Source organism: Pagrus major, chromosome 12, assembly GCF_040436345.1.
Source record: "Pagrus major chromosome 12, Pma_NU_1.0".
Classification (NCBI taxonomy): domain Eukaryota; kingdom Metazoa; phylum Chordata; class Actinopteri; order Spariformes; family Sparidae; genus Pagrus; species Pagrus major.
This window is the reverse complement of record NC_133226.1, coordinates 12798592-12942770: the sequence shown is the minus strand read 5'-3', so window position 1 is coordinate 12942770 and position 144179 is coordinate 12798592. Positions and strand designations below refer to the sequence as shown.

Here is a 144179-nt window from a genome sequence, read left to right as displayed (position 1 = left end):
CAGTAATAATTAGAGCTACAAAGGAGGAAGTGAGGAGTAGTAGTATAAAGATTGAAAAGTCTGTATAGGGATACGGTCGACAAGGACAAACAAGCACAGGACTTTCATTCAGGAGACCACTGTTTATGTCAACGGTGAGTAACTTATGTAACGTAGGTACATTTGTAAGTTACAAAAGTAACGTAGTGATTTTATCCCAAACCACAATGTTTTTCTCAACCTAACCAAGTATTTGTAGTGCCTAAACCTAACCAAACTGCAAGCGCACAATGCAGGTCTGGTACATGTGTAACTATTACTCTGCATCTATACGTCGTTTTGGGAGACACTGACAATCAACCTGTTCAGTCGATGAGAAAAGGAGCAATTGCAGTATCCTTTTATGTTTTTAATATTATTTCCCTTTTAATAATAAAAGTGGTTAACAATAAATTTTCAAACCACAGTGACGTGATTTTTGACTGCAAAAATGTGATTTCAGCATCATCATCATAAAATAGAGGTGGAAAACAAATGTTCACATCTGGATTTCTATAAATGCAGGAATCTACTTTGAATCAAACTATATGAAAATGTCAGGTACAGAGTCAGAATATATTAGCCATTGGTAATTCTATCGGTGCTTGATGCACAGGGTTAGGGGTCATGAGTGACAGTAGACAGTAGTCCTGTGTTTGAATTGTATTTCTTTTTCTATAATTAGACTGGTCTGTTTTTTAATTTGCATTTGAATTACAGATTGTGAATTTTAAGATGTGCTGTATATGTACAATCCATTCAGATTAGGGAAATAAAATGAAACAAGTATAAAATCTGCCACTTGCCTCTGCAACATCCATTTGCCACATTTAAATTGCTTCTGAAAAACAATGTTAAGTAATAAATTAAACAGATATTCTAAACACTTGCAGGTCTGTTTGTTGATCAGATGTGCATGAATACCTGGCAGGTTTTATTATATGTAAAGTCATTCATGAATATATTTGACTTTCCCCATCTGCTCTAATCATAAAGAGCTCAGTTTGCACAGCTAATTGACTTGATAGAAAACCAACCATGGATGTCTTTTGAAAGTCTGATGTCTAATGGCTTAAACAGTTTGCTCTTATTAGGAGCTTTTAGCACATGACTGACAACTTCATTCAATTAAAAACGTGTTTACCACTGAACCTGCATACATTATGTTTGCTGTTATTGTGTTTATGATACTGTATTTCACCTTTAGCCTCGTTCTGTTCAGTAGAACAGAAGTAAGGTTTGTACTGTAGCTGTAGACCTTGTTTGGCACATAATTACACAAAGAAATGGTATCCGGGACGTACAAGTCGTTTTCTATGAAGCACTCAGGAAGTTAACAGGCTTACATGATGTGTCAGTATATTCTTTAATCCTCTGGGATTCTTAATGAAACATGACAAGAAGGAGCAGCTTGTCTTTGTGACGGGTGTCGAAATTCACGCTGACTTCAGTCATGTAACTGCTCTGCTTGTTCCAGTGGGCAACACTGCCTTTCCCTCTTGCTGAAAATAAGAGGTTCACATATTGAGATCAAACAGCTGAGAACACAGGAAATGCCACATTTTAATTGCTGCTCTTCTTCGTAGTCTTTGCAGCATTTCTCCGCAGCAAGGATCCCCTCTAATTCACCATATCTTTGTGATAATTGAGCCGAGCTGAACGTACATTGGATGCAGATTTCAAAGGATGAGGTGGGCTTCATGTCTCACCAGCAGTGGTCTTAATTTCATGCTGTGATTTCAGCTGATACTGGCAGCAGCCAGGTTTGTCCAAGTTATTCACTGTGAATCAAAATGTCAGCCAAATGCTCAGAATGTACACATGTGCCTCTTGAATCGTAACATTTCTTTATGTATGTCTATTCTTCTCAATCTGTGACATCAGAGTGGTCGGGCATGCTTCTTTTCATTTGAAAAACGGCTGTTCTTCAAATGAAACTCACTTTGAAAAATACTCATATTTGTCTGCAATATTCGTGGTTGCTCTGTCAGATGACTCAGAAGCAGTCTGAATGAATCTGGACTAATCTATATGACATGACATTAGGGACGGGAACTGAGAACCTGTTCCAAATTGTCCAATCCACCAGAATCGTATGCCTCCAAGCTTATCACCTCTTTTTCCTGATGTCGTCATGTTTTTCAGGCAATTATGCATTGCAAAGAAATTATGTCAAACTAATGTGTTTGACGCTGCTGGAAACTTGCAACATGAATGAGTCATGATGGAGAGCAGGAAACAGTCGAAAGCGTGGTTTCATTTCACAAAGACAGATGACAACAGTGCTAGTTGTGATGTCTGTAAAATGATCATTTCAAGTGAGTGTGAAAACCCCTGAAACATTTTTCAATGCAACATGAGCTTAAATTCCTGAAATTCCAACAAATGACACTGCTTCCCAACCTAGCAACATGTCCGCTTCAGAGATATCCTGTTTTTTTTAATAACACAGACGGGCATAGCAGATATTTTCATGGATTATGAGAACCTAAATACAAATGAAAGCTTCATAAATATTCTCTAATTTCATATGTTTTAGATAATGACAGATGGATGTTACAGATTGTAATGTCAAAGCTTTGTGACTTTTGTTGTGTGTGTTCAGTTTTCTGTGTCTGTTTTGTTAGGTTTAGGCGACAGAAATACTTTTTAGGAAAACATGGTTTGGGTAAAAATAGACCCTTTTTACAACACATGTTTGAAAGGACAACTTCTTTTTGTATTTCTGTGTTTGCAAAGTCAGTTGCAATGATGGTCCTGGAGCAACATTATTATGTTCCAGGAACAGCACCAATACAGCAATATCAGACTGTGCCAGGCTGAACAGTAAAGATTTCTTTGCACACCTGTGTCACTTGCATGTCTAACTGAGATAATACCACAGTTAAAAGCTGCGTAGGCCTACTTTAGTCCATACTGGAAATTAATCAAGAATCAATAAGGGAACTGATAAATGAATAATAGCACTTGTATCAGTAACATCTTATCAATTCCCATCTTAACAATAATCATCTTTTTTTGCATTCTTCTGTACATATGCTGCATCCTCTTATATAACATATCACCGTTTAGTCTCTTATGACCACACTGACTGTTGACAATAATGTGTTTCACACCATATCAATATTCTGTACAGATGGTATCTCCTTCTGGGACGTTGGTGGTATGAGGGATGCCAGCAATGTATATTTTTATACATTGCATTCAGCCATATCAGATATCTTCAGTACATTGGCAAAATGTCACTGCCTAACTCGGAACAGTTAACTTCGATTTTTAGACGTGTAGCTCATTTACAGTATTTACTGCATGTTGTTTCCTTCTTTATTTCCTTGTTCAGAAGCTGGCCTTCTAAAGTTAGATGATGGTGAATCACATTCATTCCAATATATAGACAAGGAAATCAAGTTTCCTGAAACGTTTGCCCATGACTGACATATTGTAAACGTTTACATGCTGTAATTTCACAAATTAGCTTTCCTTTTATTCTCATATCACAAAGTATTATGCTCTGGTTGAAGTCCCTACACAGCGGTGAAACACCCACACAGGTGTTCTCAATTATTTTCCCTAATTAGATCTCTTCTCAGGAGCGATGTGTGGGCATGTACACGCTCGGCTTGATTGACATCTTTCTCACTCTGCTGTTGCACCTGTGACATTTTTGCCTGTTTCTATGTTGAGTTTACACCCGTGTGGGTGTGCAGGGCCTTTAAAGACCTATGTTATAATCCTGTAAATAAGATTATTTGGCGGGTGTTTGCATGAAAACAAGACCTCATGCTGAAGTGTGCAAAGCCATTTCAAGCTTGATTTGTCAATTCTGCAGCCGGCAGTGGCTGAATTAAGCTCAGTGCTGTTTATTTGATTGTAGTTTATGGCGAACCAGGTGGTTAGCTCGCCTTGCTTGCAGTAGCAAAAACATAGTTATTATCGCGTTCTTCTAGTCTGAGTCCACATTTCTTGAAAATAAAACAATATTCTTCTGATTAGTCTTTAATTTCATAATTTCCTATTATTTATTTATCATTTTTCTGTTTCCTTCCAGAGGGATAGACACATGGGCTTCTTACCGGTTGGCACAAACATGTATTTATCTATCTGCTCACTATGAAACAGTCCTTTTTCATCAGCATCTTTCCCAGCTTTTGAAAGTCAAATGATACATTTTGGCAGTTGTCTTGTTGCTTGGTATCCGCCAGTGGAACAGCAGCAACAGGATGTTTCCTCAACTGCTGAAGCAGACTGTACGGTGCAGTGAACAGCTTCTCCTTCGGATGCACATTGGATGCAAATTTGGACAAATGGGACCGAACTTGAAGGAATAAGTAAGTGCAACTTTGGATAGGAAATACACTTAACTATGTTTTTTTTTTCTTAATTAATTGCACTTATCAAAGTTGCAATTGTTAAATTTAATTGGGCTGTGATCCATCAACTGCAGGACTTTATGACACCTGAAGTTTATATGTGATTGGCGCTGTTTGTGCTCAGTTGTAGACTGTTTTAATAAGCCCAACCAATATTAATTGCTTTTTGTCTTTTTTTTTAATTTTTATTTTTTAAAACAGCTTGGTACCCATTATGTTGTTATTTGTGCCAGCAGTAGTCAGAAAGCAACCCAAGCGCAGATAAAGAGAGGAGACTTGGCGAACATATGGCAAAACAACAGGACTGCCTCGTAGACGTTGATGATTTGAATCATCACTTGACGAGAAGCACCTGAGACGTCTGGCAATTTTGTAAGTAGAACAGTCTGTATCAGATCAACTGATGGGAACAGAGGGGGGTGATGAAAGCAGAGAGCAGACATTAACACGTGGATCGAATAGATATAACATGTTGTGTAAGCTGTTATAGGACTGACATGTCTGACCCACATGTGAGCACACAGTGGTTAATAAGTAATTGGTTAGCAACGCTTGTTGTAACCACAACTGCTGGTGCAAACACAGGTACCATGGACAGCTCCCTTGGTGGTGAAAGCAGCATGGTCAGAACTTTTGTTCCAAAAGTAGGCCTTTTATGTGGTGGTTTGACTGGTGTTTGCAGGCAGAGCAGAGGTGTAACGAGTGACATTAGTGATTGCTGTGACCTAATTGTAAAGCTGCAATGATTAGTCAATTAATTGATTAGTTTATTGAATAAAAAAATAATTACCAAATATTTTGATAAATAATTATTGTTTCAGTCATTTTCTAACATAAGGATTTGCTGCTTTTCTTTGTCATTTATGAATGTTGGTTAGATAAATAGGCAATTTGACATCACTTTCTCTGAGAAAGACTAAATGATTAAACTTTTAATGGTGATAATAAAACGACAATGAAAATAATTGTAACCCAAAATAAAATTATTAACCTGAAGATGAGCATAACAAAGAAATCATGGCATTATATGAGTGAGCAAGCATGCACATGGCAAGGCCCTGGTACTGGAGCACTAACTGGACTTAATGGAGTCAAGCAATTATGATTGTGATGAGTAACAATAACGTGTAAAAATATCTGTCTTGGTGACCTTTTGAATACATCCGCTAACTGCAGTCAGTTTTCTCCATTTTCAAAATCTTTAGTTCACTTATTAGTTTTTTCCAAACTAAAGAATTGGTTTGACTTTTCTTTTTTCAGTTTCGTTGCTGTTATTGTCATGATTGTCATCATGGTTGAACAGCCTTGATGTGACTGTATTCAGTTTAATGACTATTTGGTCCTCCACATTCTTGACCTAGGCTATTGTTTGAAAACTCTATTTGACATGTTTTTTTTTTTTTTATAGCTTTGGTTAGACAGTTTTCAAATCATCACAATTTGCATAATGCATTTACATTTCTAAATGGGCGATTCAGGCAGTAATTCATCACTGACGCTCACCACCATTCTGTGGCAGGTGTATATCCTCTCAGTCATTACTCTGGGACAAAGCAGCCTGCAGCAGACTGCTGTTGTCCTCACACTTTGACACAGATGTAGCAAAATACTCAAACATCAAAATTACCCATTGTGCGTTGTGTCAGTCGAAGACAAATGGTGCAGTCCTGTTGCCTGGTTGTGCAATAATGACATTGAAAACTATTCAGTATGAATTATTCGTGCATATACTACAGCATATCACCCATTCATCCATATTTTTCTTTTATCAGTTGTATAAAGAAGAGCTGTAAAAAGTAACCTCTGCTGAGATATACTCAGACACTCAGCAGGACCATTGGTGCCACCAGAGTATTACAAGTTTCATATGGAAAACAGTAGGACCCCCTACCCAAGAGCAATCACAAAGCTGAAACAAACACATACTTGGTCTCTCGGCAGAGTCTGTATTCTTGCATGCAGCCCCCCCATCGCAGCCTCCAGACGTCCTGCTGAGATCTCCGACCCGTCGTCTAGGGCTCTGAATTCCTCTCGCCATGCAGAGAAGCCGTGGTGAACCACAGACACTACTGAAATAAGAAATGAGGGACCACACAAATACTCACATAATGTACATACAAACACTAGAGGTGAGGAATTGTGGAGTAAAAGTTGAAACTGTTATTGTAGACCTAAGTAACCATATGTTATATTTTGCAGTGATACATTTTAGATTGCATTACCAGTGTTTATTTTTCTTTCTGGTGCCAAACTATTTAATTTCAAGTTACGTCTACTCAGTAGCCGCCAGCTGGTTCTTTTTATCCCCCTCATACTGACAGTACCCGACGCATGGAGCTCCGGCATCTGGATGGATGAAGGGAGAAGGAGACGGAGAGGAAGAAGGGAGACAATTTGCTCCTGTAATGGGTCTATTGTGTCCCCACATGCTCTTTTCCCTCTCTCTAGTGACTAGAGGAGGCATGTGTTGCGCTTGGAGACAGATGGTTTGAAGCAGATTTCTTTTGGAGCCAGAAGGGAGACGGAGGGAGGTAGCGGGAAATGAATGAAAAAAGTGGGAGGGCAGTGGGAGAGAAATAGAAAGAAGTGAAGAGATTATTCTCAGAATCCAGAGCTCACCGTCAGAAATCCTTTGATTGAAAAACACACAGCCGTTACGGTAAATCTGTATTTTAGACAGGATGAAGAAACAAGAACCGCACTATTCTTTCGCTATTACTCTTGTTATTGAGACCAGTATGAATACATTCACACTGTACCTTTCTGTAGCGTATGATTGGTTTTCGGCGACAAAGTTCAGGGCAAAAGCATGAAGTAGAGTGCACTTTGCTTAAAGTAATAATTTGGAAGTAAAGGTGGTAGGAAAGTGCGTAGCATATCTGATTTTCCTTCATTCAAGTAGCACAGATGTGAAAGAAATTAATAATTGAAAAAAAGATGGTCCACAGCCACACTAGCAGCTCATTCTGGCTGCTCTTAGGCACAGCAGTGATTTGATTTAAATGCTAACATGCTCACAATGACATTACTAATCTGCTAATCTTAATCAAGTAATGTTTAACATTTTGGCCATCTTAGTTTGGTGTTTGCACTTAAAGATATAATATGGAGTGAATTCTCCATTAAAATGTCTAAAAATGAATTGTCGAATATATGTTATATATTTTGTTGACTTACAGTACACGATCCAACATGTACATTAGCCGTAAACTAAGGTTAGCAAGCCTCAGCACACACTAGGGACTCCGGTTCTCTGATTTGTTTCCGCTCTCCTCTCTGTAACATTGCGTTCATGATGTTAAGTACATTTCCCCTTTAGCTTCACTCAGCAGTCAACACAGTATGTATGTACACACCGGACAATAACTCCTGGTGTTTATTTGCCAGAAGGTCTGACTCTGCACCAGACTCTCTAGCCGGCCCTGAGCAGCTCAGCATGGCTTGTCCATGCATCGTCAGCCCACCCACATAACATCTGGCAAATGTCTTTTGTTTTGTTTTGATAGAGCGCCCCCTAGCGCAGAAGTTACATATGTTACGTTTAACATAAAAAGCATAGCCAAAGATCATGGGACTCATTTACTTTGCAGGGATTTGATCATAAACCAAAGTACTGGACAGATTTAAAATTTGACCTGATGATGGTGTTAGATAAACTGGCAGTAAGAATTCATCAGAGAGAATTATAAATGTCTGTTCACTGGCAGTTTTAATTTGAACCAAAATATGCTGACATCTTAGTGGTACTTGAGGTCATTATGAAAAACTGTCTTGGAACCAAGAATGTCTGTACTAATTATGTGTCAGTCCACCCAGTAGATGTCAAAATCTTGCACTGGATATGAAAACATTGACTGTTTGGTGGTGCTGGAGGAGACAGGTGATCAACACGGTCTTTGGGAATTATCCTCATGGATATCATGACAATAGTTATGGAGATGATTCAGTCTGCTTGTGGTGTACTGAACCACCAACATCGCCTCCCTACAAGTATGGCTAAAAAAGCTAAATTTCTCCAGCCTCGATGTTCTGTCTGGCAATACAAATATATAATTACTGATACAACTGATGAGCAATTCAGTAAAGCCTACATGGCTCCTTCTCATGTTATGTTACAGCTCTTGAGTACTGCCAAACAGTAATTGCCTGTAAGGACCTTTCCTGGCATTAGTATCCAGACCTATACTGGCCATCAATAATAATACTTTCATGTGAAAGGTGCTAACTGTGGCCAAGTTGAAAAAGTGCTTTATCTAAAAGCCACAACTGCCCATTTCTGATTTATTTTGCAAACTATGCAGCAGGTTGTTTCGGCCTCCAGAGTCACTTAATCGTGCTCTCATTTGCTGCATAAGTAAAATGACATTTCTCTGCTGCTGCTTCCTCCCAGGCGGTTGGGGAAAATGGCACCCAGAATTATTCCCACATTTAACACTTTTAATTGAGCTGCCATGTGCTCCAGAAAGTGTTTCTCCGGTCCTCTGCGGAAGCCCCATTTTGGGCATCCATCTGTATTCCGAGGCTGTCTGCAGGTTTGTGAGGCTTTCGCTGGAAAGGCTAAACGTCTGGCTGTGATCTGAACTGCCCACTGTAATAGGGTTAATTGAATCAGTAATCTATTTACTCTTTGCCCTCAATTACTGACTTCATCAACTGCTGAGTCACTGTGGAAGTCGGCTAGCAGTCAAGCAGAGAGCTAGCACTTATTACATTAAAACCACAGGTACTCATATATCAAAATACCAAAAATAGCTGCACGTGATGCAGTCTTACCATTTCTGAATAGGTTGCCTGACAAAAATGTGCATTGGAATCAGAAATACTTTTCTCGTGATTACAGTGCACTTTAAAATGATTATGACCTTTTACAGCTATTACAATTATAATACACTATGGTCCTTGCAACAAAAGTTAGTGAGTGACCAGCAATTATAAAGTATTATGCTACTGACCTTATAGGTGTAATTTGTAAGAACTCGAAGCTCGCTCCAAAACTATAGGGACAGCATAACCGCTAACTGCTGCTGACTATACTGAACTTGCTACTTTTTTCTGCAGCTTTATTTGGCTGTAGCAACTAGCTGCCGTTAGCAAGAAGCTCAGTTAGCCGGGGAGCTAAATGGCTCTATTAATTGGACTGCAACCTGGGATGATGGGGAGGAGGTCGCCAAGTGATCACAGCTGGACATCAGACTGGGACATAGCCTCTGAGACCTACAGATGCCAGTTTGAAGACAGGGGATAATAACAGAGGTGACTTACAGCGGCTCTGACCAGGACAATGACTCCGGGGACGAGAAGACACAGCAGGCAGAGACAGTAGAGGCGTGAAGCGGCAGAGGAGCACGAGAGAGAGACATCTTACTCTGAATTGAGGATAGGTGAGTTTTATTCAATTTATGTCAAGTGGAAGTGTGTTAAGTTAACAAGGCAATAAAGCTGGTCTTAGTCTGGTTAAAGAGAGAAACTTAAATTCAGAAGATTGTTCACAGCAAGTTAAAAACAAATCAATTTAACTTTAATATAAAACCCAATAAATCTGAAAAAATAAAAACAAGTTAAACACAATTAAAAGCCAGAGAATAAAAGTGGGTATTGAGATGCATTTGTGAGTTTATTTTGTTTACTTATTGGGCTAAGAATCAAACTCTTGCAACACAAATTGGTACACTGTTGTTTCTCACACTGTTGATAATGTTTGTTAATTTTTTAAAACTAAAATACTGTCCATATCTTGCAAATTGCCCCCTTTAGAAGTATTAAATGCACTGTAATGTGTTACTATTGTTGTTGTAAAGCACTATCTATATTCTTCTATATAGACTTCAAGGAAACCTACCCAAATTTAATTACTTTTGATATTAAACTTGTCATGTTGTGTCAAAGTCAAACTGTTTGGATGAGCTGCAAAATGCTATCAGAAAAGGGCTCACATGATGATGCAGGCAGCCTTTGAAGCCGCAGAGTTAGCAGTACAGTAAGCTCAGCTCGCTGACAGAGAGGCAGTAGGGGCTTGACAGGGTATGTCAGGGCAGCAAATAAATGTTTGAATGGGAGAGTAGGCCCAAAGAAAGGAAACGTGTACAAGCAGACGGGCTGACAACACCCAGATAATGGAGCTGCCAGAGGCTCTCCAATATTACATCTCACCTCGCCAAAACACAATCACAAGAGAACACATCCCCTTGCACATGCAGACACCCTCCTATACACAAACACACTCACGGGGTGTGTCACATACAAACGCTCTCAAGATACGTACTGAGCTCTTTAAGAAATGGATACCTGAGAGCAAGACAGGTAGAAGAGAGAAAATGTGAGTAAGGTTGGAAAAGGTGTAAGTAGGGGATGCTTCTCTGATTCGAGGCACACGGCTCCACTGAAAAAACACCTTTCCTTCTCCACATACTGGTAATCAGTCCTGTCAGCCCTTAGAAACAGTCTGTAATTTGATAAATCGCTGGGCTGAGTTGAAGTGAGAATAGGCTCCACAGTGCAGGGGCCTCCCATCCTCTGACACTGATCATCTGATCCCTTTTTACAGTACATTAAATATAGAGCTGCCTTCTTCCACGCCTTCACGTTAAGAGACATACTAGCGAGTTGTGTTGCCAGGGAAAGGGTGGGATTTTAAAAGCAAGAAGCTGTCGTTCCAACAGAATGGTGGGAAAAGCTCAGGCTGAAGGCACAGGTTAAACTGGTCCTAAACAATTTACTACAGTGATCTGACACCTTTGATTAGCAGGTTGGATTGGTTGTTTCATAATAAAGCCTGCCCCCCGTCGACCCAGGAAAGGATGAAATATTGTGATAAAGTACATTTCTCAGAAAATTTAATGACAATCTGTTATGGGTAATATAAGTCAGTTTTTGTAAAATCCAGTGTTAGGGTTGCTACGTTATACCGGTGTTATGGTATACCATGGCATTAAAATTGACAGTTATCATATAAATGTACTTGCCTATTATACTGAATTCTACCATATTGTTTGTTGTTAATTACAAACAATAGTTTAGAAGAGGTTTTTATCAAGAGAAGGAGTTTGTTCAACCAAAAAAACCCTTCTGTTTTCATTCTTTCAAGGCTAATTTTAACTGATAATAATAATAACAACAACAATAATAATGATAATCATAATAATAATAATAATAATAATAATAATGATAATAATAGTAATAATAATAATGAAACAGGACCAGGGAACAGACATGAAATGCAGACAAACCTACAAAGAGAAATCGAAAAACAGACTTACATGAGTGAGGGAAGACTGACAAGCGGCAGTTGAAACTAAGAGAGCAATCAAAAAGGCGGGAAAAGAACACTAAGACAAGAAGTATAATCAGACAAAACTCATGAGGACAAAACTTACATAATAAAAAAGGGAACAACTAAACTAAATCCATGACAATGACCATGACAAATGCACAAAATAACACTAAAATCAAACATTGCCCACACTGGTCTGATGGGCTCAATATTCATAAATAAATGAAATGTTAACATCAGCATACCAACATGCTAAGATAAAGATTAAGATTGATTCACTTGTTACAGCAGCTCGAGGTGCAACAGTACAAGTACAATCAGGCACAACAAACACTGATATGCTTGCATGAAGAAGGCTAACCATGTTAGTGTAGCATGTTATAGCATATTCTTTACAAAGGTGGCTTTGCTGCAAAGGTATTGCATCAGATTTCATTATATTGTGCTGGTTTACCCGAAACAATTGTGTCTTCCTGCAGTACCTTTGTCAGCTTCAGCACACTACAGTCCATGGTGTGTTCTTGTTAATACACAGCAGTAGTATCTGAAGAGCTTGATGTATTTCCACAACACGATATCTTTCACTGTAAAGAAGTGCCAGTTGTACAATTTGTACAACTGCAGTCTCAGGCACTGTGGTGGTCACAATCTAGGATGAATCTCTGTTGTATCTACACTGCCTGTCCTGGTGGTTTGGAACGAGTAAGCTGCAACAGAGTGTAAACATGTAGGCATATAGTAAATGAAAATGGTAATGCTGGTAATGTTTGATTAAGACGACAGAATTTCCTTTGGGACACTGATATATGGTCAGTATTGAGTTTTCACGTTCACATTTTCACGTTTACATGCAAATACATCTGTTTGTCTATGAAGCCTCTTGTTAGAAGCACAAATTAAACACATGCTCTCCCTGAGAGCGCTGATACCAAACTCTGTGTTTGTGTGTGTGTGTGTGTGTGTGTGCTTTCTCCTGCTGCCATTGTTTGTTCCGTGGATCTTTCACCGCAAAAAGCGCTGGCCAATATTTTTCTATCTCTTCCCAAAAACAAACACACACCTGTACAAGGCTGCCTACTTAACACATGGACAATAGGAAACACACACACACACAAACATGGAGCACATCTGGTGTAAGCCGCTTTGTCTTATTATATTCCAGGTACCTGCTGGCAATTTCATTGAATTGTTTCAACCTTAATTTATCCAGGGGAAGCTGACTGAAAATGTTGTGCACATGATTTATTTATTAAAATGAATTCATGGCAGATTTAGAGATATTTGTATCTGCATTTAAATGACAAACAAATACAATCTTTTCCAGGGATATTCTTTTTTCTTACCTTGGGTGCGTCTTTGCATGAATAACACACCCATTACATGCTGATAAGACACCTCTTGACAAAGGACACAAACTTTTTCAGCAGTGCAACTGAATATATGAGCCAGTGTGTTTTTCTTTCTTAATTAGCAGATGTTGGTAATGAAAAGTAGATAAGGAGAGGCAGGGGAACTACAGTACTAATAACATCTGGCACCAACGTGTGGTGATGCTGCACGAACAGGGGCTGAAATACTGTTATCTGTGAGACTATTTTGCAAGTAATGAAACAAAAGGATGTATGATAAATTACCATAAATTTCCGGTTGTACTTGATTTCTGTAATAATAAATTGCAATGTTAGACAGAGAGAAACATGACAGGCAGCAAAAGTGTAGGTAAAAGAGACAGGTTTGAGGCCAGAAAGTACCAAATGTACTGTCTAAAGATTTGTCTGCTGTCCATTAAAATGCAGGATTGGCATGCCAATGCAGCCTCTCTAATGACTTCATATTTACAGGACTGAAGGAAGGCCAATTTAGCCTATCGTCAAGTTAGCTCTGTAGCCGTTTGCAGAGCATTTCTCCGGAATGGTGCGAGGATAAACTGAGCCAAATGCCAGCGCTCCAATATCATGCCAAGGGTATCAGTGATGAAACTCAAGATGAGCACAAAGCTCTCCTGACTCATCAAGTGCAAGTACTCCAGCTTCTCGGCAGTCTATTGACTCTGCAGCTTCTAGTGGCAGAATGCCTCATTTCACCATGTTGCATTTAGCAGGTGATTGTGTTGCCTGTGCAAAGGCAAGCCAGCTGGGGTTTGAAACCAGGCCAGGAAAGTTTCAAAATTCTGAAGTGTCACTTGGACTCTGGCACACATATCTGCAGGCAGTTAGAGAGATGTCCAGAGCCGGTACTAAGGATCCAACTCTGGGCCACATATTTTAATGGATCAGTATGCACTAAAAATAAAGCTGATCATAATCATGCGGCAAGGATTTACATCTCCAGGACAAATTGAATGTGTGATTTAATTTGATGACATGTAAGTCAATGATATTTAAAGCTACGGTTGGTAAGTTATTTTAGAAACATGTTTTGTTATATTTGTAGAAAATCTGTGAATATCCTGACAGCAATCAATAAATCAAATGCGCTGACAAATAAAAGGAAAAAAAAGTAACTAATGTTGAGAAACTTGATAACAGGACATTAACATGTCCATTCTTGGATTGGAAGGCGCCCTACGAGGTGGTATCTGTGCTCAGCCAGAGATCTTCTAGAGGGAAGAACCTTGACTCCAACACCACTGTACAATCACAGTGAGTGTATCTGTAGTTAGACTCGTCAGCAATGAAATAAGTAAAATGCGTCAGATACGTAATCAACATACAGTAGTATTGGATGTGTTGGAAATATTGGATCGGACCAGCAGATAATGAAAATAAAATTAAGAATAGACTATAACAAAAAAAAAAAAGCTTGATCAGGACTTCCTATTGAGCTGGTCCTACATTTAATTGCCAACGTTTTGCCTTGGGTCAGAGCTGCTGACACAGGATGAGTAGATAGTCGAAAATGTTTTTCTTTCAATAAAGTTTTTCTTTAACACAGCACAACAACAATGTTATCCACTCAAGTATGCTTTAAGGCAAGCTTCAGCTGCCTGTCCTTTTTTTCAATTCCTGAACTTTCCCTTTAAAAAAGTCTTTCCAACAGCCATTCTCTTAGCTGGGTATGTCAGTGTGGCATTGTGCTGCAAAACAAAGAAACCAGCGAGCAAGCCATCATTATCGCTTCAGGGACCCGAAATGCACATTCCCCCTAGGAGGCTGAAAAACACAGACCTAAAAACAAAAATACCATCAGAGATAAAATAAGCGAAAAATAAATTTGAGAGGAGAGTAGAAGTGGTGCTTTATGTGTAGTGGAAGGGGGTGCGTTAACAGCTGCAGACACATCTCTACTCAGTGCTCAATAAGGCCATCACCAGTGGGATTTCCAATGATCAACTGCACATAGCTAAAAATGCCACGATTCGTTCCCCTTCATTAACTATTCGTTGTTTTTCAGGGCTGTGTCAAGTCTCTTATCGTGACACTCTCTAAGGCCTGATCCATCTTGCGGAATTGTTTACATTTGTAGACCGTCAGGGTCAGAGGCATCTCTTTAAAAAAAAAATTGGTTTTCATGTGCTGTCCTCTTCATCCTCTCCGAGAGAAGTGTTTCAATGTCAGCAGAATAAAGAAAACAATACCACATTCAAGCCTGTTTTAATTGCACCAGTAGAGCCCATAAATCACATTGACACACATGCACATGCTTAAACACACACACACAGGATAATTCTGCTCAGTTTATCTGCACCCACCTGATGACAAACCAGCTGCAGTATGCCAATGGGAATATGCTTGGGCCAGTGGGCACACACGTGGGAACAATGGTAACTCAGAGGTCGTGCAAGCCCTTACACCTGTTGTACCTTTAAGACAGGACTCGGATTGTTTCCAAAATAAATTTGGCTGAAATAAATGAAAACAACAACAATACTGCATTATGCTCTATCATGTGTGCAAACACACTCTTGAATGTAGGGGATGTTTAAAGGATGCACATTTATACAGACAGCAGAAATTGGATAGGTCTGTGAATTTAAGAAGTAGAGATGCACGATGTAACAGACCAATAATGACATTATAGATGATAAATAGAACAGGTAATATTTTCATTGACTTAACAAGTGCAGCCAATGTAGCCAATAGTTCAAGCGAGTCACTACCATAGGACAAGCGATGACGTTTTAAAAATGGCAGAGCTTTTTGTGGAGAGGTTATCAGTTGATAAAACATCTGTATGATGTTACTTTGCTGGGGCACAAATGCAAAGAGTTACTACAGAACAGCTGGGAGCAGATTGGACAGGGATTAAATGTGAGTTGGACAGTGGCAAAGAAAATGTGGAGGTCCGAGTGCCCGCTGAGCGCCCTCTAGTGGTCTTCCAATTAATATGGAGAAGAAAATGAAAAAGCGCAGCTTGCTGTTGTTGGGAGTAGAGTATAGCTGTCAAACTGCTGCAGTGTTGGTACAGCCACACAGTATTGACTAAATAGCTAAACATGTTGTCTCTGGTGTGAGTTTTTTATATGAGTGTTTTAGCTTTAGCTTCTCAAATGTGACAATTTGTTGCTTTTCTCAGTTTGAATGTTTTGGGGCTTTAGACTGTTAGTCTCTGGTGAAATGTGGGCCTCTTTAGCCAAGCTAATGGCTCTAGGGATGGCAGTACTGGTCCGCCACTTAGGTCCAAACTGAAATCTCACAACAAGCATTTGATGGGCAGATGGAATTTGGTACAGACATTCATGGTTCCCAAATGATTTAATATGAATTACTTTGGCGATCCCCTCACTTTTCCTCTAGCAGCACCACCACTTTGACATTTGTGCTGTTGAGTGAAATGTCTCAACAACTATTGGATGGAATGCCATCCAATTTGCTACACACCTACAACCTCCCCTCAGGAAAGATTGTATTAACTTTGGTGACCCTGTGACATTTCATCTGGAGCCAGCATCAAGCCAAAGGATTGGCTTGAAATTTTGGTTTATGACCAAATACCTGCAAGACTAATGTCGTTCAGGCTCAGCTGTACTTTATAAGTACTGTATTGTATTGTCATTCTGAGCAAGTTAGCGTGGTGACATTAGCATTTAGCTCAATGCACATTACTGCAAGCATGGCTGTAGATTGTTTACATGTTTCTGTTAATACAGACTAAAATATTTAAAACATGTTTTAGAAATGTACTGATAATGAATTAATTGTTAGTTGCAACCCTTAACCCACAGACCACCGACTGGATAGCCTACACTAAGACCAACTACACTGTTCAACTGTGTTGCTGCTTATAGTCTGAAGACATTTTGGCTACAGCTAGATCTATTTTTGGAATAGTTATTCTTGCATATTGTCACATTCGTGCCCAACATGTTACTGCATTTTACCTTTGCCCCATTTTACTGTGGAAACCCTTCTGGAAGTTCCCCAGAGAGAACCATTTTTGTAGTGCGAGTGCAAACCAACAGTACAGGATAAGGTAATGAGTGGAGTGTAAAAGGGCAACTGTCTGGAATAACTCTAGATATTTTGTAATTTTACATTTCCTTTTGTGAGTCATTGCAGTCGGTCTGCCGTGACAGAGAGACAGGCTTGAGGTGGTGGGTTGATGGGTGACATCAGCAGTGTAATTGGTGATTCTCGCCCCAGCCGGCATGTCAAAAGGGAAGAAATGGAGTGGATTAGGAAAGGAGAAAAGGTCGTGTTGAGGATTGTTGGCATAGCAACAGTTGGAGAATTTGCGAAACGGGATAACTAGTTATGTATCGGCATAGTGAATGTCAGTGGAGATGGTTCGTAATGGTGACAGGGGTCCGTTCCATTATACCTGACAGCAGCTGTCAGTTAGTTAGTGAGCGCGGGTGCAGACCCAGAGATCTCAGTGTCAGCAAGAGGAATACCTGGCAGTTCAGTGTCACGGACACAAGCAAAAAGCCTAAGAGGGTTAAGACTGTGGAGTGACAGGCTGCTGCAGCAGTCTGGAGTGCCTCAGTGGCAGGGAGGAAAATCTCAGTGGAGCAGGCTGGGCTGTTTGTGGTTCAGAGTGATAAGAATGTCCCCTGAGATGTTGGGGAGAGGTGAGGAGTTTTGGAAAGGTATAAAAGAAGCAATATGAGACTGTAGTTTTAGGAAAAAAATGCATCATGGTTAAATTTCTTGTGAGGATGGGTCGACAGGTGGATAAAGTCGAGCCTGGTGTCACAGAGGAGTTGATGAAAGTTTGTGGTGACCTGGAGGGGTAAAGAAGGGTTGAAGGATGGTCAGGAGGGCAAGCATTGACCCTGCTAGAGGCAAGAAAAACTGAGGGACCTTTTCCAAGGAAACGAAGAAACAAATAAATACCAGAGTTGAGAACATATTGGCATATTGTCTGAAATCTGCAGCGATAAACACTCCAATAGCATTAGTTATTGCTTAAGTATGGTCTGAATATGCTTGAATGCTATGTGGAGGACCTGCCTTCCAGTCTATTTTCATCTCATTACACTAATCAAAACAAATTGTTTTTGGTCACAGTAAGTACTACACCAAGGATTGCATACCGAACTGGAGGCTCTGTATAGAAACGGTTCAGGATGACACACGTAACGTTATACCTCTAATATTGTGATAACTGCTTGCACAAGAAGGCATAGGTTACAATTATTCCTCCTTTTCCATCACCTTGGACCACTTTTATAGAGTTTAAATCATAAAGGGTTGATCCGGGGCACCCCTTGGCTCAGCTGGTGTAGCGTGCACCCCATGTAAAGAGGCTTTGTCCTCACCACCCAGGGTCCAAGTCCGACCTGTAGCCTTTTGCTGCTTGTCGTCTCCCCTCTGACTCATCCCATCTCCTGTCAATCCACAATCTGTGCTGTTAAAGAGGTCATATTATGCTTTTTTCACCCTTCCTTTACTGTGTAATGTAGCATTTTTGTGCATGTAAAATGTCAATCCCTCCTACAGAAAACACTGCTCCTGCAATGCCTGAAACGCCTGGTTTGGAGTCTAGCCGTTACTTCCGTAACTTATGTCCTTCACTATGTAACAGCTGTTATATAAATATATATATTTATATAACAGTAATATTATAAGATATATACGGCTGTACATGGTTACCAACTGTAGCAGCGTTATTTTCGATCAAACTACCTTGCTTGGCAGGACCCGCCCTACTCTGTCTCTGATTGGCTACATGATGCCCGTTACATAATGTAACATGTGCAACTCTCATCAAAAATTGAACAGAGGCGAGATGTCTCACTCCGTAGCTAAAACAGAGCGTTCAAGACACAGTGTGTAAAGGGGTGCTGCAGCACTGCACCATATGAGAAAAATAATGTGTTTTTTGAAAATTGAAGTATGTAAACCTATTCTACTAGGACCCAAAATAAAATTATGAACCTGAACATTTGCATAATATGACCTCTTTAATAAAAAAACACAAAAAAGCTTAAAAATACTGCTGTTATCTTCAAGCATGGCCAGTTTGAGGTTATTCCTGAGAGTGCTGGGGATAGATCGAGGCTGATGAAGAATGGATACCAAATTTGAAAAATTTGCAGTGTGAGTTCAGTGCATCTCATTCACTCTACTACCTACAAGGTAGAGGAAAGAAGACAGATATTGAAGGGACCCTGTATGTCCAAGGCATCCTCTCTCTTGTCTGCACTAGTACCAGGCTGATTTGTTTGCTGTTGTTTTGGCTGGCAGTGCAATGCTTCTGAATGCAACCTAGTTGCAACCTGTAGCATCACATACCACTGATCAGCTTGTTACAGAGATCCCCAAGAGGGAAGATGAGGGGAGACTGAATCCAGCGCTCCTATTTTGTCAGTAAATCCCTGAAGGGGTGAGCCAGGAAAGCGGGCAGCGTGAAGAGAGGAGGAATTGGAAGACTGATCCATGACCTGGTTGTTAGCATATTGACACAGAGGTTGTGGTTTTTGTTTTCCCGGTGTGGAGGCTTCAGCCCTGTTAGCAGGTTGGCAACAGGCTGGCACTGAGGCTGTGGCGTTTGAGGCTTCTGTGTGTCAGGGTGCATCATTTAGGTCTGGCTGAAGGGTGTTGCAGGCTGAATCAAAAACAGCTGATCAGTACTCAACATACTTGAGAAAGATGTCTCGACCTCAGTGAACAGATTAAAGTTATCAATGTAGTTGATCCCTTTTCCGGCCACAGGCTTTGCTGAGCCATATATTCAATGATAGAAGTCTACTGATGCCTGTGTTGACTGCTGGCAGTGGTCCACTAGTAATCAACTGGGCCTTACAGTTCAGTTAAATCCTGCTTGAGCACAATTTTGCGGTGCTGATGCCAGTTAACGGATGTTTTTTTTCTTTATGTCACAGATCATACCACATGTGAAGCAGCAGGCATATGTTTGAATTGTGAAACCACTTATATCTCTGATAGCTGCATCTGCCACAACCAAAGATACAGGTTGAACTGTCTCAGTTGGTTTTTCCCCCTTGGCTCTATTTCCATTTATACATTTTTCTAAAACAAATCACAAGTCTCCCTTATCCACTCTTATCAGCAAGCATCTCCACTTCTGGCCCATGAGGATGGTTCAGACCTGTTTTCTAGTTTTAGTGTTTGGGGTGACTGTGGTCTGCGTTTGTGTAGGCCTTCGGGCATCTGCCAGAAGCCATAAATGTCAACCAGTCTTGCACTTGTCTGTAGGTTTTGCACCCAGATTTATCCAGGAAGAAGTTCCTGGGAAAAGTTATGGTGTCATTTTGAGTAAGCTGTCGATTAAAATAGTCTGTCCAAAACAATCCTCGTTCAAAGTCTTCTGAAGTTATTTGTGGCAGTCTGTGCGCATCAGTACGGATGAGTACAGAAGCATGGCACGTGTCAGTAGGCCAGTACAGTGTAAGTTGCTGTACGGGACCTGAAATAGATGATTGCGTTCAAGAGTTTCAGTCAAAAATTACCCATCCAATTAATGTTCATCTCAAAAAAACACATTTTCCAGATGATTTAGTTGTGACAGGGAACCACTTTATCAAGCTTAAAAAAGCTAAATGAAAACAACTCAGACAGCAAGTGAAAAAAGTATCTGCACTACAGTAAAGCAGGAAGTAGTGCGTACCATATCTGTTTTTAATTATAGATAAAGCTTTGAGATATGTTTGAGGTATTGTTTTACCATCATATCATCAAGACCTTGTAGAGATGTGCAGCTTTCATTTGCATGTTGCAAAGGCTTTTATTTTATACATCTACTGAGATTTATTGACTTAATCGAAAAACATAAAAAAATTGTCCAGAGGCAGGTTTTTAAAAGAAAATTACTATCACAGCAGTGCTCCCTCTTTTAAATAAAAATATTTACAACGCAAGACTTTCCTGGTTACCTGGGGACATCTCCAATGCACAGGTCCTTAGATTTGTTTTAATTAGGTTGCAAATTATATCTGAGTAATTTCACAGGTACAGTAAGTGGGCAAGACAAATTGCATAGGAAATGCCACATTAACATGTAATGTACTGAACTAAGTAATCTCTAATTAGATTGCCCTTTTAGAAAGGGGAGACTGTCTGTGATCTCATGGGGGAAAAAATTGTCTAAGAGTTTTACAGGCTTCGAGGGCACTGGTGCACTTGACCTAAAACCTTTTTTAACAGCTTACTATGACAAACAAAGGGTACTAAGAGGTATTATTACATGATTTGAAATGCAGATGACAAACATGTTTATATTATGTTTAATTTCATTCCTGCCTCTATTGGATGCAGAATTAGTTTTTTGACTTCCTTTACTTAGATGTTGGTCGAGAAGATACCTTAAAGGTGGTTTGTGCTTTTGATTGCACTGGCACCTATAAAAAGCATTTCTTTTGCAAACTTTTTGTGAGTTTTTGTATTAAGTTTATATTCTTTTGTCTTTTTTGTTGCTTTTATCTAATTGGTATCACGGTAATCCATCATTATTTTAAAGGAGACATATTATGCTCATTTTCAGGTTCATAATTTTATTCTGGGTTGCTACTAGAATAGGTTTACATGCTTTGATGCTAAGAAAACACATCAGTTTTCTCATCCTGTCCGGTGCAGCAGCACTGTATCCCCCCTCTGTCTGAGATCCTCTGTTTTAGCTCCTGTCTCTTTAAGGAACTCCTCCCATTTACCCAGTCTGCTGTAATTGGTCAGCTCACACACGCCTGAGCCAGCACCACTCACCGTATCTGCAGTCGGCTCTGTCGTTTTTTCAGCGTCCAGTTAGCTTTACTTCAACAGTGAATGTAGGCATAAATTACGCAAATGTGTGACGTGGTGTATGATGTCATGAAGTCATAGAATTAAAGGTGGGATTACTGGTGAGGCATTTCAGGAGCAGGGTTTTCTGTGGGAGGGATGAGCTCCTGTTGGCCGGAACTTTGGGCTTTTTAACTTTCAAGACCTTTTACATACACGGACCTATATAAAACACTGAAGAAAAGAAAAGAAAAGAAAAGAAAAGAAAAAAAGCATAATAGGTCTCCTTTAAAACATTATTGCTGTAAAAACAACAGATAATGGAAAGAATACTTCTTAGCTGACCATTTTCTCCAAACAATCACTGGGTAGAGAAAATACATGAATATTTGAATGTATTTGCGGTTTTCAAGTGGTGGGATGATAGGTGCAAGATAACTTATCTCTCCTGCTTCAGCTGGCAGCTGCACCGACTGACAACAACAACAGGCACTTCATTTTGATATTTGATGAAGCCACTGTCTGTGTACTCGTATAAACCAGTCAGATGAGCAAAAACAAGACAGACCGGGAGAACGCCAGAAAAAATGAATCACACAGCAGCGTGATGGAGAAGAGTCACCTTCAGTTTTAATTAGTCCAGCAGCCAATTTCAAAACAGAGATAGAAAACGATGGACCAGTACTGACATATGACAAAAGGAAGATGAGGGCAGACTTCGGGCTTTCACTTCACAGTCTGTGACCGTTTGTTCATTCACTGTCATGACTCTTTTTCTGGGATCCAATGTGATAACTTGACTTAATTCAAGCCATTCAAGCTGTAAACTGGACCAATTTTAATGGAACATTATAAATGAAGCGATTAATCCATACATAATTTATGTGATTGTCTATGGATTCACCATTTTTTCATATTCAATGTTACTAATTCCTTTTCTTATCAGAATATCAGGCCGAATCAGGACTTTATCTGAAGTGTACAACTGAATAAAGGGGGTGGCATAAATAATAACATAATCATAAGAAGAGGAAAATGCACAGGCTAACAAAGTCAATATCAACATACTGAAACCAACCCAAAACTCAGCTCCGCTTGGAATGAATGCAATCATATTAAACAGACATGTCTCCAGCTGTATCGGCATTAGTTATCTACACGCTTTCAGACCAGACACACATGCCTCCTCTTTAATGGCATCATGCATGGATCTGGTGTCTGGAGACAAAACAAAACTAAACTACAAAACAAAACAAAAACCAAAACAGCACTTTACAAAATTTTACTGTACATATATTACCTTCGAATTAAACTCTGCATTTATATACAGTACAAAATTTGCTTTTTAACTCTTCTCTCCTAGAATCTATAATTGCTGACATGTGGTACAGAGCATACAGCAACTCTTAAAAAACAAAAAAGCAACAAAGCGCAGAAAAGTACAACAAATACAACATTAAAACATGATGATTTAAAAAAGAAAACGTAAAACAAGGTACATGGCGAATATAAAAGGAACGTCAATTAAAGACAAACAACGTACATTTAAGTTAAGCAACAATATCAAGTTCACATTTCCCCCCTTTTATAACTATGCTCTGTTGACGTGGCAAATAATGTCTCTTTGTAGTCCGTTGCTTGAGTACTGTCATGGAAACAACAAAGGCTGAGCACACTATCCTGTTGTTATGGTGAGGTACAGTTTAACAGTCTGTTTTCTGCACCCTTTTATTCATTTCCCTTTTCCTATCCTTCCTCTTTCCCTCATTCCCTCCTCATTCTGAAGGCATTCAGGTGAGTTTCTCTTTAGTTCATTGAAAACACCCCCTATGCAATGTTCTTAATTGCATTCTCATTAAGCTTTTCCATGTAGTTCCTAAGATCCTTTGTGTCCCCGAGCTCGATGTCCGGACATACCCATTTTATCTCACTGGTCTGCACTAGTGCTAATGGGCTGAGCACAGGACATCCATTACTGGCCTTGACGTTGGAAAAGGTGGTGAACTTCACCCTCTTTCTCTTGGTGGTGGGCGAGTTAAGCGACTCATTCCTGTGATCCCTCCCGCTAGAACTGCAGCCTCCCACGCCATTATTACCACGCTGGACGCCTCCGTTTAATAGTTGACTACCTTCCTCGAGAGTACCGCATATTTCGTCCTGCTGCTGTTGTTGCAAACAAAGGCCCTCCTCTTGGCCCAGCCACACCCAGTCGTGAGCATGGGGCATTGCTTCCGGGGCCTCCAGGGACAGCTGCTTGTTCCGGTACTTATATGCATAAGAGATGCAGTTAATGAGAAAGACCAGGATGGCCAGGCAGAAGACTCCCAGCAGGGCGTACATACCAATCTCCAGGTCTGTCAGACCTCTTCGGGATGGTAACAAGTCGTCGTCAGTGCTACGGCTGCGAGGCAGGTCTGCCTTGTCTGGATACTCAGAGAATTCGCTCGGGACCCTCGCCCCGCTGTCTGCCGATAGACGGCCCCCATTAGGTCTCACTGGGACATGGCCCCTGATGGTAGTGGCTCCACGGTTGATTAACCCAGTTTCCATGTCAGAGATAGATCCGCCGTAATATGGAGGGTCGGGACGTGTTCGCCGGTCTCCAGGTTGTCTGTATTGCTCCTCTGGCTGACCAAACCTCACCTGTATGTTTGCCATTCCAGTGGCTAAGACAGTACGTCGTTTCCCCTTCTGGCACACCTCCGACTGGCTCATTTCAACACGCACAAGCAAACCCTGACCTTGGCCCTTGGCAACGATAATGGGCCATTTCCACGCTGCACTGCGCTGCACCACCACCACCTGTTCATTCAAAGAGGTGGCTGCCAGGTCAAAATGGGCAGGGTTGTAGTTGTCTAGAGGAGTCATGGAGCCATCACTGAACTGGAGCCACGCACTGATGAGGGACTCCTTAGAAAACAGAACAGAAATTGGTATCAGCATAACAGCAGTACCCAAATAACCCTGAAAATAACAGTAAACCCACATTCCAGCTAATGCATAAGAAATTAAAGAGAGGAACATGGTGGAAGCCAAATCAAGCCTTAATTATAGGGGAAAGAAACAATAGAGTCGGATATGAAACTATTCGCTTGAAAGCCAAATATTCTTTACTCTCCAAGGGAAGAGACATTAGCCTTTTTCCATTTGAAATTATAATTACAGGAATAACAGAGCTGCTCACTGGTTGGATATGCAAATCAAAGAGATGGCTCCACTATATCAAGAGTGAATTAATTATAAAGGGAAAACTACAATGCATATCATAGACTCCATAATAACCTGGATCCAGCCTTGAACTTGTAAGCAAAATACAATGCACAGTCAAGTGCTAACACAGTAAAGACTTTCCTATCTCTTGTGGTAGGTTCAGAAATGGATAATAATGTTAAATGCTTTGAAGGTGCAATATGTAAGAGTTTCAGTTGAAAACATTTGTTAAATTAACAAAAATGTTCAAAATAATGTGAATAAATAGCAATTTTGACATCATGGCATCTATGTTTTGTGTTGCAGAGATATCTACTGAAGTTAGCATGCTAATCCGCTAGCCCCAGCCTACCCTGTCTAAAGCTCCTGTGCAAGGAGCGTAAACACCAACACTCCCCTGATGCTCCTAGCCCTTAGTCCTGAACACTAGATGCACGCTTAACCCAGCTCACTAGCCAATGGCAGCTACAGTTAGCAGAAGTTAGTGGTTACACTGGTGATATGCTGCTCCCTTTTTGTTTGCAGTATGAATTAGACAGCTGACCAATTCTTACATATTACACCTTTAACATATTTGCATGTCTTGGTTTCGTACCTGTTTGAGTGACTCAATGACTTCTTGTGTGGTTGCAGTGGCGACAATGGCCCTGTTGCTCCCCGGGCTGAGCTGCAGGGACAAAGAGAGTCCGGATACCAACTGGACGCCCAGCTCTGTCACTGTCACTTTGTCATCCTGCACCCTGATGCTCCTCTCTGCCAGGACGGAGGACGTCAGAGGGGACAGTACCTGCAACACACGCCAACAGTTGCCACTCATGACAGTCCATAAAGATCCAAGATGACACTGTTACTGTGAATCGAGAGGAAGAGTGAATTTTGCCGGCGGCCATTGTTGTTGACAATGATGTCACTGATGTCTGAAACGTGGAGTGAGTTTTGTCACGAAATGCCTTTGTGGTTCCTTCTTTGAAGTTTTAGTCATACTCTCTGGGTCCCAGTGGTACTGGTGTCAAAACAGATGTTTACACGCACATTTGCCTGCAGCTTTGATGGAATGTCACCTTGTAGTTCAGTACTATAAAACTTAACTAAAGAGAACACAAAACTACATATTCTCAGAGTACACTGACTCAAACCTGTGTCAGAAAGTCCTCTAAATTGAACGGCACAATGTTGTCATTACTGTTAAGTAATGGAGAACACATGCACGAGGGCCCTGCATGGATAAAGAAACACTGTGATTATGTAAATGTACATACTAACCTAAAAAATGGACATCAACTCGCATGAAAACATGTAATCTCCACCCTTCTAATACATTCTCCCTGCCAGAGCTGTGAGCATGTAAATAGTTGTGATATTGCTATGAGACGAGAATCCCTCCCATCCGCTCCAATTAGCGCTCCAGTCTCTCCTCCAGCCACCCCCGCATGGCCGCATTTACCAGCCATAATGAACTGTCACCACTGATCACTGCCTCATTTGTACAGACCCTTTCCTCTGTTTTCTTCCCTTTCGTTTTTCCTCATTTCATTTTCCCTTCTGCATCCCACACGGTGTCATTGATATCACTGAATGTTAAACACAGCTCAAATCAGTGTAGTCAAATAAAAATATAGATATACGAAATATGGTTTAACCTTATCTCTGAGATGAGGGCAAGGGCAGAAAGGCAGACTGCCAATGAATTTTTCCACGGACAATTTTTGTAAGGTTGTTCATTCTTCGAACAGATTAAAGGAAAGCCCAATGAAAAAATGACACAAAACATTTAATTGAAATGGTTCATGGGGGGGGAAAAATCACAGTTTTGAGCTGAATTATGTAAGAGTCTGGCTGCATATGTAAAGCTGGCAGTATTTTAAAACCATCATCACTTCATACTTGCTCTGCCTCCACCTTTTAATGTTTAGATTCAAAACACTGTAGATGAGTAATATCTGTTTGCTTTACATGAAATTTTAACTCCTGCTCAAAGGATGCTAAATGCTCTGCCGACGTTCACCCAAAAATTAAAATTCAGACAATAACAACTCGCCCCCATACCAATGGAAGGTCAGGTTAAGTTTCATAATCCACAAAACATTTTTGGAGCTTTGCAGCAAAACAGTGTTGCAGCATTCTCCTAAATATTTCAAGTAAATGGGGACTTTCTTTAAAACATAAAATGGCTTCAAATCCAGATGCCAAATTTATTTGACAAGACATTGTTTACACCTTTTTCCAGCTGAAATCCTCACTGTAGTTGCTAAGCTGAAAGCTTTAGCTTGCTTTCCTTCTAAAGTGAGTACACAAACTTGACCGCTCATCCAGGGTGTAGATGTTGCTTTTTCAAATCAATTTGGGTTCTAAAGGCTTCCAGAAGTGTGGATTACGCTGAGTGAGCTGTATGGAGCCATTTTATGCTCTTTAGTTGTGTTTTTACACAAGTCCCCATCGATGCTTTTTTACTGTGAAGCTCCAGAAATGTTTTTTGGACTTTGAACTTCGCCTGACTTTCCATCAGCATGGGGGTGATAGATAATGACTGTTTTTTTTTGGGTGAACTTATTCTTAAAGTTCCTGGTTGGTAAAGCATGTAGCATCTTTTGAATTTAGCAGGATTTGATTTCAATGCGAGGCCAAAGGCTAGTGCCAGTGTTTACACTGGGCTACTGTAGGAACATGGCAGTGCAACGTGACAGACTCTGTGGACGAGGACCTGCTTACTCTGAATGAAAACACAATAATGAATATTATACTCTATTTCTGCCAACATCTCCCCCTAAATTCTACACATTGAACCTTTAAGCTACTCTAATATAAGCATGTAAGTGGGTACCTGAGCGTACCTTATTTCAAGAAGTCAGGCGACACCTTCTTTTGCAGGAGAAGCTTCCCAACTTCAAACCATGAAAAGAATGTAGGCCTTCTGTGTCTTTCTCCTCTTAATATGCCATGATGTGCAATCTACAGTATAACCCCCCCTACACAACTCTCCACAAGATATGAGGAGCATTTTTACATCCCTCAAACTGATCAAAATTCCTCTCCACCTAACCCCGGACTACACACCCACAAATGTCCAGACTTTCTTCTGCTCCCCTCTCAGAGATGTCAAGACTCCCTCTCTTGATTCTGTGGAAGTCGTCAGATCGCTCCCCCCACCCTTTCAGGGTCCTTTGTCCAATTTTCACAAATGTCATGTCTCTCCTCCACCCCATTAGAGAGATTGCAGGTCGGGCCTTTGGCCTACATTCATAGTCGTGAGAATCTCCCACCAGACACGTCAAGTCCTTTCCTCACACCAGATTCTGAGTTTACAGGTTGCTTTTTTCCAACCCAAGAGAGCAATTAAAGACCCCTTCCAGGCTCCCCTCTTCCCATTCAAAGCTGTCAGGGTCTTGTCTTGTATGATTTCTGTCCAAGTCTCAGAGGGCTTTCACTACCTGACCCCACAAAATCCCATTTACACCTGGATCTACTTTGGTGCAACCAACAATATTACATACAGTCCAGTGTTGCCCAGACCAATGTCTCTCTGACTCATCATTCTGACACTTCTGCAAAGGTTAATAGCAAAATGTGTTATGCATGCCAGTAGTCTATCCATAACATGTCAGACAGACGGTGCTTAAAAAGATTTATCCATTTCTCTAGATACACCATTGAACTTGCAGCCCAGTATATTAATGATGAAATTACCAATTCTGTGTCCAGTATGGAATCTTCTAATACCTCAGTGGCCTTTTGAAAATCCACAGCTGTCATTTAATTGTCAAAACCAAGTCCTTCATTGTAATTCTGAACAGTTTGATCCAAATAAAACTCCTAATGCTTTATGTATTCAAAGCCTTAAGAAATTGGGGCATATGAAAATGTATTAGCACTGTGTTTCTTGGATGATTGACGCAGGGCTGCTTCCATTATTATAATGAAGGAGTTCTCAAGTTCACATGATCTTTTTCACAATGTCCATATTTGCTTATTTTGTGTCTTCCGGGTTTGACTTTCTGACAGCATAGATCATGAAGGCAGTTCTGTTTGGCAGCCAACTCACATCTCAGATGTTGGAGCCCTCTACTAGCACAAGAAAACAGAATAAGTCTGCAGTGTGTTGTTGAAATTCGCACTTGCAACTGAACTGAAAAAGATAGAAAGGTATATTCACAGTAGTTTATTATGTAGAATGAACCTAAGTGGCTTGAAATGACTGACTGATAGGGAGGTAGGATAATACAGTACTTTCAACAATTGCTTTGGAAAATGTATTTTACTCATATTTACTGACTTTATCTCCTGCATGTAACTTCCAATTTCAAAAGCAAAGCATCTGTTCTTCAGCAGCCACATTATTAGTATAGTTTAGAGATGATTTGCCCACTTTCTGCATGGAATGAAACCATAAATACACATCTGCAGCAGGTTTATATTATGTAAGAGATGCTTTGTGGCTGTACTTGAATATGGGTACCTTTTGTTGCTTTTACCTTCTTTGTCATCACTTTTAAACACCAATATAGCCAACCTCACAGCACAGCTGTTAACTGCTGTTATTTCTTAGCCATTCAACAGAAATACAACCCCAAATCACGACATGCTGATTCAAACGTGACTAAAGTTATCACATGATCACTGTGTTTGGTGAAATATAGGAAGATAATACGCAGTGGAGTGCAGTTTTACTTTACAATATACGGCAGATTCGCAAGGGATTAAGATCACAGATGTCCTCTGCAATCATTACAATTTACCAGAGGTCCCCAGGTACTTGTACCGTGTCAGTAGGGCGATAGAGATGTTAATAATCTGTCCCTTAAAAAAGAACAGCTTGGTCTTTTACGACCTTTAAAATGTTTTCTTAATGGGCTTTCAAATACAAACGATACTCAATCAGTTTTGAAGATCAAAGATCAAATCTTTGTTCCTGGCACATTTCTTCAGTGTAGAAGCTGAAGTAGAAACTGTAGAAGAGCAAAACATGTGTCTGACGAAATATTGGGAAATGCAAAAAAATACATATTTGATATTTATACACAAAATTTGTAAATAAATCCCAGAACATCCACATGCAACCCTAGCTGTGAATGAAATACTCGGGAAATGATGATACTGAAATGGGTTGTGTTGTTTTCAGAAAAAATAATGAGAAAGCCGCTCAAGTACATCCGTAACCCTACTGGTTCTGACTTCATGCTTTGCTTTGTTCATCTATTTCTATACGTGTTTGATATGGCCTCTCTTAAAACAGGAAGTGTTGCGAAAAAATCATGAGCAGTTTTTCATTCAGAGTGATTTAACCTTTTTAGAGATCAGCTCAGCAGCATACCGCAGACTAGACAGTAAACATAACTAACACTTTAAGAACAAAATGTAGATTAATTACTAGAAGCATTACCTATTAAATCATGTCTGCACTCAGTGGTACAGTTAACCTTTATGTTCAGTTATTTAATTTGCATTTCAAGGGAGAGATACGCTCACCTATTATAGGTAGCAATTATAATTCACTTTCTTCAGATCTAGCTTGAGCAGGAATGGGAACAAGAATAAAAGGCATTTCTGAAATTATTCCTTCCTTGGTATTGAGGTATATCTCTTATTGGTTGAAATCCCTAGCATCTCTGTAAACCCTCCTTGGTGGCTGCAGTGATTACACTTGGATTTCAGTGTCAACAATTGGAAAGCACTTGTGTTTGAAGTTGGACCTAAAATTGATCTGAATTAAACAAATGTCACATTCTCCTTAACACAACTGTCAATACTCTTGAGTCCACTTGATTGACTGTGTTGAATGTCAAGGAAGTGATGGAGTGAGCGAGTGCAGGAATATATTCTATAGTGAGAGGAAGAGTTACAAAAGGTTATGCACATTTTCCACTTATGTGCATCGTATACACATATTTTTATTTATTCCATTAAGTGTCTTTTCCATGTCAAACCAAGCAGCTTCTGACAACCTGCAGAAATCAGTCTCCATAGCCACAGCCATTCAAAAAGATACCAATGTGCCACCAATATGGTAATGTATTCCAATACCTACCTGTATAACAACACCACAAACTATAGCCTCAAAATTACCTAGAATTATGTTTTTAGTTTTATATCTAAGCTTTTCTGACACAGTTTTTTTTATGACAATTGATCGTTAGAAGCATTACAAATAACTTTAAATTGATCACAAGCACAGTCTATTCCTGTTCTGAGAAATGAAGGCTATTCCATGCGAGAAACTGCCAAGAAACTAAAGATCTAATACAACGGTGTGTACTACTCCCTTCAATGAACAGTGCAAATTGGCTCTGACCAGGATAGAAAGAGAAGTGGGATGTCCCTCTAGTGTGAGAGACAGATGCCTCACAGGTCCTCAGGTGGCAGCTTCATTAAATGGTACCCAGAAAACACCAGTCTCGATTTCAACATTAAAGGGGCGACTCCAGGATGCTGGCCCTCTAGGCAGAGTAGCAAGGCCAGCCTGTGGGAAGTTCTTCTGGAAGGATGGATTGACATTTCTCCAGATTAACGAAACAAAGTGACAGCTAGAATGTCAAATGTCTGCAAGGCTGTAACTGCTGCAAATGGAGAAGGCTTTGAGGAAAGTTTGAAGACAAAAATATTATTTCACTTAGAAATCAGTATTTCTAGCCTTGTCGACTTACTTGACTGTTGTTTATATTCATTTAGCAATTCATTTGATGGATTAAAGTGTGATTTTTCACACTTTTTTTTTGGGTGACCCCAAACTATTGAGCAGTAGTGTACAGTATATCGCTGCAGAACTACTGTTTTGCATTGTATTACATTGTCATTCATCCTCTAATTTAATTAGCCCCCTGTTCACAAGTGTAATTATGTAAACAGTGCAGCATACTAGTGAAGTGGCCTGAGCTGTGTCAAAAGCAGGGCTGGATCTAGCATTTGAGGCTTTCGTAATACAGTCTATTAAATGTCATTTACAGCCATTCATTCTTCACACCACCATATAACATCTGCACAGATCAGTGAGATGTTAATCTACCAGATGATAACTTTGAAGTAAAACAAATGATAACGAATGGCACACATTTCCAGTTTCTCTTTTTTTTCCGTTTCATCAACATCTAACTTAACACAAGACGATCTCACATATTTTTTCAGTCTTTTCCTTTCAGGCCAACAATGAAACAGTGCTCTCGCACACATAATCACTCCCGCAGTGCACACAGCTCTTCAATTGATATATAGAGACGAGGAGATTATGATTCCAGGCCACTGCTTCAACAATGTGTTGCTTTGTGTTGTGCTATCTTGTAAATGCCAGATTGATGTTGATTCACGGTGCGAGCAGGCGCACGTGCTGTCCTGAGCAGGGACCAGGTTGTAGTATTAAATAAATAGGATTCCCAGTGTGTGTGTGTGTGGAGAGAGAAAGAGTGAGAGAAAGAGAGACCGCGGAGTTTTAAGCTTTTATTAAATGTGCCACAATCGAAGGCATGGTTCTCTGTCAGCTCGTGATTAGCTGAAGTATTTGTGCCATGCTGCAATCAATGCAGTTATTTTTGTAACTCCACACACATGGAGGGGGGTTGATCAAATTAGGTTGTGTGGCTCAGGTTCTACCTATCTGGGAACACCTAAAGCTGCTCAATGTCCTCCTGGATCCACACTCTTACTTATTAAGTCTAAACTCGTAACTTAAGTTTTATGAGCTATGGCAGTGTTTCCCACACATATATTTTACTTGGGCGGTCTGCAGTACAAAGCGATCCCTCCTCTGTGGCTCTTCCGTTCCATTTTTTCTCTGTTAAAAGGGTTGTTTTAACTGTTTAGGTGGGGTTTGATTTCAACAGAGGGTCTATGTGTTTATGTGTATGCTGTACAAATTGTAAAGACCCCTGGGGTTTGGGGTTGTGTAAATAAAACCTGACTCGGCTTCTTTTTCCACTGCAAAACCTTTTCTTTCTTTTCCGGGTTTACTGCTTAAAAAACTGTTAAAACTCAGTGGCCCAACCATAGGCCGTCCGGCTAGTTTGCCAAGCTTTGTAAACACAACTAAGCAAATCAGGAAATGGCGCAATTTTGGTGTATTTATATGCGTGAAGTTAGTGCAAGTAAGGAAATAAAGAACTATAATGAGTTTCCACCCCTGTCACTCTCAATCAGGGGTATTTTGAGGTCATTAAATGTGATTTATCTGTCAGGCACCTGGATTTTTCCTTAGAAAAATATGTTCAGCGATTATCTAATTTGATCGTGGACCGTGTAAGACTATAAGATGTGGACCCATTGTGTTTTCTAGGTAATAGGGACACTTACAGCTCATTCGCACGGCTTATTTTTATAGTAAAAAATTTAGGTGAGAAAAAATAAATAAATAATTCAGTGTGTTCAAACCCGTATTGATGCCAGCAGCACTTATGGAGCTTCTGACAGCTTTGAATTTACTTTAGGCTGGACTGGGATAGGCGTTTAAGATAATTTTACATAAATTTCCATGAATATGAGCAAATAGCTTAGAAAAGGCTACATCTGTCCTTCTTTCTGGCCCCTTGAAAGGAGAAGAACTCAATGAGAAAGAAAGAAACACAAAGTGTTCACATAATGGGCTTTTGTGTTTGCAAAGAATCGCCTATTTTATGCACCCAGCAGACACAGGGCAACATTAGCATTCATTCACAGTCATGTTTCTGTCTACCTGAAAAATGGAAATCCAATATTTACCTATCCTTTTCAACATGTTCCTGTCCCCATCAACCCCTGAGAAAAATATCTGGGTTTTAGCTCCTAGATGCTCCACTGTGTTCACCAGGTGGTGCTGTTTGGTCCTGGGTGGGTCGTCTACATAGGGGTTTATCAGGACATTTCTGCTCCAAACAGATGCTTGTTGCTGCAGTAATCACCATTGATGAAAGTAGCATGTTTCTTTTATCTGTGCAACCAAAACAATTAGCTCAAAAGAGAGATGCAGAGTTGGGCGTTCATTTCCCAACTTCCTCAGCTTCCTTACTACGAGCCACCATTTTCACATTGCTTACAAACTTAATGCATTGTTGGTATAGAAATTATTGATTGGTGGAGCTTCTCCTTCTTGAGCAGAAAAAAAAGGTGCACCCTGCATCAAAATCAATACATTGTGATAGATTTTCTTCTGTTAGTATTTTCTCCCTGACTTTACCAAAACACTAGCCAAGTCTCGCACCACTGCATTGCCTCCCTCGTATCAGACTTGTTCAACAGTTTAAACAGGTGTGATGCTGTGCTTGCCGTTGGCTGTTTCCTTGGGTGGAAAAACAACTGAGCCTGTTGGAGATTTGTTGGCATAAAATGTGCAACATTTCCACATTCAAATGTCTAAAAATGACTAGATCTTAGCTCTGTCGCTCCAACTTCTGGGAAAACATCAGATGATATTTCAGAGAGTGAGGAAGGAAGTTGGCAAACGTGACTCAACGCAACATGAATAAAATTTTAAACATTACCTCGTCCATGAACATTTCTGCCTGAGTCACATCAGATTTTCAACAAAGATGGTAGTTGTTTAATTATGAAGACAACAACTCCCATGATCCCACGCTACATACCATCTAACTAAGTTTTTTGTTTTCACTGTTTTGTCTGAAATTACATATTGTGCAATTAAAAATGTGGACATCAGCGTCCTGTGTTAAAGTGAGGAAACTGATAACAGAGAGACTGCTGCAAAAAATGACAACAGGCACCGATGAGATCTGTTGTAGCTTCACAGGTTGTTGACTTATAAAAATAGCAACTTTTATGACAAATTTTTAGTCCACTGCACCTACTGCAGCTTTTGTGACGACTGAAAATCATTTCGACAACGCTGATGTGTCGCTAATGAATCTCAGCGTAAGTTCAATCAGGAAGACTGTCTTAATGTTCATTCAATCACAACTCACTCTCTGTCTTAATCACCAGTTCTTAATCAATTGTCTATGGGCGTTTACTTTAATTCTCCTCTCTGCTGTTTCACTGCAAAATTGCTGCCGCCCTCCTCCACCCCATTCACCTCCAGTTCATTATATCCAGTGCTCAGGTTGAGCTCACCAGAGTTCACCCCATTTCACCCAGATCTTCAGCCATCATCTCCGTCCCATCGCCACCACCAGCGTCTAGGCTCCATCAGGGAGGACTCCTATGCTACATTACTCACGGCTTTACCCTCCCTCTTAAAATATAATGGGGCCTAATCGCCAACGACTCTTTTTCTCATTTGATGTGCACATTGTAGTAAATATTTATTAATTCAGGACAAAGTCTCTCCTGATTGAACTAAATAGTTGGAGCAAAACAGCCCCCCAACCCCAACAGAAAATGACAGACATGAACGTGAGCATAATGTCAGACTACATAATGAAGTGAAACACAACAACAAGGCAGCCTGCTTACGGCCCAATCGCCAGAATAATTGGTAATGTACGTTTCTGCAAACCATATGTTGAAACTTGATCATTCTTTACGCTATAATTTTACGTTTCTTTCTGTTCAGATTTTCAATTTTATCTTGTGACAATGCTGTGCTTATGTTCTGGTTAGGCGAACGCACTAAAAAACACTTAGGAGAAGCTCATGTGTTGTAAGCACCCAGTCAGGGCAGAGTAAGCTGATATGACCGCTAGCTACATGGTTCACTGAGGATACTAGCTAACTGCAGCTACATTTAGTGGTAATTCCAGTTATACACTGCCCCCTATTTGTTTGGAGTATGAATTTGACAGTGGCAATTCTTACATATTGCACCTTTTACTGGCAACATTTCATTCTGGCGACGGGACCGCTGCTTATAATGTTAACAAAACACACACACACAAAATACACACCTGTAGTTTGGTAGTTCCAGCGTTCTGTCCTATTATGACTTGGCCCTCCAGCAGTTGTGCGACCTTCGGGTCCGCCACCCTCAGAGAATCCTTGACCAGTTGTGTCACCTCCACCTGCCAGTCAGTACCCAGCAGGAAGTTCTGCTGGCCCATCCTGTCCTCCTCCGAGGCTCCTCTGACTTCTCCGTTGTCTGCCACAAACTGCGTGAGGACGCGCAGGGTGGTGCTCTGATACTGTGCCACACAGCTGCTCTCCGTCCTCTCGTCAGCTGCATCGTCGTCATTCTTGACATCAGTGACCCTCTCATACCTTCAGGGACAGGAAACAAGAGGAATGATGCATGGATCAATTGTCGCTTATAGCAGTGAGAGCTATAGAGGCAGATAACACACATACTTGTTTGTGGGGTAAAAAGAACTGAAAGCTCTTTGTGTCTGGAGAAGTCCTCAGGAGACACTTTGAAGGTTATCACCAGTAATATTCTCCTTTTTCCTATCACAAATGCAATGTAATTCATTTCTTTTCTTATCACCATTAATGCCCATAAAGTCTGCACACTCTGATGTATTTACAGCAGTCAAAACCCCGACTGTCTGTTGTGCTGCAGGTTTCCCCGACCTCCGAAAAGTCGTAGCGCTGCCAGTGTTTTCAAGAATCCATTAAAAACAGCTTGCAGAGACAAACTGCTGCCTTGCTTGCGTTCTCATTTTCTTTCAAAGGGCAACTGATATTTTGCTGTATGTCTGCCATTTATTTGGCCCACGGCAAACACTTTGCAGATATAGCCATCTCGAAAGATATGTTTTAGAGCAAATGCAAACCCAGTGGGGGAATTTTGTGACACATTTGTTCGATTCTTTTTTCTTCTGTTTAAGTGTATGTGGCCGTTTTTCACATTAAAAGACCAACCTTGGACTGGAGAGGTAGGGAAGGAAGGAAGGAAGGAAGGAAGGAAGGAAGGAAGGGGAAAATGACCCTTTTAGGAGGAAGGAAAATGGGTGCCACTGTAGACCTAATAAGACATTGAAACAAATAGACAGTGGTTCTAAAAAGATAAATCATAGTCTCAAAGCCATTACAAGGCAAAATTTATATGGAACCCAGATGTTTAATGCAAGTTTTATTGTAGTTTATCATGCAATCTGTTTTCATTTGATTCTACTCTTCTCCACCGCATTGTATTTTCGAAGCAGTTTGTCTCCCCTCATGATTAACTGAAATTTACTGCACCTCCCAAAAGTTCTTGGTCCCATTTCTATCAAAAAATGCATTAAAACTGCTTGTAGACACAAACTGCTCCCTCGGCTACTATAATACATCATATTAAACAACAACATATTGTATTTTTGGGTCTCCGGGCTGAGCTGTGGGAGCTGCAGTGACGGGTAAAATGTGGCCTTGGGACACGGATCTGCTCCACAGAGTCAACCATGTTTGACAATGAAAAGAAACATCACTATGGCTATTAGGCATATACATCACTCTTATCCACCTGCTCTTCATCTCCCATCACTCTTTATCACCGGCGATACATCTATTTTGTTTTCCTGTGCATTTTCATTGTCATCTCTCACAGTGTGTACCTGGCTCTCGCTCTATTTCTCACATCCATTTCTTACTTGACTTTCCTATAATCTATTTTTCAACTCTCTCTCTCCACTCTCACCTTTATTCTCTTACTGTTCTGAGCTCTGCCTGCATCTCTCTCTCTAACAGTCAGGTGGCCGGGGGGGAGTGACAGTGACAGTTTCCATTAGGTTTAATGAGGCATAGCCGGTCAGGCAGAAAAACGGGCTGACAGGTTAACATGCTGTGGCCCAATGGCTTGGCTTAGTTCCTAACCTCTCTCCGCCAGCCCCTCCCCTCCCCTTACTTCACATCAGTGCAGGGACGGCAGTCTAAACCAAGGTGACATTTGTGGCTGGCAACAGAAACATGGGGTCAGGTCATGTTTGTAACAGTGACTGACAGTTCAGCTAAGGTCCTGGGGTGTAATGAGGTGACTTGCACGCTTATGTGAATGCGAATGAGCGCACTCAAAGTTGGAGCCCCGCACACAGTGGTAAACCTGCACTGAGAAAACATTTGCTTTTCCTCATTTGCCTTTCCTTCCTACAGATATGCACATAAACGTGACGTATCATGCATTCTTCATGCAGTGATGCACTTGATGGACATGACTGGTGTGATCAGGCGCAGGGGGTATTTGTGTTAGAGTGCCACCCTGTGGGCTGAAAGCCAATGGGAAATGGGACACTGTAGTGACTTTATGGCTGAAATGTTCTTTTTTACCACGTTCTATAATTTCTCTACAGATTTGTATTGTATTTGCAGTTGTTATATCTGTTACAAGGGCTGCAACTAATTATCTATTAATCTGCTGATTATTTTCTAAATGAATGGGTTAATTGTTTAGTTTAACATGCCAAAATATTGTTCAGCACAATTTCCCAGAGCTCAAGGCGACATCTAAAAAATTGCTTATTTTGTTCAACCAACAATCCAAAACCCAAAGACTCTTCATTTACTGTCATATACCAAAGAAAAGCAGCAAAATCTTGCATTTAAGAAGCTGGAACTGGGACATTTTTGACATTTTTGCTTGAGAATGGGACCGAAAAGGTTAATTCATCATCAAAAGAGTTGTGAATTTTTTTCTCTGAATAGACTGATTGTTGCAGCTCTATTTAAGACATCCACTGTTAAAGGGGCTCTGTGGAACGTCTGTGTTGTGCTGGAAGTCATTAGTTCATGATAACATTAGCTACGGTTGCTCTCTGTTAGCGGAGTGGAGAGAGGCACTGAGACGAGACAAATCCTTTGGGCTGTCGTGGAAAATCCGACCCAGGTCCTTCACAAAGAAATCCACAGTCCAGCAGCATTTAAACAACTTAAACAAGTTGTCCACAGGCAGTGGAAAAGTGGAAAATACCCAAAAGTCATACTTATATCATGTCAAAATACTACTTTGGTAGAAGAAAAAGTCACTAGAAGAAGTAATATATGGCAATAAATGTACTTAAGTATAAAAAGTACAAGTTAAAGTAAATTATGCATGTTTTAATTTAACATTGCCCACCTTTGGCTATGGTGAATCATGTAATCTGCAAAGTAACTAGTAACTACAGTTATCAAATAAATGTAGAAGAGTTAAAAGTACAATATTTGCCTCCAAAATGTAGTGAACTGGAAGTATAAAGTAGCAGAAAATGGAAATACTCAAGCAAAGTACAAGTACCTCACATTTGTACTTAAGTACATTACTTGTACTTAGTTACATTCCATCACTGCACACAGGCTTGTATGGGCAACCAATGGGGAAGGTCTCATTTTTCACGTCACGTCACAATCCGCTCACATATGACCAATAAAAAACATGTGAATTGCTGCAAATTAATAAATAGAGTCCCTTTAATGCTGTTATAATGCTAACTGGGGCTCCTCAAAATCTGATTGTGCCAATGATACAACCTAAAACTTCAACATCAGCAATGGTGGAGTATATGCTTTTCAAACGGGGAGCAGATGTACTTATTTGATAAATTGCCAACAATAAAGGGGACATACATGTGAACGTCTACAGCAAATTAATTAATGTTTTCATTTCACAGCATGTATTTTACATAAATGTAATATCCTGGATCTGATGAAAAGGCCAAACACTGTGTCACATGAAACACTTTCATTCCTTTTTACATTACAATCACTCTATTGTTTCAGCGCTTCATGTCGTCACCATAGTTACGGTCTAATCATAATAAGTAATTATAATAGCTATTATTAAATGTAAATTAGTGTGCTTCAGTGATCGTCTATTTTAATTTAAACGTGGTTGTTTCTATTTCAATTCTTTGAAGAAAAATCACTAATTTAAATATTTTTATTATAGCCGCCTTGTACAGCTCACGATGCGCCGCACAGATCACCGCACACTGTGTCAGCCTGAGGAATCTTGTCCACACTCTGTAATGCTCAAAATTATTACTCATTTCTTATTTGGCCCCTTTTGGGAGACTGGATTATTAGACAGCTATTATGCCAACTCTGCTGCTGCACCTGCATTTCATGCCTCATGTGTCTGCACCGACACTGCCGAGCCAGTCTGTTGTATCCTCCATTTATTTGACTAAGTGAAGATTTTTTTTTCGACTTCTCGTGCTGGGATTGTTAAAAACATCTTAAGTTAATGACCTAAATAAAGACATTTATACATGTCCTGGGACTTTTTTAAATTGGCATTTTGTGCTGTGATATATGGGTATTCCCTAGGTAAAGTCAAAATCTCTCTTGAGGTGTGGACCAATGGTTTAGCTCGATCGGGAGTCTAGTGTCAGCAAGGATGACGTTTGTTGTGCTGGAAATGGCTGCCTTAAAGCCGCTGATATAGTGATGCAATGTTCAGTTCAAAAAAGGGTTATATTTAAAGGTGCAATATGTAAGAATTTTAGTTGAAATTTCTCTTTACTAAAATTATCAACAGAATGTGAAGAAATAACAGTTTTGACATTATGACTTCTATGTATTGTGTTTCAGCCATCTCTAACACTCTGAACACTCTCCTGGTGCTCCAAGCTCTCAGTCTGGACCACTAGATGCACGGCTTATCGGGCTAACTAGCTAACGGCAGCAACAGTTAGAAGCCGTTAGCGGTTACTCTGGTGATACGCTGACCCCTGTTTGTTTCAAGAATGAATTTGACAGGTGGCCAATTCTCACATATTGCAAATTTAAAGGTGCAATATAAAATAATTATAGTTCAAATCATAATTTTTTTTTACTAAAATGATCGAATAAATGTGAAGAAACAAGAGTGTTGACATTATGTCACAGACGTGTATTGTGTCGAAGAGGTGTCTACTCAAGTTAGCATGCTAACCAGCTAGACGCAGGCCTGAAGTCCTCCTTCTACTAGCGATACAAAGCTCCTGTGCTAGCGGTGTAAACGACAAAACGCTAACAGTAGCTACGTACAGAGATGTATAAAAAGAACACAGTCAGCAGTTATCCTGGTGATATGCTGCCCCTACTTGCACCTTCAAGAATAATAACAACATGCAACAGTATAGATGCAATAGACAATCAGGCCTCACCTTCTGTTGCCTGCACTAACAGGAACCCTCCAGCCTTTGATCTGGCTGAGCTCGGTGTCAGCCACATCGATGAGCAACGGCAGACGGGGCATCCACACACTCATCTCGAGCTGGGCACTCAGGAAACTGTAGGTGAAGTTCAGCATCACTCTGCTCTTTCCTCTCGTCTCCTTCCCGTTGACGAACACGTAGTCACAGCGCTCCGACACCTGGAGAAAAAAGGGTAAAGCGGTTAAGAGACAGACACAAAGACAAAGGAGGAAACGTCAAATTGAGACTTGGACAAAGTGTGACAAATTATTCAAATTCTTTCAAAGAGCTCATTTGAATGTGATTTTTCTAAAGTGCATCATGGATGTAGTAGGGGAATTCTGTCACTTGGACTGCTTTGAGGAACAGTGTCTTTTGTTCTTTCTGTCCGGTTGAAGTTTTACAGTCAAAAAACCTCTTCTGACAGGCTGCAGGGTGGAAGGATTTGGCATTGCTTCAAGGAAACGTCGAGTGTCAGGTCTGCTCAGTTCCTTCCCTCTGTCTGTTTGTGTGTGTGAGAGAGAGTGTGTGGGTATGATTTTGGCTACTTTCAGAGACACTCTTCAGCTTCAAGACCACTTAATTGGGGTAGCAACTGAGGACAAAAGCCAGAAAACAACGATTTTTAAGGTCAGTAGTTACAGGGTCAGAGCTAATGTAAGTCTATGTAGTTTCCCCAAAAGTGAACTAAGTAATTTAGCGCAGTATGTGTGTGTGTTTAAAGTCTGCAGATGCATCTTTAATGCCTGTGTGTGCAGTATAATGTGTGTGCAAGTAAAGTGACTTTGGTCCAACGTAACAGATGGAGCCGAGGAAAGACACACAACCTGCTTCATCCAGCCACAGAACAAAACCGCATTATGATTGGCTGGATAAAACACAACTCCGAAGAAGTTTCTCAGATGCATCTCCAACATAGGGAAATTATATAGCGAGAACATCACAAGTGTCTGTCATTAAATTCAAATCACCGCAATCTCCTCATCAAACATTTCCTCCCTTTGAGGAGCAAATCTATTTAACGGTCCATCAGTAAATGTTGTTTGTAATCACTTGTGTTTCAGTTCATTCTAATCTGAAATACCATCATAAGCTTGATTGGCACAAGTGGTAATTTGAGCAGAAGTCCTCAGTACTGACAGTTGCTTCCTTATAACAAACCAGCTACAAGAAGACTGTCATCTGTCTCCACGTCTTTGCATATAACTTGGCAGCTTTACTCTCGAATGATGTCAGACCAGCCCCTATCTCAGAGCAACAAAACTGACAGCTTGGTGTCTGTCAGTTCTCTCCTCCTCATCCCTTTCGTTTCCTCTTTCTCTTGCTCTCCCACTCTTTCACTCTCACCCTCAGTCTACTATAGTATGACTGCGCCTCCTACATGCTCAGCCTTCCTGTAATGAGAACAGGTTGTGCTTCAGAAAGGCTGAGTCTTAGGGTTGATATTAAAGTAGGGAGGGCGGGTAAGATTCACATCTGTGAAGTGTTGCTCATGATGACAAAACAATATCCACCCAAGTTCTATCAAGCTGTGAAAATGAAAATGTTTCATGTTACTAGGGCTGAGATTAACCAATACAGTAATTATTCTTCAGCAATTTAGATGAATAGGTCCAGTGTGGAGGATTTAGGGGGATCCATTGTCAGATATCAGTTTTGATATGTATCCATTGGTGTGTGATTATCCGAATCACTGTGTATTCGTTACCGTAGAATGAGCCTTTCATATCTACATAGAGAGCAGGTCATCTTTCACTGCGTCTGCCATGTCGCACTGCCATGTTTCTACAGTAGCCCAGAAAAGACAAACCAAACGCTGGCTCTCGACAGGGCTTTTAGCGTTTGTGCCATGATTAACAGCCATTGTAGGCGGGAGTGAGGCGAGGGGTGTTCAGTTGGTTGGATTTTCTAGCTCTCTAGCCTTATAGGCTACAGATTAAAGATTTAGATATGCATTCAAATTGTACTCAGTACTCAATGATTTTAAAAGTAAATAAGTAGATTAGAGGGTCTAATTCATACTTAAGTACGAATACTAGGAAAAAAATACTCAGTAGTACAAGTACAAAATGACTTAATTACAGTCATTTGAGTAGCTGTAATTAGTTACTTCCACACCTTGTTTGAAAGTGAAATATAATAAGTTTGGGTTTTGGACTGTTGGTTGGACCAATCAGGACATTTTTAAAGGTATCATCTTGAATTTGGAGTAATCCTCATGGATTTTTTCACTATTTCCTGACACTTTATAAGTGAATAATCGATTAGACACCCTGCAGTCAAAAATGTATTTTTCTTCTTTTTCCTACAGTTGAGTGTCTGAGCTTCACTGTGTAGAATGATGTGGAGTTTCACACCAGAGGGCTGTTTTCACATTCATTGCTGAAAGTGCGAGGTTTCCCTGTGCTCATTACAAATTGGATTTGAGAGGCAGGCCGATGAGCATAATTTGTGACATCACAAACAGTTTGGAAACTAATCCTGCTCCAATATTAGGTGAACACAAGCGTGGTGTGCAAACCTGAAGCCTCCAGTGCACATTCACTGAAAATGGACTTCACAGTGAAGTAGGAGACATCTCCTGTGAAGTAGTTGACCGAATTATAAATACAATATTTGCATAATTATTATGTAATGATAAGGAATTTAACACGACATGAACCTTTTGTGCAAAGCCCATGCCAGAAACACATTATTAGTTAAAGCACAGTGTTTTACATGCATATTAAAACATGTCTGGAGGGGATCTTTATCGTCTAATAATCATCAGTTGCAGCCTTACATGCAACTTGTATTATAAAGTGGATAAAGGCTTACAGAGAGGAGTGACAAAAACATAAAAATAAATTGTTGAGAGAGGCGTCTGCCCTCGTCGGTGCTGTGCTAATGTGACTTGATGATCATGGACTATATACTGTATGTAAATTAGTCATTTTTGGAGGTGTGTGCACATTGAAAAGTCACAAGGACACACACACATGCACACACATGCACACACACACACACACACACACACACACACACACACACACACACGCACACACACTAATGTGCAGGGTTTCTAAAGGCAACCATCCAGAGAGTGAGCTGAAAGAATCCACTTCACTCCTCATTGAGTCTCTCTCTCTGTCAGCCTGTCTCTCTCCCCCAAATGCTGAAATCACTTCATGTCAACCCATCTCCACCGTTCAATCTCCAGTCTTACTTCCACTTTGTCTCCACATTCTACACCCGTCTTTATCTCTCCACATGAAACGTATGGGAGATGATACCACCATAAAGATTTAATTGAGATCTCTGTAAGGTGACACCTTCTGCGACGCGTGAAAAATTTAGCACTTGACTGATCGCCCTCGCTGCTGTTATCACCATTAATGTGTCCTGAAATGACGCACAAATCAATGTCAGTTCTCCATGGAAACGATCCATTGTGTTGCTAATCATGCAGACTTGAAATGTATCCAAAGTGACGCGCGCAGACACAGATAAGGACACCGCCGAATCGATTCAGAGTGTGGTGCACGTGGATGACACTCACGTTGTGCTGCACAGGGACGTTTCTCATTTCTAAAGGATGTTACGATTTCTCTCGATTGACTAAAAAAGTAAAGTGTCTTATCTAACTGGCAATCCGGGCACTGAAGATAAGATGATTCTAGCTTAGGGCAGCAGGTATGTGCAATTTCCATCATTCTAAACTATAAAGACTCACTAAACTATAAAAGTACATCCTAGTGCGAGGTTCAGTGATTTATTGGTACACCTCAGGGCTCTATTTGATTGTGATAAAAAGAGAGATATGTAGTAAAACAGATCAAAACATTGGTCTATTTTGATTTTTTCGATTGAGCTTCATATTCTCCTCTTTAACATTAAAATTAATCTGCCTTTTAAAGGTAAAGACCTGGGGGAGGATATGTTGTAATCCCTCACTTTCAACGTAGTGTTTGGATTTGATAACCATGAGCAACCTCCCCCGCTTTACATTTTCTCACCTTTTCTACATATTCTATTAGAAAAACATTTAAACATTTGTTTTGCCCAGTCACAAAGCACGGACTTGGCAGCCAATTAAAAGCAGCGAGAGCCCACTGAGCCGTGTTAATTCCTGGCCTCACAGGTTACTGTAGAGTACTGTATGCCTTCTGATAACGGGCAGAGGAGGCGAGTTGGCATCCAAAGCCAACTGCCGTAACCAAGCTCATCGGTGCGGATCAGCAGAATACACAGGTGTGTGTAGGTTATTGCACCACTGCGCTCCAACATGTCTATAGGAGAGCATTAAAAAGAGGAGAGGGTAGGCAGGTAAATCCACAACAAAATGGGGCATCATGTGAGGTTGGCTGTGACTTATATGAAGGAATGTTCTGCATTTGCAAACAGGAAGTATTATTAAACTTTTTGTGACCTTTTCAGTGAGGGATATGACCAAATTATAAATCATATTTTTAGTAGTTGATTTCGCAATAATATAGCTATTGACTGCTACTATGTGATATAGGAGCTCATAACAGGCAATAGAGTAACTTTGATAAAAAATATATTTTCTTTCTGAGCTACTTTTGCATTCCCTCACAAAAAGTTTTGTGTTCCCTTGCAATTGATTTTTTGTTCCTTAATAATATGTTTTGTATTCCTTCTCGATGACGGCACAGCTGTATATTGTGTTGACTGAGTGTCGCAGTGAAGCGGCTGTATTCCTGATCTTCTGTGGTGTATTGGAAACACACCTGTCATGTTTGATAGATGCACCGCAGGTTCAAATCCCATGTGGCTCGACGACGCGTTCTTGGCTAATGGGAAGAGGTGCTGTAAAGAGTGGCTATCGACAGTTTACCTACTGTAGCCATACAGTATTTGAGGCAACCCCTACAGACACAAACAAAACTCCTGCCATAGTTTGGGCATTAACCATATCGACAACCACAGCTTCAGCCGCCACAGCTGGGCACAGAGCTTGGCCTTTTGAAAGGAGTAACAACCGATAAATGCCTCAAAGTAAGTCAAGTGTCATATCATCTCTCCTTTCTGCAGTGTCTTTCCCTGAAGATGGACACTGGACTGGATCTATAGGACTCAAAACCTGTGAGCTCAGAATTTTTTTGAAAGAAAGCAGCACCTTGTTGATCAATCAATTAGGTTTGATAATGCAATTAATAATTATTCTTTCTTATTTTTTTGTTTCGTTCTTTCATCCATCCATTATTTGTAAACGCTTTTCTATGCAGGTTGGCCGGGGGGATGCAGCAGTTGACATTGGGTGGGCAGGAGGGCAGCAGGTTACACTCCGGACAGGCCCCACCACTCCCACTCACATTCATAGCTACGGGCAATTCAGAGTAACCACTTAACCTAACCTGCCTGTCTCTGAGCTGTGGGAGGAAGCCGGAGTACCTGGAGAGAACCCACGCAGACAGAAAGGCCCCAGCCGGGAATCAAACTCAGGGCCAGAATACTACTACGGTAGGAAATATCCATATATCTACGTTGGTACATGTAGGTGTGTGTAGATATGTGCCTGTATTTATTTGTATGTGTGAATACAATTTTAATGCACTTCTTGACGTGTTAAAATGCTTTAAATACAACAAAATGCTTCCTTCCTTCCTTCCTTCCTGCCTTCCTGCCTTCCTGCCTTCCTTCCTTGGTCTATAAAATGTCACAAAAAAGGGACTATCACGATTTCCCAGAGCCCAGATCTGTCTTTGAATTGCTTGTCTTGCCGACAGTCAGAAACCCAAAGAAAGAAGAAAGAAGAAAACCTCAAAATAATAACATCAATATTAAAATTGTTTGATGTACATTTTGTGTGGATTGACAAATCTATTACCAAATATCTGAGCTAACGTTTCAGCTCTACAGCCAACATACAGACAGGTGATGAATTCAAGGAAAACCAACACAAGGTGCCGTCAGAACCGCTTCAGTGCGCCTCAGCATTGATTCTGCATTTTGGGGAACCCCATTCTTCCCAAGGATATTTCCTCCATTTGGTGCTGTTAATGATGGTGTTGCTGTTAATAGTGGTGAAGAGTATTGTAGACCCATGTTCATACTCATTAAACCAAACAGTGATCCCTCCTGCTCTTTGGATGGGGGCATGAAGAACATCTTTGTATTGTAATTGTAGTGACCCTTCCCTTTATCGGGACAAGTGGACCCAAACAATGGCAGCAAGTATTCAGACCTTACTGATGTCTTTTTCATAAATCTAAACACATTTGTAGTGGCGGGGAAAAATGAAGAAAACACTCATATTCATATTCACAATTTTAGTTTGGAGGTCATTTTAGAGTAGGGTCGCCATGGTCCACGCATCGAGGAGGACTTAACCCTCAAAGTTTCAGTGAGCCACTGAGGGAAGAAGGAGATACTTCCCAATCAAAAAGAGTTTTATTCTGAGTTTCCTTTGAAAATCGGGTGGAGTGGGGAGGGGTGCCGCTTTCTGTTCCCAAACTAGATGGGTGGGCAGGGGAGTGCGCTACCGAGGTCAGCGTCACAATGTGTGGTACTACTTCAGTGGATAATTAAACCCTCTGAGAGATCTGCTTCTTTTCTTCCCTCTGATATGCATGTACAGTACACAGAAACACACTAAATCAGCTCCTCGATATAACACAGACACGCTTCCTCTCTCACACATACTGACAATTAAGAACAAGCAGTTTATTTTTTCTCATTTCTCTCACTTTCTTTTTTTTCCTCTCTCTCGCTTCTCTTCCTTTCGCATAATAGGACGGGCACACGTTAAAAGGCAAATATAAAATTGAATGTTGCCACAGTAAAACGCTCAATCTCTACTTAACACCTTTACTGGATTGCACTTGTGGTTTTGCATTTTTTAGATTAACCACAAATCCCGTGTAGCGTTTCCAAAAGCATTCAATAAGGTAAAGATTAATTACCCGAGCTTTCAGAGAGCCGATGAAAATCAACTTACGGAGATCTGAAACTTGCTTAAGATAGGAAATCAATCACGGTGAACATTTTGTCACCTTTATGGTTCGTCAAAGTTATGTTATTGGCAAGTGGTAATGAAGTTGCAAACAGGGGCTCCTGAGAAAACTCTCCTCGTTAGTGCGTACAGTCAGCCTTCACACAACAAGCTTTCTAATGCAGGAAATGACCAAATTTAATACCACGCTTTTAATAACATATCCTTCTATATGTGCACTGCAGTAGCATTATTTTCACATTATCTGGAGGCAGTAAAACGAGCAGATGGAAGTTACAGTTGCATCTGCAGCAATAAGAAAAGAGCGTTTTTTTTTTTTTCTAATATGAATCTGAGCTGCTGTCTTCTTGAATTTTGGCTCCTCCATATCAGATGAGGAAGTACAGATCAAAAACAAGCACAGACTGGCAGAGTCTTTTTAAAAAGGATCTCCTTCGCAGTTACTCTTTTCTTTATTCTGCCCCCGCTGTCTAGAAACATATTTTCAGGCTTTCACTCCTCACAATAGAAACACAATTAATTTAGACTAGAATATATCTTCACACTTAAGATTTCCACTTCTTCTTTTTTTGTTTTTTTTGTTTTCAAATCGATACTTTGGTGTCTTCATGCAAATATTCCAGCAGCATTTTCAGTGCAGGCAGTTTTTAACGGATGGTTGCTAATGATTGCTGAAAAAAATCTAAAATAAGCAGAGTCCTGTTCTGCTCGATGAAATTCAGCACCTGCTTCCTGGACTAATGAGCACAACCTACTTCTACACCCCGACTATCTTTTGTTCATTCTGCTCGCCCACCCACATGCGCACTAGTAAGCTGACCATGAAGCAGACGACAACAAAGACAAAACTGAAAAAAGGTCAAATAAAATGGCAGCCGCTCAGAACACATGCCCACTAACCTTGATAACCTGTTCGTCTGTTGACTTGCACTCCACTGACTCCGTTACATCGGAGACGGCTCCGTCTGTTCCTACGGTGACCACCTTTACCGGCACGGCGACTGTTCGCCCGGTGAGGATGGCCGTGTTGAGGATCTCGGAGTCCTGGAAGGAGAAAGAGAAAGACATACACTCATTATTGGTGCCAACAATACAGTAGCTGTTTCCTGTGACTAACAACTATTTTTAAAGTTGATCACAACATTGATCAGAAGTGACCATAAAAACATGACAGACACAATCACCCTAAAGTTTGGTCCTTAAGTAATAGTGACCAGATAATATACTGAGCAGGTCAGTGCTCTCTGGTGGACAGACTATATAATGAAGCAACAAGTCGCATGACACAAAGTGTTTTTACATACAGCACCCTCTGGAACCAGAGGATGCTGTATTTAATCTTTTTTCACATATGCAGTAGTACTCCCCAAGACCTGTAAACACACTTTAATGTGTCAGATTGGTGAAGTTACCCTTTAAGTTACACAAATAAAAATCGCAGACATGTCATTATCATGTCTGTACTGCAATCTACCTAGTGGTTGACCTATTATTACTTAATTATCTGCAATAAGTAAGTAAGTAAATAAAACTTGGCATCTTTATAAACTCAGATTACAAGGAGCTTTTCATCAACAACAAGGAGAAATGACAAATACCAAGTACAGAATACAGAAACCTTTAACCACACAAAGTAGGTCTCAAAGTCATAGGAAAGCCTAAAAAAGTGGGTTTCAAGTGTTTTTTGAAAGAATCGACAGACTCAGCTGATCTGATGGGAGAGGGGAGATTGTTTCAGAGTCTGGGTGATATAGGACCACAAAGAGCAGTCACCTTTAGTTTTAAGTCTCACATAGCCAAGAGGTTCTGGTTAGATGACCTAAGAGGCCGGTCAGTCATGCAGAAGCTAAGCCATATCATGCCTTGTGAGTAAGTAAAATAATCTTAAAATCAATTCTGAACCTGACTGGCGACCAGTGCAGTGAGGATAAAATAGGTGTAATGTGAGCTCTCAGACTGGTCCTAGTTAAGAGCCTAGCTGCTGTATTTTGGGCTAGCGGATCAAGTCCTGCCGGGGCAGTTTGATTCAGATAAGTAGAAAAGATGAAAGCATGAATTATATGTTTTGTCAGAAGCTAATACTTATGTTGTAAAGCTAATAATAAGCTACTACGATATATATTGTTTGAATCAAAGGAACACTTTTATGGGAAACATGCCTCTTTGCTGACTTGTTGGGAAAGATGATGAGGAGAAGATTAAGATCAGTTTCATGACAGTGCATTCAGATTTCTCCTACAGCTCCAACTTTACAATGTCCATTTTCAAACTTTACATGTCTTAAATACATGCTGACAACATGTAAGTTGGACATCTGTAGGACATGGGCACCTTTAATGGAGCTATGTTAGCTGTCAAAATACATGTGATTTTTCACTTTGAATTACTGTAGTTCATTATTCCAGATTAATTTAAATAGATGATTTTGTATCAGATGCCATCAGCTGTTTGGCAGTAGCCTGCAGCATTAATCACACTTCTCATATTTACACTGCTGACGCTCACTTGCCAACGTCATTTGCTGCTGCAGCTCCCTCCACCACTCACCTCCTCCTACCTGTATGTACTGAGACATCATTGTGTATCTTTTTAAGGGGAGATTAGTTCCCCCAGATAAGTTCTTCCAGCAGAATCCCTGCTGATGCTCACAATCACTGAGAGCTCATTCGAAGAGAGGCTCATTTGCACTAGATTTAATTGTACAACCTTTGGGTCTATTTCTTGACATACTAAGTGCCTCTAACTGAGAAAGACACATTAGGTGTAATGATGATTGAGATTAAATGGAGTGGAAAGACACTTATTTTTGTGCATTCTGCTGTAAACAGGTAGGATATATATTTATTTATCGTTGCGCCTGTCAAAATATTATTTACAGAGTGCTTGATATATACACTAAAACAAGAGAAGGAAAATACAAATACTTCACAGCGGGGGTGAAATACAACACGCACATTACAAATGACCTCAATTAATCACTTTATAAGTTCAGCAAATACAAGAAGACAACACCGACAGTTATGTTATGGTGACAGGGAAGCAAATTAGAAAAGCCAACGTGTTCACAGTGGCTTTTAGAAGCCTTTCAAAGCAGCACTGACTCAGCTGAGGGGGAGGCTGCTTCATAGTGTTGATGGACCTAAAATAGTAAAAGCTTGATCCCCCTTTTGTTTTGGGTTGGAAAGAAAGAACATTTAGCAGAGCTTGTCAGCAGATCTGAGAAGTGTTGGTCCAGTACATGTAGCTTAAGATCAGAGGTATAGAAGGAAATACTGTACGTTCACAGTTTACTGTATAACAGTGTTCTCTATACTCACAAACTGCATTCAAATCCCATTTACTTGAAAGTTCGCATCTTCTGCAATTGTTGGCTAGTTGCCATCTGTGACCCTTCGTGTTTAAGTAGCCGGACATAATGGTGAGCAGCCATGAACAGTTATGGCAACAGGGTTATATAAAGTCCGCAGATGGCAACTAGGTTATGTGACTCAAACTGACGCTGTAATGTTTATTTTCATTCCTCAGTTGTTTTATTTATTAATCAGACAGAAGGACATTGTGAAAAATGCCTTTCTCAAGTTATGGAGAACTTGTTTTCAGATCGCTCCTTTTGCCCGACAAACAGTCCAAAATATTTTCATTTTATACAGCAAATGTGGCCTGAGCTGCTAGCCTCAAGCAGAGATGAAGACTTTGATGAGCAAAATGGTGAAACTTGTCTTTAATGAACGGTTCACAGCAAAGTAGGACCTCTCTACTGTCGTTTGAGTCTGTCACAGCTTTGCTCCGGAACTCATCTCAAGTGGAAAAAACAAAACCCGGTAGACAATAATACTTTATGTCAAGTTGCAAGCATTCAAGAAATATCACTTGATATACTTGAGAATGGAAAGGCCTTACGGAGAAGCAGGAAGCAGATAATGAGATCAATTAAGACAACGTCTGCTAATCCTTCAGCTCTCAGTGTGTTGGCTGAACAGAGGATAATGCTGTAACAGTGGATCCTGCTCATCACAGCTTAGTTTCAATAAAGGACGACTGCGAGGCCTAAACCTTTGAAAGGCAAAGCAAAACTCGGCTGAAGACAGCTCTTTGTTCATAAAAACTGGTGCCTCTCCTTTTTGCTTTTTATCTTCATCCTCATGCTCCTCTTGAGAAGGAAATCATTTAAAGCTCAATAGTAGATTTAAGGAGCTCCACACCTAATAAAAAGAGGTCTCCTCTGCCTTGTTTCTTTCTCTCTCGCATATCACATTTGTCTGTTTTCCGATAGATCACTCTGAAATCTGTTTGGAGGCTATTTTGACTAGATTGGCAATAGTATATATCTAGATCCTCTTTGAGGAATGCCAAAATAGAGAGGTTTTTTAAATTTATTTATCCAGTTCTCTCTCTAATGAAGCGATGCCTGCGAGCTAGTTCAGGCAGACGACTTGAGCTGCACTGCTTCACGCTGCTCACATACATACGTGACGTGCCTCACGCCTTGATTCAGCCAGACACGTCTCTATGTGTGACGTGGTTTTGCAGCTTCATACCCCACCGGGTGCGTTTCAGAAGCGTCGTGCCTGTCTGATACTGTTGACTTTCTCAGACTGTTTGATTTTTATGCTTCTACCACTGGTGAGTAGGCTCCATTGTTAAATGTGTCCTTTTCTGTCTGCTTATGAGCTGTGGATCCTGAATCTGCACAGTGTGTTCTATTTTAAAAATTGACCTCATGCACGTACCGTTCCTGTGTCAGACTTCCCAGCTGGCTCGATTTGCTCTGTGCCACTTCCAGCAAAAATAGACGAGGCCCATATTCTCTGGAACCTCGAGCATTGTCTAGAAAGGTCGAGATCAGCTCCGGCGTCATCGCCAGAAGGCGGTCCGGTGGGGTCACTCTCCACAGTCATCTACCAAACACACACCCTCCCAATGTGGCAGCCTGCTTAAACTGCAAAAATTTCCCAACTCTCTGTGTGCCTGTTAATGTCACTGCTGCCCTGCGTCAGTATTTTGTTACATGTTCTTTCAGCCCCAACACCAACCCAGCATAAAGGGTTAGGCTCAAGATGTTTGCTCATCATCCCCCTATTTCTCTGTGTAAGTATTTCTGTGGGCAGTGATGAGATTGAAGTTTAGAGGCCAAATTCTATTCATGTTTTGCTGCTATAATAATCACTTCAAACTTGAGTTGTCTGACCGAACTAAAGGTCTTGCAACAGGTTGATGTTACAGTAAAACTTTTAATATAATAAAGTAAACATGTTTAAACTCCCATTTCCCATGAATTAAATGATGAACACAAATATGGGCAGGTGCCATAGCTGCTTCTTTATTTAAAGTTGTTATTGATAACTTTCAGTCACTAAATGTAGCACTCCATCTCCCCCCTACTGTTGCACGATCAAATCACAGCATGGCTGTTGTTTGAATCACCTACCCCCTGAAGTGGTTTCCAGTTTGTTGTAGCTAACTTTGCCAACACTAGCTACCTAATGCTAACTTTGCCTACATACAAATGTTGTTATTAATGTTATAAATGTATTATAGATCATTAACACTTTATGTATAATTTTTTTTGTCCTGCTTGTTCCAAACATATTTTATGGATGCTTGTACAGCATGAGGTGTTATGTCCTTGCAGTTTATTGTTCTGGGCAAATAAAGAAAGCATTTGACAGATTTTGTGGGCCCTGAAGGCAACACGAACTTTGCCATTCACATGCCTGCTTAAGTGACGCTTTTAGAGACTGTAACAGTTGTTTTATTCGTTGTACAATATTGTGGCCTCTGCTCCAAAACTGTCAAACTCTGCTGTACCAGTGCAATGTGTAAAAAAAAAGTACAAAAAAAGGGTTACCATACAGCCCTGAAGCACAATCTCACAAAGATGACTCAAAAAAACTTGAGTGGTTGGGTGACGGTATTGCTGTCTGCCATCTATTCAGTGTATTTTAAAATGAACAAAGAATATCCAACTTAAGTCATTTACTAACGTTTCCAGCACCTTGAACCTCTGCTTTTTACACCTCAATTGTAAAAATGTGTGAGTTTGAGCCAAAGCTTTTCTTCCATATTCAAATATTTTAAATGTGTGAATAACTGTCTCAGTTTATCACAAATCTCTCTCACAGCAACTGTGAATTTGTTTAGCCTGCAGCGAAGGATATAAAATCTGTTCCTGGAAGTCAGGAGGAGGCGGGGGATAAATGAGGTATTACAGCGTTCAGATATGCAAAATCATTAGGCTTCTAATGCATTTTAGGTTTACAATGATATCATATAGACATGTGGGCATATGTTGGATGTGTTCAAGTTAATATGTATGTTGGGAGTTGAGGAAAATGAAGGAAAACATAGAAAGTATGCCATTTCTCTGTCTGTAAGCTTGAATATGGGAGTGAACCTCACAAATTAGAAATTACTTTTGCGCACATTTTATGCTGTAAAGCCAACACTCAACATCTGAGACCTTCACATCAACTCTCATCCTTGTTCCTTGCTGAACAATTAACATCTTTGTTCGTGATTATATCACAAGACCAAATGTACAGTCTCTGGTGTCAAATATAAAAAGTGTTTTATGTGCGTCTACGTGTGATGAAGTGTCTGTTTTCACCTAATGAGCCATTAACACAGGAACGACACTGAACAGAGAGGCTTTAATGAGCTTCAGTGTGTATTATGGAGACTGTTTTTGTGCCACAAAGAATTGAATATTAAGTGAGCTCGGATATAATACACAAGATCACAAGTGCGTGATCTCTCGACTGGAATTAAGTGAAATTTAGCGAGACAGCTGGAGTGACGCACGAGGCACGAAAGACAGGATCTTTTTTCCATGAAATCCACCTACCTCTCACTTAGCACCGCCTGGCTGCCTAATGCCCTCCCGGGGGGGTTATGAGGGGCTGAACTGCAAGTCCTATTCATGGGGCCTAACAACAAATAAACACTTATGTCTCTAAATGGCTGCATTATTAGCCCACATGCATGCTACTTATATAACAGACACACACACATATTAACTTTGACACACAGGCACACACAAGCCCAACCTTGCTGTCCTGCTCAACAAAAATGACAAAAAATAAAAGGGGAGGCATGGCTCTCTCCTCAGCTTATCTTAACAACCTCTCATTGCGGTGCAGAGGAGAGAGCAAGAAAAGAGAAGAAAGGCAACGAGAGGAGGAAGAATCGATAAAAGGCCATTACGCTTCTGTGCAGCCGGGGTACAAGGGTGGAGTGTGCGGGGGCTGATATGGTTGTGGATGAATGATGCGTGCGAGGTGGCAGACAACCTACAGAAGCACTCTTTAGAGGATAGTTACTGTACGTGAACGTCTGAAAGCTCAAGGACGGATGCTGGTGTTGCTGAATCAAAGTCACCAGTCAAAGACACAGTAATGGGTCTATTCCTAAGATCTGGGGCCTCAGTACAGACAATCCTGAAATCCTGTCTTATCCCAGTTTAGGATGACATTTTTGGTATTACAGAAACATTTTTCCAATGTACGTACATTTAGCAAAAAGGAAAGGAATTTAGCTAGCTTAGCTACCAAGTTAGGATAGACCCTGTCCCAAATTCAAAACAACTACCAACTTGTAAAGACTTTATGGCAGTGACAATGAAGATGGAGAACAACAAAAATACCGAAATGTTGTGATTGACAGGTTACTGACTGATGTTAGCCTGTTGGAAAAGCTTACATCGATATTAGCTCGTTGGTGAAGCTAACATTTTATGTCAGACTTAGAATTAGACAGCTGACAGGACAGGGTGAGTGCGAGTTTACAATTCTAGTTAAGATTTCTTAAATAAAGATAAGATACGAGGCTTAAAACAGGATAGGACACAGCTTCTGTCGGCTAATAGTAAGATAGGTTTTTCCTATATTTAAACAGGACTAGCAGTCAAGAATTGTCTCTGTAATGAGGCCCTTGGTGACTAGGTGGCCATGGAAAATGTTTGAAAACACTTCTGAATTTGTCTCCCAGTTTGATTCTAAAAGCCTGCAATTGGGTGGCCACCTCATAGCATCACAGATCCACTAATTTAATCTATGGGGATCAAGCATAGTGGGTTGAAGGCATCGTTTGGCCTGGATTCATCTATTTTAAAAAACAGAAAATTACTGTATGCGGGAAAAAATAATAATTAAAGATGACAAGCAGTTTACAAGTACAGCTCAGAACACTAGACGAGACCGATTCAGATTCAGTGTCCATATATTCCTGTCAGTCAACTTCATCTTCCAGTTAATTATGTTTGCCTGATATCAGAAAGTGTCGCTTCATCATGGCTTTTGACATTTTTCTTCTCACATTATACATATATTTAACATTGATCCATCGTTGTATGGAAATGCATTGGTGCCATTTTTTTTACCTGTTTAGTTCAGTTTAAACAAACTCTGGTGCTTCTGTCCATTAAATCCAGTTTGTTTGGGCTGGTGTGAAAGCTGTCAATCGAATTGGTGCTCAAATGCAGTCAAAGTGGAAGTTTAGCTGATGTTGAACTTTAGATGCTGCCATCTTGTTGCTGCTGTTAAACAACAGCCTAAAAGTTGGCAGTTAAACGGACTGCTTTACCTTGGGCTGTGGGAGGAAATGAAGCACCTGTACATGAATATATACAAGCTTCACAAAGGAAGGCCCTGGCTGGCTGGTGGATTTAAACCCATTATGTTCTTGCTGAGGTGGCAGTGCCAGCCACTGCACCCCCATGCAGCAATCCTTTAGTGAACAATGGTGTAGAAACTCTCTCTGGCTGCATGCAGGGGTTATCAAAAAGAGAAATGGTGTCTTTTCCTGAACAAACCTACAGCACATCTAAAATACGATTGTTTCTATATACAAAAAGGCAATGCACAGTAATAAACAACAGAATCACATAACTACCTTATGTGTGTGCCATGTATTTCTACAGTACACGCTGTACTGTACTAGAGAAGGTGTACTGTAAGCCAAGAAAAGACTAATGACAAATGATCTATTCAAAAGGAAAAGAGGAGGAGGGGAAGGAGACATCTGAGATATGTTTAGGACCCTCAAAACTGCTTAACACTGGCCTGATATTTATTATTCATTGACTGAACAGATGCTTCTGACTTATGGAGCTCAAATATTCTTTAACTGGCTGAGATTGACGGGGAAGCTCACAGGTCCTGTACTGTGTTGGCCTACAGCGCCTGTGAGTACGATTTATATTGCCACTGCAGCACTCTCAGCTATTCAGTTCATATCAATTATAAATAAAAGGTCTATTCCCTCCAGCACCTCCACAGTAGGCTATCTCCCTGCCACTCGCAAACACTGGAGCATCTCACAGCCCATAGCAGGAGATTGAATGAAAGCAAAAGGCAGGAAGTATCAACAATTTTTTCACATTATTTTTTCTTTTTGGAAATGGTGATACAACGGCAGAGAGAGCAGTGTTCATATAATGAAATCTTATTATGTTTTGTAGCTTGGGAAAGAAAATGCAGCAGTTATTCTGCACTGTGATGTTGAAGTCAAAGAGACGCCAGAGTGAGGTGCTGATAAGCGAAATGACGAGAGAGGCGATAGCGGGCGAAAGATGGAAAATGACTTTTTGTCTGTGAGTGAGGAAGATTTGAGTCGTTTCAGGAGCAGCTGGTGAAACTTTTTAATTACCAGGTTTGAGAAAATGTTCACTCAAGAGAGGTCAGAGAAGGCAGAACCAAACTCTGTACCGGATCATTTACTAAGATCATGCTGTCTCCTTGCAACTACGCTGCACGCTAAGAAAGAAAGAGAATGTTAGTTGAATCTAAAGTGTGTTTTAGCTGAATAATCAACTTCTCCGTCTGCACTGATTTAACACAATCGGCAAAGCAGCTATAATTGCACTATTAGCAAATAAAGAGTTGGGGGGCAGTTTGGGGGCACTCTGCCATGACCAGGAGTAAGAAATACCATCATTGATTATTAACTCAAGACCTGCTGTGATTTATACTCTCCTCATTAATTAGATATTGATTTATAACATAACCTGTTGGCCTGACAATCTGTTGGATTTGGTTATTGTGAACTGTGAGCACTAAATACTTTTAGTGAGATTAAATATTAAGCCTCCGTTGTTTTCCCGCTCCTCATACTTTCTCACTCTTTAACATTAAGCGGGGAAAAGCCAAAGTCAGCAGTGGTAAAACGGCCGCTCGTGGTAATGCCTTTCCATATTCTGAGGACCCCTCTCCTGCTTCTGGAGCCCATTTGATTAAAATAAGCCAACAGAGCTGCGCAGTTCTGGACTCTGGTCTCATAGCTGGCCAAATAAAAGACTCTCAAGCCAGACTGACAGAGTCGGGAAAGGGTGAGGGAAGGCAAGCCAGCAAAAAGTAAACAAATGCACAACAACAAATTACAGAATGGACAGGCTTAGCTTCAAAGTAAAGCCTGACTGACACACATAGAAGCTCCCTGAGAGAGGGAAGAGAGAGATGTTGGGTGACAGGAGTGAATTAAAGTCCGTGTGTGAGTATCTACAACAATGGGTGTTATTCATCAAGGGAGTTTTAGTCTTTCTGTGCAACATGGCCTCATACTCACAGTTAGAGACATTCACACTTAAACAATGTCATGACTCCTACTGCGTCCACAGAGCAACCGCTGTGAAGCAAGTGAGGGTTATCTTAAAGGCAGCTTGGCCGAGGTCTTTGAGCAAGAGGGGCAAGTTTCTTGTTTCTAATGTATGCAGGCCAGAGTCCAGCAGATACATTTGATTGTGGTTTTACACAATTATAATATAGTATATATCATATAGTTACAATAAACATCTCCTCTGGCGTCACAGGAGCTGCATGCTGACATGCTCCTTACTTTATGATCTACTTATCTCATTCTATTTGATTAAATTTACCTTATATGACGGTGCTCCTTTGGCATGGTCTGATAAAATGAGTATTAATGTAACCTCAATGCAAAGCAGTATAGATGAGCAGACATTTCCTGGCTTCAGGCACACATGAAAGCAGCTATAATCAATATTGTTTATAACAACTGATCAAATAACTGTGAAATTTTGCGCCCCCCACAGTTTCTGAGTGCAACACCAGGTTTAAATACACTGACTTTCCCACAGTTGCTGCCTCTGAGAATCTTTAACAGGATTTTAGCTTATTACAAACACATTGACATATGGAGCTGAAACCACTTTATTGATGTATCGATATGTAAATCAATATAAAGATTGAGGGGACTCTATTTTGATAATTGAATAATCAATTGAATAATTATTCATTTGATGTTCCAGCTTCTCCGCTGTGGGGTAAAGCTGCTTTCTGCGACAATATCATCTTGACTCTGGGAAACTGGATTTTTCACATTTAAAAGGCCAAACAATTGAGGAAATAATGAGCAGATTAATCAATAATGAAACTGACGTCAGTTACAGCCTATTGATATAGGTGGAAATGATGGTCAATAACTAATTAGGAAGTAGTCAGAAAAGCTGTATAGAAATACCAAATAAATACTCGCGGTAGGAACAGAGTCACCATTAAAAAGTTTGTCCGAGGAATCCTGCTTTATTTGTTTATGCTGAACAGCTATTGGTGGTATCAGCCTTAAAAACTCCAGTCACAGTCTGGCTCTAATGCAGGCATGGTTATAACTGAGAGGGAAAATAAAACCAAAGCTTTCTAGAGTAAAATAAATAACCCTAAAAGAAACACAGTTTCCTTGTTTTGATCTCTCACTCTGTTTATCTGTCTGCCTTTATTTCTGTCTCTCTCGCAGACTTGCAGTATAATATAATCAAGATGAGGGGCCGGATGCATAAATTCTGTGTAGACTCAAGACTAAAACTGTGTGAACGCACGAAGACAATACACACGGATTCTTCTCATCAAGTCGGACGTACGCCTCTATTTGTTTTATAAATCTGAATCAATGTGGAAATGGGCTTCATTCCCACTCCCACAATTATCCATAAATGGATGTAGACATGCCCTTCAGCATCTGCATATCGATAATTGCCACTCCCCACCACTCATTAGACCAGTCAGTTAGGAGAACAGAGAAGGGAAATTTAACCAACAGCATCAGAACATCAAGGCAGCTGTGATTACGCACGGCTGTGGCTGTCTATACTGCTCGTACTACTAATTTCTCACATGTACTTGTAAACCATCATAGGTCATATCTCAGTCATACATAAGCAGGCTAATGGATGTCTAATCTATAGAGCTCATTTCAAAGCAGACTTTACAGAGTGCTCGACGATTCAGGATCAAATAAAAGGGGGAGATGATGGCTCGCATGTAAATAAGAAGAAGAACAAAGTTCATTACTCATCATTCATGAATAATTTAATTTTAGTTGATAAATGCGCCTCTGAGAAACATTTTACATAAAACACTAGACCGCAAGATAAGAACAACACAATCTGTGAAATTGGCAAAAAAACCAAAACAATGTTTTACTACCTTGTATTTCATGTACACTTCCTCATTGCACCTGCAGCTATAGAAATCTGTATGTGTGAGGTTCACACTTTCACACCACCAGGCTTGGGGAGTAATGGGATACATGTAATGGGATTACGTAATTAAGATACAAAAAAAAGGTAACTGTATTCCAGCGAAGTTATAGAAAAAAAGATGTTATTAGATCACCGATACATCCACTAAAGCTGATTACTAAGAGGATTACAATTACAATTACGCTTCATGAGTCTCACACAACATCACTCTGGTTTGGAGTGAAACCAAATACACAAGTGTGTGTTCTTACAGAAGACACACTCAATATTAAGCAGTGTTGTAAAAGGTACCCAAAAGTGGTAAAATTAAAAGTCACCCATACGAATAGTATTTGAGCAAGAGTCTTGAAGTATCTGATATGACATGTGCTTAAGTATTAAAAGTAATTTTCTGCCAATAAATGTACTTTGCATCAAAATATGTATCAGTGTTTTTTTACCCAATTGCGGATAAAACAAAATAATTCAAAAAATGCGCTGCTTTGACTCTGATGCAGCATGCAATCTGCAAAGTAACTAGTAACTAAAGTAAAATAAGTAAAAAGTACAACATTTGACTCCATATGTAGTGGAATGGAAGTATAAAGTTGAAAAACTCAAGTAAAGTTCCTCAAAGTTGTACTTGAGTACAGTACTTAAGTAAATTTACTTAGTTACATTCCATCACTGATATTAAGATGAAATTAAAGTAATCTTAATGATATTACTTTTCTCTTGTCTTGTTTGGTGTTTGGTTTTGAGGTAATCCAGTTACATTACTTCAATATTGTGATACTTAGATTACGTTACCTGCAACATTTCTAAACAGGTAACTAGTAAATGTATGGGAAAACATTTTAGAGCACACCACACAATCTTCTTTAACAAATAACAGTTTATGTGTGGTGCGAGGTGTACAGTATGCATGTGTTTTTGAAATGTAAGCATCATTTACACATCTGGCCCCTGGGCTGAAAAACAAGTCTGGCGCATATGGCAGAATCCACCAGGGGTGAGAGCAAAAGGGAGAATTAATGTTGTCAAAATGCACAGGAGAAAGATAGCGCAGTGAATTAGAGGCCCGTATATACACAAGAGGACTTAATTAAGCTATAAGGGGCATTATGGCTGTATGCAGATGGCTAATGCTGCCTTGAGGACACTTAGCATGCCGCTGGATAGCCTCACTGCACAACCTATTAGCGCTCTGCCAGGCCATTTCCAAATACAGTTCCTGACAGCGTGACAGTGTGACTGATGGCAGCCTGCTTGAATACTGCTGGCTGGTCCTGATGTTGAGATAGCACTGTGTGTAAATTACAGATATGAGGGGCGCTTCTTCTTTGACTTATCTGTTCCCCCTTCCCTGCAGAGGACACGACGTCTTGCTAATTCTGCTGTTGCCTCCGCCTGTCACTATCTGTCAAGTGCTGGAATGAAGTCAATATGGAGAAAAGCTGCATTTGGCCAAACTCTAATTATTCTAGACAAAGGCGCTCGCCCGTGACCAAAAAACAAGCTAATGTTGAGCTTCCTGCTAATGGCCCTGATTATAATACTATGGGACTGTGAGAACAAAGCTAATGTTATTGAGTTTGAAACAGAGTGAGTTTCAGAGGCTATGAATAAAATGCTAATGATAGCATTTGGGATGTACTGTAAAGAGCTATGGGGGCCACACTGTCTGTCTCCTCTAATGAGCGAACAGAGAGGCACAGCGAGGCACGATAAAAGATCAAAAATTCATCGGAGGACGCAGTGAAAGCGGCTACTCTCAGTTGGCATGTTCTCTGCATGTGCTCCCTTTCAAGCTTGTTCGTGAAACTGCTTTCATTGTCTCTCATCCAGTCTACGTTGTTGGTTTGGGGTTGCACGCTCGTCTCTCTCTAAAAGCCCTGACGTCAGAGAAGTAGCTGCGACAAAGGTCGACTGTTGTGTCGCCTCACGTCTCCTGTGTCTCGGCCAAAAAGCTACACTTGAACACACCGTTAAGACTACAGCCGGCAGGCAACAAGCTCGTACGAAATACCTCTCTGTGGATATATAAACGGTTGTTATGATAAAGCAGCATTTCTCGCTAATGTAGCCGCTTCTAATCAAGAATGTGTTTGATATAAAGTTGCAAATGGTACTGGTGAAGAGGCAGAGGAGAAAAATAAGGAGACATAATGGATACTACTGCAACAGACTCAAGGGGCTTTCCCTATCTTTTTCTGTTTCTCTTTTCGTGCACTGATCCGCTTACCCGAACACCCAATGAGAGTGATTTCTCTCACAGACAAGCCACCGCCAATTCTGCACCGCCGTCCAGCGCCAATGTTGTTGGACACACCACACCGACTAGAGCAGGGGTGCCAAAATGGTTTCCCTTCGAGGGCCAAAACTGAAACTTAAAACTTAAAGTTTTACCTTAGCTGACTGACTTGATTATGAAAAAACAAGCAATAAAGAGGGATAGATTATTTGCAGAGTAATTTAACTAAGCAACATAAAACAGCATTAACAATATTAGAATAAAAAAAAATGTCACTCTAAACATCAAAAAGGTCAACTTTGGTCCACAGGACCCACTTTGGGCAGTCCTGGACTAGAGCCACAGACACTATGGCCCAACAATGGCCGACGGTAGATCATTAGGGAACGTACAAACAATGTACAGGCATTTGTCTTTGTGAAAATGAGAATTCACAACTTTAGTTCAGTGAGTTTATAATATCTCAGCAATGTACAAGACCTCTCGAGTTCAGAGGGCGGGCTGTGTGCCTCTGCAACTACAGACAACTTGCTCTTAGCTTCTCGTTTGCAGTTTGCAGATCTTTTGAGCTGTTTAAGAGTATGCTATAAACTGAACCAGAGAACCACTGGCGGTAACAGAGTCTCAGAAAAATACACAGCAAGAATTGATCTAAACGTACAATGGAATCTCCTCGTCCTAAAAAATGTATTCTTCTTAAAATCAATCGTTTCCTGTTTGAGGATATTGATGCATTAAATATTCCTTCAACAAGGGAAACTGCTTTGAGAAACAAGTGCTATTATCTAATCTGCAGTGCCAGAATTGTCGAGTTCTCTAGTTTTCAGAACAATTAAAGTTTAAACTGAATGTTAGACTGACTTGTTGAGACAAACGTTTGTGCTGCCTTCTTGGGATTGATCTCGCATTTTAAAATACAATGTCTAGACATAAAAGATAGAATATTGTGAGTAATCAATAGAACAACAATACAAATTGCTATGTTCTTTTATCCTGGAAAATGGCCTGGAAGAAATGATAGGTTTCAGCCGGTGCTGCAGCTTTAATATCTCAGTCTGATCTTTTTCTGCTTTTACGCAGTGATTGCAGGAGGATGAATGAGTTTAAGAGATAAAACTATGATAACAGTTCATTAGGACACTGTCTTCTTCCCTATTTGGTTTTATAACTTCAGCCTTTCTCCATTCGTGCAATTAAGATACTTGTCAGCAATCCTAGAGTTTAAAGTTTCAGTTTACAGCAGCTGTCAAATTTGGACAGCGAGGAGTCTGTATTTCATGTTTGGCAGACTGTATGAGAGTGTGCATGTGTGTGGATACACACATGCACACTCTCTGTAGGAGTGTAGGCCAAAAGCCATCAGAGCAGGATGAGAGTTTTATTGAACAGAGGTGTCTGGCAGTCTGTACACAGACGAGTGCTGTTGAGTGCCAGCAATGATCGCTGTCTACCTACGGGTTCTGCTGCAAAGGTGGAGATTCATGCCAATTACTAATGTCCTGTTTAATCAAAGTAATTGTTGGCTTACCTGCTACTAAGGGAGACATATTATGCTAATTTTCAGGTTCAGGTAATTTTGGTTTGGTTACTACAAGAATATGTTTAAAAAAAACAAAAGAGTTTTCTCATACTGTCCAGTGTGCCTTCTGTCTGAGACCCTGTTTTAGCTCCTGCCCCTTTAAGGCCCCCCTTCTGATTACCCAAGCTGCTCTCATTGGTCAGCTCACACGTGCCTGACCCAGCACCACTGACAACAACAGAGCAGCTGTGCTAACTAGCCACGAGGCATTAATTATGCAAATGTGTGACATGGTGATGTAGTGTGATGTCAAAAAGTCACTGAATTATAGGCAGGACTACTCACGAGGCGTTTTAGAAACAGTGTTTTCTGTGGGAGAGAGGAGCTTCAATTGGCAGGGACTTTGGACTTATGTTAGTATTTAATATGCAAATGACGCATTACCTAATTAGAAATATGCTAATTGGCATACATTTCCAAGATTATAAGATACTTTCACTTCACAAGGAAGAAAGCAAAGTTACTTTTTCTTGGCCAAAAGTCACAAAGAATAAAAGGGAAAAAAAATCAAGTTTAAAAAAATTGAATACATGAATCTTACTTGGAGAAAGTTAACTGAAGAGTTGGACAAACTTCAAGGCAAAAGTTAAATTTAAATTCTCCATCGTTGAATGAATGCAATTCATTTTTCACAATGCAGAATCTTCCCACATCAAAAGACTCCTGTACTCCTTCGTGGGCTCCCAATTCATTTCAGATGAAACTTCAATGTATTTCAGATGGCACTGAACTGCATGTTAACCAACACAACCCCCCAGATGATGGGTCTCAACAGTCAGACAAGACTTTTCTCTTTGAACTATCACTCTCTTGTGAGAGGCACACAATTCTTGGTTTCTCTAATTATTAAGTAAAAAAGCAATTCCATCATTGACAAAGGAAGTTGTTCACTTTTACAAAGACATTAAAAGTTGAGAAATATATAGTCTATATAGAGTCTCAAGGCTACTCTGCTGGCCAGAAACCATAAATCAACAGTGAACTGCTGCCTCACCAAATTGCCTTAATGAAAGTTTATGGAGTGCTCCAAGGCATTTGATTTTCTACGTGGCCATTATCAATGAGGAAAATTAAAACTATTCTTATCTCTTTGCAGCATACCGAATTCCTTTCATTTTGGAAAAAAACAATTTACACAGTCATTATAATAACACAATTAGCAATCTGAAGCCACTTGCCAATTCATCCATGTTTGGACTTTCTAAACCCAAACTCAATTAACTTCTCAGTCTGCACAGTCTGAGAGCTGTATTAACCAGATTACTGGCAATTAAAAAGGACAAGCTTTGTGTGAAAAACACTTGAGTTTGGCTTCTGTAAGGGACAAATTGATAATGATAATTTATGCTATTATGTATTCATGTATTTATTTATTTATCAATCAATCAATCACTTGTCCTTGTCACAATCTTTTCCATTGTAAGTCTTATGTGACCGGTATCAAATATGCAGTATAATAGCAGTCTGTTCATAATACGCTCTAAGGTGCAATATCTAAGAGTTGGCCACCTGTCAAATTCCTGCAGCATATCATCAGAGTAACTGCTAACTGCTGCTTACAGTAGCTGCCTTAACTAGTTAGCTCAGTTAGCCGTGCAGCTAGTGTTTACACCGCTAGCTAGCTCAGGAGCTTTGGACCAGGATGGGCCAGGACTAGCTGGTTAGCATGCTAACTTCAGTAGACATTTCTGGAAAACACTGTGATTGTTCAACATCTTTTTTTACTCCTTGGATTAATGTTTTTAGTATTTGCACATTTATTTTCAGTTGTATTGAATGGCAAATTTATTTATTTATTTATTTATTCATTGAGCCATCTGTTTATTTCCTTAAATCATTTTTGATTTCGACACCAGAGTTAGTTGTGTCCTGTACACAACTAGTGTACTGTAGTACTGTACATTCGTACGAATTTGAGGTACTTTTTTACTCCTTGGATTAATGTTTTTAGTATTTGCACTCCAACAGGTGGGAAAAAAACAAAAAACAGCATAGTAACAGCCATACTATCATTCTTGGCAATATAGGACGTAATGTGGGTGTTGTATTTTAATCTGTGGTTTAACTCATTTTCCCCCCTGCTTTCTATTGCTTTGACAGTTCTGTAGTTAGAAAGTATCAGGACAGATTTCTTAATGTGTCGGCTCAGTACTCCAGTAACACACTGGGTTTGACATGAAACGAGTGAGTCTCTGCTTCAATTTGAGGGTTTTCACATTCACATCAATGAGTTGTGAAGCCTGTGACTGCTAGACATCAGAAGACATTGGTGTCTTCTCTGGTGATGCTTTGTTTTTTGCTTTTAGCCCTCAGTCTCGTCTTCATCGAGTGAAAAACACGCTCGGTTGGATTTAGGACAGCTGACTAACTCAGCCAGTCAAGAGCATCCCAGTGTTTGGCCATAAAAACCCTCAGATGCTTTTAGGATCATTTTCCTGGTGCACTTTGTGTTCAAATGGCCACTACACATTTCCCCCCCACAAGGACCTCGAATACTCAGCTGGAACTTTAGTTAAGCACTCTAATTTGTCATTTTACATTTTTAAACCGGTGTGCTTAAATGGAGCCAAAGGAACGAAGGACAGCAAATACTTCTACTGGCTGGACTGACTAAAAAGGTCCTCTCAGAACCTGGTATGGAGGATTGAAACTGCCAAAATAAAAAAATAAGTAAATAATAGGAAAATAAATATATATAAAATAAATAAATATACGATGTATAAATAAATAAATGTGTCATTAAATGCACCAAAAAATAAAACTGTAACTAAATGTTGGCATTTACTAATTTATTCAATGTGATATAAACCGATATTTCTGCTTTAATTTGCCACTGTATTTATTTGCCTTTGTATTAATTCAACTACTTATTTACTTTCTCATTAAATTTATTCATTTTAACATTTTTCCCTTACATTCTCCCCCACAAACTTATTTATTCTTGTACTTCTTTTTACTTTTTTATACGTCTTTGCCTCATTATGCAAAGGAGGGGGCTGTCAATCAATTTATGTCACATTTTTATAAATTAATTAATACCTTCATTTATTTTCAGTTGTATTGAATGGCAAATTCATGTATTCATTTATTTATTTATTCATTGAGCCATCTATTTATTTCCTTAAATCATTTTTTATTTCGACACCAGAGTTAGTTGTGTCCTGTACACAACAAGTGTACTGTAGTACTGTAGTACTGTACATTTGTACGAATTTGAGGTACTTTTAATTAAATGTTTAATTTTCCACTCCAGTGAAACTCATTCTCCACTTTATATCTCACTACAATTCAAAGGGAAATATTGTACTATACTCCATTACATTATTTGACAGCTTTAGTGAATAAAAAGTAAGATACAAATTTAAAAAGATGCTTTGTTACAGATTAAACTACCTGATGATAAATACAAGTACAGCTGAATCAATGAATTAATTTGTCAGTCAGTCTTTGAATAATTGTTTAAACCATTTTCATGCTGAAATGCATTTTTTCCACTGCTTGGAACATTTTATTTTTACAAACAAAGCACTGTGAATTGCAAACAATCAATCAGTGAATTGAGAAAATAATCAGGAGATTAATCCAAAATGAAAATACTCATTAGTTGCAGTCCTATTGCTATAAAAACTGTAAAATTTGTTGCATCTCAGCTAAATACGACAGTAAATTGCTGCTTTCACATTAATGCACGAGATATGATGAATAAATGATGACTATGAGCACTATGTCAGTCAGGGGAGCTATTTTCCCCTTTAATACTTTAAATACATTTACCTAATAAACTTCCATACTTCTACTTAATTAATATGATCACTGACTTTTAATGGAGTGCTTTTTTAGTTTGGTATTAGTACTTTTTTATTTGAAAAACAAAATGACTTGTGCTTGTATTGTCAGGTTAAGTTTCCCATTCTTTCCTTTCTAATTGGTCTCTGGCGGACCCGAAAAGGTTGAAGTTTATGTTAAAATGCCTGTTGTTGAGTTAGAATTCGAACAGATGGACCACTGGTGCAATATTGCTTCTGCATGCTGATATGGAAAGATGACTTGCTCAGTATCTTGAAAACCACATTCTCGGTGGTGTAATCCTGCATTAATACAGACTTTTGAGTGCTTTAATGATTGATATCAACACTTTAAGACTCCCGCATATCTGCACGCAAACTAGCATCCAACTTCCACAGCTCCCCCCTCCCCCCACTCCTCACCATAGCTAGAGGGACAATGCCCCCAAGGTCCTGCGGCGCCAGGCGGATGATGGTCGGCACCTCGCTGGTCAGGGTTCTGGTGAGCGGATACTCCACCTGCCATGTCACCTCCCTCCCTCCCTGAATCACCATTAGCCCGTTCACCTCCAGGTCCACCTGCAGCACTCGCTGGTAGCCTGCTGCCTCCACTCTGCAAGGAGAGAAGATGTGTGTCAGGAGTGGATTTAGATAAAAGAGGAGGGCAGGAAACGGGGGAGGGGGGAGGGAGAGGCAGAGACAGATAGGTGGCAATTGGAGAGGATAACAAGACGGAAATAAGGTGGGAGTCAAAAGGGATGAGGGAGTAGCAGGGAAATAAATGAGGTAAAGGAAGAAGGAAAAAGCCAAACAAGACCAGGGAATAATGCGAACACGAGAGTCAGTGAGACTGTAAATGAAGAGAGGGTGGAAAGGGTTGAGGAAAAAATGGAGCAGAGACAGGGAAGAAGATTGGGATGTGAGCTAATACAGAGCAGACATTGGTCTTTATCATCCATTAACAGGAGCGTTTGGTGTTAGAGGGACTGATAAACAGCAACTGAGAATTAATTGCACATTCTAATCAGGCGCAAAGAAAACACGTAACACAAACATCATGGAAGCAGATGATGCGTACGGATACGCTATCTTTTCCCAAAATGTAAGCAAGGTATCCTTAATCTCACAATCTCATACGAAACTAATCGCGGCGCTATTGAAATTCATTCTCACATCTGCACTGAAACACAATGTTGGCAAAAAAAAAAAAAAAAGCAATTTATTCTTCCTCATTGCAATACGGAGCTTCTCTTGGAGCAGAGATTGCCCGAGCCGGCGAATAATTTCCTCTCAGCTGATGGAGATGCAAACAAAGCAGAAAAAAAAACAATGAATGCGAAACAAAATCCTCCAAACTTATTTCATTTGCTGAGTGCTAGCTTTGATCAAGCTGCTGCCTCTGCGCCAGGTGTTCTCTGTCACAGTCAGAACTTGATGCGACACCTTTTCCAGTAAGAGCCCACAGATATACTGTACGTGCTGTCTTATAGGAATATAATTCACACTTGGGAAACTAGAAAGTGTCCCACAAAAAGCTGAATTAACATATTCATGGAGGCAGTATGTGTCTGAGGCTCTTTTTGAATGTATGTCGGTCCTGAGCAGTGTGTTTGTTGTTTGCTTGTCACACAATTAAAACAAGGCTGGAGAGAGCCCAAATTGAGCATGAGGAAGGGGGGTGCTGGTGGGGGGGGGTAAGATCCAAGGTTTTCCTTGAACATATTTTGGCCAAGCCTGTATTTAAAACTCCCCCAACTCCCCCTCATGTGTTCGCACTTCAGACGCTCGCCTCACTTCAAAGTGCAGATTTAAGGATCCACTCTGGTAGAGAAGTCTGAGGGAGAACAGTTTTGGGAGCCTAAAATAAGTGTGGACGAAAAGAGCTTGAATAGCAATCCTGGTTCAGGCGGAAAAGCTGATGGTAGTGTTCTGAACTATACTTAATATTTTTCAAAACACCAGTGAGGAGCTGTTGGAATACAATTCTGTTTGAACACAGAGGAATTATACAGGTAGACTGAGGTGTAGTGCAGCACGGTCGGTGGTGATATTTTTCACATTGTGGAAAATCCACCTGGTGTAAAACACTTGAACAACACTTCTTGCTGGTGTTGTCGCGATAATGACATTTCTAACTTTGATACAATACCTTGAAAACTATCAATTTTCAATACCATGTTCGGAATTGACCCAACACACACTATCAAAAGATAAATATAGTAAGTCTAGTGTACTGTGTTATAAGCACAACAGCATTTAAGGTGCTTTGGTGTGAGGAGGCGTGCCTACAATATGTGTGACGAATGAAAACATTTGTTTGTATTTTTCAACTTACACTAAAGGATAAGGATGGTGGAAGTTAATGAGGTTAAAAGTTATTATTTTTAACAAATCTGTCAAATCTAGTTTACTTTCAGATGATGCTGCATGGACTACACCACCCTGCCTTAATTGCTCAGAAAGGAGCCAACTGCGTAGTAATCCACAGCTAAAAATAGTCCCCAACAAATGCGATATATGTTCCTGTTTGAATAATGTTTGTTAAAACTAGAGTACGCAGCTGTTCTTCAGTATTCAGTATTCAGAATTCTTCTTTACACATATGTTTAAGCTTGGAAATTATGCAAATTTGCTACATTTTATGCAATTTGCAAGTTGTAGTAGCTGATTTTCCACCTAAGCACTTGTTTTTAACGTTTTTATGTGCATAAAGTTTGTGTAAATAAGCAAATAAAGACCTATAGTGAGTTTTTGCTCCTGTTACTCTCAGGAGGGGGTATTTTGACGTCACAAAATGGCATTTGTCAAGCGCCTGGATTTTTCTTGTGCTGTGTTAACTTGTGTTAAGCATTCATTTTCAGAGATACTGCTATTCATTTGAACTTGGACCATATAAGACTATATGATGTGGATCCACTGTGCTTTCCAGCTAACAGGGGCAGTGACAGGTCATCTGCTGGCTTAGTTTTGCATTAACAAATTCAGAAAAAAATAAATAAAGACAATGTGTTCAAACTCGGATACATCAATGACATCAAAATACAGAACTACAGTCAGAGCTTCTGACTGTTTGGGGGAAACAATTCAGACTACAACCTTTGAAAAGACCACAAAACCATGCCTGCACTCCAAATGATTCAGCTGATCAAAATCAAAATGATAAACAGATCTATATTAACATTAGCGCAGCATGATTCATTGTTACAGCATCAAAATCACAATGTGTGCATGCTCAGTAGTCACATCACTGGATGTGCAATGTCAAGCAAGGCAAATGATCTCAAACGCGTCGTGCTACAACGACGCGTTTGAGATCATGCTATCTCATTTGATTTCCGGTTTAAGGGCTCTTGGATACATTGGAATCCGGTGATTGTGAGTAACATGCAGGCACGGCATTCACAGCGAACCACCAATCACAAGCATTCTTTACTGATGAATCAAACAAAGCAGGGTCTACTTTGGTTGTTTGATAAAATGCGCTCCCCTACAACTCACCCCAGTCATTCTACACTGATTAATTACTTCCAAACACAGCTATTCTCGTATTTTTTCCATATTGCAACATATATCATGCTATCCTAATTTGCATTGCTGGGAAAGAACTGCGAGGGGATTCATGAAAACATTCATAATAATACCGCAAAATGAGTTGTGATGACATAACCAAGAAAAAAAAAAAAACCCCAACATGACTGCAAAATTAGAAACACGGTGCTTGCATTTCTTTAACCATCCTTTAATGTGAGGCGCCGCTCGGAAATTTCTAAGCTTGTTTTTCGCTCTTTGAAATCTGTTTCCATCTCATCAAAGTTACGCATCAAAAGCAAAACCGAGCAACTACTGAGAGCGAACATCCCTTACTGTAGGTGGTGGCTCTGTAGCAGATTTGCTAGAAATCCCTACTTTTAGTTGTATGTGCGGCTGTGGACTGTGAGTATCAGTCTCTCGCTGCAGCTCGAGTCCATCCATCAGTCTCTTTTCCAGGTTTCTGTCTCAGACAGCCGCAGTGGGACATCCTCCGCTCGCCGACAACATGCTGGGCTCAGGGGTAGTGACTGCAGTGATTATGTGGTTTTGCGCTTATGGTGTACAATTACAGCCAAATCAATTATCTGCAACAGACAGTCGTGCATTGCAATGAAGCTGCAAACAATCAGGGTTTTTGTGCTGAACACAACAATACAACTCCGCTTCATCCTTTATTCAAGCTGTCTCTTACTCTGTTGTCTTTATTATTGTGTCTTTGCTCTGTTTGCTTCATGTCCTCTCCTCCCTCCTCTTTAACTTAATCCTCCGACTCTCCTGCAGTGTTGCACCGCTCCCAACAGAGGGCAGTTCGTTCTCCCTCACCCTCACCCCCTCCTTTCAACCAGCGTGTGTTTGGGATGATGAATGTCTGCAGCCTGCTGGTTGGAGAGGTCAGCCCTGCTTCCTCCATGTCTCATTAGAATCATAACTGCACCGTGTGCCCTTTTCTCAGCAGGATTACCATACAATTCAATACACTCACTGGCTACTATCACTTCTCCTCCTTCTTCTCTGGCTCGTGGACGGGGGATGAGAGCAGGAGGGGAGACAAAGCACAGAGCTGAAGCAGGGTTAAAGCAAAATGTCTACTGGGATCACAGAACTGAGTGTGCCACTCAAAGAGCGAGCGGTGACAGTGCCCCGGTATTGCAGTTTGTTGCGGTGAAATGAGGTGGAAAATCGGTCATGTCATTTTGAGGAGGCTTTTGAGGTATCACCATTTGTCAGTCCTATTGTCGTGTGTGAAAGCACAAACGGAACAAGGCAAAAGAAGCCACTCAGACGGGAATACGTGAGCGCTTTCAATTCTGTAAGATACATTTCAAACACACTGTTGTAGTAACAAAGGGGCTGTGAGCGTAAAAGACGCAGAGGAAAGAAAAAAAAAAGACAATGACAAGAAAGAAATTCCTTTTGTTCGAAAACAGCAAAATAAAAGTGGAGCTAAGGAACACAAAAGCCCCGCTAAACATGCAGCCATGTTTTCTTCTTTTTCACTCTTAACACTGTGGATATGTGGCTCTGAGAAGAGGTAGTGGAAGAAAAAGTCTGCTGTCTCTTTCGGAGACTCGAGGGGGTTCCTTTCATGCACAGCAGTGATTTGGTTAGCACTGACAACAATGGTACATCAAAGACCTGAATCTATTTCAACACAGCGACTCAACAGCGAGTCCAACAATAGATGCAGGGGGGCTGAGATAGGTTGCGTGTGTTTGTACAGTATGTGTTTATATACACTTAGATTAAGCGCCTTTCAGGTAAAAGTGGATATAATTCCGTCCATTACGGGAGCCAGAAGACCACAGGATTTACTCCATGGGCGACAAGTCCGAATCGTTTCTAAGCCAGTGTGAGGACATGGTATAAATAAACTCGCTGGCTGAAAAAGATTGGCCATGACTGCATATTTTGTGTGGTCAGATTTCTGTGGTGGGGTTCTCCTGCCAATGAGAATTTGTTTGTTTGATGTGCTGTGGAGAGGATGCCTGTGACCCCCTGCACTCACAGTGCTCCATGTGTGTGCTGCAGACGAACAAGAGGAGAGGACATCTGCGTGAGAGTGCATTCCAAGAAAGATGTGTTAAGACGCATACCAGTGATTCCTGGCCTAGTTGCAGTAGCTGAAGACATTTTCTTTTATATTGTATATAACTCGCTCTCCATCTGGAATCTCTGCTGTTATGGTCGGCTCCTGGCAATCTTGATATTTTCTGCCAGAAATGGTTGTTTTTGTTATGACTTCACAGCAAGATGGTTTTTGTCATTATTAATTCATTATTAAGAGGATTAGGGCCACTTTCTGACTTTAAACTCAGAATTCAGGAGTTCAAAAAGCCTAAGAGGATTCGGGCCGCTGTAGATAAAAATAAAACTTGAGTTCTGACTGAGTTTTTTCTCTCAAAATTCTGACTTTTAGCTCAAGTTTCTGACTTTTTTTTCTCAGAATTCTGAGTTAAAAGAGTAAAAAAAAAAAAAAAAAGTCAAAACTCTTTATTTCCTTATCATCTTCAGTATCCTCGAACCCATGGTGACATCTTCAAACTGCTTGTTCTGTCCATAAAAACAGTCAAATTACCCAGGGAAATATAGTTTACAGTAATGTCGAACAGACAAAAGCAGAAAATCCAAAAGGCTCAGATCTGTGAATGGCTTTCAGATTTAAGAGATTAACTGATTAATTTTCTGTTTCACCACTATTTTTTTTCCTTTAACAAGTTTACTTTTCGGTGCAGACCTGCTGGCACCGTGAAAGTACAAACAGATGGAGAAACTGTATGGACAACAGTATGCACAGTTGCTTCTGCCATAATTGAATCCTGACATGTGAGACCAGCAGTAATTCAACAAAGTAGGTGTGACAGTGCGCGGGATGAGCAACTCCTGCCGGCCATCTGTCTTCACATAAAGATCCATCTCCTGCTTTGATCTCTCCTGTGTCGGCCAAATCTTAGTGCTAACGTGTTAAAATTTAATTAGCAATTATTTGAGGGTTTGAACACGGAGGAAGAAGCAGAAGTCCTGCACGGTGTCAGTCAATCATTTTATATTGGAACAATGCTTCAGTTGGCAGAGCTTCATCTGGTTAGACTCCAGGGAATTTACTACACACCTTTTGTTAAGACTTTGCAGTGTGCAACAGCTCCGTCTGGAAATGTGATCATCTTAAGTGAGCGCTTCTTTCTGTTGGTTATTTATTCATGTTTGGAATGAAAAAATGAAGCTAATCAGTGTTAATGGACAGTTTACAAGGTTGCTCATAAAGATCTATTCGGAGCTGTTCTCATCTCAATCTTACAGGGACAATTTGGACGTTACTTTGACCATTTAAAAATTAGTTGTAGGATAGAAAAATATGGTTCATTTGTCTGTCTACATGCATCCCTTTTCACATGATCTCTTTTCAGCCAGTTATGCTTGCTGTAGACCATGATAATGAACAAGACTCGCAGCATGGCTTTCAGTCTCTCTCTTGCCACTCGGCACTCATTTGTAGCAACTCAGTGGTGGTGCTTGAACTTTTACACTCAGGTACTGTCTGCCGTGTTTAAGTCAGGTTGTTATGAATGCACCAATAAGCAAAATTATTTATTTATCTAGTTTAGTTAATGGCCTTAAAGGATAAGTTCACTTTCAAAATGAAAATGTAGTCAAAATCTTCACCCAAGTTTCATAGTCTACAAAACATTTCTGGAGCTTCACAGCAAAACAGCGTTGCAGCATTCTCTTGAACAACTGAAGTAGATGGGGACTAAAAAATGTTTAGCGTGATTCAAGTTTCAGGAAGCCCCAAGATACCAAATTGACTTGAAAAGATGTAATTTACACCCTTTTTAAACTAAATCTTCACTGTAGCTGCTAAACTGAGAGTGTTAGCGTGCAACCCGTCTAAAGTGGGTGCACAAGCATTTCAAGAGTGTAAATAAAGTTTTTTCAAATCAATTTAGGATCTCGAGGATTCCAGAGACTTGACGTATGCTGGACAAGCTGTATAGAGTCATTCTATTTTATTTTTAATTTGTTTTGCTTTATCTGTTATTTTTTTTAACCTTTTAAAACAAGTCCCCATCTACTTCAGTTGTTTAGGAGAATGCTGCAACGCTCCATAAATGTTTTGGAGCTACGAGACTTCACCTGACTTTACATCAGCATGGGGGGAGTAGATAATGTCTGGATCCCCCTTGTACTCTTGCACTTCAGATAGCTGTTCCCAGCCTTTACGTAAACACGGCTAATTGACTCTTGGTTTTAGCTCCATACATCTTACTCTTGGCATGAAACTCAATAAGCACACCTCTGAAATTTGTTGAGCTGTTCCTTTAAAAGGAGCTCTCATTCAGCAGGGTCAGACGGATTCCCCCGTTCTCTATGTGGTGACACGGATGATTTGCTCTTGCAGCTGTTTTAATTATTCGTAGTTCACTTACTCTCCAGCTGTGTGTGGCTGTGAGTGTTTTCTGTTCTCTGAGTCCGGATGTCTCTCCAAACAGAAATATGTTTTCATTCTAATTGGTTCAAAGACCTCGAGGGGAAATCGGATGATATCACGATGAATGAAACCTGGTGTCAACAGGAGCTCCATCTGCTGCTGACTAGAGTGTATTCATGAAGGTCAGTGCACATTAATAGTGGAGACCACCTCTGACGGCTGAAGTTCAGTGGAAGCCAACCCAAGTGTGTGTGTAATGAGGTCATTTAGCCGGGTGTAGTTAGGGGTCATTAGAATATCATGATTAATAAATTGGGCTCTGGTTTAGCAGGAACCATATTTTGTGTGTGTGCATGTCCCCCTGGAGAGTCCAGGCTCCTCTCTAATGAGTTCCACCATCTCAGGTCTAATATCTGTCTCTTCCTCCTGACGATGCTAATGAGATCCTATTGAAACAAGCCAAACTTGCCCCCCCCTCCGACACTCCTTTTCTACTGCACCGGTGAACAGCAGACCTGAGATTGGTTGAACGCGATAGTTTGTAGAAGGTAGTTACAGGCGAGTTATTCAGACAGCAGCGCCATTAGGAGGCCCTGCGAGGCTTGGGAGCAGTGGCGGACTCAGGACGTTGAGGGGCAGGGGCAGGTAAAAAGGTAGTAAAATATAACAAAAAGTGTAAAAATTTGTGTGAAAGATCGTGATTGATTTTTCATGAAAAGCCAGGTTTTTCCTCACTTGAATCGAGGGTCTAAGGACAGAGGATGTCGTTCACTGTACAGATTGTAAAGCCCATTGAGGCAATGTGATTGTGATTTTGGGCTATATAAATAAAATTGATTTGATTTGATTTGATTTGATTTGAGTGAGCCACGTCACAGATGTTAGTTATAAATTCACACTTGCACTGTCATCCTAGCCTAGTGCTGTCTGCGAGACTGGCAGCTTTTCCATCCAGTGGTGCCCGTTTCATCTGTGTGGAATGGATGTGTTTATGGAGCAATAAACATTGACACATGACAGACAGATAATGAAAGAGATCATAAAATGAACCCATGTCAAGAAGCAGATGAAACGTAAAATAACCAATTTATGTATGCTAAAGATTTCCCCCAGGATCTATCAGACCCACGACGTCAGCCTTGTCCTTGTCAGTACAGATTACTATGCGTTGACAGTAGGCCTGCGGAGTGCAGAGGGGGTGTCGGGGCAGAGGGTAAAAACTGAAAGAAAAACATTGCAGTCCTTCGCCCAAATTGTCTTTTTGCTCTGTCTCTTCTTCGATTTTTTCTAAAATAACCCCCCCTTTTTTTCTGTCGCTGCTGCATCCTGCCTCTCTCAACTGCCTACCGTTTTATTTTCTTTCTTTCCCTGTGCCACATTTTCCCTATATTCTTCTCAAACGGTGTGTGAAATGAGAGGATTCGGGCTTCCTGCATGAAACAGATGTGGCTCCACGCATCAGCCAATCACGACGCGGCGTCGCCACTCTGCACCATATCGCAGGAAAAGCCAATCGGAGGCCAAACGCAGCCGAGAAGACACAGAAAATTGGAGACGTTAACATGGTGCAAAAACTCTATGGTGAGCTCACCTATTAGGAATTCAATCTCATTCGGATCGTGACCAGAAGTACGATGTTAAAGCAGAAGTTAAAGTTTAATGTATTGCATGTACTGTAAATCAATAATTAAAGTAGTAGTATTTAAACTCCTTCATTTCAATTCAGTCTCCACAGCATGTGTCTGGAAAAAGGCGTACATTTTTTCCTCGAACATACTGTTTTTCAAAACGCACTGCTTATCACATATGAACAGGGTGCCTGAAAATGTGTGTAAATTGATCTAAAAAAAAAACAACATATCAAGGGAGTGTTTCAACTGCCTCGTCAAAATGTAAACCTCAAACAGAAATGGCAAAAAAGCCTCCCCATCAAACGCTGAGGCATTTCACAAACATTCTCATAAATATCTCTGTTTATATGCAACGAAACATACAGGCTTCACATTGTATATTTTAACAACATAACAGCGTTTATACTGAATGTACAGCATGTGTTCTCAGCCAGCGTATGATGTTAATGCTGAATGTATCTGCAAGATGTTCACTGTCAACACGTTTAATTTGCTTTCCTTACAATCTGCTGCTGGCAACCCAGGGATGATTAACATTTTTAAAACACACGAGCAGTGCGGATTTGTCTGTTGGCCAGTTTGACATTTTGTACAGATATATGGTGATCCCCTGTATGTATTATTTGAAACATCTTGAATTCTACTGGATGGATTGGCACAACATTCGGTACAGCCATTCATGTTTGCCTCAGGATGAACTGTGATAACTTTAGTGGCCCAATAACTTTCCCTGTAAGGTCATCACCAGGTCAGAATGTGTCCAATACTTTGGTTAAAAATGACTAAACACCTACAGAATTCATGACGGGACAGTGCACGTCAGCCCAGCAGAGCCGCTATTGCATTTCCACTACAGGGCTGCCTCCTTGAAGGTGTGTCTTTAAAGGGGCACTACGTAGTTTTGGAAAAGAAGTTCAGAAACTCAGAAAGGTAATATTTACATTATTAATAAGGTAATAATACAAACTCAGAAATGTTTACTTTTTCCTTAACTGAATAAACAAGCTGTTCTCGGAGGAAAATAAGGTCCCCAGAACACTGTTTGAAGCTAGAAAGGTGGCAGGGTCCGCCACATATAAACAAAGCAAAACAGTACGAAATTGTGTTTATTCAGTTTTATTCAGTCATGAAAACAAAGACAGTTTGATTATTTAGTTTGTTTAAGCATGAAAAGTAATAGATGAAGATTTTTCACTTCCAGAAACTTAACAGTGCACCTTTAACTGATGGCATGCTCGTCTTGGATAGTGGTCAGCGGAGCAGCTGTACAAACTTTTCCCTCCTGCGCTACTATCAAAGAATAGCAGGTAACAAAGCTCTGCTAATTTCCCATAAGTGCTTCACAGTAAAAGACCCCTTTTTCAGTTACTCAAAAGCTTTATCTACAGTGTGAAGCAGCAATATCAGGAAATGTGGGGTTTCTTGAAACAGCAGAACATGATGAAACAGAAAAATACAGCAGATAAAAAGTGAAAGTACAAACAGGGACGCAGGAGAGAAACTAAAGAGATTCAGATAGAAGCTTGAGCTGAACACACAGAGACTTTTAAAAACATCTTTCTCTGTGGTCTCCCGCACAGACATGAGCCTCGCAATCATAACACAGGCTTCTTTGAGGTGGAGAGGGCTGCATTTGACAAAACCATCCTGCCCAATTTGACTCCACAAACACAGAAAGGGCAGTGACAGCGCAGCAGAATGAGGAGGAGCACTATTAACATGTCCCTCCCCGTGTTGTCAAAAGTCTTGGACACACATTTATTGTGTTTTTTACAATATCTCCGCACCTCTGAAAAATAGGTTTCTCAAAAAGTCGGTGTCTAGAGTTGATATTTTATGATAGCAGTGTTTTTTTTAAGATAAATAAAAGTATATAAAAATGTCAAGTCATGTCACCTCAAAAGAGGGTTAAAATCTGCATTGTTGTTGTGAGCATGTTAGCATCCTGACATAACATTTACTCCAAAGCTGTGCCTAATTCCAGTCAACTCGTAACGTGAAAATTTCCAACCTCCAACTAGAAAAACGTACAATGGAACGCCACTTAATTAAAGTGGTCTGCAACACTGGCAGCAACTAGGATGTATTTGTAGACTACGGTAATTGTATAATGCTAGTAAATGGAATAGAGATATGTGTCAAAGAATAAGCTTGCCTTAAAATGAATCCTGGTGTCTGTGACCTTGTGTCGTTTATCTATGCAAGGACACTGCACTGCTGAGGGTTCAGAAGTATACGGAGGAGGCAAACAAATGTTTTTGTGAATTTTCAATGCCGTGCACCCGGAATGCTTGGAGGGAGTTGTAATTTTCAACAAGGAAATGTTAATGAAATGTTGAGCGTTTCAGTGGTTACAATAATGCATTCCTCATGTTGAGACGTGTGAACTCAAGGTCAGAGTGTCCGCCTGACCCTTCATGATCTCCCTCCATGGCTTGATCCAGGGTTTCCATTCAGCCACATCTCGCAACCCCAACTGCATCAACTTCCTTTTCTCTGTGTGTTCACTCTACACATCTTTCCTCCACATCTTCCATGCATTGTTGCCTCTCACATGCATTTATAATGTATAGATGAATGTGCTGCCTTGGCACACTGATGCACTGTTAAGGTCTGCATTTGAAACTGCAAACAGAGAACACCACAGCTAGTTTGTATCAGAAAGAAAATGTTTTTAAGGTCCAATACCTACACTGAAATAAAAGAATCCGTTGGGGTGAGTGATGTCCTCGCAAAAATTCAATTTGCAGAAACGTCTGTCTTCCATTCTCTCTGGAAAATTAGCAAATTCCTCCAAAATAAAGGCATCTGAGCTCGAGAGCCACCCAGCACCACCATCACCTCTTCAAATGTCGGCCATGAAGCTGCTCTCGATGACCATCAGGTGGTTGCGAGCCATGCTTAAGCCAGCGGAAACAATGCAACACAATCAGTCATTGTATAAGCACCGTCCTCTATCCCCTTATTGATTTCTGTGAGCTTTGGGAGTGTTAGTAAAATTCTCCAGAGGGCTGTGGTGCTCATCCTCTTATCCTGGACAATAAGATCAACTCAGTGTGACTGGCTAATCTCCGCCTTGGAGATTAAACTCTCCACCAGAAATGACACTTCTTCTTTCCCTTGTTACTCGCACATATACACACAGATGACAAGGAATTAGATTAAGTTGTCTTTTTTTATTATTTGCCTCTCAGTTGCCTGTTGGAGCTCATGATTTAGATTTTGATGTTACGGCCTGAGAGGTATCTCTTTGATCGCGCTTGCTGGTGTTTTTTTTTCATACTTGTGTCTTTTCATCTCTCTTTCTTGCTTTTGGGTTACCACTCCCCCTAGCTTCATTTATTTCCCCTTCTTATTTTTTATTTTTTTTGTTCGCATCTGTCTCTCAATGTGCTGCAACGTTGTGGGAACAGAGGAAATTTGCCATGTAATCACCCCCTGCCGTCCCCATTGCACTCGTCTTTCTTCTTCTACTCTCAGTTGGACTTCTGCAGATAGATTTGAAAGAAGGCAAACATAGCATTTAAAAGACTAATAAACATATTTTTTACTCTGGCTCATACTGACGTTCTTGACTTTTAGCAGGGCAATAAAGTGTACATCTTTTTATGTGTTTTGAATAGACGAACAACTTCTTGACCTCCTTTAGGGACAACCTAAGAGACTGAACAACTTTCAACTTCCTATTAATGCCTTAAAGCTCGGGTCAACCTCAACTAAGAGCTCACTACAGGAGGTATGAAGCGTTCTACTGATTCCCATGAGAGTCATGAACCTTCTTTTCCGTTCTGCCAGTCTAGAACATTTATGGGAGGTGTAATGGTGAAACACTGACTGAGGATGATTGAGGAGGAGCTAGCCAAATCAGACAAGCTGACATGTGGCAGCAAACATGAACTGGATGTTGGTGCCAATGAGATGCAGATCCTCTGGTGGCCTCCAGCTGTGGGCGTCTAAGCGTGACCTTGACTGTGCTGCAGTTGTTGTGAATTCTTGGCAGCAATTTTACATTTTTTTGCGTGAAATTATATAAAATTGCATTTTAGAGGTCTCTCATGTTCAGCCTAGTCACCAGGCACCTGCCTATGTGCCATATTGATGTGTCTACAACACGTGTCATCCCACATTACATGTTTATGACCTGACGTGTCAACAGTTGTAAGCGTGACACCCCTGGGTATTTTTTAAGGAGACCGCAGGACAATTTCCAGCTGTGTTTGAAGTGACAAAAAAATTATATTTTTGACCAGACCTCGGGACATCTACAGCCTTTTTTGCGGCAAGCATGATCTTTGTTAATCTTAACCAAGTGGTTTTGGTGTCTAAACCTAACCAGATCATAAGCACAGCATTGTCACAAAAACAGCAAATTAAAGTTGCAACATATCTGTGGGTTGCAGAAACATACATTTCCAACATTTATTCTGGCGATTGTGTTGTCACGTTTGTTTTTTTTTTTTTCAGCTCTCTCCGAATGTAGCAACTCAAATTAAGATTTTCTGTCTTCAAATTGGCAAGTTGCAGTGAGTGGTGCCGCAAACACCGATTGCAGCACGTGCCTTCTGAAACACATGGCCGATCTCACAGACACCATATCCGTGTCTTTTTACAGTCCTTATGTGGACACGTGTTCAACACACTCAAAAATCAGAGGTCCACTACACTGGAGTGCACAATGCAGGATTAATTTATGCACAAGTATGAATATACTTGACAATACAATGATCAGTGTTAATAAATCACTGCTAGTTACATGGTAATGTAATAAACCCTCTGGCGATCATGTTAATGAAGTGGCTGTGGGGAGTAGTGTTCTGAGGAACTCTTATTTTCATTATTGAAAGTGGCAGTGTATTGCTTTGAGGCTTGACGGCACACAGATACTGTTAGTTATTTTAGCTAAACATGCTGCATGTGTGACTTGCTATTTAGATGTAAATTTGTGTGAGGTTAAATGGGAATGTTTGTTCATTTACATGGCAAGAATTGTATTTATATTGGTGTATGATACTGATAAAAAAAATCTATATATACCCTAGATAAGTAAAGGTGAAAAATTAATAATGCATTTATGCATTTATCGATTGAATGATGAATTGACAGTCATGGCGTAGGAGTATGCTGCAATGATGTTTTGCTGTGAAGCTCCAGAAACTGGACCAAGAAACTTAACCCGGCTTTCTGCAGGCATGAAGGCATGAGGGTAAGTAGATAACGACTGAATTTTCATTTTTTGGGTGAATTTATCCTTTAAACCTTTGTTGCCAAAAGCACATTCTCAGCTGTCCTAGAGGAGACCAAGAGGACCCCTGAAGCTAAAAACACTTTGAAACATGGGTATGTTTCTTGAAACTGCAATTATAACATTATTACTTCATCATAACAACCACAATGGAGTAATGGCTGAAAAGAGCTCTTTGTTTGGGAGAACTCAGTAAATTACACTGAGAAGTCTAATTGTTATGTTCACATTTCAAAGTGTTGTGTCTAAGAGCCTTTGCTGTAGTCAAATTGTCTCCCTCCTGTGTTTCTAGCCCCTCCTCACCACTCAAGTTCTCTCAAGTTCTAATGAGGTCTCCATTTCTTTTGGTATCATATTATTCTGTTGTGGGTTATTTTATGATGCTGATATAACCAGTGTTAGACTTTTATGTCTCTTCCTTTGTTTCATTTGTTTCACCATTTCTGGCAGACTAAATCAATAAGACAGGACCACCAATTTTCCTTAGTGGAAGATTTGTTAGTTCCGTCCTTTGTGTATGATTGAAATAAAAAATTCAATAACTAGTGGGCTGCATACTTGGCATTGTGGTTTGGATCGCTGTCTCTTTAAAATATGCCAGAATCTTGTTTATGTGGTCAGGATTTTATATGCATCATCTATGCAATGCACGTCTTTATATGCAGGCTTTGCAAAGGTATGTTACCTTGAACCAATCCTGTTTCATCAGTGACACCAACATGATTTCCGGCCAACAAATCATCCTCTCTGTCTCTCTCTCGCACACTCGGAGGTAGAAATTAATATAAAAACAGCCAAGGTACCCGCGTGGATGTGCACGCTCCAACACAGGCCTAAACAAACAAGCAAACAGCTCCTGGATTCAGTTTATTGGACTGGTGTATCTGGACAGGGTTAATAAGAACGCTGACCCCGCCATGACCCCTTGCTGGCCTGAACCCTTACTTCTGCTCCCTTGCCTCATTAATCTGTCAAGTAAACAGAAGCCTCTCCCCCTCACCCACTGGATAAGAGAGGAATTTGATGAGAGAGGGAGGGAGAGGCACACAGGCCCTTATTTTGTCATCCCCTGAATTTCTCTCCATCTGGTGTTAAACACAACTGTTGAGCAAACAACTTCATCAGGCGTTAGTCTGGTGATTTGTCACCACGTCTCACCTACACATACATGCTTCACACACACCCCCACAAGAAAAGAACGCTGAATTCTGAACACTATTTTTATGCATATATAATGTATCTATAATATCTCAGAGCCAAAGTGCATTTAATTTTTATCATAAAAAATGCCCATTTGGCTATAAGTAATAATTTTTGTTTCTTATTTCCAATTCTAACATTTACTTCAATCTACAACCAATGATTAATTCCATTACTGACAAGTCGCAACAATGTTGTTTTCATGGGTTCTTAGCATGGGTCTAATAAGGGAAATCTTGATACCACATCGGTGGCAGAGCCCTGTTCATTCTTGTTGCTTGCTTCTAGCTCAGTGGTGGATGAAGCCAAAACAGTTTGACTTCCTGGGTGTGAAATTACTCAGATCTTCCACATTACTTCCACATTGTACCCGTTGGACATGCACACTAGAGACTTCAGACGGCCAAGTGTCTTCTAGCTTAGCCCTCTGGTAACTTGAATCAGAATGAAACAATTATAATACTGTAGGTTTCTAGACTTTCCAAATGTTATCAGACTTAATGGCTTGAATTCTGGTAGTGAATCAAGTCATTTTGTGAGGGTATGGGAAAACATCTTTTGGGCTGGTGTGCATCACATCACATTGTAATTTAATGGTTTGGACACTATGCGAAATTGGTTTCAATGCCCGACGCTGTTCCTGAGGGCTCAGTTCTTAGTCAGATCCAACTAGGGTATCCCCCCCAGCACCATTAATAAACAAGCTGTTCTCAGAGGAAAATAAGGTCCCCAGAACACTGTGTGAAGCTAGAAAGGTGGCAGGGTCCGCCACATATAAACAAAGTATGAAATTGAGTTGTCCTTTAAGGTCAGTTTGTCTATTCAGTTTATTCAGTCATGAAAACAAAGAGTTCGTTTATTTAGTTTGTTTAGGCACAACAAAAAGTCAGTCAATGAAGATCTTTCTCTTCTGGTAAAACATTCCCCAAAACTACATAGTGCAATTAAAATTCATTATATTATCCAAAAACTAATAATAATGATGCATTTTTATGTGTATAGCAATTTAAAAGGTGCTCAAAAACCCTTAACATGGTGAAGTGAAATAGCTCTACACTCCACACAGTGTGTTTAAGTTGATGTGAGTGTATGTGTGCTGGAAATCCCTTGACAAGTTCTTGCAGCACCTCAAGTATAAAGTACACCTCAAAGAGAGCTCTGAAGCATTAACAAGGGCCAAGGATTCAGCGGATGATTTATTAGAAGATGAAGTGGATCAGAGGGTCTGAGCCTAGGGTCCCAAGGCCAACAGGCCTGCCTTATCAAACACCACCAGGCTCCATGGCCAATCTCCAACTCGTCTGTGGGCAACTCCCCATCAGCGCTGGCTTTGGTCGCTGATAAAAGTCAGATTGAGGACCTGCAGTCCTTTGTTAGGAGGAGACTTTGCTTCACTTTTAATTTAAAATGATTAATATACTCGATTCATAAATATATACCCAAATAAACAAGAGAAGCTCATTTGAAACACCTTACTGTGATTTTCCAGTTCAATTTTAAGCGTCATTTTATAAACATGGCCCCCTGAACACACAGGAAAAAGCACAACAGACTGAGATAGTAGATAACCAAAGAAGTTAACCTCCTGTTGGTTTCCAGCTGATTTCATGCACCCACGGCTGTGGCAGCCTCACCTCGATTAGCCGCAGAGCCAAGGCCAGATTCAGTCCCTGTCCCAGAGGGCCTAATCAAGGATGTTTCACTTCACAGGCAGATATACTAGTTCACTGATAACATACAGGTCAAGGATATGATAGAATCCACAGTAAATATCTAATTAATGTCTCGAGTTGTTAAGGGAGAGGGCTAGATGGAGGAGAATGCAGAGCGTACAGTATCTCCGAGTAGGAGGATGTGGTATAAATCATTCCCCCGAGATTAAATTAATTATGGCTCATTAGTGGCATTGCGTCCATTTTGATTTCCATTAATGATGACAGGTTCGAGGGAATAAATATGACTTGTGTTTTTATTTTGTCAGACTCTGGAGGTTGTTTCCTACACAGAGCCCTTGTGATTGCATGAAGCGGGGGGATGGCCCTGGAACACACAGGACTCATATGCCACTCATGCAAATTAAATTACATACAATCAATATTGCAGATCCATCTAACGATCACATACTTCCCCGTCTTGGACTGCTGTAGAAATCCTTTTTCATATAAGGGAGGCAGCGAGAGGAGAGCATTTTGCTGATGCATTAGTGGCCCTGCTGGCAAACGCAGGAAAATAAGATGTCTGGATGATTACTTAAAAGGATTACGGAACGCATTGAAATATTTTTCATCCCAAATTGTATGCTACCTGTACTTGTGATAAGCCAATTGAAGAAAACAGCAGTTCACAAACATACAAATTAGACCACCTGGGAGGGTAATTGCTTCGCCTCCCCTATCCATCATCAGGAACAGTGTACTTTGAAAGGACCATTCACACATTCAAGGACACGCAGGAAAACACATGCACACACACCCACACGCATAAATACATCTTATCTCTTTCTTACAGCATTTTTTCATCTCTCTCTCTCCCACATACACACACAGTAATTCTGTCCATTTGTACTCAGAGACTCTACTTTTGACCCGTTATTAATTAGACAGATTAGAACACAGAACTAATCAAAACCGGCATGCTCATCAAAGCCCTAAACCAACCTTTTCTTTAATTTCCCACTTACTCAAATACACATAAATACTGCAGGTGCACGTGCGCACACACGGAAACCCTCGGCAGGCAGGTCATTAACATCCGCGCATCTCGCTGATGCATGTAGAGTTCTTCCATTGAATTCAGATTGCGCTGAAGGGACCTTTGATTTAACTCAGGTTGTAAATGCAGTCCCACTGGTCCTGCTTGGCCCGGTCATTGATTGTATGTGTTCATTCGCCATGTGAGTTAAGCTCGGCGCAATCAGAAAGAACAGCACGAGGCCCTCTGACCTCGCCCCTGCACAAAGTGAAGAGGACTGAATATCGAGCTCCTTTCTCGTTCAATCTTCGCTCACCATTGTTCTGTCAATTACTCTGGCTCCTAACAACTCTCCAGCAAACCCAGCAATGTGCATTTGCATGGGTTCACAGCTCATGGGGTGTAGTTAAATGTCAGCACTAAATGAACAAAACATACTTTATTCAAATCAGCTATTGTGTATGTATTTATGCCTAAACTGCAGCTCTGCAGGCTAATTTTACACCCAAAATCTCAAATTACACTCACCGCCAACGTATGGAATATAATCAGCATATCCAGCGAAGGATGACATTATTGCCCACGATAATAAATGCATATGTGAATGATGAATTTCTGCTTTTTTCTAATGACAGGATTTCCACAAGGAGAGCCAAATAATAACCGTCTTGAATTTCATATGAAGGTTGGAGGAAGTGAGAGAACCTGTCATCGAGATGGGGCGAAGAAGTGATGAGAGAAGGGGAAGATTGCACCTCATACATGGCCTCAGGCTATTATTACCATATCATGAGAACAATCAGTCAAATTGAGTTAATGTGTACATGCTGTTTCAGCGCCACTTAGACGTGCATAATGAGATCACGGATACGACACCGCTTCCAGCATCCATATGAGGCACAGAGAGGGGGCTGTTCGCACTCCTGGGGGCACCAGGTAAACTATGTGATTAAACAGGTCATGCAAAACAGAGACCGACACCCCTCCATGTACTGGTTGATCCGTGTATTTGTTCTGATCGGCTGCACACTTCAGCTGGCTTAATAAAAAAGATGCTTTCCTTTCACTGTTTGCCGTCTAGGCCTCGAGTGCCGGGCAAAATGGTCGTAATTGTCATCATATTAACAAATAGTCCAGTCGCCAGAATAAATGTTGGCATTGTACATTTCTGCAAACTGTTGATGATTTTTTGTTCATCTGATCAACCCAGGTGAGAAAGGAGATTCAGGAGACGTGATGCCATACGTTGAAGTATTCAATGAAGCTAGAACGAGGAGAACAGGCTCAACAGTGCATGTAGCAACACAGTGTAATGCCATGCCAGTTCTGAAGAACACTGTTTGTGACTATTCAACCCTCACAAAGAATATCCATTTAAGGCTATGTCTGAACCCCAAATGTATGTGGCATACAAAAAAAAAAAACTGCTTACCTAAGTCAGGTTGTAATTAATGGGAGAATACACCATACACAGATAGTTTACATTTTTACAGCTGTTAACCACTCCTTCATCTCCTTTGTGAAATGCATCGTGGGAGCATAATTTCCATCAAAAGCATGTTATCTTTTTCTTTCTTTTTTTTCACGCTACATACTCAAATCTGCTTGGAATGAGTATTCAGTATGGATTAGTGACCACGATTAGACCGATGATTAGTGTATTCCCACGTGATGTCATCCATTGTTTGGTGGACTACCACTTTAAAGCCTCGAATTTGGCATTACAGCTATCACCACCTTGAGTTTTCGGTGCCAGAAGTGTAACCCTACTTGAAAGAGAGGGCGGGGCTGGGGGGGATATCCTGATTGGCTCTGACTGAGAACCAGAGGATACGCTATGCTAGCACTTGCCTCGACATGCTCACCAGCCATGCTCTAAAGCATACCCTGGTTTATCATTTATTTTACTCTAAATGGGACCAAAAATTACAAAATGAACTGAAGTGAATGAAATTGAAACTAACAATTAAGACCATAAATCATTAAGAAAGTGTTTACTGAGGTAATAAACCAAGTGAGAAGTAGGGCCATTTTCTCATAAGCTTAGATACAATCAGACTTCTTTTTGCAACCAGTGGAGTCACCCTGTGCTGGCCATTACAAAGAATACATTACTTACACAGTCTATATTAGACAAAGCTTAAGAGTCTATAGCCATGCTAGCAGCTGTCAGACTGTATTTTGGCACAGTGATGCTAGCTAAAAGCTAGTGTCAGCATGCTAACATGCTCACAATGACAATGTTAACCTGCTGATGTTTAGTAGGTGGTATCCATCATGATCACTGGTTAGCTTAGCTTGCATGCTAACATGTGCTCATTAGAAATGGATTAACATTAGCACCAACACAAAGTATAACAGAGTGTGATGGGCATGTCAGTAGTTTTTGTGGTATTTCATAAAGAAAAAGTATTGAAAAAAAATCCATTTTGACCTGATGGTGACCTGAGACAACATGAATTTCTTTACACAATTTTGTGGTATTCCAGCCTTTCCGTTGATTTATCACCCCACCTACAAAGCACAGCTACCTGTACATCTCAGCATGTAATCTCACAAAACAATGGAAAAGGATATGTGGTGCATTGGTATGAACTCTTCCATGAAGATATAACAATGCTTAGTTGAAGCAATCTCATCTAACTAGATTCTTTATGGAGTATATGGGAATTGTGTCTTTCTTCTCTCCCTGGCACACTGCAGAGTATGCTAATCATCTCTGTCTAAAACAAGCTTGGGGTTTCCATTCCCTCCCATTGATGCTTGCTTCCTCTGTTTCACAGAAAGACCCTCAGAGGCTCATGTCACCTCCCTCAGCAGATGGCTGGGGCAAACACAGAATGACAAGCCTCGATTTCACTGATGCTTAAAACATGATTTCACCAACTGTTGGAAAACAATTTGAATCTTTAACCTATTTTCACACCGGAGCTTGCACACTGAGCAGACTTTCCTCATCAAAGGCCCGGCTGAACTCGTAGACTTTTCATGCAACTTCCCTGCAAGATTTTGTCTTTAAATCCCAACCCCTACAATATACTTCTAAATACAGCTGCAATGATTGCAAACCTGATGAAATGCACAGCTTAAAGCATACATTGTCGGCTGGAATATTAATTCCATTTATCCTGCTGTGTTGTCACTCAGATGTAAGGCATGGCATTGTTTTTAGATGGCAGCCCTGAGAACTTTGGTTTACACACTTGCATCATTGTGTAGGTGTTGTACGGTTGTCTTGTCAGTCTTTTAGAGTATGCCTCACTCCCACCCGCTCACAGTGGGGGTCCTCTCCAGCAACAGCAGACAAATTGAATGTGGTGGCATGTTTCATGATCCTGTAGACTTTGAAGGTGAAAAGATGCCGGAGGGTTCTATTTGTTCCCCTTGTTTGTTTGTTTGTTTGTTTGTTTGTTTGCGTATGTCTGTGTGTGTGTGTGTGTGTGTGTGCACAGACGAGACTTGAGAGTTAATATTTACAGTATTACCTACTTCACAGTATGCAGCCTGTTTCTTTGTGTTTCACTGGATTACATGAATGTGCTGGCTGGTTTTACATACCAGGGAAGAAAGAAATAAAGAACATACCAGTGGCCTCATTAATAAAACTGACTTACGATCAGTTGGGATCTATAGCATGACTTAAGCTACATGCAGTATGTAAGTAGTTATTAAATAAAACCATACTTTGATGTGGAAATGATCTTAATTCAAGTTATTTTCCTGCTGGTTCTGTAGAGGTATTCCAGTCTGAGGTGAACTTTATGAACACGTTCTGTTGAAAACAACATGGTCTCATCCTGTGGTCAAGTTAGCAATAATAAATACGCAACTGCAACAGTTACACTTTCAAAATAAAGGCTCCAAAAGTACTTGGTTAGGCTAATTAAAAGATTATGGATTGGCTTTAAATAACTACTTCCTCAAAACAATCAACACTGACCATTGGTTTCAGACGCTGGCATCCTGGGTGAAAGTACCACGACTGACCCACTCTCCCATCCCGACCTCTTTATCAGGTGGAGTTTGTGGCTCTTTATACTCCTCTGCTCCCATCATTATCACCCGCGCTGCACCTTCACACACTGTACTTTTCACACCTCAGTGAGGCAAACTGTTTTAATGTGAGACTGAGCTGTGACTGTTAATTAAAGGTGTGAGGAATTAGCTGACCTAGAGTCAATTTTTGAACACACCACATCCATTCATCTTTTGGTATTGAATTCTTAAGCAACTTTAACCTGCGCCCTTGTATAGGTTAGAGTGCTTTTGGTTGTTTTTTTAGATCACAGATGTGTAAGTGACAAATGGGATTCTTAAAAGCTCCCGAGCCAAGGTTGTTAATGCTCGGCATCTTTTTTGAATCCAATGTCAAATCTAAGGACATTTATATGAATTAGGTAAAGTAGCAGGGTTACTCTTTTCTGTAAAGTCACAAAGGCGGATGTGAGCGGGACCTAAAAACCTTTTTTGTTACAGTTACAGAACGGTAGAAGGCTGAGTGGAATGTCATCTCAGCAACAGGAATTACGACAGTAGCACAAGGTTAAAGCAACTGAGAAAATCATTTGAATAAGGCATGAGCTACTGTGAGTGATCACATTTAAAGTGCTGAGGAGATTTATCAGATCAGTCAATAAAATGCATTTTCATTGATTTTTTTAAAAAAAATCTCTTTTATCTTTTTTCCTTGTGTTGTTGTTGTGAGGCCATCATCAAAAAATTAATCCCTCTCACTAAATCTTTAACTTTCATTAATGCCAACGGCTTATATTATGATTATCCGACGACAATCCTACTTGCTCCCATGCTGAGTTTTCACTCAGCGTGCGAGCAAGTAGGATTGTCGTTTTTTTACAGCTTGGCTGCTTTCATAGTATAACTTAAAGAGATCTGTTGCCGAACTAATAAATTATGAAACTGATGAGAAACGTAGGGGATCCGCTCACACTCACAAAGGTCATTAGTCAATTAATTGATTACTCTAATTGACTGAAAATTCAACTGTAGCAATTGAAATAGTTGACAAATCATGTCAGTCGTTTGTCAAACGAAACGCAGCAGACATCCCCAAGTTGTAGCTTGTTTTGTCACATACAAAAGTAAACTGAATAGACAGATGGTTGAAACACACAGATAAATAAATAGAGAGTGAAAAAAGGAATAAGAAATGTCAAGATGCCACTGGGAGCTCTTAAAAAATAATTAGCAGATTAATCAGTCTTGAAAAATAAGCATACTTGGTTAACAAAATACGTTTTGAAGTTCGTCACCATGCAGCCTGTGCCTTCTACTCATTGCTCCTCCTCAGCTATGCCCGTGCTCCCTTTTCTGTGCCAGATGCCAGATATTGTGTTAGCATTGCAGCTCTCCCCATAATGGTCCTGTCATGTTAAAACAGAGCAAAAGCCCAAAAGATATCACTTTAAAAAACAGCACAATGTCTGAAAAAAATGCTTATGTTCGTCAACAGCTCTACTGCTCTTGAAGTAAGCGCGTCCCTCTGTATATGTGTTTATCTGAGGGAGTGAGCAGACTGAGACATGTCAGCCATTAGATTCGCTTTACTTTAATTAGTTCTCAGATGCCACGCCTCACCTCCTGCAATTACAAATCGAACTCCCATCCTATCTGGGAAAAGCTACTGATTGACATGGCCAGCACTGGGCCACAGAACTGCAATTGCGGTAACAAAACTCTCATTTGTTTCCTATTCTGAACTACTTCCCTCAATCAAAGAGGAACCCCAAATTGTGTTAGCTTTCATTAAAAAGAAATAATGGATCCAGAAGCAGCCTGAGTACCTGACATGCATGGCTGATGACTCTCTTTGTGTTGCAACGTGATTCTCCTATAGGAACATCAGCTCTGTTTACCTGCTCTCAACCTAAACCACTTGACTTACATCAATATGCGCAGACACAGATGTAATATGTAAAGAGTCCCCGAGTGTGTATGCATTCCTGTACTTATTTATCACGACATCTGATGTGGATGTACTTGCGAGCAAATAATAATGCGAATTAGCTTGATGGTAAGGAGATGCAGTCGCTCATTGTCATGGTAAGAGAGAGTAGCGAGGACATAGAAGCAGAGGACCGGCTGCTGAAGGACAACCCTTAACATTTAAGTGTCCTAATACATCTTCATAACAGAGCAGGCGGCATTGTCTGACGACCATTGTGCCACTTTGATCTTGCATCAGTCAGCTTTATTACAGCCTGGAGACTTGCACAATCATGTACGAAGCAGGCTATTTGTAGCTAAATCTGCTCCACATGGACTCGCTCGTGTGAAGAGGGGCACACACACTGGATTGCTTTGTGTCTTTTTTGAGTTTATTGTTCACATGAGACGTTAAATCTCGAGAGGGGCGATGTGACATGACAGCGTGGAGCACAAAACACGCCTTGCCATGCCTTTATTTAGATAAGCGTGAGTCATTTTGTTTATCTGCTTGGTAAATGAATATATATGTATATAAGGTAAAATTGTGTAACTATAACGGGTAGCCATGTTGATAAGACATTTTCAGTGATCAGGTCCTGCTCACTACAGGGTTTCCTTATCGCCCACACTACCTACTGTGCAATCCTGCAGACAGATGCCCTCAAATGAAAAATGCTGACCACAGCATTCTGCGACACAGAAAAGCATTTAAAAAAAACTGCTGGATTGGTTTCCAAAGTGCTTCTTTGAGCAAACACCAGGTCCAAAACGTTTTGAGACCTCATGATGGGCGTAAATTGACACGCCGAGGCTCACTTTATCTACAAAGGGAATACAAGTCTCGCTACCAGGCAGTAGCGTTTTTACAACAGACAGTTCATTTACAGCGTGGTATTGAAACAGCAAAAGATGTAATCCATTCCATACAGTAGCTAAATCAGCATTTGTCAAACTATTGAGTGTGGTTTGTGGGGTTTGCAGAGAAACTGCAGTTGCTAGAGGGAGAGAAAATGTTTCACACACTGATCATACACACTTTAACACAACACTGTATTTTTTTCTATATATGTTTTAAAGGGAATGGTGGATTTTAGCGGTTAATGTGTAGGAGGATTTCTCTTTCTCATCGGTTGCCTTAAATACAGTCATATAGTTATGTAGGTTTTCTCATGTCAGCATTCAGAAAAAGCAATCTGCTGGTGTGTATAGTTTCTTGTTATTTTCCTCTTTCAAAGGAAGTAAGAACGATTAATGTAAATTGTTATGGCTCTTTCTGTCCAGCATGTAGTGAAGACCACATACTGCAACTGAACTCTTGGTCTTGGTTTCACCTCTTCTCCATCATTTATTTCTCTTTTCACACCTCGACTCTAAGCTGCCTCCTTTTGCACAGATGATCAGTACTGTGAACATATGGCTACAGACACACACCTCTGAGACATGTGTGTGTGTGTGTGTGTGTTTGTGTGTGTATGTTTGTGTGTTTCCTCCCCTAAGTGTTGTTGGTGTCTCTACTATTGACTGTATAAAATATGGACAGAACTTCCAGGTCTGAAAGAATGGAGCCACAGCGAAAGTGCCTTAAACCTGCATTTGTTCTAATGGCCATCACGGGACCACTTGGTTGCAAAAACAACTTGGATCGTATGTAATCTTATGAGAAAACTACCTTACTTCCCACTTGCTTTATTACCTCAGTAAACAGTTTCCTAATGAGTTTATGGTCCCAATCCCTAGTTTCAAGACTTCTCTAACACAGTTTGCAGCTCATTTTGTAAATTAAGGTCTTTTAGGTCTTTTAAGGTATTTAAAGTAAAATAGATGATAAAGCTGGTCTGATTGACATATCAATATAATAGCGTGTCATCGGGTTCTCAGTCAGATCCAATCAGGATATCCTCCCCAGCGCTCCTGTCTTGCTCTGGCTCCAAAAAACCAAGATGGCAACGGCCGTAATGCCAAAATTCAGCCCTCAAAATGGTAGCCGACAAACCGATAAGTGATGTCACTGTGGGTTTATAATTGGTCCGTGCACATTACTATCAAATGGTACATAATTATGCTGAAATACAACTGTCTGTCCACTGTTGTCGCTCGCCTCTCCTGATTGGATGTTGGTAGTTAAGTAATCCCGCCCTGCTGAGTTGTCTGAAGCTGGCGTTCACACGATTGGCTGTGATGTCCCACTTTCTTTCTACCACGAGCCAAAAGAGACACATTTTGCTCCCGCTGTTTATCTTCCCGTTTCTGGCAGTGATGCTGTTTTAATGGTCGGCAAAGTGAGCTTCAATAGACATTAGGAGAAATGTAATGTTTCAGGGCACTTGTCTTCTCAAGCTCCTTGGCCTCAATCTCCACATTTTCCCTTTACCCCCATCTAGATTCTGGCTAATGAAGATCTTTTTGCACTTAACCTGACTGATGGGATATCTCCTACGCTCAGCACAGCAGCTGAATAAAATCACTCCCTGAGTATGGACTTATTACTGGAGAGTGGGAGAAAGTATGTCAAAAAGGAAAACCATGCAGGTACCGGGGAGATAAATTAAATTAATTTGGAAAATTACTTTCAAGGCTTTCAGACTTAATTCAACAAATCTTGCTCTGTGTAGCCTCAAGCCAGCCTAAATCTTCCAAGAGTTTTTTTCTCTCCTGCAGTCTGGAATAATATCTAGAGGGTATCAACAGAGCCCACGAGCTTGACGTTCGACCAAACAGAGAGCCCTAATTGATGATATGACTGGGCACCTCAACTCCGAAACCTTGTTTTTGTCTCATAAATGAAGCTGGTGTGCAACCGCAAGGCCTGTTTTGATCCTAAAATGTAATTCTCAAAGCGATTTCATAACCGTCCAGACAGCTCATTTTGTTCCAGTTAGCCCATCAAGCAGTGTGTTTGTCCGATCGAGTGTGTGGGGGGTTCGTGTTGCTACCTAACCACAAAAAGGAAAGCACAATTATAAAGCTGGCTTCAAAAGGCTGCCACTGCTGGTCAGGAGACGAATCTGACACTGCCGAGGGACAGTTTTCATATTTCGGCAGTCACGGTCTATTTCAATGAAACAGAAAAAGGCCACGACTGCTGCTCTTTCTGTGATCGTTTAACGTCATCAAAGAAGATTTCAAAAATGAACTCAAAAAGTGTTTTGATCATCTTCACATTTTCCAAAGACTTTGAATAATGCCTTTATTCACTGATGTGTTGCACCTACTCCATTTGACACGTAAGCTGAAGGAATCTGAAAGCTCAGGGTCGCAGCAGGTGTTGCATTATCATTTAAATACTTCGAGGCAGTCTTTTGTCAAGTGGAGGATTGCAGGGCAGCATACCGGATTCAACATGTATGACCTTGGTTTGATTGTCTGCTCTCAGCAGGGCTGTGAAAGAAGCGCACGTAAATGATAGATGGCTTGTCATTCATCACTGTCGTCACCTTGACACCCAGGAGGAAATAACAGCCCAGCCGTGGTGTGTCACTTCCTGTGTGTGCAGCTACTTTGTCTTTGCCTAAAACCTTTAATCTGCGGAGTTGAATGTCAAATACTGTACAAAGACACACACACACACACACACACACACACACACACACACACACAAAAAGAAACACGTACCTATTATTCATTGATGGAAAAACAATCATGTTAGCAGCATCTCTCAAACGTGAGCGCACACACATCCTTCAAGTTTGTTTGTTGGGATTAGAAAGTAGGCCTTTTCTCACGCTCACTGTTCTTCTGTCACATGTCATTCAACTTTTCAAATTTATGTAACCAAAAGTGTCAGATATTACACATATAAGACTCATACTTAAAGGATTACACAAGTGGTTTGGTATAATCTATCCCACAACCTAAATAGTTTCAGATGGAGTCCTTTCCTTTCAAGCAGCATGTTGTGCTCAATTCAATTTGTGTGCAGCACGAAACACAACTTGCTCAAGATATTTATCATTCATGGCAAACATTTCCTCGTCTACGTTAAAGTTGCATCAATAGACTTACAAGCAAAGACTCTTCAGAATCCTTTTAGCTTTCAAGGACTCAATTTTGAGTTTCCGAGTGTCAATTATTGAACAGCAGCCTCTTTAATGCAGCAAACAACTACATTAACACTATTCTTGTCACAACATCCATCATATCAGTTTATTTATACCAGCCGCGACAGCAGCACTGGTTTTTTCACCTTGTGATTTTGTCTGTGTGCGTGTGTGTGTGTGTGTGTGTGTGTGTCATAATGGCAAAATGTGGACCTGGAGCAACTTTGTAGTGGGATCTTACAAAGAAACAGTTTAGAGTTTACATGTTACGATGGCGGCAGACAATGACAGCCGACCTACAATCCCAAAGCATCAATGTTTGATGAGTTGGGAACGTGACTCAAAAATCAACTTTCTTACAAGTTGGAACTTCAATGTGGAAATGTTACATGCAACTAAAACATCCAAATTTGTGCGAAAATAATTGGTCAACCTGTGGCACACTCCCTTCAAGCAACCCACAGCAAGAGCATGCTGTAACTCGCTAACAATCTCTCCACTGACCCCCTGCATGTTTTAAATGGAGAATACCAACTTCTGCCCTCCAGAAGGCAATTAACATGAAGAGTCCCTCCATTTTCACCAACAAAACAGGCTGAATAATTACTTCATGCATCGGTCTATCCTGTTTCAACAACCAAAATTAGTGCGCTGCTAAATAAGATCTGGATCTGAGGATATTATATGTGTCATGGTCCCAACTGTTTGATGTGCTTTTATGAATGTATGCCAAATGTGTAAGTGTACGTCTAATTTGTGTGTATACTTCTTGAACTTCTTGATGGGGTTTGGTCTTTATATTTGATCTCTTGACAATTTGAAAAATATAGAATATTTCCAGACTTATCCTTTAAGTGCCAGCAAGCGGCAACACTGTCTTTCTTTAACAATACATTTCATTGGCCGCGCTAAGAACCGGCTGTGGATCTGCGTTCATGGCACCGCCAAGGAATGAATGGTTCAGATGCTGAGTCATGTCCTCATTTATCCTCACTCTTCGCGATCACTCTCTACTGACAGCCGTCCGAGAAATGAACAAGCGCGCCGCTGCTTTCTGGTTGTTCAGCAGGGTGCTCACTTCATATTTCATTCAGAGATTGATTAATTGTGTCGGGGGAGGGAGTCGGACGTACCTTTGATTGAAACTGTTCTCCTTCTTCCGACAGTGGAGAGTGACAACTCTGTGACCTTCACTTCTCACGTCCTGACTCACCGTCCACGCGACAGGGTTACTGGTTCTAGCTCCCAGGAAAGCCACGCCGTCCTTCAGCTTGACTCTGCAACAGAAAAAAAAGGAAAAACATTCAATTACATGATACTGGAACTGTCAAAAGAACAGCTCACAATTTAAGTTTTCGAAACACACATGGCCTCTTCTGCTCTTGTTGTCCCAGACACACACACAAACATGTCAGAGAGAAATCAAATGAGCTGGTGATTTAATTGCGTCTCACAGAGGTCACAAGACAAATGCTTGTCACTCTCTCATGCAAACATGCAAGAAGGGCCTTTAATTGGAAGAAAAAAATATGATTTTGAACAATAGAAAGACTAATCAAAAACATGCTTTACTCTTAACTGGAGAAAAAAACTCTTCTGCTACACAAAAAAATGGTTCACAAAGGATTTCCTTCTACTGGGGATGAGTGATTACACTGCTTTCTGCATCTGTATCTTTTCAACCAACCAAATTGTATCTGTATTTGTGCTTAGAATGATCTATCTATCTATCTATCTATCTATCTATCTATCTATCTATCTATCTATCTATCTATCTATCTATCTATCTATCTATCTAACACTTAACATTATCACATATTAAGACTTTTGGACAGTTATCAGTGCAGTAACGGCTGCGGTTTGGTTAGGCATAGGCAAAGAATCTACTTGGTTCAGGTTAGGAAGAGATACTTTAGGTTAAAATAACTACATTCAGTCTCGTAAGGATACTTTTGTAAGTTACATAAACCTCTTGTTAGGGTTAGGCACCAAAACTACTCGGTTAGGATTAGGCAAAGACCATACTCTGGGTTAAAATAACTACATTCGATCTCGTAAACTTACTTACATGAGTTACGTAACGTAGTGACTTCACTCACATAATTGACGTGACATCTGTGGAATCATTTACTTATGTTAACTTACTTACATTCCATAAATTAAAAACAACCCACTCCTTACTCTTGGTCACAAACAGGACGAGAACCCTGGTCTCTGACGTGAAAGCCCTGTGAATGGACAGGGACATAATCTTATGAAAGGTCTCCTGTCTCCATGGTTTTCCTGTTTTGTTTGGGATTGATATTGCTTAAGGAGTGCCAGATTATTCCATTAGCAGTGATGAAACCTCACACTAGGACAACAGGCTGAACTGAACTGGCCTGACTCATGAGTGAGGGGGTTCAAATCAACCTCTGTAAAAGGCCATCAGAGTACATATTGAATGATGGAGTAGTCTGACAAGTCCTGTTTTACCCCTCGTGACATCCCAATATCAGGACTCTCCCTGGAGCAATAACTAGGCGCCAGGCTTCACTTCAGCCATTTTCTTTCATTTTCCGCCACACCTGACTCCAACATCTGCAGCCTCTGCCACACCTTTTCGTCTGCCTTTCACTTCCATTACTCATGGTCACAGTCTGTGGGAAGCTATACAGGTGCAGAAGAACCATGACCTCCCCCACTTCCACCGTACTGACACACTGTTGTTCTCCTCCTCCTCCTCCCCCTCCTCCTCCTCCTCCTCTGTCACATGAAATTACCATGAAGTACGTGAGTGGCTTTCACCGCTTCCTTTTTCCCAACGTGACAAATTGCTCTTGTTCCAACCACTGGCATGAATGGGACAGAATATTTTATGTAAGAAAAAAGGCAGATCTGAAGTGAAACAGCACCAAAAAGGTGAGAAGGAAGAAACATTTCTATTCAGTGGAAACATGAACGCTGGGTAATTTTTTCCCCCACATCAAAATAATTGGAGACCGTCCTTGTTCTGGAACTGTGAAAAAGACTTGTAAAGGATGAAGAAAAATACTGAGCGTTAACTGGGGGATAATGACATGACAAACCATGTAGCAGTCCTTAGAAGAGCACAGTCATTACATCTTCAGTGTTGGAGCGGTCTGCTTTGATCTTATCCAGGCCGCTGAGGCAGTAATAACTGGCCATGTGTTGGTCTCTGCTCCTGACGAACAAAGATAAAGGCAGCCAGTGTGGAAGACACAGACAATAACTAGGAGGGGAAGACAGATTGCCGTCTGCCCTCCTGCTTCCCAGTCATCACCTCGGCCACGGCGCAGTAATTACTACAAACTCACAAGCAGATTCGATGCTGACGCCGGACCACGGGGGGAACGAAAATAAACTAATATGGAATAAGCTCCTCCAGCATTATAGTAAATGCTGTATTGATCAAGAAATTCCAATTTGGAGGTTGAAATCCCACGAAAATGCAGCAGCGCCGTCTTCTTCTTCACCTTGTCTTTGTCTGCTTTTTTGCTAACATGTATTACCAGGAACTTCTTGCGTTGTAAGTATAAATAATTGCTTAAGAAAAGAGAAAATGTGTTTCGTCTAAAATTGAATTCTTTTGTTTTGTGACTATGCTTGGCATTTTGACTGATCAGTTAATCAGTTAGTTAACTCACTGGTTGATGTATTGATTGATATCGTACAATGATGTTCTCCTGAACTACAGTTACTGTGTGCTGTCCACAGTCCTGATACTGCAGTCCTACTCAATAACCCGTCTGTCTGTCCATCTGTCCTAGACAAACCAGTCCGTCCGTCTTACTGACTGACCTTCTGTCTACCTGTAAGTCCTACTGACTAACCTGTCCATCTGTTTGTCTTACTGACTGACCTGTCCGTCTGTGCGTCTTACTGACTAACCTGTCCATCTGTCTGTCCGTCTGTCTTACTGACTGACCTGCCCATCTGTCTGTCCGTCCGTCTTACTGACTGACCTGTCCATCTGTTTGTCTTACTGACTGACCTGTCCGTCTGTGCGTCTTACTGACTGACCTGCCCATCTGTCTGTCCGTCCGTCTTACTGACTGACCTGCCCATCTGTCTGTCTTACTGACTAACCTGTCTGTACGTCCGTCCAACTATCTCACTGACTGACCTGTCTGTCTGTCTGTCCATCCGTCTCACTGACTAACCTGTCTGTCTGTCCGTCCAACCATCTCACTGACTGACCTGTCTGTCTGTCCGTCCAACCATCTCACTGACTAACCTGTCCATTTCTCCGTCTTACTGACCACCCTGTCTGTCCCTAAGTCCGTCTCACTGACTAACCTGTCTGTCCGTCTGTCCATCTTACTGACTAACCTGTCTGTCCGTCCATCTCATTGACTAACCCGTCCTTCCTTTGTTGTTTCTTTCTTTCCTAAATATCACATTTCCCAGTTTCGCAGCGGTCTCATCCTTTCTCTCCTTTCCTATCTCCTCCTGCTGCAACATACTCGCTTCTACTCCAACACATGCATTAGTTCAGGGAGCTAAATTAACAAATGGCACGTTGTAAATGAGATTGGTTTGGCTAATATGATTTCTGGTCAGGGGGGAAAGGGGAGGGGGTGCACTAAAGGAAAGCAATTTGAAGGAAGGCCCCCTTTCACATGCATCAGCACATGAAGCCGCCTCATTAATTCCATGAAAACCTGCATCAGTGGGATGAGTATTTACAGATGAGATGAGGTTGTCAAAAAAGACAGTTTTCAGCTCTCCCAGTTCGATGCCCAGGAGTGACACCTCAGGACGGCCACTGCTGGAATAACATGTCAACACACCTTGCACCCTGACATGCCTCTCGCTTGCTGAATGAAAAATACCATCGCGCATTAATATTAATGCGTTTCACACAGCGGGAAGTTAAATGGTACATAAACTGTTCTGAATAAAAATCAAAGACTGCGTGAGACCAGGAGTCTTGTGTACAAATGGTACAAATGTATCAAGATTAAAATAATAAAGAGACAAAACATACCAATAAAATGAAACATAAATTCTACACAATTTTAGCTGTTATAGCTAAAAAAAAAATACATTTTAGAAAATTAACCAAGTTTCTACAACATAGTGTGCAGAATACCTTAAAGGAGACATATTATGCTCAGTTTCAGGTTCATAATTTTATTTTGGGTTACTACTTGAATAGGTTTACATGCTTTAATGCTCAAAAAGCACATCCATTTCCTCATACTCAAAACATTAAACAATGAGATTTTTGATAAATAATCATCAATAATGTGGATATAATGACTAAGTGGGTAAAAGGGTTAGGGTTAGGGTTAACCCTATAATATTAACCCTAGGGTTATAAGGCCATTGGAATAATCATCGTAAGTCCAGAAAATGACATCATTTTACTGTAATTGCACCTGTAAAACCAGGAAAAGATAACACTTATGCCATATCACAATATAACAATATCCAAAATCAAAGACAATATACACTGTGCTCTCATATCATGATAACAATATGTTATCAGTATATTGTCCAGATCTAAGCCGCAGCAGGGTACACACAATACATCGGCTGTACTTGACAGTGACTAAAAAACAGCAGATTTTAGGTCACTAAGTGAAGAGCCGAGTATCTTTCCTTGAAAGCAACTGCACCCAATTTCAGCAGATCTTAAGATGATAATGACTGGATAGCATCCACGAAAAGGGTCAAATTGCTGGAATGATTACATGCTGTCATCATAAACATGTTTCTTACTTGATGTCTAAATGGGCTCTCTTGGTTCCCTTGACAATAAGTGAAGTTTCAAGAGGGGAAAAGGCTCACATTAAGACTGAAGAAGAGCAAGAAAAATCAAGAGTGTGTTTGGTGGGAGGGTCGTTTGTCGTGAGCACGGGGATGGAAGGCTAGCTTGGTGTTAAAGGTTCGAGCTGAAAGAGGTGATGGTAGTTTACAGAGACCAGCCAGGTGGATTGGAAGAGACAGGTGTTGTATCAGTGTGGATGAAAAAGGACAGAGGATGGTGGGAAACTTTTAGGAGAGGAGAAGACTTGAAGAGAGGGCTTTATTGCTTAAGAGGCTGGAATAACAACTTGTAGTCAGTACTGGCATTTTCTGTCCGCTCTGGTCTTATATTTCCAACAATAGAAGAGAGCTATATGTCAACGCCATCCTCGAGAGGCCATTTCCAAGGTTATTCCCTCCACTAAACTTGAAGTTAAAATAACGATAATAAAAATGAGATGAAACAGGAGGAAAATGGTCTCCTGTAACACCACCCAGGTGATAACAGATCATTACTCTGGCGAAGATGGAGACACCCAATAAATTCACACACCCACACATATATACACATTCACACACACCTGGGTCTGTGTCTATATCTGATATAATGTTAACACAATGGCAGAGAGTGGGCTGGCAGACAAAGCTAACCTTTCATGGAGATAAACTGAAAGTGAGAACAATTGCTCTGATATCAGCTTCGCACCACAAAAGAAGCCGCCTTTAGTGTTCTACATCACAGACAGGCTCCTGCAAAGGGAAAGCTGTGATACAGATGAGCTGCAGCCACAAACACGTTCTGAGGCATCATTAACTCACCGGAAGACAAAGATACAAATCTGGTCTGGTGGTTAGTTAGACAAATCTTCAATCAAAGCGAATGATAACTCCTTGTTGAGCCTATTTTCCAAATGAATTTTAAAAAGGCAGTTTAGCGTAATTCAATTACTGACAGCAGGTGAAAATTGGCCAAATCACATTGAGCTCGTTTAATTGGCCCGTGTCCCTTAATTCTCAAACACCTGCAGCTAAATCCAGTTATGAAATAAACACACAAGCTGTTAGGCCAAAAAGCCCCGGCTTTCTTAATCTTCCCTCCTTCCCTCTGTATCTCTCTTGCTCAGAAACAAAATAATCTACATCACCTCGGGGCAAAATTAAATTAAATTAGTAGCCAATGACAGGTGAACCAGGCTGGGAGCCGGTTCAATAAATTAGGAAGGTGAGAGAGGGCTGCGCTGGAGATGCTCTGAGTCAATTAGCTGAGGAATAGTTGTCGGCGGAGTGTTTGTAGGGGCTGAGCGGACACAGGCAGATGCGGAGATAAAGAGGGAGCTAATTCAATTAATGAGTTTGATGCTGTTCTTGCCATTATCAGAGCTAGTTAAAAGTGCTGGTGCGTGGCGACGCCGCGCACGGAGGACAAGATTAACACGATCAGATAAAGAGCGCTCGCCAGACAAAGCTCATCTCCACCCATGCGTTCTGCTGCCGCGCTTCTCCCCCGTCTCACCCTTTTGTCTCACTTTCATGTCTCTCTTTCAGATCTCCCTCTGTCTGTCTCTATCTGTCTCCTCCCTCACTGTATCTATACACCTTACACTTTCTCACATCGCTCCCCATCCTCCCCCTCAACAGGAAGCCTCCTCCTCTCTCCTCTTCACCTGCCTTGGGCTATAATATTTTTCATTTGTTTAAGGAACCTGCACACTGTTGGTGACTCTGACTCACTTTATTTAATTGCATCATTGCAGTCAGTGAACCTTCACCAGGTAATGTGAAGGTCTACAGAACAGCAGTGTGCAGGAATATCTAGATCCTCCTCTATTCTGTGGCCCAACACACAAGAGAAGACTTTTTGGTGTCACGTATCACTACAATAGACATTCATAGTCCCCAGAGGATGAAGCCTAATGACTTAAATGTCCATTCCTTTAGTGCCCGTCAGCAGGTTGACATTGACAATTTGTTCAGTTTAGACTGTCCAATGTCCACACTCAAGGACTGAGGACACTGGGGGATGCCCCCATGTCCAAAAAAAAAAAAAAGTCTGCAAAAGTCCCCTCTACAGTGCTCCTTCAGTGGACAAATAGTGTCTTTACGTAAGGATATCATGACTTTCTGCACGCTTGTTAAGTGAAATATCCACAAAGTGCTGTCCCGTTCTTATTCACACCATTTCGGACCCTTGCAGCCTCTCTTGCTCAAACACCAAAAACCAACTGACGTCAGCTAAGTCTGTCAGGGTTTAGGGTTGAAGGCCTTATACAGGACATTGAGATTGGGCCTTAGTCATACTTTTTTACAAAAGCTCCTTTTTCGCTCTGCCTGCCCTTTTCAATCCTCCTAAAATGAGTCTTAAAAATAAATCAATGAACAAATCTTTTTTTAATTAATTTTTTTATAAAGTTTAACCTTGAGATCAAGCTGAAAATACAAGAGGTGGACAAACCATTAACACCTTCAGCTGCAGAGGATTCCAATCCAATAACCTTGCAACAAATCCCTTGTCTCTAAGCTGTAGATACTGTCTGTATTACTTTGCTAAACTTGTTCAAAAATGAATCGGTGTTGAAAAATGTTTTACTTCAGCAAAGAACGTTGTTGAAAATGATGATATATTCAAACAGAATTTCATCCACAACCTCTAATTTTCTCTGGATGTTGCTGCAAAAATATTGTTGGAAAATTTGAAGCCATGAGACGTAAGACTCATGCAGTCCATCACTTTGCCCCAGTGAAAGGTCAATTTATCTCCTTACAGACATTGACGCCTCCTCATCTCAACATTCTTTACAGATGATATCTGCGTGATCCAAACCCGGCTGTGCTTTGAGGATATCGCAGCTGTAAAGGGTTACCAATCTATCAAGGGTCTTAGATGATCAACGGGAGCACTTCCTAACCTGCTGCTTAGTTATTTCAACCTCGAGTGGATTGTATTGATTGCTACTTAACTGAGGAAATGCTGACTGTCACTAAGCATCTTTACGATCAGGCGCTATACCAGGAACAGTACTGTCCAAGAAAAGAATAGGAGAGGAGAAGAGTGGATTGCCTTCTGCCAACTTCTCCTCTTTAATATCTGAATGCCTGAAAAAACACACGGAGCATCACCTATCACCTCTCTCACACCATTTTTTTAATTAAAGGAAAAAGATGACTGAAAGCCAGATGACTGACATATATATGGAGCCAGTTCCTGAGATCTGGGGAACAAACTCTCACCTTAAAAAAAAAAGAAGAAGAAGAAGAAATAACTGTCAGAAGAGTGCAGCTTACTTCAAATGAGAAGAGGTTTAAAATGTGTGCTGGCCATAGCCTCATGACATGAACGAATCCATGACAGATCAAGAGCTATCATATGGGCAGGAGCACTGAGAAATTCAGAGAAACCCCTGGGCTCGTCTGACGAAAGGAACATTTCATTTGAAAAGAAAAAAAAAAAACTGGGCTTGGTTTCATACATACAGTACTTCTCTAATACATGTGAGGTGAGAAAATCATTATTTTGCTGTCAATAAATAAAAAGGATATACTGTATGTAAGGGAGTCTGGGGATATTAGTTACTAGGTCAATGGTTAGTTGAACCAGACAGTGCCTTCACAAACATCTGTTGCTAACATTGGCAGATAACAGAGCCCAACATGTCATTTAAATTACAGTGATGTATGGCTGCAGTAAATTCTAAATCAATGGGGCCTTCATGTTTATTTGGCATTAAATAAAAAACATTAAGATGTTTTTTTCTGTCTGTTTTAATGTCTCAAGTGCGTCCTGTCTGCTTCCACGTCTGAAGTGCGTCTTACATCCCTACAGCTATTTGAATACCATGTTTCAACTGATTTAACCATTTTCACCAAATGTATTAAAGAATATAACACACTGACAGTAAACATGTCAAATTTTACAAACACAGTAAACAGTAAGCAATACAGGCGACTTCTTTGTCGTCTGTGGGGAAAGTCCCCAGACTCCCTTAAAAAAATGCTTAATTTTGAGACTTGTTGCACCAAGAGAAACTTTATAAACTGTGTGAAATGATATCTACAACACATTCTTAACTATTTGGATGCACTTGTTAATTCGGCAAGATATTTCTTTCTTTTTGTAGAAAACGTATCAGATTTTTCCAGCGAGGAAGTGAGATCCGATCACAAGAGCTCACATGTCAAGATGCATTTAATGCCCGGTGTGAATTAACGCGCTTAAAGCTGTCAACTTGGGATTGGATCACTCAGGACGGATCCTAAAGCCAAGTGTGAACAGCCTCACAATGACCAGCCTGATGATTCTGGTTTTCACTCATTGAATGAGAGCTTTTCTGCATCAGCTGAACAATGAACAAAATGGAGAGCATTCATTGTTATAATGGCGAGAAAACAAATTACCACTTCAGCAGAGGGTGTCAGGGCATTGTCAGGCTATATGAAGGGGTTCACATTCAAAAGAACAAATGAATCTCACCTCAGTCACATATAATCGAGCATTTAACAATAAAATTTTGTAAGCAAAGGCCTCAAGAGGGCTATGATAATAATATGATGAGATGGCACTAATTTGGAGCCTGTTTCTGCATAATGCACGACTTCTGTTCTGGATGCCGAAATACAACTTACACACCAGTAACCATAGAGGGCATGTAAGGTTTAATTAAAGCACTATTTACCTAAACAGGAAGAGAGTGAGAAAACAAACAAAATTGTAGCCCATAAATAGTTAACGTTATCAAAGCCTATAGCTGAAAGCAGGGACTTTGTTTTCCTCAATCTGCCCCGAGCTCTCATTATCTCCATATGTGGCATTAAATTCGAGCGTATTTCCAAAACTGGATGAAAGAAACGGTCAAAGAAAAAGCCAAAAAAGAATAAGTGATCTTCTGAATAAAGAAACAGGCTGGATGTGGGTGGGTATTGACTGAAATGACAAAGAGCAGCGTGTGTGTGCTGCGACTGTGTACTTGAAAGCAAGCCAAAGGGATGATGACACTGAGGGGTGTGACAGCGCAACACCAACTGTGGCCAACAGCAAGTCACCTCCGGTAAATGAGTAAACCGGCTCCCCTCACAACGCAAGACTCCGAATGTAAAATTCAAGAACATTACAAAAACTGGTGCCCTACATATGGGATATTTCGACCCCTCATTTGCGTCACAGGATTTGTAGAGCAATCACGGGATTTCAGATTAACACATATTTGGAATATGTGTCACGATGGTTTTTATTTTCATTTTTCATAACTGTGGGAATGGATGCCAAGCAGTGTACTCCAAACTTCCAACTTTTTTTCATTCGCTTTAATGTTGGATTTCAGGAACTCACTACTACTGCTGCTGTAGATTAGCTGAAGAAATGAGGTCATGTTGTAGCAGACAGAAGCTTGATCCCTGTTGCTGCACATTTCAATGGAAGCCTAGCCAGTTAAATAGGGGATAGGCCATACACAAGCAGACACTGCATCCAGTAAAACCTATCTGACATAAGGTTGCATCCAAGGGATAAAAATTAGACTTTGCGTTAGATTTGTTGGGCCTGGGAGGATGATCCAGGACTGATCCAATATTTGGATGGACTTGGATGGGGGCCAGGCAGTGTAATCTCAGGATGTAGTGGGACAGATTATGGCAAGTTGGTAAACCTGATGTAGGAAGAGTTACACAGATTAACAGTGATGCTCTCAGTTGGAACAGCGACAGGGCCCGTACAGTAGCAAAGAGTCATCCTGATGGTCCTGAACGCCACAAGCTGAAACATGTTGGTCTGACCGTAAAGTGTGTATTTATATTTAAGTTGTTTCTGAAATTTTGACTCCTTCTCTGTGCCCCTCAGAAGTAGGTGGGGTTGCACCAGAATTCACTACATCAACCTGAGTGCCACTCAAGGGGAAAAACTGGGCCAAAATCACAAATTACAATCTGTCCAGCGGTGGATACGACACCCTGTATCCTTAGACCAACCTTTTTGAGACTCAAAGCTACCTCAAGGAGGAGAGGAGAGTAATATGGAGGGCAACTTGTTTTTAACAACATAACATAATGGGTCGCCAAAAATACTTGGGGCCCATCCCAGTAAAGTATGTGTGGGAAACACTGTTATAACATTTAAAAACTTGTATGTATTGGGGGACCATATTGTGAGCGACCAGGTGCCTGTGGGCCTCCTTGTTGGCAACCTCTTCCTTAGACCCTTCTTCTGTAAAAGAAAACACTTCCCAAAAAGAAGGTCTACACCTCAGGAAGACCAACAGACAAGGGACGGTTTGAGGGAGATGGTTTTAATTCGACGTGTGAGTGACCAGGCAAATATTTTAGTGGCTAATATTAAAAAAACTTTCTGATCTAAACTCGTTAGACCACTTACAATTGCTTTTAAGCAATGATAGCTTGCAGCATGGCTCTAGGGATGTCAATGAGTCAGTCAGCTGGTTGATTAAAAGGATTCATTAAAAGGAATAAATTAATTTTGCCTCAGTCACAAACTAACATTAAACAAATAACGCTAATGGAATCCTTAAAACACCATTTCGCTAGCGAAAGCCCCAAGAGTGCTATGATAATAATGATACTATGAGATAGCACTAATGTAGAGCACGTTTCTGCATAATGCATGGCTGCTGTTTTGGATGCCAGGATGCAACCCGTACATGAGCTATCACAGAGGGTAAGTGAGGTGTTATTACAATATAATTTACTTAAAAATGAGAAGAGAATGAGAAACAAAACACAACTGTAGCTCGTGAAAAGCTAAATGTATCAAAAGCTTAGCTGTGACTTTGTTATCCCCAATCAACCTCAACCTATCTTCATATGTCGCATTATATTCAAGCTTCACCACAACTACGGGATGGATTGCCATGAAAGCATCCTCATGTTCCCCAGAGGAAAAATCTAAATGACTTCAGTGTTCCCCTGACTTGCAGCACCACCATGTAGTTCAATCAGGAGAGACAGTGAATGAAGTGAATGAAGTAGAGATAATGTTTATGACAGCAGATGATATGTCATCATTGAGTCTTGTCAGAAAGTCCTTGGCGGTTAGACTACAGGGAGATTTTTGTTATCGAGGGGCATCTGCCCTGAGCAGCAGCAAGAAAAATGCCCCAATGGAGCCCCCATGTTTGAAAGTGACACAAAGGGCTTCAGCCCTCTTGGGTGCCCTTCCAGTGGATGTGAGGCATGATAGTCAGGGTCATATGAGAAATAAAATAGGCATAAGCAAGCAAAAGAATAGATTCACTGACTGAACTTTCGCTGGAGCTTCATTTGACATCCGTGGCTCAGAGTCAAATATTTTGACAACTGGATTGCCCTGCAATTAGCTACAGTTATTCAATGTTGCTGGAGGATATGTTAAAATTACTTTGGTTATCCTCTCAATTTTCCTCTAGTGACACTGGCAGGTCAAAGCCTCCACTTGTTCAGTGAAATATCTCAGCAGATGGATTTATTGCATTTTGGGCATTTGTGGTTCAAAGACAACGTAGCATGTATGCTAACATGTTAAGCTGTGACGGTGAAGGTGCTAATTAAAGCCTGGCAGAGCTGCTAGCATGTCAATACAGGTCTATAAGCATTTCATTACAATTTTATGATATATATCTAATAAAGAAGTCATATTAACTTAATTCTGCAGTTGTTACTATAAGTTCAACTTGAAAATGACTTACAAGACAGAAAATATTCTGCACTGTCAGAAAACAGCTTTTGCAGCTTGCACATCAAGGAGAGGAAGAACAAAAAATTCATAATTGCCATATGTATGCAAATTACATCAATCTGATGCCATTACTGAAACAATTAATCTTTGGCAATCACTAAAACATTTTAATCACGATCGTTACAAATGGTTGAGTATTCATTATGCCCTCTAATTAGATCATAAATTGTATGAATACACTGTTGTGGGAGGTTTTGAAGGATGTGACACACTGGGGACAAACACAAAAGCCAGCTAGGACTGATGAAGTGTGCAGCATTAATGGCACTGTGGAGCCGGGGTTGCTGAGCGGGGACTAAATGCCCATTCCTCCCTGACTTCGTCTTTGAGTGATTTATTGACTGACTGACTGGCTGAGGGGTTTGAGCCTGCAGATGTGTGGTCAGGTGATGTGGGTGATCAGGATCAGGGGTCAGATGTTGCAGTATGTCATTCAGCTGTCCTCAAGTTGGGGACTACAATATCAATATCCCAGATATGATTGATTAAATGCTTTCCTGCTAGCAACAGCAGACACATTCTTGGTCTAAATGTCATGTGTTGTTGTATTTTTCCATGTTGTGACATTTGTGCGGAGGCAGTACAGTACGTGCCGGAGTGTCAACGTGACAAGAAAAAGATGACAGCCACCATGTTAACCCAACATTACAGAGAGTGTCCAACTGAAAACTGTCACAATTGTGTCGCAAAAAGTGAGAGTGTTAGAGACTTTCCTCTCTTGCTGAGAAAACCCAAAATCCAGAAATGAAATGCTATCTTGGTTTCACTGATAGTCCCAAGGTTATGTTCACATACAGTCTCAGCCGCCCTCCAGGGACAAAATAAAGCATTTGTCTGAAATATCTGCACACCCTCCTCTGCACTCCGCCATGTGAAGATTATTGGTAAAATGGAGAGCTGCAATTGCAGGTAAATCAATTGAGGTCTGATCTGTGAAAGCTGGCATGTCAACCAGTACATTAGCCCCATTTGCACTTCATTATGTGCACCACTGGGCACTGCGGAAAAGTCACCATCAGCAGACTCCACTACAGACAAGAGACGGGGAAAAGACCCAAGTCTACATAGTCATCTGGCAGGGTTTGAAATGAGCGTGCATGTGTTAGGACTGTGAAGGATGGTATGGCGAGAAAAAAAACAGGTAATCAAAGAGAAGATAGATGATTTAGGGATTGAATAATTTACTTTGATGAAGGTTCCGGACAGAAAAACAAAAGATAATCTCGGCTGGCTGCTGTGCTTTTTCTTTTGTTACAAAAGGAAAACAAAACAAGTGGAAAAAAAAGTGTTTGTTTATGGGTAAAACTCTACCCAACCACTCAAGCGAAAGAGAAAAAAAAAGAATCCTGAAAATCATTTGGGGATTAACAGATATAGAGATATTTTTTCTTTTGACTTGACTTGAGTATTTTGCAAAATGGAGCTTTGTTATCAGCAGCATCAAGAACAATACACTTAGCAGAAATCTTGTTTCTCCCTCTCTCACACTGTCTCTCCCCGCTCATCCCTTCCTAACTTGTTATTTTTTCTTCCAGTTTCCCTCTCAGGGCCCCTGATCAGAGATCTGAGACACTGTAGATCTATAAAGCAAAACAAACCCTCCTCTTCTCTATGTGTCTGCGTAAAAGCAAAATAATGTGGTTTTTTTTCCTCGGGAGAAAAGCTAAGTCAAACTGCACGGCACATATTTGTGTCGACACAGGTTTTGCATGCCGCCTGGAACGAGTCAGAAGTCTTGGAGTCAGAGCGATGCCTCAGTTCTAAATCTAATATACTGTGGAGGTGCTGATATAAAAATTACCAGCATGAAAGGAGGCATTCACAAGAAATATTGGTCTAGTCTTGCAAATATTGATTTGCATTGTGTAGAACATTTAAAATGCCAAAGTAAGACTTTAACTCAACCAAACAGAAAAAAAACTGTGTGGACAAACAATCTGACCCTGCTGCATAGCTGATGGTAAACTGCTGGAGAGTTAACTCAACAACATCTTTTCACTGTGTTAACAACCTACACAACTTTATCCTTACAAAATGGTTTCATCATGCACTATTCATGGGGTGCATTTCACTGCAGCGGCTTATTTTGCACTGTCTGAGAAGTGCACGCCTTACATCACCAAAGCAGACGACAGGGTGAAATTAAGGTGAGCTGTAGCGCTCATATGCTTATATGCAAGCTGACCGAGGGCAGTCTGGTATACACAGAGAAAAACCCACACCATCAGTTTTTATACTGAGAAAACATGGTTTCTCTCTTTTATAATTATAACATTTTAAAAAAATGATACAGCTTTATTCAACATTTTAGGATCTCATCTCAGGCCCGGAGAGAGAAAATTTGCTCATAATGTGACACTTAGTCACTTGTTGCTGTTGTCATATAATGATTTGCAAGCATAGCAAGTATTCTTACAGTCTGTAAATAAAACAACCCACCACTTTCTCTGGCATTTTAGAGAAATGAAGAACTTCGTGCCAAGCAGCACCTCATCTTTGTTTGCCTTAATCATCTTGAAAACGAGTTGTACAAAATAATATTTTTTTAATGATACTAAACTATTTAAAGGTGCTAATATGTGCAAATTCTACCAACAGAAAGAAATGACAGTTTTTACATAATTTCAAAGAGGCATATGATTCCCCAGAGCCTGAACTTCTTTTCCCAGCAGTCCAAAGCTGCTTTGTTGGTGGTGTTAACAACACTAACACTCCCCCAGTCTATACAGTATATACATATACCATATCTTTGATCAGACCACTAGCTGCACTGTTAATTGAGCTAACTAGCTAACAGCAGCTACACTTAGCAGCAGTTGCAGTTAAGAATCATCTAAAAATCATTGTGTTTTCTTCACCTTAGAGGAGTCAGACAGTGCAGCCATGATCCTAGAACAGACAAGCCAAACACTATCTGTGGAGAGTGCCTTGCACATTTGTGAGGTTAGGCGAGGCCTATTCAGTTGGTTGCCGTCTGCAACCTCAGATGCCACTAAATTCTACACACTGGTCCTTTAAGAGATTGTTTTTCCTTTGCTAGTCAAGGCATTTCCTGGATTCACTGTGGTGCTTTCATGCAATGTTTGCCCTAAAGTTCCAACATTTTCAACTTTTGACATTTGCTGATGCAATGGGTCAAGCCTCTGTTGCATGCCACCCTACAATGCCTGAAGAAGAAATTCACACTGCTTTCTATAGAAAATAAATGAAAGCGGGCTTTTCACTCACTCTGTCCAGTGAAGAGATAGCAAAAACTGTCTGCTTTGAATGGTAAATGGGCTGCACTTGTATAGTGCTTTTCTACCTTTGTGGACAAAGAACTTTACAGTTTGCCTTTCGCTCAACCATGTACACACCATACAAGGCACTGACCTGGCCAGCCGGAGCAATTTGAGGCTTATGGACTTGGACACGTGGACAGGACTCGCGCCATGCATGGACCCACAAAACCACTCCACCCCTGTGACAGCCACCCATAATGACACAGGATGTTGATGTCACAAAATACTGCCAATGGGCTATTTATTGTCAGTATTTTCTTGTTGGTTTAAACAAGCGGCAACCTCCGGGTTTGAAAAATGAAGCCAATGCAGAAGCGCCAAACACTGCAGTTCCTCAATGGCCACTTTAGGCTGGCATCAAAAGCAAGCCAATACCCATGAGAGCTTATTTTAAAATGCCCAACTTTACAGCAGAAATAAACAAGCTTACAGGCTGGTATGACACAGTTTTGGTCTCTTTTTCTATCTCTATTTTTAACCAGGCTTCATTCGGCTTGCCACGCTCCAAGTCTTTGCCCATTTTTGGATTAGCAAGGAGTTAAGCAAAGTCAGGCTACAAACTACAAAACAAGTTATTTGTCATTTCCCTTAGAAATGAACAATGTAACTGTTTCCTGATGCGACGCTCCTGTGATCAAGAGACCATTGTTTGTGTCACTCAAAAGACATGCGAGCATTTCCCAATCTGCCACCTCTGTGGTAACATTAAGTAGTTGGTTGGTCCTCTGGTTTGAGAAACTGGGACACCCCATTGTTGTAAGCATACTTTCCAAGAGCCAGATTTTACCAGGAGACTCCCATTTTTCATTTCCCTCTTCTGGTTTCCTCCCGGGATCACAATTCTCCCGATTTCTGACAATTCTTCACACTTTTTCCTCTCTAAGTTAATATAACCTGTTTCTGGCACTGTACTGCATGTAGTCTGCTGTACTGCTGCGACTCGTCCTCAGTGAGTGAGGGATGGACAGAGAAATGAAGAGGAGAAAGAATATCTAAGCAAATTTCAGACAGCCTTGGAGAGAATAATTCCTGTTTCTTAAGTAAAGTTTTAGAGGAAAGTCGATTAATCTGTCAACCACGGGGGTCACACAGAATACAGGAAGTATGGTCGATGAATTATACATTTTTTGGTGTAGGACCCCCAGAACCCTGCTTTGGTTTAAAAATCCTCCCCTTTTGTTAGGTCTCAAGGTTGGTCTCAAGTATCGACGTAAGGGTTATGATGCTGTCAGGACCTTTGTTGTATGCTCTTCTTCATTTTATGTCTGTTCTGTCTTCTGCTATAATTATCTAATAAAGTCATAAAACGCTCCAAAAACACAGTGTGTGCTCTTTGTAGGAGACGAGATGTGAACAAAGTGAGTCAAAGTGAGACATTTTGTATGATTAACATCCACCCACCACACTGTTTTTACTGGCACTATAACATCTCCCTACTTTTGCCTTTTTGTCACTATTTGCCCCACCTAAAGAGGTCCCTTGTCGAGAAAACACAATCACAGAGCTGTTTCAATGTTTGACCAAACCACTGGTGAAGAGAGACCCATTTTACTTCACCCAGACACCCCTGAGCCACAGAGCAGTTCCTGATACTGTAGTATTGACTTGATGCTCTTACATATAGACACATAAAACACGCACACATGCAAATTCCCCCCCACTTTTCACTCCCCCTGCAGGAGTCTAAGCCTCTCCTGTGTGTTGCAGTAGTAATATGCCGTCAGGGGAAATGGGTGGCTGCCGGTGTTTTAACAGGGATGACCAGCTCACTTCTCTCCTGTATGTTGCTAGTCCTTATCAGCCAGCACCATGCCCTGAGCACTGCTTCCACTTCACAGGCCCACCAACACCTCAACTGCCACTGGATGTTTACACTGATCCCTTCATAGAGGACTCCCTTGGGCTGCTGTCTGTGTTTGTGTGTACTTGTGTGTATGTGTGCACGACTCCCTTGGGCCACAACACAGCTTGTCTGCATTGAGCCCCGTGGAGTGACAACGCCGGGTCTGTTCCCTCAGACCACGGTCAAACACTGCGTGCCAGGGGACGGCCCAGTGAAAGAGTGAACAAGGACAAGTGGTCATTCAGGCCTGAACCACCTTGATGTGAGCAGTAAGGACATAACAGCGATTTTTCAATATAGACATTTTTCAATTTAGATATTATGTAACTGGTCTGCAGGTTGTTAAATGAACACTTCGGGTGCAATGCCCCGCCAATCGAAGCTGTGGTAAGATATGGGAGATTTGCAGGGAAGAGCTGAGCCTATCAAATCCTTCATTATTCTCAATCGTTATTCTTAATGTTGGATTTCATCATAAAGCACAGTGAGTTATTTTGTTGCTCTAAACCTGTGTGTAACTCGAGAACCTTGTGGAGAACCTGTATGACGGAGTCAAGCTCGTTTTTTGTGGGAAGTGAGGAAGTGAGTGTTTGGGAGAGAAGGAGAAAAGATAAAAAAAACAAACAGGAGGTGCAGTGCAGCATGACTTTCTTACAGTCCCTGTGATAAACTAGGTTTTGTTTTCACCCTTGAGTCCATGATGATGCAGTCACAAAACTGCCCAATAAATGAGTTACAGGGCAGTTTGAACACAAAATAGAGCAGAACTAAAAGGCAACAATACATCACATGTTTTTCTTTGGTCCAGACCAACTGAACTGAAGCTTAAGAAAACATAATTGAATATCACACCCTTTGGTATTCTTGTACCAGAGATTATTTTTGCAAAAAACAATGCAGCACAAATCCTGAATCCTTGAAATCCAAACCAGACCTGGAACAGCATGGGTCTTTATTGGCTCCACAAGCAGAAAATCAATAATAATGCTCAACATCTCGTCAGATTTTGTGGGAAGTATTTTTCACTGACACATACTCCTGAGCAGCACCCAGTAGCAATTAGCTCAGCACCGAGGATTAAATATACTGCAGCCAAATTTAGAACATTGACGTTTTTTGCAAAAAATATGCTTCAAGAAGTTCTTCATTAGTCACCCATCAAAGGAGCGACACACAAGCAGCACACTGAAACCTCAGCTGGCCACTAAGATTAATTTCTTTCTGCTTCCTGTTTCTTATTTCATTCCACATCTCTTTCAGGCCTTGAGAGACAGGGCTGTCATTTTATTCTTAGGCACATGAAGCCAGAGACTCGCACAAACAGATACATCATCACACAAACAGATATGTACTTTCACAAATACTTTCATTTGTTATACTTTTATGACACGGAAGGTAGGCGTGAACCCACATACAGCCCAACACGTCTGCAACTTTGACCTCGATTTTTTTGTCACTTAGTCATTAAATCTGGAAACGCATCTCAGCATTATTGAAACCTGTAAAAACACCTAAAAACATAACAACTCGATTCTTGCTAATTTATGCTGCAGTTTGCGAGCAAAGCAACACGGAGGAAAATCTGCGAATTTGGATGAGATGGTGGGTGAGGAGATGAGGGCAACAAGGGATGTAAACTTTGCTGAAATTGTTGAAAGGTGAGGGAACTGAGTGAGCAGAGTGAAAACTGATGAATCCCATTATAAAATAATACCAATTTATGGCACACAGCACAATTTCAGTGTTATTGTTCTTAAGCAAGGAATTATTGTTGTTTTACAATTTCTCTCATAATGTCGAAGGTTACTGATTCCACTCATGAAAATCAAACATGCGTGAAATAATCTTACTGAGAACTATGGGGCAGCGACTAGATGAGAGAGCAAATTATTAGAATCATTTAACACCACAGAATGTTTGTTGTGTCCTCACTGTCGGAAACAAATAAGCCAGCCAAAAACTCAATCTGACTTCGTCCCGTCAGTTGTGATATCCAAAGTGTTTTGCAAGACACTTCGACAGCATAGCTCTGCAAGCTACCAATTACTTCACACTGGAAGAAGCTGAAGGTATAAATCTAGTTAACTGAAGCCACAGAAAGAAAGTATTTCATACTACTTGTCAAATGATCAAATTAACAAATCACAGGTGACACGACATTATAACAAAATCGAAAAGAATACCCTCGAATACCCCTGAGACCTGAACCTGTCCTAAACAGTGTTGAGCATAAACGTGCTAAATAGTGAATTCTCTGTCAGAGGAACAGCCTCTGATTGGTTAATAAGTGCAGCCCAAGGCATCATGGGACTGCCAGTGGATGGCTAAGAGTCATGTTAACAACAACAATAACTGTTTTCAACACGAAAAATGGATAAATAATCACAAAGACATCCGTGGTTGGGATTTTATCAAGGATTTATTTTACAAAGTCTCCTAAAAGACACTGCAGTGTGATAAGATCACACCGAGATGCTATCACAGCGGCGAGGGCAACAGAAGGAGCTAAGTCTCGAACATTCAGCTTCCTCCAGATATTTAGTGTGTGGTATATGACATAATTTGATGTCATATAAGACCTTGTAGTACACAAAATGATAATAATAATAATAACAATAATAATAATAATAACAAAAACCTCCCTTTTTAATGGCCCACAATTGCTTGTAGTTTCATTAGTTAACAACACAAAAAATTCAACTATATGTATTAATTTCAAATATACATGTAGCTGAACTACCAGCAAGTTACAGCAAAATGTGGTTTACTTAGTAAACTACTCCTCAAATCGGAGGCATCACCGCCTACACACACGCACACACACACACACACACACACACACACACACACACACACACACACACACACACACACACACACACACACAGACTGTTGTTGTGTTTCCAGTGAGTGAGTTTCTCACAGAGCTATCAGGGCAAGCCACATGAGTGATCATGGCAGTGTGGACTTGTGACCCTGCCCTGGGAGATGGCTTGTAAATGGGCCGGAGCACATTTCATGCTTTTCATGAGCACACTATGCAGTCACTAAGTAACTGGAAATAGCAGGGAATTTGAGATTTGATGTGTTTGTGTGAGTGTACAGTTTTGTGTCATTTTGTATATCAGGAAAACGAGACAAAGAGAATCAGAGTGAGTCTTCTGGGCCGAAGCACAGCTCGTCTGCGCTGAGAGAAGTAGAGCAACGCTGCCAGATCTCTTCCAGTCGCCAATGTTGTGGGCCAGAGAACGGCCGACTAGAGAGCGATCGGGGCGAAATGGTCATCCAGGACTTCTCAAGCCTTCACATACAAAGTAAAACAGCAGATAGAACATCTGCATTCTGGACTGATGCTTCCTCCAGGGTTGACAAGAATGACACTGATTGTTGAAAGACTGCTGTGCAAAACCCAAAGGGAGTGTTACTCCAGAGTGACGGCACCGTTTTCTGTTATATAAGACCAAAAATTGTTGACATCCAGACTACAAAACTTTACCATCATTTAAATAAAGGCATAAATCACTGTCACACTGGCACAGAAGTGTCTTTTAAACACTTTGTAGTCTATCCTCCCATATTTATCATCTCTACAGCTTCACATGTATATCTTGTCGTCCTCATATCTGCACAAATTATGATGTCGATTGCTGGTGACTCCCACAATGACGTGCGGTATCCTTTCATGACCATATATGAATCTTTGGAGAACACAAGTGCCAGTACCTTCTTTGTTAAGTAGTTGATGATGTTTGGTTAGGTTAAGGCCCCAAAACTACTTTTCTAAGTTTAGAAAAAGATAATTGTTTGGGTTTAAAATAACTAAATAAGTAAGTTAACTTGAGACCCAAAAAGTGGCCTTCTGGGTAAAAATCTGCATGTGGTTTGAGCCATCTAGCCACTCCTCCTCTATATGTGAACTTTGTGTGACTTCCTCCTCTGCTCCCGTCATAATTACTACAAACACTAGAGGGTGCTGCATCACACTACACGTAAATATGGGTTGTTATTCACAGCGTGCACAGAGGACATGGTCGGCCATCTTCCTGGTGAGGACAGGCAGAGAATTATTGTCTGTATTGTTTATTAATTATTGTAAAATCAAAAAGAAATGTGTAGCAATACTAATCTGGTGTCAAATAAGAGACGATCAATAAAACTGAGTCACTTCTTGCTTTCTTGGTGTAAAACCTTAGCAAGAACGCAAGAAATGTATGCACACAGAAAATGTCATCAATCGCCATTAAGACGAGCAGAACATTTGATAATGACTGTAGCATATGTATAACAGTTATCTAACACTATATAACTATTAATAGCCTCTTTCTTTAAATGCGACAAATATTTATGAACAAAAAACACTTTCTTAAATTCAAAGCCTAGTTAATTCAACAAACTCAATTATGAAAGCTTAAGATTGTACTTATTTCTTGTTTTTTTTCCGGCTGATCTGTTTGTATGAAGATTAATCATGCCGACGGCCTTTTGATATCAAATGAACAGAAAGCCATCTTTAATAAGGTTTGATCCACCTACTGAGGGAGAAGTTATCGATACAGTAATGAGGAATTCACCAGCACAACACGACGAGGTCAGTTCCTGTCTAGCAAATGAGGCGTATCCTTCATTTATCAAACCACCGGCATACAGAGCGGTGGTTATTCCCATTTCACAGGAAACCAGAGTGATTGGAAGAAATCCAAAAGTTGTTAAATTAGATCCCGATTTGATCTTACGTAAGAGTTTTAATCTTTTAGCACAAGGAGTAGTTGCATCACCTTCTGCACATTGTTAATGAGTATTTCAAGTCACCAATTTCAGTCTTGAAGAAAATATGGTCTGTAACTAAACTGTGATGGAAATTGGGAGGAAAAAGGCTTTCTGTTTCAGAGTCCTGACTAATAAAACTTGTCTTGTTTGCTTTAACCAAGAGCAGTGCTTTAGTTTATTTAAAGTTCCTTTAAAAGTTTAAAACATTTATTCTCATCTGAAAGTTTCTTATTATTTTGTCTCATGCATTTCATATCTTTTTCCTCAGATTCAGTCGTTAGACACAGGACACATTTTACTTCATTAGCACTGCCCATTTAAAGGCACGCAGTGGAGTTTTTGGCCACTAGGAGCTCTATAGAGCAATGTCTTGATGCAAGAGTAAGTTCGGGGAGAGCTGGTGACACATGTAGGAAATTCCCTGCAGACTAGACTGTCTCATTTCACAATGCTCAGTCTGGTCTTACTGGTAAATGGAGGCCACAACTTTGTAGACCGCGTCCTTCAAAGAATTCGGCCCCCGAATCCAGACACAGTTATTGAAAAGTATTCAAAGATTGGCTTTGAAAATTTGTGGGAGAATGGTAATGAATTCAACAGGGCTTTTCTTCGGTCTCAAGGATATACTGAGTACAGCTTTTGAAGGAGGATCGAGAGGTACACAGGAGAAGAGCAAGGGCTGACAAATTCAGGAAAAAAACTCCTGCACGCTCTCCACTTCACTTGCAAATAAGTTTAATGATGATTTTCAGTAGTCAGACCTTCATCAGGTTATCTGAGATAGGGTTTGTTAGATATAGTTAGAGATAACCAGTGTGCGGGAGTTTTTTCTTAGGATATACAAAATGCATTTCGAAGAAAACTTTGAACAAAAACATAACTTTTTGTTTATTCCACCAGATACAACACCCTTACCTTTAATATGTTAGCGTGTTAATAAATAATTGACTACTTCAGCCAGTGTCCCTGTCTGCTCTGTCACAATAATGGAAATAGGAAGGAAAAGGTATTTCTCAGAAAAGATGTTGAACAAAATGATTTTAAAGTGCTAAATCACATTTGAAAAGGCAGCTACACCGCTGAGTCACTGAATTAAATGGTAGAGAACAGGAGAAACTAGATATCACTTTATCAAAGACACCAGACATTAACATCACTCAGAAAGAGAACAGAAACGTCGACTGCTTCAAATTACAGACCATAAATTGGAGTCAAAATGTGTCAGATTTCAGACTATTTACTGTCAGTTCTCCATCAGTAACAGATCTGTGGTAAACTTAAGTACACCCCATCAATAAATCATCATCTCTCTGTTCAAATATTTTATTAAAAGATCCAATTTTTTTTATCTTGTAAGTTTTAGGCTCATGTTGCTCCAGTTGTCATTGGGCTTAACATTCTCGAAGCTTACAGTACGGTTTTCAGAAGTCTTTTGACTTTTACACACAAACGCAGAGTGCTAACCAGTGGGTGCTGGCTGCTGATGGTCAGTTGAACAACATCCCCTCTTTTATTGACCTGTCATTCTTTTCATCCCTCCAGTCCTTTTGGTCTCACTCACAACTCGACCCAGCAGGCCTTCGACTGACAAAAAAGAATCATACAGATCACATGCATCTCACACAGCCACATCTGTTGACATATGTGGACACACACACAAAAAAAGTCCCTTGCATCTTTCTCTCATCCAGTGTACACTCTCTGACATGCACACTGACACACATGCAAACCCCTGAGCAGATCAAGGCTTATCCACCCACAGTGGCGGTAGCCCCGCAGGATGATGAAGGCTTGGATCCAAGCACCAGCTTATATCTGCAGATCAATGGCTGACCTCCCAACCAGCTACAGCCCGACTGACCACACCAGCTTAAAGCCCAGCCAAAGGCACTGCTCCAAGCTGCATGCTGAATATTATATCAGTCTAATGATTCTCCCCAGAAGCCCAGACTCTGTCGGCTTGTTTTTTTCCTCTGTCGTTCTCTCTAGGTCTTTGTCACTTGTCTCTTTTTTTTTTTTTATGTCAATGCCTCGAACTCTTTCTGCCTATTCCTGCCTGTGTCGATGAACGGAAGGCGACGGCGGAATGAAGGCAAAACGCATAAAAGAGTAATATTTTTGGAGGAGCAGAAGGTACATTTTAACATTCTGTAACATAACTATCATTTCCAAAGCCAAGAAAAGGATGAAACCCAAAATGATCCTGCCACTGTAAGAAACTTTGCAGAGTTTCCCCTCAGACATCTGAATGCCTTGAATCTCCTCAGCCAGAGGCATTGCTCTTAGTCAACTGAACAAACAAACTACATCGTCGTTGCCATTTTGGGTTTTTCTGGAGCCTGAAGTGACAATATTTGGACGAGAGGGTAGAGCTGGGGAGGATATCCTAATTGGATCTGACTGAGAACCAGAGGACACACCGTGGTAGCAAGTTTTGTTACATGTTCTGTCGAATTCTGTTCTTACATTATCCGAAATGTTTCCAACAATATTGGAAACCAAGGAAATCCACAAGTTTACTCAATGTAACAGTGCGTTTCATGTGGTTGCCTACCGCTACTACTAGGATAGAGATGTCGGCAAACTAAAGTTAACGCCGTTTTCTTCAGCAGAAGTGCTGTTTAATGGTGTATACATCAGCAGTGAAGTGAGTCTGGAGGCAAGAAGTAACTCATGTAGTCTTTGTCTGATCCTTTTTCTTTTCCTCTCCCCTCTCTTTAACATTATGTTCATGAAGTGAAGTATATTTCCCCTCCAGCTCCAGTCAGCAGTCAACATTACAGTACTGAAACACCTGGGAAACAGAGGTCAGCTGCTTGGATCACTGCTGCACTCAGGTTAACAAACAGGAGTGAATAAAAAATCCAATTTTTAATTCCAAAAGTTTAAAAGTAATCTCTGAGCTCACCTCCCATCAATAAACAGTTCCAGATCAGAGCGGAAGTGACTCCAGGTGTTTATTCCCCAGAGGGTCTGGCTCTAATCCAGACTCCCTAGACAGCTCCAAGGAGCTGAGGAGTGGCTCTTGCCTCTCGCCATGCCTGGCCCTTAACACAACACAAGGCAAACATCTTTTGTTTTGTTTTGATAGAGCCCCCTAGCGGCAGAAGTGAAATACTGCAAGTTTCATGTCATGTATTTTACTCTAAATGGGACCATAATTTATAAAATGGACATGTTGTATTAAAGATGACGTGAGACTTGCGAATGAGACCATAAACTCTTTCGGAAACTGTTTCTTTACTGCTGCAATAAATCAAGTTAGAAGTAGCTCCATTTTCTCATAAGATTACATTCAGCTGGACATTCTGCAGACCCTGTTGACCATTACAAACAATGCAAGCTCAAGGTACTTGTGTATTGGCTTCACTTTTCAAATGTAGAAGCTCCGTCCTCTGTTCTATGCAGTTATGTTCCTGGAAACCATTTCATTTAAGTACCACACCATGGCCCTTTGAGACACTTTCAAGCTCAGTGTAAAACATGTTGAATGCTCTAAAAGCATATAGGCGGTGGGAGTGCAGGTCGAACAAGCCACAGTGTGTTTCAGACGGTGTTTTTTCAGCAGATCGACTTCTGATCTACTTTTTATCAGTAGGAGTCTGCACCCGCCACATAAAGGCTTGAACTTCACTTGGGTAGTTTTATACTTCTGGTCTATGTTCTTCTGACTTCTGTGCTTAACTACATTGATTTTTTTATTGGGTTGTGAATTCTGCCAGTGAACAGCATTATAGTGTCCAAATGGAGGACTGCAGCTGCTCCTGCTGTGCTGCTGACAGGATGCCTCCGCTATACGACTGTAATTGACAATAGCCACTGAAAAAATTGGCCCTGTGTTTTTGGGATAATCAGCAAGAATGCTGAAAAATTGCAGGGAGTTTGGCATCCCTCACGTCACATTTCAGGGGGTTTTGTAATAAATGCTTTAATCAATGATACTCTATAAATAATACATTCAATTAAATCAAAATCCAGTATCCTGTCTTTGGTCATTTTAAATGCATGCGTAGCTTCTCTCTGGTTAGTGTGGCAGGCTTCATTTTCTGTCAATAAAGCCCGTAACATGATTAATCTGCTGTTTTTTATCAGTGGTTCTCAACAACAGGTGCACCTCCTCCTCCCTCTCTCTCATCATTTCTGTCACGCGTTAAAGCTGAGTATTCGCTCCATCAGCATGCAGTGGAGACCTTACTGCCCTCACCGATCACACTGCTTTGTGAAGTTGGTTTTCCTTTATGTCAGCCACATAAACAAGATTTTGGAAAAGGATGAATGTAGTAAGGAGAGGGAGGAGGCGATAGCCACCGACTTTTCCTCTAGTGCCACCATTAAGATTGATCTGTGTTTTCAATATTGTCCAATTTGTCGAATTCTTTACTCACTGGGGCAGTTGTTCAGCTGCAGGTGAAGAGCAGTCGCACTTTGCATGATAGCCCATGCCACCAGTGTATGATCGTGTGTGGAGATGCTGACATGTGTTGAAAAGCACTTTGAGTGGTTGGTAAGACTAGAAAAGCACTATTTAAATTCAGTTCAATACCAGCTACTTAATGTTTAGATAATTTGAAATTGCTTGCATGATAGTACACAAAATAAGAACATGATACCTTCTAGACCAGGGCTGCCCAAAATGTGGCCCGCAGGCCTGTTATGATGTTCAATTTGGCTCATCAAATGTAATTAAAAAATAATAATATAATAATAGTCATGCAGTTGTATCTTTTATGAGGTAGAAATGCTGCTTAACCCTCTGAACTCTGCATCTGAAACGGTTCACCAGTACCTACATTAGTATTTTTGCTTATTGTGATGTAATTTCTTGAAATATCTTAAAAACCACATATACTTCAATCCGTACAATGTAAGCTCAAAGGTTATGCAAGTCAATTAAAACACAAGAATTGATAAAAGAATTTAAGAAATACTAAAAATCGGACATGCATTTTCAAATTGTACTAAATAAACATAAAAAATGTATATCCAAAACAAGTCTGAATGTAGTAACATGAACAAAATATTTCATAAACACTTCATAAGTTATTTAAAATAGTGTTTGTTTACGTTCATACCTTAAGCAAACAGGTCAGTGTTGGAGTAACTTGCCGGCGCCAGCGTAAGTAAGTAAATAAGTAAGTAAGTGAGTCAGACTACAGATTTGCTAACGTGGCTGCAGACACTTAATCTTGCTTTTTCATTAGGTCTGTAAGTTTGCACTAGTATGGTAATTGTGTTTTAAGTTATTCCTCTTTAAAATACATTTCCTGACTAGTTTGCGAGAGCATAAAAGGCAGAAAAAGAGCACCAGGAGAAAAATCCCTCAGTAAGCAGGCCCAGAGGTAACAGGCTTGCACAGATAACACCAGGCCAACTACACAGACAGATCCCTGCTAATTCAGAGACGCAGCAACAACTGTAGTATAAATCGCAAGTGCTTTTGTTGTCGTCGACGAGTCACTCAACAGCTCCCTTCCTTGGTTTCTATAGAGATGAAGTTTCAAATTTGATATTTTGTGGATAAAACCAAAACCAAAGTTCACATGAGGTAAGTCATCACTTACACACACATTGTGTCGCCGTAGGGCAAACTAAAAGTACTTTGAGCTAAATAGTGCTGGTTGCTTCCCTGGGTTTATGTCTTCAACATCTTCTCTCATTCTTTGCTTATTTTTTATTTGACTGTTCGTTTTGCTCATCTCTCCAACCCCTCTGTGGCCGAAGCATTTCTTATACAGCCGGGTTGAGATGCTGCATTTTGTGTTTCTGTGTCTGACTGTCAGTTTCTAAAACGGGCTCCCCATGTATGACAAGCACGCATTTCATCATTTCTCCCTATCTCTTTATTTCTTTGCCTCAAGTCCGCATTAAAATATGCATGACTTTGAGTTTGTGTTACAGCTGTCAAGTCCGCGGGATCAAACTAATCAAAGTAAATCCTTACGAGAAACATCAAGGATAAACAAGTGATTAGAAGGCCAAGCTTGTGATTGTCTGGGAGAGAGAGATGGAGAGAGACACCAACGCGCAGTTAGCCAGCAGAGCTTATTCTGCCAGGACTGCTTCACCACCTAATCCCACCCTGTTTGTCAGCCCCTCTAGCCCTATATATATCATCTTCAACTCAGATGTAGGAACTGGAGTTAACAGTGTTGCAGAAGTTGGAGTCGAAGTGTTGCCTGAAGATGTTAACAACAGCGTGTAAGTAAAGTAAAGGAACTGCAGCAGCTGCAAAAAAAAAATAAAAAATACGTCAAAAAACATCCCTCATGACAATTTCCTCCCGTTGGTGCCCCAGTAGATTTATGATCAAATGTCACTTCGGGTTGAGTTGTTTGGGTCGAGGTCACCGCATGATTTTAGATCATACTGCACAGCAAATTGGAAAGATGATAAATAAAGTTTATTTTTATTGGCTAAAATAGCACATTTGTCCCAGAGATGAGATGAGATGAGAGATGAGGTGGCGGCCTTGGAACAAATTTAAGAGTGACCATTCAGTATGTGGGAGCACTGTTTAATTGAGTGTTAAACACATTAGCAGTGTCTCGATTCATCAATTAGTCATCAGCGAATGTTCATAAAGAAAAGGGATATTAATATTAACATTCAAAAGGGAGTACCACTAAACTTGCAGCTTATCGTCTGTCTCCACTTGTGTTTGGTTTTCAGTGTACTGTCTTTGTTAGAGAGCTGGGTTATTCAATTGCAAATTCACTTGTAGGATTGTGCAGATGTGACATTGTCAGCATCCAATTTAAAAACATTTTTGAAAGTTTGTTTTTACTTTGTTTGAGGGACGATGCAAGTATGAAACTGATTGTATAGATAGTTTTAATATAGAGTTTTCAGTGGTCAGTATCATAAAACTACAATACACAATAGATATGAAAATACAATTAAATACACAACACAACACACAGGGCCCCTCGCACCAGACAAATGTAGTCCACACTTAAGGATACGCTGAAACTAGCCAGTCTGATGCTAAAGCTGACCATATTGTTGTTGCAGACAATAATGTTTCACTTCCTCTGGCTAACCAGTCAAAAGCACTATTATTAATGCGGTGTTTATTACTGTGTTGTCTCTTGTGCCCGGTACTTTTTGAACAGGCAAATGGCTGAAAATAACTTCCCTTAACTCAACTGTAGAGTCTGACGAGGTGATTAATAATTTTGTCAGTGGTTAAAACTTTTTACCTCGTACAACTTAAATTTAACAGTGTACTTTACTTGGTAATTCTGAGGTAATAAAGGACAATAAAAAGGACAAAGCCTCAAGATAAGGTATCTATAGCCCACAACCTTCGACGTTAGTGTCTAATATCAAATTTAGATGCTGAACATCCTAAAAGTTATCCCATCTTTTAAAATGATGCGCAATGCCAACATTATTTTATGGAGGATTTTACACATGTTTTCTCATATAAAAGATTTATGTTTGCTTGGCCACTCGGATGCTGCTTCTCAGCCAGATGTGGCCCAGGGGCCGCCAACTATAGACCATTTGTTAAATTGTCTCTTTCAGTAGAGCTCAAGTATGATTCTTTGCGTCTCTGTGCATATCTTAAGTTAAATGGGAGTCTATTGTAATGGACAGTAAAATATGAGCACCTCATTATTTTTAAGATGACAATAAATTAGAATTCAAGAACAGCAGCCATATGTGTGTGATCCAAACCCACAGCTGTAGTTTAAGGAAGCAAAATAATTCTTATTTTATGTTGGTTAAATGACAAGGAACTCAAACTTCACCCATCATTTACCATCATGTGCAATTATCTAATGGAGACTGCGTTTTGGCTTCCAAAAGTTCTGTAGAAACTTCATGAAAACTGTGAGTACCTCACAACGCATATGAAAGAGGTTTAACATCTTTGGGAAATATTTATTCTGGGCTATGTATAACATGAAACAAGTGAAAAGAGTTTTTCAGTCTTGCTTCTTGCATCTCAGAAACTCCATCTTTTTCCTCATCTGCTGCTGATTCAAAATGCAGCAGATTAATGAGACCTAAAATACAGTCAGCCTAACCTCCAAGTGGAACATCGTTTGGTTAGTTGCCACCTGAATTTTGAACAGTGATCATTATAGAACAGTGTTCATTATAAGATTTTACCTTTTTAAGTTTTAAAAGATATGCCTCAGCATGTATTTCATGACTTTTGAAAAAAGTCAGTACATGAGATTTAAAGTTGGAATTTCCTGATAAAGTTCTGTTGGCCCTGATCCTGATTCAAGTCATTCAAAGTGATAGTTGGGGTCTTTTGATGTGGGGTTGTACGAGGTAGTTATCCCTAGTCAGTGTATTACCTGCAGCCGATGACCGTCAGCTCTCCCCCTGCGTGGAGAAGCGCTTGATGAGTTTTTAAGGCATGCCATGACACTTCACATCAGAGACAAGTGTGTTTTATCAAGCGCATAGCACCGACAGAGAAGCAGAGCATTGTACTGCTAAATGGGACTGACAGCAAGATGTATTTTAGCCACCTAGAAGAAGGCCCACCTAAAGACAGTCCTTTCCTTAGGGACTACATTCCCTAATCCATACAACGTCCGTGTACCTACGCACAAGCCCAGCTGTGTCTGCCATGCACTGTATAATGCCGCAGATCAGCTGGACTTTCAGTGGTTGCATAGATTTATTTGGGTGGGTCTTCTTTTAGGTGGCTAAAAAGCGTCTTGCTATCTGTACCGTTTAGCAGTACTGTGTTCTGCTCCCCTGCCGGTGCTACATGCTGCTTCTCCACACAGGGGAAGAGTGAATAGTCGTAGCATGTGTTACCAAATTATCGGAATAGTTTTCATATCAGATTGTGGTCTATGTATCTTGATACAAGCTGTAACAACTGAGATGGAAAGCTACACTTCTGTACCTACCGCACATACCACCGTAATCATAACACTGGACCAGATATGGAGCACCACTCTCTTGGGAAGACTCCACTCCAGCTCCCTTCATTCTCTCTGCTGCCCTTATAAAAAGCCCTCAAGACTTTCACAAGTTCAAAGCACCCATAGAGAAAAAAACGAAGCAACCTCTGACCCTGTCGATACTCGAAAGTCTTGAAAGCATGTGTCACTCTGAATGGTACAGCGTATCGTACGACCCTCTGCCAAGCGTCGGGATCACAAAAATCCCTGGGGGATCTGCGGCCTTTCCAAAGGCGGATGGACTGAGCAAGAGCAAAGAGGAAAAAAAATGAAGGCTGGCAGCAGAGAAGCGGCAGAGCAATACATTCTGGGCTTTGCATGTCCAATAAATTCATCAGTTTTGACACAAATTCAAGAGGAGAAAAGTGACTGAAAATCATTATGGAAGAAAATACAAGGATTCAAATTACTCGCTGCAGGCAAGTGGTGATTGCTTTGTGGTGGCAGGGGCCAGTAGAGAGTAGGATCTGAATAGTGAACAGTCTCCCTGGGCTGCAAATCACTAATTACTTATTAATGAGTAGATGAGGAGGTCTGCGCTTTCAGAGTAAACACTGGTGAGCAGGCGTGCTAAGCAAAGAGCAAAAGGGAGATGGTTAAAGAAGGGCAGAACAGGGTAAGGAGACTTTGAACTGTACATTGAGACAGAATCGACTTTTAATTTAAGCCGAGGTTTCTTCGTTTAAATATCAAAACGAAGGAGGTGGGTTTTTTTTCTCCAATGCTCCAGCTCAAAGAGGAGGAGCATGTCAAGCTGAGGGAAAGCAAGAATATGACAGAAAAGGAGAGTGTGAGTACGGCAAGAGAGAGAGAAAGGTTAAACAACACAAGGAGGGGGGAAGAGAAACCGAGACAGAGCGGCAGATAAAATACAAGAAAAAGTACAGATAAGTACAGAAATGGAAATGGAAAACAGACATACCTATCTGGGCTGACCTTTACTGAACTGAATCACAGAGGAGTGCGGTCGAGATAAGGCTAATACACTGAGGAGAACATCTTTATTCCAACCTTTTCTCCTGCTGATATTTCTGCAAACAATGACCAATAACAAACAGCCAAGGCGCCAGACCTGTACACCCGAACTGCGTTAAGGATCAGAATCAGCTGCCACGAAGCACTGAATCATGTCTGGATAACACCTGAGTAACTTCAAACCAGCCTCAGCTAAATCCACTTCGTTTTTATTCATAGCCAAACTCTGAACCTGCCTCTACCACCTGCTCAAACTCCGAATAACAAAACAACTCATGCCGACTGTTTGGGCTGGCACAGCATGAAGAATCACACACTTATACCTTCACACGCTCACGTATTAGAAATTCATTTGCATTCATCAGCAACCACTGCCCCCGGGGGGGATCTGTGGAAATATGTCGGATTGTTTAGTCAAAATTACAATACAGCTGGGGCAATTTATCTTATGAAAAGCCCGTTAATTTCTTCAGGAGGAAATGGTGTTTTCATTTGCATGCTGAATAAGGAGTAGCTAGAGAACCCTTTCCCAACCTGTTACGCCACTCTCTCCACAGCTAATGAGGCAGCGAGCAGGGAATTACTGATTCCACCGGGAGCCCTTAGCATGACAAACACACCATGACTTAACAGTTGGCGCAGAGCACGTCCACGCATGCATGTGTGTGATTGTCCGTATGTCTGAGAGTGTTAATGCGCATATTCATGACTGTGTGTGTGCGTGCGTGTCTGTGTTTTCCAGTGGCTGGGATTAAAAGTCTGCAATTACATTCTAAATAATTACATTAAATTAGTTTAGATTAGATCAAATACAGCCAATTACACAATGAGACAGAGAGAAAAAATGGCCAATAAAATAACCCCCAGGTGAAGTGTGTGTGTGTGTGTGTGTGTGTGCGTGTGTGTGTGTGTGTGTGTGTGTGTGTGTGTGTGTGTGTGTGTGTGTGTGTTGAATTTGCTGTGCAACCAAGGAGAGAAGCTGGTTAGGCATCGGGTGTGTCTGATAACACGACTTATCACTCATGTTCAGCTACATGAGGTGCATAAATTATTCCTGCTTGAAATTATAGCCCACACTTTTAGCTCAGAGTGGGAAGTAATTTGATGTCAGGTATAATCTCGTATGCTCATGAAATTTCAGGACCAGAGTGACTCAAAAGACTGAAGATGTGATGTTTTTAAAGAGTGAACAAAGGCGAAACTTAATATAATATCAATTGTCTAGCTAGTAGGACGCCAAGATTAAGTTTAAAGGTCAACAGACCGAGGAAAACGCTCAGTTTTATAGGAAACACACTTAGAGTATATGATCGCATCGTTCATTTCTACATGGAAAACCAGCCGACATAACATTAAAGTTCCCATATTGTAGAAGTGGAGTGAGATTTTAATTACTCTTTTAATTAGCAAACAGTCAAAACTGAAATGAAATAAACATAGCCCATATTCACAATCTGTGCGCTCAAATGAGCCATCAGGAATTCTGTGAGGTTGTGATGTCACAACGTCCCCCAAGCACGGCCGCGGTTGCAAAAAACCCCACAAAGAGCTGATGCGGAAACACGGAAACACTAATAAGACACAAGTGAAAGTGATAACTGAACCAAAAACCCAAACCATGACGAAAAGCTGCCTTACTCTAACCAAAATACAATCAATGCATCAGCATCAGCCTTGTTCTGCTTTTTGTATAAAATGACTGCTTTGCCTTCAGATCTCTGACCTCTCTGCACAGGGGTCAAACACTAAGATACCGGACTGTTAACTCTTTATTAACCATGGTCACCCAGAAGATGGATGGGTAATCCAGCTGAATCTAATGATACAGGTGCATGTAAGCCTTCCGATGTATGAAGTGCTCTCAGACGAGCAGACAAAGCAGACTACATGCACATTACATACACTGATGTACTTGATTTTGAAGTGGGAAGATTATTAGCCCTTGGAAATCTGCTTTACATTATCAGTCAAGGGAAATCATTTATTTTGTCATCCTCTGTTGTCACACAACAGACAGAGTTTTTAAGGCATGCCAGAACACTTGGGCTTTTTTTGAGAGTATCGGAGAAAAGTGTATTATTGTATTGTGTATAGTGTATTGTGTCTTGAAATATTCAAGGTGCTCTGTCCAGGATAAACCTACGTCAGTGAATCAGTTTGCATTAATACATTAAGAGGATTATAAACTATGTTATTATTCCAAATTAAGTAGAGAAATGAGTCAGATCTAAAGTAAAAAGTCTTCTGATTCCATCTGACGGCAGCAGATGTTGGAATAAAGGCTGACCAGAGAGCTTCTTCTGTCACGAGTTACAGAAGACTGTGGTGGACGAGGGGAGAGGAGAGCCGAGGGGGGAGAAGGGTAAGGATAGGGAGGGGAGAACAGATAATGGGGAGGAGAAGGGGGGTAACTCCAGAGAACATAAATAGTTAATGATGCCTTAGCCGCTGGGAGACACACACCAGACCGACTTGTACAGTACGCTGCCCATAAACACACCCACACCAGTGCAAACACAGAGAGAGAGTGAAGCTGAGCCTCGGTGTTCAACATACTAAGTCAAAATGCCCTTTGTGAGCAAGGTTCTACACATATACACACACTTTTGTAATCCGACCTTGAATTGCATCATCGTCTCAGGGGTTTCAAGTGCTTAAAGGGTGTTTTAAGGTAAAGTTTTCTATTATGAGGAAATCCAACAACCGAGAGTAAAACTCCCTGAATGGCACCGCAGGTTTAACCCTGTAAGATAAAAGCAATGCACAACAAAGCAGAATCAAGATTAATCATCAATGTCCGGATGTTCATTTACAGAGTTTGGTAAGCTGGCAGTCAAGTACTGTAAAGTAGCCTGTGATTTTCGAACACTTTGAGGTTTAATCTTTTGGTTGCTAATGAGGTATTTTGGCTGAATTTTGAGTCTGCGCTGTCCCAAGGGAAAACATAAAAGATGAACGATAGGGGTGCAATCGCGGTGCAAAAAGGCACTAAAGGAAAAATACCGCCTTTAAAGTTCCCATTTACACACATGCTGACAAATGTGATAAACACACACTGCGAGCGCTAATACTTCATGGGAGTTCATCATCACTGGAGCGAGAGAAAAAGCAATGAGGCTTTTTGGCAGATTTCCTGCTCACCCAGGGTTGACAAATTGCCAAGGCTCTCTGTCACAGCTCCACTTTAAGGCTGCTAACTGTTTCATCTGCTATGATTTAGATCTCGGGCATAAAAGTCGCCCGGTGGAAATGCATATTCCGCACACCTTCATTTGCATCACACAACACGGAGCAATTACAGTCACTTTGAATGGTAATTTGTATAAGACAAAGCTCAATGAATCAATAACTACTTTGTTGTTGTTGTTGTGTGAAATTACCTCAGATAAAAATTTCCCTCAGACAGGCAATTTTGAAGGTGAGTACATGAAAACAATCTTCATAAATAGCACAAAGGCGTAATTAAGGTGTTATCCAGTCAAAACAATCCCCTCCAGACTGTCAAAGATGCAGTTTGGAAGGATTTAAGCGCTACAATATCCATCTAATTTCTCTCCAAAATGACTTGGAAGGTTACAATAAACACAAAAAAAACACTTCTCTGTAAAAAATACTTTATCCACTGCACCTAGAAACATATATCATCTAAAGCGGCTGGTAAATCTCTTCTAAAGAGGAGTCTATTAAATGTGCTTAAGCTCTTTGTTATTGGTTATATTCAGCCAAAAGATTATCATTTTATGCAAACAAGATTGATGGCACAAAATTGTAAGATAAATACTAATTACCCACCACACCAAACCTTGAGCATGACCCCTGAATGGTGAGAAGAAAAGATCTTCAAACTTTGTGTTCTGCTTTTTACTTAAACTGGAAAGTTTTAACTTTATGTATCATCATTAAGTAAATGTTGGTTGTGCAAGGTAATGGCTATAGAATAATGACACCATCAGCATTTAGATTAGCTCTCTACAGCCCTCACTTTCATTAATTTGTTTGCCACCGGGCACAAAATCTCCCAGGAAAATGAAGGCTGCCTGGTGATGGAGTCAGACTGGCAGCCTGGCACCATTCCTATCTTTTTTCACATCTCCATTATCGACTAGGTGAAAGAATTAACAGTGTTTGTCCTGTGTTGTTGGTATTTTCCACTCTGAGAAAAACGCAAATGATCTGGTTGTCTTTGCAACAGATGCACCGACAATAATGCCATTTGGAAACACTGGGGGTTCGGGGTTGGGGCTGTTTCCACTTTAATTCGAGCACCACTGAAGAAGCTTCTGTCTCCACTTGAAGAAAACTTTTAAACAAATACAAAAAGGTTTTGAGTTAGTTTGATTTGTGGCAAGCTCTGTGTTTGTAGTTGAAATTATGCAATTTCACAGCTGAAATTAATATTTGCTCTGCAAAAACGAAGTAGGAAATGATCTAACAGTGTCGTCTGTTTGAAGCTAGGTTACTGAGGACTTGAGTGTGCTCATCGTTACCGTCATCTTCCTTACATTTCCTTTCATTTTCAATATTATGCTTCTCTGATTAGTAGACAAATGACCTAAATAAACACGCTAAATAACCAGGCCGATGCTGGGCAGTGGACTGGCAGTGTCATGGCAACCTTGTCTGTTGTCCGATGTATGGTGTGGCAAATTAAAAGCTTGTCAGACACACTGTCATTATTTTTATCTCTAATTCCACAGATGAATCCTTGGTTGTTCCAGCTGCAGATCATTTTGATGAAAGGAGCTGTTATAATATATATTATGGTTTCCTAACTGCAGCAGCACAGTATTGTAAATTCAAAATTGCACTGTAACTATGTTGCACATCTCTTGAACAAGAAGGCAGATATGATGTGTTTGCATAACATACAAGCTTTAAACAGTTCAATATTTTAGAAACAAAGAGGCATTGTACTGGATTACTTATACCCTGCATAATTCATCTCAGCACATGACTCAGACAAACAATGACTAAGAAGTGCTTGAGAATGTCTTCCTGTTTTATGCCACAGCACGATTTGAGCCGGTGACTAAAGTGAGATGTGAAGTGACAGATGGGTGCTCTGTAAATGTTACTGTGTATTGTCATATTTGTGGTTATCTTTTCACTCCACCAGTGCTTCCTTTTGCTCGTGTTCTGTTTAAATTAGTTTATAGTTGATCAGCAGCAGATCTAACTGAGACAGACTTACCTGAGGGTGAAAATCTGCACTGAAGAAAGCGTGGACAGAGCCAGAAAAGTAGAAAGGGTCTCTCTCTGCCGGATGGGTTTGGAGGGCGTCATCACCACAAAGTTATTGTCCAGCTTCAGCTCTGACAGCGGCTGAAACAGCCTGACGCTGCCGATGCGCTGCATAGGCGTATGCCCTGCAAAATAGCCCATCGGCCTCTGCTGGTCGGTGCGGACGGAGCTGCCCTTTCTTGAGTCCTCTGCGCTGCAGTCCCCGCTGTCTGTGGTTTGAACCATGTAGTAGAGCTCCACAGGAGTGCCCTGGGCCTGCTCAGACACCCTCTGTCTGCCTGGCCTGACAGTAGGCGGACTGAACCAGCTGGCCAGAGGCTCTAGCTCGGCCACGCATATCCCCAGCTCTCCTTTTAGCCTGCATGTCCCACGCACCTCTTGAGTCTCGTGAAAGGCGAACATCCTGATGCAGGGCAACTTGTGGATGGCGCTGTAATCATCCCAGTCCCTCCCTGCGATGTAGAACAACACCTGAACCTTTGGCCAGCTGGGGTGAATCCTCTCGCTGATGATGTAGGTGTGGACCTTCCAGTTGAATGTGAAGAGAGGCGGCGATGACGCTGATGTCGGCGCTGATGATGAAGTGAAGGAGGGCGTGTTGAATGGCCCCGGCAGAGTCTGCAGCAGCTCCAGAGGGACGGACTGCTGGACAGACAGCGGCCCGTAGCTAGCATTGACGAAGGGCATCTGCCGGGCCTGGTGGACGAAGAAGGACTCGGTGCGAGCCTGCAGGCTGGAGTTCCTCATTAAGTCCTGATTTGCCTCCTGGAGGAAGAACGCCGACTCAGCGTTGAGGATCCGGTAGCTGACAGGCAGATAGATCGGTGTGGGGCCATACCTCTGCAGGCCCTCCAGGATCACCTTGCTGTCCACCACTGAAACAGAGAGAGAACGACAAAGAAGGACCTGTTAACCTTTGTTTCAGCAGCTAAGGTAAAAACATCTGGAATAATTCGAAACAACTCCGGTCACGCATCAGGGTACTTGAAGCTGTGTGAGCCAGGTGTGAAAACAAAGAGCAGAATGAGAAAAATTGGAGGAAATAACTCTGGACGCGGGCAGCGGCGCTTAACATTTCACATAACATTTGCATGCGTATCCTCCAACCTGAGGCAATCATATCTACAGTCGCTTTTAGTGGTGAATGTTTAATGGTTTGTTGGAGACATTTCCATATGATATCACTTTCATGAGCCGCTGCTCTTATTTAAAATAATTTGTTTGACTCAATTTAATACTGTTGTGTCTTTCTGAGTCGCTTGCTTATCAGGCTTTCCCATGTTTGCTCCACTAACTCGATCTTTTTTTCTCTTTGCTTCAGTTTTGCCTTATTTCTTTTAAATCTTTTACAACGTTTTCATCTGCCTCCTTCCTGCATCCTTCCCCCATGTCATTAAAACCTCCTCTTCCTCCTCTTATGCGTCATCGCTGCAAAGTACGGAAAGTTGGCATCAGATTCTTGAGCTCCGTCCCAATCCCATGCTACATTTTTAATTCTAAGCAGGTTATGAGCATATGGTGCAGTCACAGTGGAAAACTGAAAACTGACATATTCAAAAAAGTCAGTGTGTACATATACTACACATGTGTTTGAGAGTAATGTTGATGTGCATTATTGTCCCATAATGCAGTATGTTGAAAAGAGGAGGAGCTGTAAAACACTGAAACAAGTTGTGGGTGGTGGTGAGACAGGAAAAACAATCATGACATTTTGGTTATTGTTGTTGGAGTTAAATTAGCAGTGGCATTTCACCTCTGCAGTTTGACTGATGTCTGCTGTGTGCACATAATGCAAAATGTTTCTGCTTAAAACTAAGACAATCAGAACATAGCATATACTGTATGGAACTGGTAAAAAGAATACATAAATAAAAATGAGACATATTTAATATAACTAATATAACTTTACAGATTTGCACTGTAGTCTGTTTTTAGGTTTTTATATTTCTGTTTGTGTGAAGACAACGTGAGCACTGAGGAATTTGACATTGCCATGTAGTCAGTGAATTAGCTGCGGGCTATTAAGCCATGTTTGTTGGATACATTTTGGCAAATTGCCACCATTAAAATTATGCCAAATTATATAATTGCAGTTTCTGTTTGCAAAGTACCCACTCATGTACGAACAGCTATTACTGGATTACTTTGATACTGACGAAAACTTAAAAACGTGATGATTCTCAGGCAAGGTCTGGACTATAAAAAGTGCTCCCTTTTTTTAAGCCGATTTAGGGATGTTTGTTCGCCATGGACATATAGTATTAACACGTGATAATATCCTGAGAATCTGTAAATCACACATCATCTTAAACATACATGTGTCATGTTGAGATTTGACAGTCATGACTCTGGAAAGGAAGAAGATGTTTGACACATAATGAGTCCATTTTAACTTTATCCAGGATCTGGATTTGCTTCACCATGAATACATGAGGCCTTTTTCCATGCTGGTGCCCTATCATATGCACCTGGTGTCACTTTGAGACCTCCTCACAACTAGCCAAGGTAGCAGACTGCAAATGTACCTCACACTCTATCTTCTCATATCTCCTGCTTGGTGCACCCCCTTCACCTCTCCCGTGCCCACCTGCGGAGACATGCCTCACTGTGACTCTGTGCTTAAGTATTGAAAAATGTATCTGTCTGATATCTATAACAGAACTCAGATATCACACTCGCACCAATCTCCCAGCCTCTCTCTTTCCCACCAACCTGGCCCTAGAAGCTGCTTCCCTCCATCCCTGTCTCCATCCTGCAAATCTCCACACCCCCTGTTTCTCCTCGCCATCAAGATCCAGATATTTAGACTGATGGAGTTGCCCATGAGAGCCCATTGATTTTCTGTCCGGGTCTCTCGGTGCTATTGGAGACGGGGCAGTGGCAGTGATTTGTGAAAATCACAGCAGCAATGACCCACCGGCTGGCCAGATGGACAGAAGCAGCATCAGGCACAAGACGGCACTTTAGAGAGGACCATCCCAGCTCTGACACACGAGGATGTAGTGAAGGTTCACCTCACCTCCTCAAAAACCTTGTTTCACCTTAATTAAAATTAAAAAACTGGTCCTTAAATAAGATGATTGAGAGAAGACTCATTTCATTTGTATGTTTACTGTACATTCAATGTGTGCTGATAGAAATGACCTCATAGGGGTTATCATGCCCTGCATTAAACTATCTACAGTAATAGGTCAGATTAAGGACAGCTACTGGTGCTGAAATGACGTTTTCATCATCTTTTGTATGTGTTTGAGAAGTGTCTTTTATCAAAAGGCGCTGTCGTTAGCTGTAACCCAGCTTAATGGGGAGCCTAATGAATCAATCAGAGTCAGTAGCCAATCCTTCTTCATCTGTAAGAAGTTTTAAGTCCAAGTCTGCTGGAGCAGCTACGTCTGTTTTGTTATATTACACAAGGACGTGGATTGAAACTTCAGTGGCAGTAAATCAAAAATCATTTATATGACATCCAGTTTTTAATAAGTCCATTTTTATTCCCTTATGAATACAGAATGTTCAAAATATGGCCGCTTTCTCTGCCACAGCTATGAAAATTGTGTTGGCTGCCCGGGCTGCTGAACCTAATTACAGACCTCTATTCTGTATAATCATGTGCATTAATAGCAAAAAGTCTGAGTGTGATATGGGCAACAAAGTCATGAAAATATTATAAATGAATCATAAATACTTTGTAAGCAGTAGATTTTTTCTTTGTATTCATGTTGCACACCTTTCAACTACTCAGACTCCAGAATTAAACTGTATTTCTTTTACACCGCCGCATCCCTGATGGGAAAGAAATACCAGAGGAAGTAAAGACCTCTACTGAGACAGTTCACCGCGAGCTCCACAATTTTGACTGAGAGAAGATGTTTACCCTGAAAAATGACAAAACAGAGAGCGATGTCAAGAGGGGAGCAGCTGCTTAGTCTGTGCTGGATCATGCTTCCAGCACCGCGAGAGGATTTTTCTGTCTTTCTGTTTCTCTGGGTGATGTGACACACTGTCCCAGTTACTGCTCACCATGACACAGATGAAACTAAATACCTCATTACAGCCAGAAAACATCGTAATTTGTAACTTCAGATTTAGAATATGTCCCATTCTATGACACCAATAGGTCATCGTAAATAGAGAAGCAAAGCCGACGTGATTTGTAGCCCCGAGTTGCCCTTGGATTTCATGTCTGCGGCTACTGTACTTGTAAATCATGTCTTCGGGACTGTTTCTGCAAATGAAAAAGGGGATGATTTGTGCAGATAACTTAACCCCTGTGGTAAATCCTGGTTGTAAACTCTCGTGGAGGATTTCTGGGCATTGCCAACCCCTCAGGACATGGGGGCCGAGGAGTCTGATCACATATCAAACATGCGGCTGAACTGGACTGGCCTCATCATTAGACATATGTTCGAATCAGGATTTAATGTCTTGATGTTATATTCATGTAACATGAACCAGGCGGCCCACAGGAACATGGGACTCTTGATTAAAATGCATTTAAAGTGTTTTCCGTGGAATTCCTTCAACACGCGGCAAGCAACTTCTAAAATTAACTCTCAATATGGTATTAAAGCATTCATGTCCCCGAGACAGCCATGTGTGGCTTCGAATCAAACCGTTTCTTATAATCACCTGTTCTCATCCCTGGCGACCCGAGTAGAACTTCACCCAAGAAACATAATCCCTTCATCTTGCCTCCCTCCTCCTCTTCTCATCCTATCTTTATCCTCCACCATGTGTGCATCTTGCAACCACTCCCTGATCAAACGTATTAACTTGGCCTGGCTTCAGTAATACATTAATCAAACAGATTTTCTTATAAGAAATCTATAGAGAGAGAAGTGATGGAGGTGAGAGGTGGGAAGACGAACAGCAAGTCGGAGCAGGGAAGTGGGAGGGGGTGGTGATGCTGGATTGTCTTCATGTAAGTGAAAGAGTCAAAGATTACAGTGCAGCAAGCGCTGATGTGCATAGCCCACGTGCCCCCTTCATTATAGCATTCAGTTTAAAATTAGACTTGTTTTTCCTGTAGAGCCATCAGGAACACAGCAGAACATTACTACTTCAGAAACACCTGCACACGAGTTCACCACTTTACAACCTGCTGATGCAACTCTTGCTGTTTCTTCGATCACTGGAAAAGAAGCACAAGTGGTCACTGACAGGGCTGGCATGTGAAATCTAAATCTGTCCATCCATTGTTCACCCCAAGGAGTTCTGTTTAGGTCCATGACAGGTTCAAAGGAAACGTCTGGTAATACTATATATGATATATATTGTCAAGAAAAACATATGAAAAGACCAGAACCAGCTATTTTTTTTTCCTGTTAACAAGTAAAGCCTGGTATAGCTTATTCCTCTGTGCTCTCATTTATCCCAAAACTAACAGAAACACATCAATAAGCCACACTGTGGCACCTGGTGACATGTAACCTCAGTATCATGGGCACTGTAGTTTATTTACACAGCAGCCCACAGATACCGTCGGGGCGCCCAACTGAACAGCTGGAAATAGTCAACAAATGCATTTATCTTTAAGTTTCCTAACCATTTATACACTGTGCCTATAACATCTGGAGTTGTTAGTGAACAGATCAACTAATTTTGTTTGTCATTCCGTCAAATCATCACGTCAAACTAAACTAAGACTACGAACAAGATAAACATTAACAAATTTTGGCATGTTAAAATACTGAACTACGATGGTGAACTTAATAAATATTAGCTAATTTTAGCATGCTAATATTCTAAACTAAGACATGCTAAGAGACTAAAGATGGTGAATGTGATAAACATTAAACTAGCAACTAACATTGATATTGTGAAGAGGTGTCTGCTGTCTGTCTGTGCTTAAAAGAATCTTTCACTGTCTTCTAAAATTTGTCTTTTCAACTTTCAAACAAAATAGTCTAGACATCTTTTCAACATCTTTTCAACAGCCTTTAGGACTTACAAAAAGAAAGGACATGGACCTGAGCAGCTATACACTTACTGTGAGAAATAAAAAAGAGGGTCCTTATTTTTAGAGATCACCCAAGACTTAGTTTAAACTACCTAAAACATGCCATTATCAAGCTGTTTGATGCCGTTTTATTTCATCCTCAGTGCTTCCACTTTTGTATCTGGAAGTGCCAGAGCTTTTACCTTACTGATTCTGTGTTGTAAAGAGAACAGCACATCTGGCTTTGTGTCTTCAACACTGACATTTAAAAAGCTTTTGAAATCCCCAAATTTTCATTAGTCCACAAGGTAAAACATTAAGCCGTGATCTTTATGTGGCATTTTCTTTTGTTAAACATTTGCTCTGTGTGGAAGCCTGCTCCGCAGAGGGGCTGCTTAGGGGACCTTGAAGTCACCATCAATGGACTACCGTTGGTCAGTATGAGAGGTAAGTTTCTCGTCTTCCGCCGCAGAACAATGGATTGAAAAGAGTATTTTGGGCTCTTGGAGAGCTGGATATAAATGTCAGCCACTGCTCAGATGGGGAAAATGCCATTGGCAAAGTCAAGAAGTTTAAAAACCTTATCAAAGACGGTTTCTGATAAAGACTTGTGCGCACACAAAGCGGAGTGGAGGCTGAATGTCCCCAAAACCACTTAGCAGCACGACTATTAGCAAAGCTATTGACTCGACTGGACTGGGTATTAGCAAACTTAATCAAGCATTATCTTAACATAATACTCTGCTACTTAAAGGGACAGTTTACTCAAAAATCAATTATACTTATTTTTCCATTTAGATTGTTTTGGTGTTGCAGTTGCAGAGTTTTGGAGATATCGACTGTAGAGATGTCTGCCTTCTCCCGAATGTAATGGAACTAGTTGGGCAGCGTTGGGTGAGAAAATTACTTCTAAAATGTAATGTAATACATATTACTGGTTACTATCATTTGAAAGTAATACGTTTCAGCTGCGTTTAGAAAAAAAAACTGAAAAAAAAAACTGTGTTCTGTATGACCACAGCCGATTGACGCTCCAAACTGGGAGCGCTTGCAGTACATCAGGGGCTGTCCTGGGGTGAAAACTAAACAGAAAAAGGTGGGGACACTTTCATGTTGTAGGCAGCAACATAAAGATACCAAACACACCAAATAAAAGGCAAAACGAATAGAAAATATGAATGAAGAAGTTATGTTTTGGTTTCATGAACTAAGTTGGCAGAGTGATGGACTTCACATGACAATATTCACAACTTGGATTCATTTTATGAAAAACTCTTTTGATTCATTTGATCTGTGGACCCTTAGGGACAAAAGGAATAGAAATTGTCGAAGAGCGGACACAAAGTAGGACTTTATGAGTGCTTCAAAGTTAGAGAGTTACCACTTTATTTCATTTGTTTTGCTTACAATGCTGGCAAATCTGAATGGATTACTCTTCGGATCGTCTGGTTTCCATTGAGTGAAGAGAACGACTGAATTGTGGAGAATCTAACCATGTGTAGCATGTCTATACTGACAAAAGCTTAAACATTTACATCGTTATGAGCCTCTTTGAACAAGTTTGAACGGGTTGCCAGCGACCCATCAGGTAGGTAATGTTACCTGACTTAGTAAAGCAATATATAATTGCAACACGTTACTTTTGTAGTGCATTACTCCCAACACTGGAAGTGACTAAATAAGTGATTTTGATACCAGCATAAATAATTGATAAGCGCTATCTAAGTAAATATGCAATATTCACCTTAATATAAAGAGCTACGGTGACTGATTTAGTGAAGTCTAAAACAATGCCCCCGAAAAGTCTTTGAATATTTATGTCAAACTGCAGAAAATTGTGTCATTCCTTTCTTTACTTTTTCGTCTCAAAAGCACACTTTGGGTCTTCTTAAGTGCTGGCTATTAGATATAAAACCGTCTTCTGTGTCTAGCAACATAATCCCCTGGTTAGTGAATTGTCCTGGTTGGTATCTCAACACAAACAAAACACACAGGAACTCTAATCGCTCTAAGTGCCCATCACATGCACTCTGACACTGCGGGAGAGCCGGGGCCAAGCAGAGAGCCCACTCCCAGCTGGAGGTTAATCAGATCACATAAAAGCAAAGCACACCTCATCTTTCATCACTAGGCAACACATTTATGCAGCAATCGATAGGTGGAATCATATTTTCCCCTTTCAGAGAAATGAGGGAAAATGAAGTATTGTGACCCAACCAAGATGGATGGGGCAGCGCTTTATAGCTCAGATATCAGCAATCAGTCTGAGCCACGTGTTTCTTCAAAACTTGAGTTGTTTTCATCTCTGACAAATCTTATGGCCTCTTTAGATCCAGAATGGCCTTTGGGTCATTTCTGTCAATAAAATTCCCTGAGTTGACTGAACGTAAGTAATTTTCAGCACGCTTGTCGGCTCTCTTTCAACCCGAGCACCTGCCTCTTATCTCACCTGCGGTGCACACACATATCACATCAATACAGATATATTAGTGGAGCCGCATGGCGTAATCCTTTGAGACTGTTAGTCTGAGAGAGAAAGACATTCCTCACTCCCCTATAGGCAGCCAGAACAACTGGAAGCAAAATGTACAGCTTAACAATGACCAGGCAATTACATCTCATCTCATCTCATCACAAAGGCTTAATTATTCATTTGCGTATTAAAAATAGATGTTTTAACATGTCCTGTGATTGTGGGTTCTGTAGGGGTGGTGTTAAATACTGCCAAGACTCAAAGAAAAATGAAGCCTTTGTGATAAATCCCTCTTAATATGTGAATATATTTGAAATGATGAGCGTTCTTTGCCGTCCTCCAATAGCTAATTAAGTCAAATAAATGGACAAGCCTGAAAGGGAATTCACAATTTTAGGTAATACAGTTCATTCTTTGATCGTTCCTTCAACTATTATGTGGAATAGAGGAGGTAACTTGTAAGTGATATAGTGAATTTCACAAAGTTTGACATTATCTTCAAGGACGCAACAAAAAGAAAGCGAAAATGTTCTCCTTTCTCTCTGCTGAGATGGAGATGCAGAGAGTAATTACATATTACGTGGTCTAAACAATGCCGAAAATGA

The 144179-nt window shown here is 40.7% G+C and overlaps 1 protein-coding gene across 1 annotated transcript; it reads right to left on the bottom strand.

Annotated features, from left to right (window-relative positions):
- Positions 1-23390: 23390 nt before the first annotated feature.
- Positions 23391-137951, bottom strand: LOC141006245 (transmembrane protein 132C). The gene is made up of 9 exons (XM_073478395.1): positions 137876-137951; positions 135114-136038; positions 97786-97929; positions 68372-68561; positions 48759-48902; positions 40874-41082; positions 35783-36092; positions 25582-25773; positions 23391-24686 (listed from the first exon to the last, which is right to left on the bottom strand). Exons 1-9 carry the CDS (start codon positions 137949-137951, stop codon positions 23604-23606), a joined length of 3273 nt encoding a protein of 1090 aa, XP_073334496.1. The 3' UTR covers positions 23391-23603.
- Between the last annotated feature and the right edge of the window lie 6228 nt (positions 137952-144179).

Bases quoted from the DNA above. Each gene is read 5' to 3' on its own strand.
- LOC141006245 (XM_073478395.1), bottom strand. From the start codon at position 137,951: ATGGCGAGGAGAAACAGGGGGTGTGGAGATTTGCAGGATGGAGACAGG. The intron at 41,083-48,758 runs GTTAGTGGGCAT...TTTTTTCTCCAG, and splicing joins CAGACGAACAGGTTATCAAG to GTGTCGGAGCGCTGTGACTA. The intron at 36,093-40,873 runs GTGAGGCCTGAT...CTGTCCCTGAAG, and splicing joins GTTAGTGCAGGCAACAGAAG to GTATGAGAGGGTCACTGATG.